The 139,938-nt window shown below is 51.4% G+C and overlaps 2 protein-coding genes across 8 annotated transcripts in view; both read left to right on the forward strand.

Annotated features, from left to right (window-relative positions):
• Nucleotides 1-9,817: 9,817 nt before the first annotated feature.
• On the forward strand, nucleotides 9,818-86,500 carry ESYT2 (extended synaptotagmin 2). Of its 6 annotated transcripts, none has more exons than XM_047763632.1 (23): nucleotides 9,819-10,229; nucleotides 35,143-35,184; nucleotides 36,852-36,986; nucleotides 38,587-38,663; nucleotides 43,934-44,006; nucleotides 44,261-44,350; nucleotides 50,789-50,844; nucleotides 55,344-55,464; nucleotides 59,084-59,260; nucleotides 60,096-60,178; nucleotides 61,720-61,768; nucleotides 63,058-63,147; nucleotides 63,773-63,868; nucleotides 65,331-65,432; nucleotides 73,987-74,061; nucleotides 74,853-74,939; nucleotides 77,389-77,538; nucleotides 78,671-79,059; nucleotides 80,086-80,184; nucleotides 81,696-81,827; nucleotides 83,273-83,378; nucleotides 83,735-83,784; nucleotides 83,880-86,500. In XM_047763632.1, exons 1-23 carry the CDS (start codon nucleotides 9,918-9,920, stop codon nucleotides 83,923-83,925), a joined length of 2,637 nt encoding a protein of 878 aa, XP_047619588.1. In that variant the 5' UTR covers nucleotides 9,819-9,917; the 3' UTR covers nucleotides 83,926-86,500. The 6 variants fall into 6 exon arrangements, with proteins under 6 accessions (XP_047619591.1, XP_047619588.1, XP_047619589.1 ...); XM_047763633.1 differs by lacking the exon at nucleotides 65,331-65,432 and adding an exon at nucleotides 69,086-69,148; XM_047763638.1 differs by lacking the exon at nucleotides 9,819-10,229 and adding an exon at nucleotides 31,088-31,317.
• A 9,605-nt stretch (nucleotides 86,501-96,105) lies between these two features.
• Nucleotides 96,106-139,938, forward strand: part of NCAPG2 (non-SMC condensin II complex subunit G2) — a 60,865-nt gene continuing 17,032 nt past the window's right edge. The window contains exons 1-22 of one of the 2 annotated variants that reach the window (XM_047763343.1): nucleotides 96,106-96,186; nucleotides 97,658-97,777; nucleotides 102,919-103,107; nucleotides 104,032-104,146; nucleotides 105,786-105,940; nucleotides 107,722-107,856; nucleotides 112,030-112,124; nucleotides 113,794-113,863; nucleotides 116,537-116,623; nucleotides 120,730-120,825; nucleotides 121,691-121,816; nucleotides 124,059-124,238; nucleotides 125,339-125,491; nucleotides 129,920-130,142; nucleotides 130,232-130,335; nucleotides 132,792-132,965; nucleotides 134,793-134,863; nucleotides 135,929-136,082; nucleotides 136,180-136,353; nucleotides 137,471-137,587; nucleotides 137,671-137,811; nucleotides 138,751-138,850. In XM_047763343.1, coding sequence (XP_047619299.1) covers nucleotides 97,700-97,777; nucleotides 102,919-103,107; nucleotides 104,032-104,146; nucleotides 105,786-105,940; nucleotides 107,722-107,856; nucleotides 112,030-112,124; nucleotides 113,794-113,863; nucleotides 116,537-116,623; nucleotides 120,730-120,825; nucleotides 121,691-121,816; nucleotides 124,059-124,238; nucleotides 125,339-125,491; nucleotides 129,920-130,142; nucleotides 130,232-130,335; nucleotides 132,792-132,965; nucleotides 134,793-134,863; nucleotides 135,929-136,082; nucleotides 136,180-136,353; nucleotides 137,471-137,587; nucleotides 137,671-137,811; nucleotides 138,751-138,850 — 2,737 coding nt within the window. In that variant the 5' untranslated portion in view covers nucleotides 96,106-96,186; nucleotides 97,658-97,699. The remainder of the gene's footprint in view (nucleotides 96,187-97,657; nucleotides 97,778-102,918; nucleotides 103,108-104,031; nucleotides 104,147-105,785; nucleotides 105,941-107,721; nucleotides 107,857-112,029; nucleotides 112,125-113,793; nucleotides 113,864-116,536; nucleotides 116,624-120,729; nucleotides 120,826-121,690; nucleotides 121,817-124,058; nucleotides 124,239-125,338; nucleotides 125,492-129,919; nucleotides 130,143-130,231; nucleotides 130,336-132,791; nucleotides 132,966-134,792; nucleotides 134,864-135,928; nucleotides 136,083-136,179; nucleotides 136,354-137,470; nucleotides 137,588-137,670; nucleotides 137,812-138,750; nucleotides 138,851-139,938) is intronic. The other variant, XM_047763344.1, reaches the window with a different exon arrangement.

Here is a 139,938-nt window from a genome sequence, read left to right on the forward strand (position 1 = left end):
GCCACAAGGGAATTCCTGGGGTCTGTGCTTTTGACATCATGGTTTTCCTCTAGACACACAATTTATTTTCCAGACGTTGTGTTTTTGAGTCATATGCGATTAGGAGCCAGTTTAGTTTATGGATCTGTCTACTTTGTGCTGGATATAAAAGTCATTTCCTCAGCTCCTTGCCTTAGAGAAATTAATCAAGATCCAATCAGCCTTTTTTTTTGTAAATAATGATTAGCACTTTATTTATTTTTGACTATTTGTCTTTTCTAGGGCCACACCCGGAGCATATGGGGGTTCCCAGCCTAGGGGTCTAATGGGAGCTGTAGCTGCTGGCCTATGCCACAGCCACAGCCATGTGGCATCTGAGCCTCATCGTCGACCTACACCACAGCCCACAGCAACACCGGATCCTTCACCGACGGAGCGAGGCCGGGGAGCGAACCCGCAACCTCATGGTTCCTAGTTGGATTCGTTAACCACTGCACCACAACGGGAACTCCCAATCAGCCTTGTATATTTAACTGTGCTCTGGTTTCGGACGTTCCACCACCACCGTTTTCATTTTCACTCAGCAGCACTTGGGAAGAACGGTACTGGCAAAGGAGCACAGCAAGGTCATTGCAGTGATAGCTAGGATTCAGTGAGGGACTGCCCCCAAAGAGGTGCCCAACGGAAACCTACTTGGCAATTCACTTAATTCCCATAGCGTCCCTTGGAGATGGATATGCTCCTGTTTTTCAGATGAGGAGTCTGAGGACCAGACAGATTAGCCCTGTTGCCTAAACTCACAGTTAGGGTGGTGGGTAGTCTGACGCCAAAGTTTATTCTCTGTGTCACTCTGTTGGCCGAGAAGACAGCTGTTGCTGGAAAAGCTTCAGGTCGTTGTCTGTGAGGTTCAAGACCTCAGCCACAGTATGAAGTCAGGTCAGGCACACGCCTGCTGCAAGAACGACCTGGGCTTGGCCCTTGAACCCTGCCCTCTCCCCTCCCAAGTGCCCATCCCAAATTCCTGTCAAGATCATTGTGTCCTGACTGTTTGGCTTTCCACTCCAGCTGCTACCAATCCATCGTCCACCGCAGCCAGCAATCCAGCAGGTGACTCACCTCATGCCCTGCTCTGTCTCCCCCGGGCTCACACCCAGGTGCCCTCGTTCACCAAACAGAATGATGTGATTTCGAATCTCCCCAAAACACCATATTCACAGAGCTCTGCAAATGCTGTCTCCTTTCTCACCATCCCCACCGTATTTGCCGAATAAATGTCAATAGAGGAAGTTAAACAATATTTCCTCAAACTTTTTTTTTTTTTTTTTGGTCTTTTGAGCGCCACACCTGCGTGCGGCATATGGAGGTTCCCAGGCTAGGGGTCGAATCAGAGCTGTAGCTGCCAGCCTACACCATGGCCACAGCAACACAGGATCTGAGCCGTGCCTTCGACCTACACCAAAGCTCATGGCAACACCAGATACTTAACGCACTGAGCAAGGCCAGGGATGGAACCTGCGTCCTCATGGATGCTAGTCAGGTCCATTAACCGCTGAGCCACAACGGGAACTCCTCAGACTTCTTAAAACAATTATTTTCAAAATAACTTATTTGCCAATCACATTTCATCTTGTGATACATCTATCATCATTATTCAATATATTACTCACTAAGTTCATTTGATCATGCGGGAAGTGACAGAATGCTGGAGACAGTTAAAAAAAACACGTCCTGGACCTCCAGTAGCTCACAATTGCCAACCATTGCAAACCATTATTAAATAATGTGAAAGTGTAAGCGCTACTCAGAAAATGCAGTGAGTGAGGAAGTGACAAAGTTTACCTGGAAGAAAGAAATGAGGTTAGGAAGGGCCTCATTTCAGGTGGATCTTGAAGCACAAAGGACCCACCAGGCAGAGAGACCCACAGAGAACATCTTAGGAGAAAACAGATATGGGTGCAAGTCCAGAGGGAGGGGTCTGGAGGGCTTGGAAAATGTACTAGTGTCCACTGGGGCTAGTGGTATCTCTAATGGTGCTACCCAGTAGAAATATAATGCAAGCCACAGAGGTGATAAATCATCTGGTAGCCCCATTTTAAAAATTAAAAAGAGGTGTTCCCGCCATGGGTTAAGAATCTGACTCAGCAGCTTGGGTTACAGTGGAGGCAAGGGTTTGATCCCTGGCTGAATACAGTGGGTTTAGGATTTGGTGTTGCCCCAGCTGCCACGTAGATTTTTCTTCTTCTTCTTTTTTTTTTTTCTTTTTAGGACCACACCTGCAGCATATGGAAGTTCCCAGGCTAAGGGTCGAATTGGAGCTTCAGTTACCAGCCTATACTGCAGCCACAGCAATGCCAGATCTGAGCTGCATCTGCAACCTACGCCACAGCTCATGACAATACCAGATCTTAACCCACTGAGCGAGGCCAGGGATCAAACCCAAATCCTCCTGGATACTAGTTGGGTGCATAGCCTGCTGAACCACAGTGGGAACTCCCTGCCACTTAGATTACATCCCTGGTGTAGGGACTTCCACATGCTATGGGTGTGGCCATTAAAAAAAAAAAAAGGCACAGATGAAACCAAATTTAATACAATGTATTTAAAATATTGAGTTGTTTTATATTATTATACTATTCTCAAAATCTAGTACGTATTTTATACTGACAGCACATCTCAGTTCAGACTGGCCATGTTTCCAGGGCTTGTGCAAGTGGGTTCCACACTGGGCAGTGCAGGTTTACTGCACACCATGAGGGTGGGGCACGCAGCAGGTGGGATGGTAGGAAGTGAGCCTGGAAAGGGGGCCGGGGCCAATGTGTAAAGTGCCTCCCAGACATGATGTAAAGATTTAAAGCATCAGATTGGGCAGTGATGGGTCAGGAACATGAGAAGAGAAGACTGAGGTTGCAGGCTGAATGGTGGGTAGGTGGAGAACTCCAAACCCAGAAACTAAGGAGGAGACTTGGCCGCCTCTGTGCAGGCTGCTTCCCTGCCTGGATCCCAGTTCCTTCCTCGCCATCAGCTTCATCACTGCTCACCCTGGAGCCTCTACAGCCCTGTCTATGTCTGACTGGTTTGTTGCAGTCTCCCCAGCCTCTTCCCTGTACCTTAAAAATGTATGCCCACCTCCCTCCCTAGACGATAAACCACAACAGCCCAGGCTGTGATAAAAACAAAACACAGAAGTTCCCATCATGGCTCAGGGGTTAATGAATCCGACTAGGAACCATGATTGCAGGTTCGATCCCTGGCCTCGCTCAGTGGGTTAAGGATCCAGTGTTGCTGTGAGCTGTGGTGTAGATTGCAGACACGGCTCAGATCCCGTGTTGCTGTGGCTCTGGCATCGGCCGGCGGCTACAGCTCCGATGAGACCTCTAGCCTGGAAACCTCCATATGCTGTGGGAGCAGCCCTAGAAAAGGCAAAAAAAGTAAAAATAAAAAAAAAAGGAGATTATCCTGAGTGGACCTGCCATTAAAAGGAGGTGACACATCAGAGATGAAGCAAACTGCCATGTCAGGAGGGAGCCTGTGGAGGGAGCTGAGGGTGACCCCTGACTGGCAGCCCACAGAGACTAACCTGAGTCCTACGGCGGCAGTGAACCCGGGAGAGGATCTCAGCTGAGGGTCTCCAAGGCGACCACGGCTCAGCCAACACGTGTCGCCTTTCTAGGCCTGAGCAGAGGACCCAGTGAAGTCTGAAGACAAAAATGCACAACCTAAAAGTTGAGAATCATGTCTTGTTTGTTTTTGTTGTTGTCTTTTTAGGGCCACACCCACGGCACATGGAAGTTCCCAGGCTAGGAGTCCTATCAGGGCTACAGCTGCCAGCCTACACCACAGCCATGGGCCATGCAGGATCTGTGCCACGTCTGTGACCTGCACCACAGCTCGTGGTAACACCGGATCCCTGACCCATTGAGCGAAGCCAGGGATTGAACCCGCATCCTCATGGATACTAGTCAGGTTTGTTACCATTGAGCCACGATAGGAACTCTGAGAATTCCAGTTTATTTGGTGGACAAAACTGAGGACCTGAGCCCAGATGCAGCCTCTCAGGTGGCTCTGAGGGACGCTCTGAAGAGGTCAGGGGCTGGGGCAGGATCTGTAGGAGCTTCTGCAACAAAGACCAGACTGTTAATTAAAGAAAACCAGACATCTCACGTTAGGGAACTTCGGGCTTTTCTATGCATGGGAAGAGGCACAAGTCGGGGCTCCCTGCAGTCATTCCTTTGATTGCACCTCAGATCTCTGGCCAGAATCCTGCTTTTTCTCTGTCTTGAACCCCCTCGGGATGCACCTTCGGGGGTGGCTGCAGTGCCAAGTTCCTGCAGGGGTTCATCGTCAGGGCTGTAGGCGGCAACATCCTTTGTTAACAGGCAACATTTTTTCATTGACAACAGTTGCTCAGTAAGAAAACAGGGGGAGTTCCCATCGTGGCGCAGTGGTTAACAAATTCGACTAGGAACCATGAGATTGCAGGTTCGATCCCTGCCCTTGCTCAGTGGGTTAAGGATCCAGCGTTGCCGTGAGCTGTGGTGTATGTAGGTTGCAGACACAGCTCAGATCCTGCGTTGCTGTGGCTCTGGCGTAGGTTGGTGGCTACAACTCCAATTAGACCCCTAGCCTGGGAACCTCCATATGCCAAGGGAGTGGCCCAAGAAATGGCAAAAATACAAAAAAAAAAGAAACAAACAAAAAAAAACAACTGGGGGTTCCTACCCCTGCGTCTGTCCACTGAGCCCCCTGGCCACACTTGGATCAAGCTTCCTGGCAGAGATGCCCCAGAAGCACTGCTCTGCTCGTCCTCGGCTTGTGGAATCAGGCTTCAAAACTCCAACCTTCTCAACCACCCCTGCTCACCACTGCCAATGCGTCCCTTTGTGATCGATGAGAACCCTGCAGCAGGTATTAAATCCTCCACCTAAGAAAATCCTGGACTTGGAGAATAGATTTGTGGTTGCCAAGAGGGAAGGGAAGGGGCTGGGAGCTTGGGGTAAGTAGATACAGAATGTCGCCTTCTGGGTTAGCAGTGGGATCCTGCTGTGTGGCAACGGGAACTCTGTCTAATCACTTCTGATGGAACATGTAATATGAGAAAGAAGAATACATACACGTAAAAAAATAAAATAAAAACCAAACATAGGATCTCAACAAAACAAAACAAAACCTCCACCTACCATCCTTAGCCTCGAGCAAGAACCCACTCCAGCCCCACCTGACTGCTCAATGGGGATCTTCTATTTCCACTTTTTTTTTTTGTCCTTTTGCCTTTTCTAGGGCCGCTCCCGTGGCACATGGAGGTTCCCAGGCTAGGGGTCTCATCAGAGCTGTAGCCGCCAGCCTATGCCACAGCCACAGCAACACGGGATCCGAGCCGCATCTGCAACCTACACCACAGCTCAAGGCAATGCCGGATCCTTGACTCACTGAGCAAGTCCGGGGATCGAACCCACAGCCTCATGGTTCCTAGTTGGATTCGTGAACCCCTGCGCCACGCCGGGACCTCCGACTCCAGTTTTTACTCCGCAGGCGCACATCACTCACTCGCTCACCCGCATCAATACGGGCTCCTGGGTTCCTACTTTACTCACTGCCTTGTGATCTGCCAATATCATCCTTGACTTTGCTCCTCAAATTATCCCCGATTTAATCAGCAGGTACCCCTCCCTTTGCTTCCCATGTCTTTGCTTCCAAGTCCTTGACACCGCGTGACTCTTGGAGCCGTTTCTCACTTTCTAGCACAACGAAATATTCCCGACTCATACTTTCACCTCTCTAGCCCTGAAGTCAACTCTTTCTCCAAAAAGCCCTGGCTCCTTTCACTGGAGGGTGGGATTTAGAAACGCAATCTGGGAACACTCCATATGTCTATCTGAACGCTTTCATCAAAAGACACAAGTTCATGCTCCCTCCAATTCCAGTCCACCACCTCAGGGCTCTTTCTAGCCTCCCCTGTCCCATGATTATAAGATCACTGACTGCGAGAGAGAGCTGACTCTCACGATCGCCAGTGTATGTGTCTATTTGCTGGTCTTACCGGCTGACCAGTCACTAGTGGTGGGCTTGCCACTCTCTCCTCCGTGCAGCAGAGGGAAGGTCTCTAAGGAGCTTGTAAAGTCGGCAAGATGGAAGGGCTACCAATCAACTCAGAAAATTCTGTAACAATCTGGACAAGCACGAAAGGACCAAGCTTTTTCTGAGCCCTCTAGCTGCACAGCACAGACCTTCTTGGGTAAAGAGCGTGTGGCTCTATCACCAAAAGGGCATCTCGGAAACACAGGAATAGGGGTCTCAGGAGTCTGGGCAAAATGAGTCTGGTTGGCAGTGCCAATGGAAAATTGTCACTCACCACCTGCCTCTACCAGGATGAGGTCACTAGCTGCTGCTGGCACTGCCCTTTTAACACCCCCTGAGAGGCCTTCAGGGCAGAGACCAGGAAGGAGGGGCTCTGTGCTCTGGGAAAACTGGCAGAACAGGCCTTCAGCCAGTTAGACATTTTTCAGGAGACAATTTTATGAGCCCATTTCTTCCATCTTCTCCTATCTGGAAAAGCACTAAAATCATTAACAGAGACATCTGCTGCTCGTGACTGGCAGCAACCTTCTGCCAAAATGGGTGCCTGACTGCCCACGCCCCCTTCACCAAAATCACCTATGTGCTCCCCCCTTCAGAGCTGTGCCTTGGAGCGATCTGAGAGGCTGAGAGGCTGTCTCTTGGGCTACAGTCTTTCTTTTGTCCCCAGTAAAACTTAACTCACAGCTCTCATGCTGTGCATTTTTTTTTTCAGTCCACAACAGTGTGAAAGGAAGAGGGAGACTGCACCTGCTGCAAAAGCCCGTGGAGAGGTGCTGGGGAGGGGGCGAGGGAAGGGAGAGGGGAGGGGAAGATGGGCTAACTGATGAGGCCCAGTCCTGGGTGGGAGGAGAACTAAATGCAGAAGAGATTGGACTTAACAGAAGACGCTTCCCTCCAAAACCAGAAAGGAAATCCGCAGGGGCTCAAGTGTCGTAGTTTCACCCTAGAACCCTCAGTGTTGCTCTTCTTTCCTCTGAGAAAGCAGAGCCTTTCCCTGGAGAACTGTCTGCACAGAAGGTAAGGGAAGAGGCAACATGATGAGGCCACAGGAGCCAGGCATATGCAGTAAAATGCCAGCCAAGACCTAAGAGCACGGAGTTCCTGTTGTGCAGCGCGGAAACGAATCCAACTAGGAACGGTGAGGTTGCGGGTTGGATCCCTGGCCTCGCTCAGTGGGTTAAGGATCCGGCATTGCCGTGGGCTGTGGTGTAGGTTGCAGACTCGGCTCGGATCTGGTGTTGCTGTGGCTCTGGTGTGGGCCGGTGGCAACAGCTCTGATGAGATCCCTAGGCTGGGAACCTCCATATGCTGCAGGTGCAGCCCTAAAAAAAGCAAAAAGACACACACACACACACACACAAAACAACCCTATGGTCTGAGCCTGCTGTTAGACTCGGTGCAGAATGCAATGGTACTGCCCTGCTGGCCAGTGGCCAGCAGCCTGGTGGGCTCCCACGGGCAGCCGAGGCAGGAGACTGATGGGTGGGTGCCCAACAGGGGCCTGTATCTTCCCTATGTTTACATCCTTAGGCCTCCAGGTCACATGCTTTAGCAGATATGCAGGATTTCTCATGCGGCGTGTGTTCACCCACGTCTGTATCTGCAGGATGTGATTCCAGAGCTCTTTAGACAAGACAAGAAAAGCTCATGCTCCTTCCCGTGTTAAGGCCGTTGCTTATTTTGAGTTTGTAACTTGGTGGTGAATGAAGGGCGGCATTAGATCTTTAAGTTGTTGCGTAGGAAAAGGGGTGAGACTCCTTTACATACACACAACTTCCATAAGGCAATTGGGGGAAGAGCAAGAAAAAGAAAACCATTCCTTCCCTTGTTTGAGGTTTACTGCCCTGGCCCAAAGCTGAGTGTTTCAGGCCCTAGAGCAACGTTTATGAGATACATAGTCTATATATATCTCCACGGTCACACACACACATATGTGTACATAATTATATACAGATTCACAGGGGAGGGGAGGGGAGGGGAGGTACTGTTTATTCATGCAGTACCTGCAGGGCCAGGCACTGTGCTAGCTTGAAGATGTAATGATGGCCATTATAAATACATTTCTTGCCCTCATGGATTTAAAGACTAGCTGATTTTTTTTGGGGGGGGGGGTCTTTTTAGGGCTGCTCCCATGGCATATGGAGGTTCCCAGGCTAGGGGTCTCATAGGTGCTATAGCCACCAATCAGAGCCACAGCAACGCCAGACTTGAGCCGTGTCAGCGACCTACACAGCAACGCCGGATCCTCAACCCACTGCTAGAGGCCAGGGATCAAAGCTGCAACCTCATGGTTCCTACTCGGATTCGTTTCCACTGCGCCCACGACCCGGGAACTCCTGAAGACTAGTTGATTATTAATGAGCCTTTGGCCAACTTACTAATGCATGCAAATGCCTCCCCCCATCCAAAAAGTGCGTGGGAGCAGCAAGTCTTCTATTGGCTGTGTCTAACAGGCTGTGACTGCAGTTGGTCCCTAGCTGGTAGCGCTCTGCTTCTCACCGGCTTCTACTGTCCCATCTGCAGGGCGAAGAGGTCTGTGGGATATCACTGTGTTGTCCCGAATATGGCCGAGTCTCTGCCTCTGCAACTACTGCCTAGTTATCGCTATTCCAGGATCCCAGGGAAGGGCCGATAAGACATGAACATGCCCACCAAGAACTTAAAAACACATAAGCAGGCTATATTTCTCTAGAGTCCCTGCCCCTCCTAAAGGTGATCATTCAAGGCTGCCAATAACATAAAGATTGGAAGACTACGGGGGGCGGGGGAACTAGCCCTATTGTTTTAAGTTGAATTAAAGTATTCTTGGAACTCACTGAATATGCCGAAAAACAACCACCTAGGCTGTTCTCTGCAAGTGATGACTTCAAGGAGACTACAAAGCAAACAGGAGTTACCGTGCTTGGGTTTAATGGAAAACAAAGCGACCCAGAGCAGCCTGTGCTTCTCAGAAATCGCGGGCAGGGGGTGAACACTCCTAGGAGAAACTCTCTGCACAGACAGCATCCCGCACGTCCAGGCGGCCCAGGACAGTTCCCGCTCCCCGCGCGCACACGGGGGCGCATCCCGCAAGCTTTTCATACCGCCAGGACAGCTGCAAGGTTTCCGGGAGAAAACCGTCTTTACGTGGCGGGCGGTCAGCATGACTGGCCCCGTCACCCCGGGCTTTACGGCGCCGCACCACCGGACCACTCGGAAAATTCTAACACCCTGGAAGTACCTCGAGAAGAAACGTCTTAAACTTGGCAAGTGCTGTGCAAACTCAGGAGCGTGTACTGCGCCCTCACCAGCCCTGCACGAAGGCGGCCCAGGTGACGGAGCGAAGGGAGGCCCCCATTCCCAGGACGCCCCGGCGCGGATCCTCCGCAGCCGCAGACCCCACCCTGGGCTGCCCCCCTCGGAGGCCTGAGGCTCTTCGGCGCCGGGACTTCCACGCAGGCCCCGCCCCTTGCGGTGACGCACACGCAGGCCCCGCCCTCCTCGCCTCAGGGGCGCCCCGGCCCACCCCCTGCGGTAAAGTTCACGCAGGCCCCGCCCGCCCCGCCCAGGGGACGCCCCGCCCAGCGGCGCGAGGACGCCACACCAGCCCCGCCCCGCCCGCCTAGGCGGTGCTCCCCCGCCCTTTGGGAGGACGTCCCACTTTGGTCTCTTCCAGCAGGCGTTGGGCCGCACCCAGGCCTGGGGCCACGCCCGGCCGCCGCAGTGGAGCCCCCGCCCCCGCCCGCCCTGCGTGCTGACGTCGTACGGCGCCGCGGGCGGAAGCGCGGGAGGGCAGGGCGGTGGCGCCGTCCCCTCAGAGGGGCGCTGGCGCGCGGGCAGCGGCTCTTCTGCCGGGAGCGGTCGGAGCACTGCACGGCTCGGCGATGAGTGGCCCCCGCGCTCCAGGCCCCGAGGCCGGCGCCGCCGGGGCCGAGCCACCCGGCGCGGCGCTGAGCGTGGACGTGACGGGGCTGCTGGCGCAGCTGGCGCGCAGCTTCGCGCTGCTGCTGCCGGTGTACGCGCTGGGCTACCTGGGCCTGAGCTTCAGCTGGGTGCTGCTGGCGCTCGGGCTGCTCGTGTGGTGCCGCCGGAGCCGCGGCCTCAAGGCCACCCGCCTGTGCCGCGCGCTGGCGCTGCTGGAGGACGAGGAGCGCGCCGTGCGCCTGGGAGTGCGCGCCTGCGACCTGCCGGCCTGGGTGAGTGGGCGCGGCGGACCCCAAGCTGACCCCGCGCGTCCGCCGGGTCAGCGGTCCCCGACCTTGACCCTGACCCCGACCCGGCCCTTGTGCCTGGTCACGGGTCCCCGCCCGCTGCGACTCCGAACCTGACCCCGACTCTGCCTGCCTGCCTGGTCAGAGGTCCCTGCCTGCCGGGACCTGGGCCCTGATCCCGCTTGCCCGCCGCGACCCCGACCCTGACCCCCGCCTGGTCGGGGTCCGGCCCCGTCAAGACTGCTCCCTGGTTAAGGGTCCCCTCCCGCCGCTACCCCGCCCGGCTCGGGGATGCCCGGAAGCCCGGCCCCGCCCACCTGCCCACCAGCAACTCCCCCGCCTGGGTGGGCGCCCGCGTCGGACCCGAGCGCTGTGTAAACCAGAGGTCCTGGCCCCGTCGCCCGGCCCACCCGCCCGGTCACTCTTGGCCTGCGAACCCTCCCCCGCACGGGCTTCGAGCAGGGCCGCACAGGTGAGGCGCGCTCTGCGCTGTCCTGCTTTGGCCACGTCGCCAGGCCTCCCTGTGCGGTGGCCGCGACTCCCGCCTCTGGAATGTGAGCTGGGGCGGCCGGCCTCCCTGCGCGGTGCTGGACGGTGTCCCATCTCCCCTGCAGAACAGGCGGCCGACCGTGGGGGCGGGGAGAGCGTTTTCCTCCTTTCCTGAGAAGTCTCAGCTGTTTCTCGGTTGTTTTTGACACACTCCAAGGGCAGTGAGGGTCCCCCAGAACGTTTGTTGGTGTCCTGATAATTGGAGGTTTGTTTCGCCACTTTGGAAGTAACATCATAAGCTGAGTAACTTTTACGGAGGGTAAACTTGACTCTAGTGTGAATGGGTGGGGCGGCACTAATGGGAAGAGTCATGGTATTGATTATTTTTTCCTCGGGCATCCTCTGCCTAATTTATTTAAGCAGTGGGAAACTAAAGGAGTCGGCTCCTTCATCCTTTGTTGAGTTGGAGCACTGAGGATATGGTGCTTAGTTTAAGATAGATGATGCTCAGGTTAGGTTTGCCCTAAACTTACAGGAAGGTGACCAGCTAGTGAGTGTCAGCAGGGTTGTTTGCTCTTGGAGGAGAAACAGGCTTGGAGTGAGCTGGGTTTCCAGTCCAGGACGCTTGTGAGGCAGCCATGGAGGGCATGACACAGGGCAGGCAGAGGCTGGAAAGCAGGCGAGCCCAAGGCCAAAGGGGAGCACGATGGATACAGTTTGTGGCGACACGTGGCAGTTGCAGAGGCATCTAAGTCAGGGACGTCAGAGACTTAAACTGTGTCAACACATGGTGGTGTGTGGCTCTCTAGTGTTTGGAAGCATCACTGTAACTGGTTGCTATGTTGCTTTTAACCAGAAGCAGGAAGAGAAAGGAGTAGAGGACAGGAACTCAGAGCCACCAAGGTGTGAACAGCCTGGAACAGAGGCGCCTTTGGAGGTGCAGAGCCTTCAGGTGGTCTTGTGTCGTACAAATTAAATTACATTAAATTACACCAAGTTAGATGATTCCGGAAAGTGGCTAAAAGCTGGAGAGTAGGTACCTTGCCAAAACAGTAGGCACAGTCCGGGCTGCGATTCACAGGCACTGGTGATGCTGACATTCATGGGTACTTGGTTACGGGGCCCTTGGGCGACATCAGATTTACTTGTGACAGTAGTGAAATGCACACTGTATTCACGAAATGAATTAACACGTACAGTTGCTACCATACTGAAGGACAGGAAAAGTTTTTTTTTAATTTATTTTTTTATTACTCAAATGGATTTATCACATCTGTAGTTATACAATGATCACCACAATCCAGTGTCACAGGATTCCCCTCCCATAAGCCGAGCACATCCCCCACCCCCCAAACGGTCTCCTCTGGAGGCCGTAAGTTTTTCAGTATCTCTGAGTCAGCATCTGTTCTGCAAAGAAGTTCGGTCTGAAAGGACAGGAAAATTTTTTTTCTTTCTTTTTTTTTAAACAGAAGGGAAGGGTGGTTAGCCCAGGTTCTCTTCTTGGGTTTGTTTTTCCTGTGCGTGACTTACACTGCTGAACCATGGTGTTCACCTCCTACAGTAAGGAGTTTATTTTTTCCAAAATTTTTCATTTGCGTATCCCACATTTATATTTGTTCTGATATCACACATATGTGCTTAAAAGTGTATTGCTTAGAAAACTTCTGGGATTCCTGTCGTGGCTCAGCGGAAGCGGACCCGACTAATACCCATGAGGAGCAGGTTCGATCCCTGGCCTTTCTCGGTGGGTTAAGGATCTGGTGTTGCCGTGAGTGAGTTGTGGTGTAGGTCACAGGTGTGGCTTGGATCTGGCTTGGCTGTGGCTGTGGCCAGTGGCTACAGCTCTGATTTGACCCCTAGCCTGGAAGTCTCCGTATGCTACAGGTGTGTCCCTAAAAGACAAAGAAAGAAAGGAAGAAAGAAAGAGAGAAAAGAAAGAAAGAAAGAAAGAAAACTTCCGTAAGGATTCACAGGAATCTTGACAGTGATCATATCCAAGAAAAGCACTAGGAGTCGGTTTTGAGGGAGATGTTTTTTTTTTTTCCCTTCAGCCACACCCAAGGCAGGCAGAAGTTCCCAGGCCAGGGATGGAATCCATGCCACAGTAGTGGCCCAGGCCACAGCAATGACAGCAGTGGATCCTAAACCACTAGGCCTCTGGGGAACCCTCTACCTTTTTTTTTTTTTTTTTAATTGTATTACCCTCGTGTTATTTTCATAATAAAACTGGAGAAGTGCACTGTCTAGAAGTGTGCTTGTTATTCTGCTGTAGCCAGCGAGCAGGTCAGCAACAGAAGCAGCTGAGCATGAGAAGAGTGAGGATTTCTGCACGGGTAGCACTTTGATCTCTTTTACACATACCTAGGTTCTAGGGGTTCTGAACTTTTAGCCTGGTGTTTTGCCTTGAGTGAGATGTGTTTGTGCAGATTTCATAGTGTGTCCTTGACAGCTGTGATTCATAGCAGGGCAGAAGCAGAGGAAAACATGAACTGTTGTGGTAACTGACAGTTTTTCTTCTTTTTATGTAGTTACAGTAAAAATTCGTACTGGGTATGTAAAATGAGATGCTTCTCAAATATGAATACCTTGAGAAAAAATATACTGCTGCAGATGAGAGCTATTAGGATACGAAAACTGGCGCCCCCTTAACGTGTGGTAATTCTGTGTAAACCACGTTGTTACTCGTTGTTCTTTCTTCACTTTTCATCAGCAGGGAAAGGTCCTGGCCGGTTTGAGCTGATGGATTGACTGGCCTTTTCCTTGTAACAATGGTCTTCCCCTTGTTAACTGGGCCTGTAAAATTAGATTGCGGCCGAAGACTATTCCTGAAGAGTTTTATAGTGATGAGTAAGATGATTTTCCACTGCTATTCTTACCTGAAAAATTAGCACTTGGTGTGAAGTCTGCCCTTTTCCTGTTTTCACTACTGCCAGTAAATGCTGATGCTCTGGCTGCGCATAAGTAGAGACCCAAACCTGTCATAAATGACAGTTAGTCTTTTAGGCCTCTGTTGCTTTGAGGATAAAGATTTAAAGCATAGTCAGTTTCTGTGTTACGTTGATTTTACTGTCATGTTTCAGCTTTTCTTTGGGGGGAGCTTTTGTCTTCCCAGGGTTCTTCTGGGAAGTTCGGGAGAATTTAATTCTAGCTCAAATTTTTTTTTTTGGTCTTTTTTTGCCTTTTCTAGGGCCGCTCCCGCAGCATGTGGAGGTTCCCAGGCTAGGGGTCCAATTGGAGCTGCAGCCACCGGCCTACGCCAGAGCCACAGCAACGCGGGATCCGAGCTGCGTCTGCAACCTACACCACAGCTCACGGCAACGCCAGATCCTTAACCCACTGAGCAAGGGGGAATCGAACCCTCAACCTCATGCTTCCTAGTCGGATTCGTGAACCACTGCGCCACGATGGGACCTCCAGAGCACATACTTTTATTCTCAGTGTTAGTCATTGCCTTGTAACAGCCTTGGGAAGACTTGTAACAGACTTGAAGCTAAATCAGGATCCATGGTTTAGCGATTTTTAACTGTGGCTGTGGCGTTAGCACCTGGATCCTAGAGCTTATGTACTTTGCGAAGATGCTGGATCCCTCCTCATAGCTGTGAGGGTGGGGTGGCTGTTCAGGTTTCGCATTTCTGTGCACACCGCTGCTGCGGTTCACGGAGGGGAAGGACCCTCACGTTGCTCTGTTACATTCTCTAAATGCCTCATGAAGTTAGAACAGAGTGCCCCATGGTTGCTGAACATAAAGCAGGAAATAATCTGTTTTTTAGTTGAAAGGCGTTCCCCCTGTGGTCCAATGGAATTGGCAGCGTCTCTGCAGCACCAGGATGCGGATTCAATCCCCAGCCCCACACAGTGGGTTGAGGGATCTGGCATTGCCAAAGCTTCGGTGTAAGTCACACTGTGGCTCGGATGCGATCCCTGGCCCAGGAACTCCCTATGCCCCAGGGGCAGCCAAACAATTAAAAAAAAATTAACTATGGGATATATGTGTCCATGAGGTTGTATGCTCTGATTTTTCTGTTGCAGATGAAAGTTGGCCTCACTGAAATTTCAAGAGGAAAGTATATAGAGCTAAGACTGCGCTGTAAATCAATAGCTCCGTGAACTTAGAATATATTCAACATATTTATATTAAACTATATTATGTTAGTATATGTTGTGTTAAATTATATCACAAAGTATAGATCTCGACCCTGTGACGGCGGGTTATGAACAGCTGGCTGCGGAGGGAGCACGCCCCTTAACCCTGGTGAACCTGCGTTTTCTCTGGGTTTTCATGGTTTCTACACTGGTTGCAATATCTAGCCTTAAATAGTATCACAGACGTGGCGAATGATTAAAAACCATTGAATTGTACACTTGACATGAGTGAATTGTACAATATGTGAAGTGAATTACATCTCAGTAGTGCTGTTAAAAAATATTACAAAATTGCAAAAGTTTCAAAAATAAATGAAACAGGTGATCAGTTACAGTACAAAGTAAGCCATACAAACCTCGTTGCTTTTGGAATTCTACCTTAAACTGTCGTAATTTCTTAGAATTATTGTTCCAACATAAATTTGGAGGCATTTACATTTTAAAGAATATTTAATGAAAGGGGAGGGCTTATGAATGTAAAAAGAAACTAGGTAATATTTTCTCATTAAACCTAATGTTCATTTAAACATTAATCTTCCATTGGCTAAATGAACAAATAGACATTGTGCCTCAAAGATATAAATAGGAGTTCCCGTTGTGGCAAAGTGGCAACGAATCTGACTAGGAACCATGAAGTTGCAGGTTCGATCCCTGGCCTCGCTCAGTGGGTTATGGATCCAGCATTGCCGTGAGCTGTGGTGGAGGCCGGTGGCTTCAGCTGCCATTAGACTCCCAGCCTGGGAACCTCCATGTGCCAAGGGTGCAGCCCTAAAATGATAAAAGACAAAAAAAAAAAGAAAAGATGTAAGTCGCCTAAATGTGTTTTTTTTTTTTGTGAATTAATTCTAAACACTTCACTTTAATTAAAGGTGTTTATAATTATATGTTTGAGAAATTTAGCCTAGAGATTGGTTTGTTTGGTGTAAGGTATATTCTATCACAGCATGATTTTAGAATGTAGTATTTCTAGTCTTTTGCCTTTTGTTATGTGTTGTTAAATCATTATCTTATTTGCCTTCCATGACGGTGTTGCCCCAGATGAATTTTCTTTCTCCATTTAAAGATCTGAGGGCCCACAACATGCAGAAAGCAAGAGGTCCCCTTACGTCCCTGGGTGTACCCTCTTTCGGGTAGATACGAGGTGGGGCGTGATGGCCGAAGAGTGCTGTGGTGGGTCAGAAGAGGGTGGGAGGTGGTTGGTGCTGGGAAGTGCGAAGATGCACTCGTGGACACTGAAGAGTGAGTGGGAGCAGCAGGATAAAAAGTGCATGATTGGAGTTCCCGTTGTGGCGCAGTGGTTCACGAACCTGACTAGGAAGCATGAGGTTGCAGGTTCGATCCCTGGCCTTGCTCCGTGGGTTAAGGACCCGGGTTGCCATGAGCTGTGGTGAAGGTTGCAGACGCAGCTCGGATCCCGTGTTGCTGTGGCTCTGGCGTAGGCCGGTGGCTACAGCTCCGATGAGACCCCTAGCCTGGGAACCTCCATATGCTGCAGGAGCAGCCCTAGAAATGGCAAAAAGACAAAAAAAAAAAGAACTTTAAAAAAAAAGATGCATGATTGAGAAGTCCGGCACATTGAGGGGAGGTGGAAGCCTTGGAGCCCAGAAGGGCAGCCAGGTGATAGGTGCTCTGCCATCTCGAGGGGGCTGTCAGGAAGGTGATGGAAGGCCGGACCCAGACTCCGGCCCGGGAGTGAGGAGGAGAGGGGCTCAGACCGGGCCCGGCCACGCTCTCCGGGCAGCACTCCTATTGCACAGGAGTGTGGGACCTGGGAGCAGGGCTTCGTCAGGTGTTGGGAACGGAGCTTGGAAATCAAAATGGAAACTCCTGTGCAGCCCAGTAGGTCTCTAGCCCCAGCTGCCAAACCCTTAGAGCCAGGTTTACTGCTGGGGGGGGGGGGGGGGATGCTGCACACCATGGGGTTGCAGAGGCACCGACCGCCCACCTTCCCAACTCAGACTGTTCCCTTTCATTCTTAAGGGTCACACTTATCGTGCCCTAAACACTGAGTCACCTCCTGGAATTGGGTGGGGTGTGGTTGTTACGGAAGCAGTGTCAGCGGTTGTCTTGCATGGAATCATTCTTAACCAAATGGAAAAAGAAAGGCAGAGCCTGATTAAGTTTTTCAGTGGATGAAGCGATATATTCATTTTTAAAAAAAGATTATGCCTTTTGGAGCACTGTGTACATTTATGAAAAATAGTAGCTCAGCTCTTTAAATCAGTGTATTCTACAAGATTTTATTGATGAGGATGAAAACTTTTTCTAGGGTTTGTAAATCTCGCTGTGCAGATAAGTTCGATTTTGTGCTGTGGATGTCTCTGAGATCCGTGGCTCAGTGTCTGGTGTCTTCCAGTGGATTTCAGTGGGATGTCGAGAGGAAAGTATTGATGCAAAATGAAGCACGTCTTAGGTGCACCCCGTGTGTCAGCGCAGTGATTTCCTTTTTTAAAAAACCCAATTTTGGAGTTCCCATCGTGGCTCGGCAGTTAACGATCCCCAGCTAGCATCCATGAGGACGCTGGTTTGATCCCTGGCCTCACTCAGTGGGCTAAGGATCTGGTGTTGCCGTGAGCTGTGGGGTAGGCCAGCAGCTGCAGCTCCGATTAGACCCCTAGCCTGGGAACCTCCATGTGCCGCAGGTGCGGCCCTAAAAAAAAATAAATAAATAAATAAAACGAAAACCCCAATTTTTTGAACCTGGTGTACTTAAGCATCAGTGATAACCACAGAAATGGCAGGCGTGGAAGTAATAATATGAAATTTTCATCATGCTTTCTTTTTTATTTGTAAAATGTCATTGATGTTGAACTTGAAGTTGTTTTGAACTTGTCTTTCTATTTTTAATAAACATACAGACATGTTTTCCTCCGTACGTTATGGCATGACAGGTTTTAAAAACATGATTTTTCTGGTATGAGGAGAAGGCATGTTCCTTGTAGAACATTTCAAGCTTTGAAGAAGAAAGAGGAAAAAAGTTCCCTGCAATCCTAACTAACCAGCGATAGCCAGTATTAACCCTTTGGTGATTTTCTGAATCTCGAGTGTGTCTGGAGGTACGTGGATGTACATGTGTATTGTGTTCCCCTTCCTTTATGCCTCATGTTGTGGACATTATGTCATTATTGCTCAGAAATATGACTTTGATTTTTGCAATAGTATCTACTTTATGGGAGTGCCGTGCTTATTTACACTATGTCTGGTAGACAGATTCCAAAAACGAGATACATATGTTGAGAAAAGCTAAGAGTTTGAGATATTTAATTTTCTGCTCTTTTCAGTTATGAGCGATTATTTGCTTGAGCTATTGGTTACTTCTTTCCAGGGTAAATGAATGATTTTTGAACTCATAAGAGCAGCACGGTAATTTATAAGCCAAAGTCTAGCTTTAGAAGCCAGCGTTTGCTATTTAATGGTCTGATGTTAAAATAACCGCAGTAGATTTATCCAGATACCCTCTTATGTAAACAACCTTCAGAAGAAGAGCCCGCCCCCAACACACACACACACACACACACACACACACACACACACAGAACTACTCTTCAAATAGCTTTTCCTCCGCTGCGCTCTGCTGGGATAGGAAAGTTGGTTAAGCTGTGTCTGGCTCTGTGTAGTGCATTGTTGTGATGGCTCTTTGGAGATTGCCAGCAAGGCTCACTGGATTGTCCTTGATCTTGTCCGAAAATAACCAGCCATGTGACTGGTTTTGTCAGTGTCACCTGGCAGCCCTTAGGCACAGAGCGGTGTGTGCCATCTGCAGTTGAGTGGGCCACCCTCGTGGGTACCCACCTCACGCCCGACAGCGTTGCCGCTTGGGCACATGTGCGAGAAGCAGGCTCCAGATCCGATGGATGTAGGATCCTGTCTGAGACCCCCCCACGTCTACCTCCGTGCCCTGGGGCATGTCAGTCACATCCGTTAGAACCTTAGTGTCCTCATCCTTAGACGGGCATTGAAATGAGCCCGGCCCCGAAGTGCAGTCCTGAGGCTGGAATGAGGAGAGGCCAAGAGATGTGGGCCTGGAACCGCAGCGGTGGCACGTGGTCCCCTGGGGTTAGTGGTCTGAGGGGCTGATCCTTCTGTGCATTTGCCCCAGTGTCACTGCCAGCTTCCTGCCGTCTGAGGCACATCTCTTACACACCTTGCCGTCTCCTCCTCTACTTCAGCTGGAGGCCACAGGGATTGGAGCTTTTCTTGGCTTCTGTGTCACTAAAGTTTATTTTCTGTCGTTGATAAGAGTTTATCTACCATAATGCTTTATTATTTACTCGCAAAAGCATTCCTTCTAACTTCTGCCTTTTTCCTCTGGACGTCGTACAGTTATATCCAAGGAGCCTATGTTATCATCCCTCGTCCTTGCTGCTGCTCCTTTAAAACAGGTTCTGTCCGGAAGACGTGATTAATTTCTCCCAGCTCTGCTTGCAGCCGCTGCCCCATCCAGTCCATAGCCATAGTTAGTGACACTATGACAGCATCATGTTGTAAAATGTTTTTCTTCCAGTCCTCCTTTCTTTCCTCTCGTGACTAAGTGCTGGTTGGTGACTCAAGTGGGGATTTGAAAGCGCACATTCTATTTCTGGGTCAACTATAATAGTTTCATTCAACCTGTGTCAGATGTGCGGTTGTTTCCCTCTGTTTGGATCTGAGGAGTTGGTACTTGTAGGTTTTCCCCAGTGCAGTGGATCCGGAGAAGATAAATCCGGTGAACGAGCACATCATCCAGCTGGCTGCATGCCACACCTGTTCCACTGGAGTAGGTCCTGTGACCGGTTTTCTGGTGTGCCCCCCACATTCTGAGAGGCCAGCAATGAGTTGCTGAAGTGATTCATCTGAGGGATAGTCTTACCTCCTGTTTTCCTATAAAACTTTGCCTACGTATTTGTTAAATCCTTTAGTTATGCACGCTTCGTCTTGTAATTGTACGGAGGATCAGGAATTTGAAGACAGAGACTTTTTGTATCTGCCGTAGCATCTAACAGCGTATTTGCGTAGAGTTTGCTCCGTAAACCTAGTGAGGTGTTGGAACAGTGAACTAGTAATTGCTTATTTTACCAGGACTGTCTACACCCAGTTTTAACTTGTTGTCTAGTGCCTGTGTTGTCGTTATTGTACGTATTTGGAGAGAGCTGCCTACTGAGGTCATTCATTTATTTCAGTTGTGCTATAAGCATTTAAGTGCCTAGCAAGTGAAGGCGTGGATCTGTTAACACTTTATAAGTTAGTGTCTGAATACTGAGTTTTTATAACCAAAAACCCAAATATAAGCTGAGACTAAAAGGAGAATACAGTCTCTATTTTTTCACATACCTCAAGATCTTGAACTCTATCCAGTAGCAATTAGAAAGTGTTGACTTTACTTAACAGCTTGAATCAGATTGTGGTTTTATGTTGGGGGAAATGGAGTGAACCTACTGCCTGTATGAAGGCCAGTTTTACAACTTTACTTATTTACTTATTTTTTGCCTTTTCTAGGGCCGCTCCCTCTGCATATGGAGGTTCCCGGGCTAGAGGTCAAATCGGAGCTGTAGCTGCTGGCCAACGCCACAGCCACACCAATGCCAGATCCTTCACCCACTGAGCAAGGCCAGGGATCGAACCCGCAACCTCATGGTTCCTCGTCGGATTCGTTAACCACTGAGCTACAGCGGGAACTCCTGAAGGCCATTTTAAGAGAACGTACCCATAGCTTGTGTTTCATAGTGCCTGGGGCAAGAGGAGAAAGGTAACAGCTCATCTTTGGATTGGGGGGGGTTAACTTTTTGAGGCACTGCCGAACTGTTTTCCATAACAGTGGGAATATTTTGTATTGTCACCAGTGATGTGATAAGAAGCTTCGATTCCTGCACACCCTCGCCAGCACGCGTCATTTTCTGTTTTTATCCTGAGCCGTCATAATGGATGTGCTGTGGTGCCTCTCGGGGGTTGATTTGCATTCCCTGGTGGCCGATGTCACCTTCACCTGATTGTGTGCACTTCCTCCCAGCTCCACGTGTAGTGAGATGTTTCCAGTAGCTTGATATCGGCCATGATGGAAGTTATTTACCCCAGAAGTCGGCAAAGAACGGGTTGTGAACTTGCTGCAGTGTGCCACTGCCCTGAGCGGTGTCTGTTGCCCCTCCAGAGAGGGTTCACCCTAACCTCCAAGGGCAGAAGGGGCACGGATCACCTTAACCCGGTAGGGTTCTTAGTTGGCCTGCGGGTGGGCTGCAGGGAAGCGCCCTCTCAGGTCTGGGCGCACCCACCTGTAGGGTTCTGTCCTCCCGAGGTTGTGCCTCAAGTCCCCTCTCTTGCATCTCAGAGTCCAGGCTGTGTTTGCAGCGGCTCTGGTGTGCTCTTTGTGGCTTAAGAGTTTGGCAGCCTGAAGGGAAGCTGGGTCGGCTCCCTCACGCTCTTAGGGTCTTGGCCTGCAAGTCCTGTCTCTCAGCCAGCCCGAACTCCAGTTCCTGTCTCCCCGGTCGTGTGAGATGGCTGCCAGCTGGCTTCTCTGCCACATGTGTCCGGATTTCTCAACCTCTGGTACCACACCCCTGGGGGGGACAGCCACAGTGTCGCCACACCACCCTGGGGCGCCTTCTGCCCTGCGTTTTAGCCCCTCGTGCTTGAGCTCAGCAGTGTTGTCAGGTGTGCGCCCGAGTGGGTTCCATCTGGCCGTTCTTGTTCTCAGCAGAACTGATTGGCTGCAGGTACTCTGATCATCACGGGTGGGAGGCAGTGTTATTTTAGGGAAAAATAGTTCGGAACTCCTCGTGTATTGCCCTGTGGAAGTTAGAAGAACAGTTTTCTGTTGACTGTGGACTTTGGAAGGGGAATGAGGAGACAGATTTAGGAGAAAGAGGGCACGTGCTGAGTTTTACTTGTAAATTGTATTTCGGAATGCTTCCCTGGGTGGATATTTTAACTTTAGGTGGGCTCGTTGTTGTTTTAAGGAAAATGTTATTACTGTTAAGCACAAGAGATAAAGGGAGTTGGAGTTTGAAGTAAATCGCTATAGAAAACGTGCTTTGCTGACTTTACCTGTGAAATGGCACCTCACAAGTTGGGTAAACTCTGGAAACACCCATTCAACGTGATCATTTAGTAAACTTGTCTGTCTATGTGTGGTGAGTACTGTCTGTTTCATTCATTTTAGACTTTGTAGCTTCAGGAGAGAGACAGCCTGAAAACACTGGGAGTGCTATAATTAGAGGAGGAAAAAAGTTTTGAAAAGTGGATTTTTTTTTTGTGTGTGTGTGTGTGTCTTTTTAGGGCCGCACCTAAAAAGCACATGGAGGTTCCCAGGCTAGGGGTCGAATTGGAGCTGTAGCCGCCGGCCTACGCCATAGCCATAGCAACGTGGGATCCAAGCTGAGTCTGCAGCCTACACCACAGCTCATGGCAACACCGGATCCTTAACCCACTGAGCAAGGCCAGGGATCGAACCTGCATCCTCATGAATGCTAGTCAGATTCATTTCCACTGAGCCATGACAGGAACTCCAAAAAGTAGATTTTAAAACTTTTAATGAGAGCCCCCTTTCTGTGTGAGGAGAAGCAGGGAATCTGGCTGCCCCCCACGGGACAGTTTGGCTCAGCACTGTGTCAGGGAGCCCAGGAGCCGGCTTGGTGCAGGTGCTGAATCTGAAGTGCCGGCCTGGTCTCAGTGTGGCCGCTGGCTCATGCCCACCCTTTAGGGCTCCGATTTTCCACCTGCAGAGTGGTAAGAAAATGCAGCAGTTGATCTGTCAGGTCCCTAAAAAACTGAGCCAGGAGTTGGACCTTAAATGGGGGTAGGGGGCAGGCAGAGTAGCATAGAGAAGTCACACTGGGAAAGAAACTGCTTTAAAGGGGGACCTAAGTGTTTTATAGGGTACAAGAAACTGATACAAAATTAGGAGTGAAGGAGGCTGAAGTAGGGAAATGTAGGCTTTGATTGTTAAATACACAATTTATTCACGTGTTTTTGTGACCTCACCAAATATTTCAGTTCCGATGTGGGTACCGGCTTTTAACTAATTTTGGGAGTCGTTTTGAGCCCACAGTGGCATGGCCCTGCTCTCCCTTCATCAGTGAGAGGTCCAGGGTGCGCTTTAAGGCCGAATGCATCACTAATGTGTCCCCGTTTGTTGGCTCATCCACTCGCGGAGAGCTTGGAATCAAGCTAGTATTTACTTCAAGGCCCTGGAGTGAGTTACTTGGTTCTGTTATTATTGTGGAAAACATCTGATCCACAAGAGTGTGCAGTATACGTACTACAAGGTTTGTGGTTGCTTGGAACGGAGGAAACGAGAGCTGATGGTAAATTACATGCACATTTTTGACTGTGTAGACGGTCGGCACTGCCTGACCCTTGAGTTGTTTGTGGGTCAAGTGTATACACCGTTTTTTGGTGTACTCATAGGATTGTGTAACCATCACCAAAATCCCGTTTTAGAATGTCTTTGTCCTGCCTTAAAGAAACTCCATACCCCCTAGACTCGCCCTCCTTCCCTCCTGCATTCCTCAGGCCAGCAACCTCTCGTCCACATTCTGTCCCAAGGCTTCCCCATTGTGGACATCCTGTGTGGCTTTGACTGCCTGCATGATAGACCATGGAGCTTGGTAGGTAGGTGAGAGGGCGACACGATGGACAGGTGGTGGACACCAGGTCCGTCTCCCGGTGTGGGTACCACGGCTTGAGAAGAGGTAAAGCTGGGCGGAGAGCAGGGGCTCTGTGCTTTTTTGCAATATCTGTAATCATGTCAAAAGAAAAAAATCTGAGGGTGATATTATATTTATGATCTAATTACTGGCTTTTGAATAGGGTTATGCATTTATAGTGAAGAAATTAGTGAGTTTTCTAGGAGAGAATTGGAGAGTTTGGGTTTTGCTAAGAGATGTACAAACATTTTTGTAATTTCTTTCCCCTAGGTTTCCTTGCCATTATTTAGTCTCTTATATGGAAAACAAAGAGTGATGGAGTAAGCTATAGCGTTTCTCCCTGCATTATCCCTGTAACACCAGAACTGAAGGGTTGGTCTTTTGGTTTGAGGTGTTTGTAGGTATCTCCGAAATGCATGATCTCAGTTAATTGTAAAAAGCACTATGGCAGATGTATTGCAGCCTTGGCCTCACACCTCCATAAAGATCAATGATTGTAATTGTTATGTGGTAACTGTACAAAATGAAACAAAGCTTCACCACCAAAATAGCTGGAGAAACAGTTAAAGTATAGCAACATAACTAGTATCTTCCTTGTTTCTTATTCTCTGGGGGAACCTGTGCTAAAAATAGAATGTGCTAAATAGAAATTACCCCTTTTCCTGTATAAGCAGCTGCTCCCTAAGCTTCAGGGAGCCCAGGTTCTCTCTGTTCAATGCTCCCGGCCACTCTCTTGGTCCATAAACCTGCTTGAGATCTCATTGCTCCAGCGTCTGCCTCCTTCTTCCCAGCCGTTTCTAACAGTATTCAGGAAAAATGTCCTAATATTTCAAGTGCCCGATTATCTGTTGTTTCACTACTGCGTATAAATAAAGGAATAAACGAGGAGATTCTAGGTTGGTAAATTTCTTTGACCCCATTCTCATAACTGTTAGGATATTTACCATGTGAGAGAATAAAATTAAGCTCAAAGATGTATCACAAAAACCTTTTTTTTTTTTTTAACTATCAATCCAAAGATTTATCCATAGCTTTTCTGGATTTGCTTTAAAAAAACAAAACAAAACTGACAGATACATCCCCCTGCAAAAAACTCCCGCGGTCTCTCAGTGTAACTTCCCCGAGCTCTCTCAGGTTCTGCCCCACGTTACGGTGGTGGATTTGTCCGGGATAATTCTGTAGGTCTGAAATGCTGCAGGAAGTTACTCCATGTTAGGTTCATTTACAGAGTTGCTTTTTCTCCTCAGAAGAGTATTTAAAAATGTAATGAATATTGCATGGTACGAAACGTATTACTTGGAAATGAAAAAGTCACAGTAAAATTTCAAACATGCTGTGACTTCTGATTCCATGCAGATGTTTGTTATACCTGTGAGTTCCGTAATCTAGGGGATTTTAACCCCAATCTCACAGTCTGGTAGTTTCTTTCTCTCTCTCTCTTTTTTTGGGGTCTTTTTAAGGCCACCCGCAGCATATGAAAGTTCCCAGGCTAGGGGTCGAATTAGAGCTGTAGATGCTGGCTTATACCACAGCCACAGCATCGCTGGGTCCTTAACCCACTGAGTGAGGCCAGAGATTCACCCTGTGTCCTCATGGATACTAGTTGAGTTTGTTACTGCTGAGCCAGGGTGGGGAACTCCTGTAGTTAGTTTCTTTCTCTCTGTCTCTTTCTCTCTTTCTTTCTTTCATAAAAGAACAATGCCAGGTTGTTTCTGCATAGTCCACAGAGTGTGTGGGATTAATTTAGTGCTACAATTGCATCTGCATCTTCTTGTGCATTCCAGTCAAGACATAAAGCTTGTAAATTTGAATAGTAGCATTGGATTTAAATTTACAATTAAAAAACCCGGATTGTCGTATGTGTTTAGCGAAGGAGAGGAGGAGACATGTTTCCTAGTTTTTGACTCATTTTAATTCGTGAGACTGATATATCTCATGCCAAACCTCAACTTTAAGTCAAGATTGTCAAGTAATTTACTAGTATGAATTTTTTTTTAATTTTAGCAGTTAGAGAAAGAATGTCCTAATGACAGAATTTTGTTAAAATATGCTTCAACCCTTTGAAAAGTATCATAAACATGCATCTGTATGTAAGGCATCAAATAAATCTCTTGATGTTAGTATTTTGATGAAGGGATGTCTCATTTTCTCCTGGGGAGAAGTTAGGACGTACCCTTGTTTGTTTGTTTGTTTGTTTGTTGTCTTTTTGCCTTTTCTGGGGCCGCTCCCGCGGCATATGGAGGTTCCCAGGCTAGGGGTCCAATCGGAGCTGTAGCCACCGGCCTACACCAGAGCCACAGCAACGCCAGATCCGAGCCGCGTCTGCAGCCTACACCACACCTCACGGCAACGCCGGATCGTTAACCCACTGAGCAAGGCAGGGACCGAACCCGCAACCTCATGGTTCCTCGTCGGATTCATTAACCACTTCGCCACGACGGGAACTCCGCAACGTTCCTTTTTAGCGAATTAGAAATAAGAATTGGTTTTCACATAATCTGGACCGCTTTGTTAGTTATGGAAGGTATGCTGCCATAAGCCTAGCATTTGCATTTTTGTTTTCCTGTTTGCTGATCTAAGAAAATAGGCAGGGTCATTCTCATACCAAAGAAATAGTCACAAATGAAGATAAGCATGCTCTCGACAGGCAGTGGTGTAGAGAGACCTCCCTTCTCCTGCTGCCTCTGCCATCCCTGAGCCAGGAAGAGCCTCGGGCCCACCAGCTGATGTTCGGTGCCGCCTCGGCTCTTCCCCGTGGTTTCAGCCCTCTCTCCTCTTGCCGGCAGCCCGTTCTTAGAGGTGACAGAGGAAGCACAAGCTGATCCTTACTCTGGTCCCTTAGAGATAGGGTCACGCCGTACCTGTGATCTCAGGTACAGTCGTGGCAGGAGTAGCAGTGCTTCTCAGATGCCCTAGTGGGCTTTCTCATTAACCTGAAAAAACACCTTGGAGAGAATTTCGAAAGTGATTCCTGCCAGGAAAGCCTTCCACCGATGGCTTTTCCAGCCGTGTGTTTCAGTGTCCCTGCTCCAGTGTTCTCTCCGGTGTGTGGAATCACCCTCTTACACAGTAATCGGGTCCACGTAAAGCTGATAGAAACCCCTGAGAAAATCGTAACTGTGGATTTTAAAACATATGAATTGCTGTATCTACTGCGTGAATTGATTGCCTACTTTTTTTTTTTTTTTTGGTCTTTTTGCCATTTCTTGGGCCACTCTCGTGGCATATGGAGGTTCCCAGGCTAAGGGTCTGATCGGAGCCGTAGCCACCAGCCTACGCCAGAGCCACAGCAACGCAGGATCCCAGCTGCGTCTGCAACCTACACCACGGCTCATGGCCACGCCGGATCGTCAACCCACTGAGCAAGGCCAGGGATCGAACCCGAAACCTCATGGTTCCTCGTCGGATTTGTTAACCACTGCGCCACGACGGGAACTCCTGATTGCCTACTTTTTATGGACCCTAGAAACAGGTACACCCAGTTATTTGGTGCAGTTTCTTTTTACCATTCTAAAGGAGCCATTCGGCCACACTGTTAACATCTGACGCCTAAAAGAGACGTTCCTCTCCTGTGAATAACATCTTCTTTCTAGACGTAGCTGTTAGGAGAAAGCGCTCTGGTGTGTTAGGAAAAAATATCAGATTAAGATGTCTTGACCCTGTTCGTCTAATTTCCTTGCATGCTGAGCCTTCGGAGAAGATGGGGGGGTAGATTGGAATTGGGGGTTGGGAGAGATGGTTTAATAAACCTTGTGAGAGACAGGTAGAGAACTTTTAATATGAGAAGTCAGAGGGCACAGGTGTATGTTGGTGCCAGTTTGCATTTGCGTCATTGTCTCCTGACCTGCTCATAGTCAGTCTTTAGGAATGGGCAGAGCTCCCCACCGTGGTGCCACAAAGAGGTGGCAGGTACGCTGCAAGGTCCTGGCGGCTCCAAGTTTAAAATTTGTTTGATTCCTCTTATTTGCAGGTTTTGTCCAAAGTCAGTATTTATGAGTGTCTCTAATGCTTTTTTTCCCATCATAATTACATAGTGGGAGGAAACTGTAACGGGCTTTTCTCTAAGTCCCATACAGACACTCCCAGGTGCCCCCAGCTCATCGCAGCAGGCCCTGCACACGTGGTTTTCTCTGTCTGACCTGAGGACAAAGCACTGGCACAGAGTTGCAGGTGTCGATGGACTCGAGGTCAAGGGACTGAGAACCATTTCTGAGCGTCTGGGACTGGGGTCCCCCTCTTTCCGCATCATTGACAGCAGCACCCCAGTCCTGGGTTCCTTCTGTGTGTTGGCACCTTGGGCTCCCTTTGGTTGGTTTGTGTGTGAAGCAAAATGTTTCTGGGCAGTCGTAACTTTCTGTGAGTCCTTTTCCCATTTGCATTGATTTAAGCCCAATCTATATGCAGACGAAACAGCATTAAATGTCTGAAGGTTTTTACTAGGTATTTCCCCAGCCTGTGAACTCTTTGAATGCGGTCAGGTCTGTTGGAGTAAACTGGCAGTGAGGTGGCCACAGGTTTGTGTTGACTGCTTCGCGTTCTCCTGGAAACAGTTTCTGTTGTGAGGTAATAAAATACAGGCTTCTCAAGGTTTCCTAGAACCTGTGGTTCCGTTCTCCTAGTCATGCCTCACCTGCTCTTATTTTTCGGATGTGTTAACTTTAGACAAGGAAGCAAAACTCCTGCTTAGATTTTTTTCAATTTGTGGACTTACGTAGAACTCATTGCATGATGTAGAAAGATTGGTGTCGGGGATTGATGGTGAGTGGGTGACACTCAGGTGTGCTGGGTGACTGCTGAGGTAGCCTGCTGACGGGCAGGGACCTCCTCTGGACTCTGAAGGCACAGCTGTCTCAGATGAAGTGAGTCCTTCCACTGTGAACCAGTTATTACCCCCAGTAAGAATTTGGTGGGGTTTTTTGTTGTTTTTGTTGTTTTGTTTTTTTTTTTGTCTTTTTAGGGCTGCACCTGTGGCATATGGCAGTTCCCAGGCTATGGGTCGAATCGGACCTGCAGCTGCCAGCCTACACCACAGCCACAGCAATGCCAGATCCCAGCCGAGTCTGTGACCTACACCACGGCTCACAGCAACACTGGATCCGGAACTCGTTGAGCGAGGCCAGGGGTCGCACCCGAATCCTCATGGCTGCTAGCCAGATTCTTAACCCGCTGAGTCACCATGGGAACTCCTGGTGGGGTTTTTGATGTTGGGTTTCTACTTTTGGGTTTTGTTGTTGTTTTGAGACACCGCCTAAAGGACTATGCAGAAATGAGCAAAGCTTAAATTCTTCTTGGACTAAGCGAACCTGATGGGGCAGTTTACTGTTTGAAGCTTCCTGACACTTGGTTTCTAAAGAGATGGTTTTATCCCTTACCCTTTGTGTGTTACTTAAAGATGCCAAACCAGGAATGCTTCAGGTGTCCGGGTACGCATCTCTCTGCGGGTTTCCTAGGTGATGCTTACCTTATTTTAGATTTGCGAGATAGAGGAATGAGTTGATTTACACCGCGTGTTCCAGCGCGGCTGGCGCTGGTGCGGTTCCAGCAGGACTCTGTGCAGCCCCCTGCGAGGCGCCTGCTGGCTCCGTGAGGTTGCCTGGCTCCGTGAGGTGAACCGGGTCTTGGAGGGGAATGCTGTTTAAAGACAGACAGCCCTTCTCTTTAGTTACAGTCTTAAACATTGTGGCGTGTTTGGAAATGGGGACGTAGGATTTAAGTGGAAGGGTTTTAGCTGTATGTGAATTTCTTCCATCTTTACTGCTTCAGGGAGGACTTGAGAGCCCTCAGGGTCCCGGCCTCTTCCCCCGGGTCCGTTCACTCCCCTGACTTTCCTTCCTGTGTCCCTTTCCTTCTCTGTTGGGCGGGGCACGACCTGCGGAAAGGCTCGTTGCGAGGATTAAAGGAGATCTGGTCTGCAGAGTCCCGGCCACACCTGTGTTCCGTCTTTGTATGTGTGGTTTATTTCTTCCACACAAACAGCTTTGATCCTATCAGCATCGTATTAAAATCCCAAATATGCCTTTGTTCCTTTTCAGGAAAGGGTTCAAAAGAGATTTCTTGGGTCGTGTCCACTCTTCAGTATAATCAGAACTCAGTCCTCATGCAATGATTAGTTTATAAAGATATTGTGAGTAATAAATAGGAAAACTTGTGTCATCGTTAGACCTAACAGAGGAGATTTGACTGGGTTTTTCGGTCTTGTTTTTCAAAAAACAACACTTGACACCAGATGGCACGTGTTCAGCATTCCTGTGTAGTTTAGGAGCACGTGTTTTATTTTCCCCGTGCGTCTCTTTCTTTCTCTGCTAAGAAGGCGATGTGTGACTTCATGAACAGAACTAAAATTTGGTTCTTCAGTTTCCATGTATACTTTTTCTTCGGCACTTTGAAATAATCCCTCGTGAATCAAAAGCCTCAGAATTGTCGGCTGTCTTGAGAGTCTGCTGCTAAGACTTTCAAAATTGCCACCACTCTGACTTTCACAACCCATCTGACATCAGTTTTCATGAGGGGAATAAGCCCGTTCCCTTGCGTCAAGAGCTTAGTTGTGCAGAGGTGTCTCTGCCCTGTCTTCTCTGGTGATTCCAGAGCAGATTCTCTCAAAGTCAATCTTACATAATTTCTCTCCCGGAAGCCTCCAGCGTTGACCCATGGCCGATGGAACAACATCAGCGCTCCTTTGCATGAGCACAGAAAGCACTTCAGGCTGCTCTGGACCTGACTTTTCAGCGTTGGTACCCACCCTCTCTCCCTTCTCTTAATCCAGCCCGAGTAGATCTGCACACACGCCGCTGGTTTTGCTTAGCCTGTTCTTTCTTTGCTGGCAAACCCCAGCTAATGCTTCCAAACCCATTTCACTTAACTGTCTTCTTCATAATCATCTCTGGACTCTTGGAGGCGACAGCAGACCCTCCCCTGCCCCTCCTGTCCTTCCCGCCTAGGCTGGCAGTCACATCTCCCCAGGCCAGGGCCATGGCTCATTCTGTCCCTGGCTCTGGGCACAGAACCAGAGCTAAGTAACTGCTCAAAAAAAAAAAAAAAAAGGCTTTTTCAGCCTGGTTTGCAAAAAGAGCAATCTGTATGTGTGCATAGATTAAGGAATAGCACAGGAGTGTCTGTTGCGGCTCAGCAGGTTGAGGACCTGGTGTTGTCTCTGTGAAGACGCAGGTTTAATCCCTGGCCTTGTTCAGTGGGTTGAGGATCTGGCATTGCCGCAAGCAGCAGCGAAGGTCACAGATGCTGCTCGGATCAGGTGTCGCCATGGCTGTTTATAAAACTTTTATTTTCGCATGATTTTAGAGTCAGTTATTATATAAAACAGTACTTCTGTGTTAGAACATTCTTTTTTTTTTTTTTTTCTTTTTAGAGTTGGATGTGCTGCATATGAAAGTTCCCAGGCTAGGGATTGAATTGGAGCTGTAGCCACTGGCCTGCACCACAGCCACAGCAGTGCTGGATCCCAGCCGCATCCGCGACCTACACCACAGCTCAAAGAAATGCCAGATCCTTAACGCACTGAGCAAGTCGAGGGATCACACCTGCATCCTCATGGATGCTCGTCTGCCTCGTCACCACTGAGCCACAACAGGATGTTTGTAATTTATGGAGGCTCTCATTGAAAGTTGAAGTTCACCTGATGGTGTTTGCACATGTCCATTTGATCCTGCCTGCTGACCAGAAGGTAGAAGGCCTGGTACTCACTGGCCCCGTTGGCAGATGAAAGCGTTCGTCCTGTATCCGTAGGAATTCTCTCCGATGCTGAGAAGATGGAAAAGGAGCCACTTACCTGTCCCAAGGATTTTCAGAGGTGGCCTGGGAAGCAGGAGGTGAGGGCCTGACCTTGACGGTGACCTCGCAACTCTAGGCAGACCACTTTATGGAAGCGCCTGTCCCTGTGGTCGTGGTGCCAACCGGGCGGGACAGCTGCGTGTCCCTGGAAAGGAGCAGAGTGGCGTTGCCCTGAGGAGGGAGCGTGCCGCGCGTTGGGAGACGGAGTCCCACTGCTGGGCTCCCGTCTCCTCCCTCCCTCTCCTTCCCAGGCAGCACTTGTTTAAACTTTCTGTTATTTTCTTATTTAAATTTTTTTTGGGGGGTCTTTTTGCCTTTTCTAGGGCCGCTCCCGAGGCATATGGAGGTTCCCAGGCTAGGGGTCCAATCAGAGCTGTAGCCACCGGCCTACGCCAGAGCCACAGCAACTCGGGATCTGAGCCTCGTCTGTGACCTACACCACAGCTCATGGCACTGCCGGATCCTTAACCCACAGAGCAAGGCCAGGGATCGAACCTGCAACCTCATGGTTCCTGGTCGGATTCGTTAACCACTGTGCTGCCATGGGAATTCCTAAAAAAAAAATTTATATATTCCCCCACCCCACTTCTGAGATGAATGGGAACCAGTTGAACTTGCTTTTCTTCATTTGTATTTTCACCTAAGAACAGAGCCCGGGAACCAGCGTTGTCACTGCTGCAGTAGGGGTTCGGTCCCTGGCTGGGGAACTTTTGCACGCCGTGGCACAAAACACCACCAAAAGATCCTGGGAATTCTTCCACAGCAGTTAGTCAGATAATTCTGGAAATTGTCCCTGTGGGGCCCCCTCCTCACTGCTCCCATAGCTTCATAGCACGTCCCGCGCAGGCACAGAGGCTTGTTCAGCCTGTCAGCTCTGCGCCCTGTGCTGCTGGTTGTTGCTGTCAGGACGGTGCTGTGCACGCATTGTCTTTTTAAGACGGATTCTGAGCAGCAGGACCACTGGTCACAGGGTGGATGCAGTGGGACTTGCCATCGGCTGTCTCAGGCATCGTCCCTCCTCTGGGGCCTAAGTCAGTCACTGTTGAACACAGAATTTTCTCCTTGCAGCTGTCACTCGGTGCCTCGCACAGTTGAAGGTGTGGCATCCGAGTTCCAGGTCTTCCTCTGTGATGGGCGCATGTCCTCCTGAGGACTGGCCGGGCTCTGTGGACTGTGGCCTCCGGCCTTTCCACATCCTCTCGTGGCGAAGTGCCAAGAGCACGCGTGGATAACTCTGGCTTTTCATCCCCAGTCTGGTGCCGGCAGCTGTCCCGTGAGCTTGGAATATTAATAGTTCCTATTGGAAGATTTATAAGAATTGACTCAGATAGTGAGTGTGACTCGCTTAGCCCAGGACCTACCATGTAGACAGCAACGCGTACTCCGTAAATGGTGTTACTTGTGTAGTTTATGGTGTAGTCACATTGCCCTCGCTCATCTTCCAGAAACCCGGTTCGGGGAAGATTTAGTCTCTGTCCTCGGCCCTCCCTCGGCATCTGCACCTCTGAAGAGCACCTGCCCTGGTTGACCCCCGGGTAACGTGGTCTCACCCTCTTTGATTCCCTGGCCCTGTGAAAATCCGAGGATTCGGTCTCCAAGCAGATGTGTACGCTGTTTTGGGCCTGTGGATGCCTTGGCCTTTGAGTCTCCCTTAGGTTGGAAGTGGGCAGGAAGTCTGGATTAGTCAGGCTCTCTCCACGGGAAGTGCAGTATTCAGGTGTCTGTTTATGGGCTGTCAGAAATCAGCAAGAATTCAGTTCCTTTCAGAAGCTAAGGAGTGTTTCTTAAAAACTTACTAAGCGCTGTAAACACATGATTCCCCCCCCGTAGTAGAAGGAAATCTTTCTGCCCCTAAACTGCAGGGAAACAGTGCTTCTCTGAGGCGTGTGGGGTTACGAGCTAAGGACTCCCCACCGGTGAGGACCCCTCCCTGCTGCTCACTGGGAAAAGATGCAGCCAGTCTGGCCCAGGTGGGTCTGGAAGCACCTGTCCCTTGGTTACCAAGGCTCGTGGGTGTCTGTCTGCAGAGGTGTGGGGCCATGCGGAGAGCCCACCGTGCTCTGCAGGCTGCCCTCTGAGGTCTGCTTTGACCACCACGGCTGAGTCCCAGATGAAAGAGCAACAGGCAAGGTCAGTGTTCGCAGGGGCCGTTTGCATTGTGTGTGGGGTCAGGTATGGACGCATCCTGTCTCTTCGGAATGTGTGCAGAAGAAAGAATCTGAAAAGGGGCAGAAGGAAGGGGTGAGTGGCAGACTGAATTTTGCCGTCGTTTATCTAAGGACACTTAAAATTTGGGATTTTTTTTTTTTTTTTAGGAAGCAGAGAAGCAGTTTAAGTTCTCGGGATGTGATGTCACCCTTGCCCTCTCTCCCGCACCTGGGGTCACACACTCTCCCCGTAACCTGGAAACCAGGGTGTCCCTGAGGGTTGTCTTGATGCAGACACGCCTCACAGGAAATTGCTCCTCGAGAGGCTTATTATGCCCTGGAGTGACACCACCTGGCACACTGCTGACTTGACCGGTAGAGTGCTGATCGCTTTACCCTACACTTTAAAGAAACGGCAGAACACAGCCTGCAGATAAATGGCACATCTTACTTTTGTGACCTAGTCTGGCTGGTCTAGCCAGCCCTCCAGCTGACCCCACCTGAGCTCCACGTGTCTCCTGCCTCCGGGGGAAAGTGCAGTCCTTGATTCTCAGGCTCCATTCAGGTCAAAACGGGCCCCTCTGCAGTGACGCAGACGCCGGATCTGAGCACGCATCGTCAGAGTGCTTTCCCGAGTCATTGCTTCTGAGGCATTGCCTTTCCCAACCCTTGAGCCTTTTTCTTCGTTCTGGAACGTTGCCATCCATATGGTTTTGTCCCCAAATGGATTCAAGCTAACTTTATTTAGAAAAACTTATTTCAGTCACTCTAGCCCACCCTTGTGCTTCGGGCAAATTAAAGACTTCACGTCTGGTGGCGTAAAGGAGTAGCTCTGCCTGGGCCCGTGGACCCAGGGGCCGGGGACCTGTTGTGGCCACCGTGGACCTGATGCCAGTGGCCTCTCCCCAGCCAGGATCTGGCTGCTCCCGGGCCCCATCCTGTCATCTGTTATTAGGGGCCAAGCGTGAGAGGTAGATTGGTTCTCAGCCATCTTCTGGGGTACACCTCACCCCCCCAGTCCTGCTCCTTGGCCAGCCGCAGCATGGGGTGGGGGCCTGTCTTTCATTGGCTAATGGGCGGTTGGCGTAGCCGTTCCAGAAATGAGAACGTTTCTCTGACCATGTCTCATCCCCCAGACGAATCTGCCTGTCATCAGAAACATGGTTTCCAGAATGCTCCTGTGGCCGGTGTGTCTTCTCACTCTGAGGGGCAGGGCATACGTGGCGTTTCTCAGAGGCGAGCCCCCTGCCCAGAAGGGCTTTCGCCTTTCTCTGCAGGGCTTGTTGGAACACCCAGGAGATCACGTTCCACCGTTTTTCTAAATAGGTTTTCTTCCCCCTACCTCTGCAAACACTTAATTTTCTCCACTTGCTGAGACCTGTGTTTATGACCCTCCCGTGGGAGACGGTGGGGCGAGGAGCCACGTGTTGGAAGTCGTGTGCAAGCTCCTGCGGGCCGGGAGGCATGCTGCTGGGGGCTGGGGACAAGCAGGTCTGGCCCGCGCGCCTCCAGGGGGCAAGGTGGGCAGGGGCCTGGCGTGTCCTCAGCCCGGGAGGCCGGAGCGGCTGGGCCTCACGTTGCTGTGCCGAGCTTCCCCGCGGGGGCTGAAGGAGCCGTGCACACAGTGGCCGTAGAAAAGAAGCCTGAATGGGCAGAGGGGCGGTCGGCTCAGTGTTGTCAGGAGCCGCTCAGTCACGTTGTGTGTTTTTCTCTTAGGTTCATTTTCCGGACACCGAAAGGGCAGAATGGCTAAATAAGGTAAGGGGAGACTCTGCTGAATACCGGCTGTCAGTGGGGGTGGGCGGGAGGATGAGATGCCGTTTCTCCATATTTGGGGATTTGGATGTTGACAGCATGGGAACACGTTTGGAGTCAGTGAGTTGACTTCTGCTCCCGAAAGAGCTCAGTCATGACAGAGACGTTGCTGTCTTTTTCTAAGCAGGGCAGGCTGCTGCTCTGACGGGAGAAAATTAATGGTGGGTTCATGGTTGGCTGTTGGCCCTGTGTCGTCTGTCCTGATCCGCTGGCGCTCGGATCTCTTTTGTGGTAACCAGACGGTGAAATTTGGGGAACATTATTGTGAAGAGGGAAAACTCCCAAGAAACCTAGCGATCTTTTTAAAGAAGGTTATGATTTTAGGTGCTTACACTTCGAAGGAGATCTCTTTAATCTCTGTATTTTATGTAACCATAGAGGTACATAGTGAAAACTGATGATTAAATGATGTTTTTATGGGTAGATAGTGATTTACCCATAGAATAATCACTGGAAGTTAGTCCATTCTTAAAACTCACGGACGTTTATTAAGAATGATACAGTTGAGGAGTTCCCGTCGTGGCGCAGTGGTTCACGAATCCGACTGGGAACCATGAGGTTGCGGGTTCAGTCCCTGCCCTTGCTCAGTGGGTTAACGATCCGGCGTTGCCGTGAGCTGTGGTGTAGGTTGCAGACGCGGCTCGGATCCCGCGTTGCTGTGGCTCTGGCCTAGGCCGGGGGCTACAGCTCCGATTGGACCCCTAGCCTGGGAACCTCCATATGCCGCGGGAGCGGCCCTAGAAAAGGCAAAAAGACAAAAAAAAAAAGAATGATACAGTTGGTGGGGGGGAATGATACAGTTGGAGTTCCCATCGTGGCGCAGCAGAAATGAATCTGACTAGGAACCATGAGGTTGTGGGTTCGATCCCTGGCCTTGCTCTGTAGGTGAAGGATCCGGTGTTGCTGTGAGCTGTGGTGTAGGTCACAGATGTGGCTCAGATCCCGTGTTGCTGTGGCTGTGGTGTAGGCCGGCAGCTACAGCTCCGATTGGACCCCTAGCCTGGGAACCTCCATGTGCCACGGATGCGGCCCTAAAAAGACAAAAAAAAAACAAAAAACAAACAAAAAAACCCCAATGATACAGTTTTAGGAATTGTGGCTCAGCGGAACCTAACCCAACTAGTATCCATGAAGACAAGGGTTCGCTCCCTGGCCTCACTCAGTGGGTTAAGGATCCGGCGTTGCTGTGATGTAGGTCTGAGACGTGGCTCAGATCTGGCGTGCTTGTGGGCTGTGGTGTAGGCCAGCAGCTACAGCTCCGATTCAGCCCGTAGCCTGGGAACTTCCATTGTCACAGGTGTGGCCCTAAAAAGCGAAACCAAACCAAACAAATCAAAGAATGGTACAGTTCTGGAAGGGTTTTAACAATGAGTTAAAACCACAGGATTTTCTGACTCTTTGGCAAAGATTAAATGTGCCGATACACTTAAACAGCATATTTAACTAGAATAATTCCTGTCGTATGTTGGTTAATCGATAGTTTATTGTGTTTTTTTCTCTAACAAAAAGGGTGCCCCCACCCCCAAACTACTGGGGTAAAGTCTAGGATTTTTCATGATGACGTCAGTGCAGTACCGTTTTGTTTCACTTGCGCTCTTTCTCCTCTCCAGACCGTGAAGCACATGTGGCCTTTTATTTGCCAGTTTATAGAGAAGCTGTTTCGGGAAACCATCGAGCCAGCCGTGCGGGGCGCGCACCCCCACCTCAGCACCTTCAGCTTCACGAGGGTCGACGTGGGGCAGCAGGTGTGTTTCTTCTCCGGTCCTCTTACCTGTGTAGAGCTGAAGAATTTCCTAGAGAAAGTATTTCCTGGAAGGCAGGCCGTGTGGGTGCAGGGTGCGGGTCTGGCTCCCGAGGGGCCCAATCTGCCTCCGTCGGGGCCTCCCCTCGCCTCCTCCTTCCACTGTGGCCTTCCGGCCAGTCCGGGCCCATCCGTGGTCTCCTCCCCCCGCCCCTCCCGGGTGTCTGCCCCACGTTCTCCCGTCAGAATTACCTCCATCTGTCCTGCTAGGAAGGGAGTTTGATGTGTAAACTCGCCAGTGATGCCGCGAGTGACCCAAGCTGAAGGGCCGGACATTTAGAAACAGCGGCTCGTGGCGTCAGTGGGGCTGTTGAGCGCGGCGCGTGTTTAGTCAGGGAGCTGGTGTCCCCAGGGCTGCACTGCCCTCTCCCCGGTGCTCCGGACCCGCTGTCTGATGGGCGGATGGAAGATAGGGCGTCTCGTCCGTCCTTCGATGGCGCCTGGCCCCTTCGTCCTCCTCATCTCGGATGTGGTCTGGTGCCCGCTTGGCACTTAACCCCTGTGTTCTGGATCTGCCAGGGGAAGGCCGGGCACCTGGCGTGGTGGGGAACGAGCAGCCGGCTGGGGAGGAAGCTACTGGGGCCCCTACACCTTTGGAGTGAGCAGTAGGGCTGCTCTCTCTTGAGCTTGTGTTGTTACTGCTCGAATGCCCTGTTGAGAACTGTCTCAGAAGGGCCCTCAGATTAATCAGTGGGGAAAAGGTTTTGAAATGACGGTATAACCGGGCCCTTGGACTGTGCCACGTATGGTGGTCCCGCCTTTCCTTTTGACAGAGTTATTTGCTTCTGACCTTGTATATGTGTTAGGTGTTAAAAATATAGCTAGTATTTTCGATTCACTCATAAGCCCCATTTTTGTGAAACTCTCAAGCAATGGAAAAAAAATTACGACATAAAGAAAAAAATGAACAGAACTTAGATTTCAAACAGGATAGGAAGGATGGAGCAGAGGTCAAGGGTCAGAGTCAACTGGGAGAGAGGGGGGCGAAGCCTGGCACAGCCCGAGCCACGCCTGCCGTTCCTGAGCGCGTGGTGCCAGGCAGGGCACCGTGATCCTCAGCCCGTGTGTGTGGCATCACCATCCCCCCGAGGAGGTATCTCCTCAAGTGTTGCCCAGATGAGGACTCTGAGGGACAGAGGTTCTGTAACTTGAAGGTGAAGCCGCTGGCGTGGCCTGACGTTCGTCTCTCTGGGCGACAGGTTTGGTTTTCCTTGATGCTCATCCGTGTCTTAAAATAAGTCTATTCTTGGAGTTCCCGTCATGGCTCAGTGGTTAACAAATCTGACTGGGAACCATGAGGTTGCAGGTTTGATCCCTGGCCCCGCTCAGTGGGTTAAGGATCCGGCGTTGCTGTGGCTGTGGTGTAGGTTGCAGACGCGTCTCGGATCCCGTGTTGCTGTGGCTCTGGCGTAGGCCGGCGGCTACAGCTCTGATTCGACCCCTAGCCTGGGAACCTCCATAGGCCGCGGGAGTGGCCCTCGAAAAGGCAAAAGGACAAAAAAAAAAAAATAAAAGAAAATATAATTAGTCTATTCTTATTTCAGCCCCTCAGGATCAATGGTGTTAAGGTGTATACTGAAAACGTGGACAAAAGGCAAATTATTTTGGACCTTCAGATTAGGTAAGTTTGTGTTATGTCATAGTTATCAATGTGTGATGCCACTTAGCCATCTTTACCCATAAGGTGGGAGATAAAACGAGCCCCTTTCTTTCCTGCTCTTTGCTGGAACTTGACCCACTCCTTTGGAAGACCTACATTTATTCACTCGCGGGTTTCAGTTCGTGACAGCCTGGACAGCTGCCATTCATAAACCATGTTAAATGAGAGAAATCAAAGGCACTGGAGGCACAGAAAACCACAGACCCCTCTCCCCTGTGAACGCGGGTGCCACAGTCCTCAGCAGCACACCGGCCGAGTTCAGCAGCGTGTTGAGCGGGTTACACACTGCAACTGAGTCGTATTCACTCCCGGGGGCAAGGGTGGCTGGCTCAGCCCTGGGAGAGTGGTCTGTGTAACAAGCACATTAACAGAGCGAAGGGAAAAAACCCACACGGTCGGTCCACCTGATTACATTCAGCACTCTTTCGTGATGAACACACTCAAACTAGGAGCAGACAGAACCTACGTCCACATGATAAGAGGCGTGTATTCACCGCAGGCACCTCATGGTGGGTACGGAGACCTGTTCCTCTGGGATCAGGCACAGGGCGAGCATGGCTGCTTTCACCACGAGCGTTCGGCATGCTACTGAGGGTTCTTTCAGAGCAACTCGACGCGAAGAAAACAAAATAAGGGGAGGAAGAAGGAAAATTACCTGCACACAAATAGTATGACCTTGTATGTGGAAAACCCAAAAGATTCTGCAAAAAAAAACCCTTTAGAACTTGTAAATAAATTCAGCGAAGGGGAAGGATGCAAAACCAATGCAAACAAATCAGTTACATTCTACACACTAACAATGAACAATCTAAAAAAGAAATTAAAAATAACAGTTTCATTTGCAGTAGAATCACAGAGAATAAAACACTAAGGAATTGACCAAGGAGGTGAGAGCCTTGTGTAATGAAAACTGTAAAACATTGCTCTAAGAAATTAAGATAGAAGCCCATGTTTGTGGTTTTAAGACTTAGCATTGTTAAAAGTTCAACACTGAGGAGTTCCTGTCGTGGCTCAGCAGTTAACGAACCCGACCAGGATCCGTGAGGACGCGGGTTCGACCCCTGGCCTCGCTTAGTGGGTTAAGGGTCTGGTGTTGCCGTGAGCTGGGGTGCAGGTCACAGGCGTGACTTGGATCCCACTTTGCTCTGGCTCTGGTTTAGGCTGACGGCTGCAGCTCCGATTCGGCCCTAGCCTGGGAACCTCCATATGCCACAGGTGTGGCCCTAAAAAACATTTTTAAAATAGTCAATGCTAAAGGCAATATATAGAATCAAAGCAATCCATATAGTCATATAAGCTGATAAGGGATTGAGATCCAGAATGTATAAGGCACTCGTACCACTCAGCAGCAACAACAAAATGCCTCGTTCAGAGATGAGCAAGGACCTGAACAGACATTTCTGCAAAGAGGATGCGCAAGTGGACCAGGGCGCCTGGAAGGGGGCTCAGCATCGCTGTTGACTGGGGAGAAGGAGGTCGAGACCACGGCGAGATACCACCTCACACCCATCCGGAAACAGAAGAGGGCTCGTGAGCCTGTGCAGAAGTCGGAAACCCTGGGCACTGCTGGTGGGAATGGGAGATGGTGCAGTTGCCATGGAAACAGGATGGTAGCAGTCTATAAATGGAACACTGTATTCTACTGCCGAATACTAGTTCCTCAAAAAACTAAACAGAATTACCGTAAGCCCCAGCACTTCCGCTTCTGGGTAGGTACCCCAAAGAACTGATAACAGGGTCTCCACCCCTGTTCATGGCTTTATCCGCAGTAGCTAAAAATGGAAGCAGCGTCCGTGCTCGCGGACTGTTGAATGGACAAGCAGGGTGTGCTGGTGCATACAGTGGAGTCTCACTCGGCCTTTGTGAGAAGGAAACCCTGCAGTGGGCAGCGTCCATCCTGCTGCAGCCTGGGTGACCCTTAAGGATGTGGTGCTCAACGAACGAGACCCGTCCCCAGAGAGGAATCCTCTGTGAGTCCACCAGTGCGAGGTCTCCAGAGTTGACGGATTCTCAGCGACAGAAAGTAGGATGGAGGCGGGCAGGGGCAGGCGGGCGGGCGGGGGACAGTTGCTGTTCCGTGGGGGTAGAATTTCAGTTCTGCAAGGTGGAGAGTGTTCTGGAAATGACAGTATGATGGTTGCTCAGGCTGAATGAATGTGCTTAATGCCACCGAGCTGTGCATTTCAAAATGGTTGAGCTGGTGATTTTATGTATATTTTGCCATGATAAAAATTAACTGGGAGGAGTTCCCGTCACGGCTCAGCGGTTAACGAATCCGACTAGAAACGATGAGGTTGCGGGTTCGATCCCTGGCCTTGCTCCGTGGGTTAAGGATCCGGCGTTGCCGTGAGCTGTGGTGTAGGTTGCAGACGTGGCTTGGATCCCTCGTTGCTGTGGCTCTGGTGCAGGCCCGCGGCTACAGCTCCGATTGGACCCCTAGCCTGGGAACCTCCATATGCCGCGGGAGCAGCCCTAGAAAAGGCAAAAAGACAAAAAAAAAAGTAACTGGGAAAAAAATTAATCAAGGGTTGACCAGTGCTGTGCCTGGTCTTCTCAGGCTCTTGTCTGCATTCTTCGTGAACCTGCTCGTGACTTTCCCCAACCCCTGAGGTCCTGACACAGCTGCGCTTAGGCCACTGTGCTGCTGCTGACTGCCACGTGGCTGGGCAGGGTTCTGTTTTGTGGTTCTGACTACGGAGCACGTTATTTTATTTGTCATCTTTAAGTTTGTAAGGTGTGTTCCTGTAGTCAGTGAACAGAATCGGTACCAATTACCTTTATTTTAGAAGGAGCACACGGCATGTTAGGGCGTCACGTGGAGAAGACACTGGGTCTTTAGCCTGTTTGGTGTTAGGCAGACCTCACTGTCTCTGTGGAGTAAAAGAGGAAGCCCCGCTTGTGTCTTCAGGGCAGCTGTACCTGGAAGGGCGGTCCTCTCCGCTGAGAATGAGCTTCAGGAGGGTGGAAACGTGGCTTTCTTGTCCAGCCCCGAGGGAGCAATTCATAAAGCTTATTAAAGAGACGTTCGATGAATCTATTAACGGCTGCCTTTTCGAAGGTGCGCTTTGGCCTTTGTGGTTTCAGCAGGCGTGGCAACACATGCACGTTAGGCAGCTCAGATATTTATGTCTGAAAAAAATCTGCATTCCGCTTTTTCCCGTGTTCCAGGCAAACACCCTAACTAGGTTCCTGGCAGTGGAGACGGGGAAGAGGTTAATGAGAGATGCTAGGAAATAAAGCGACCAAGTCTTGGGGTGTGGAGGTGGAAACTTGTCACTTGCCCTCTGCCTCTGCCAGGATGAGCTCACCAGCCACTGCGGTCACACTTTCAACACCCCCAAAAGGCATTCAGGGCAGAGACCAGGAATGAGGAACTCTGCTCTGGAAAAACCGGCAGAACAGGCCTTAAGATAGTTCGATGTTTTCAGAAGATTGCGTGAGCCCAATTTCTTGCATTTTCTCATATCTAGACAAGCACCAAAATCATTAACAGAGACATCTGCTCCTCGTGCCTGGCTTTAACCTTCTGCTGAGATGAGTGCATGACTGCACTCGCCCCCTTCACCGAAATCACGCATTTGCTCCCCCGTCACCTCGTCGGAGCAGTTCCCAGAGCTACGCAGAGGCTGCTTCCCAGGCTGTGGCCCTCGTTTTGACCCAAATAAAACTTAACTCGCAACTCGCACGCTGTGCGTTGCGTTCAGTCAACAGGTGCGGAAGAGGAAAGTTTTGAGATGGTTTTGTAGCAGGTTATTGTGTTGTTGTTTTGTTTCGTCTTGCTTTTTGGGGCCGAACTAGCCTCATATGGAGGTTCTCAGGCTAGCAGTGGACTCGGAGCCTCAGCTGCCAGGCTACACCACATCCACAGCAACACAGGACCCGAGCCGCATCTGCGACCTACAGCACAGCTCACGGCAATGCCGGATCCTTAACCCACTGAGGGAGGCCAGGGATCGGACCCGCAACCTCGTGGTTCCTTGTTGGATTTGTTTCCGCTGCACCACGACGGGAACTCCAGGTAGCAGGTTATTGTTGATTTTACCGAGCTGGAGAGTCATGCTCAATAAGAAGACTCTACAGGTTCCAGCTTTTACACCAGGACTGTGAACCCTGGAAGTTTCATCCCAGATGCCTCTTGGTACCATCGTGCTCAGTGCTCAGACGCTGTCGTGGTTCTGACATTGCCGCCAGACACTCTAGGCGGGAGCGGGGTGTCCTGCTTCCAGGTCCACGTTGTACAGATCTCATGCAAGATGTCATTGATGTGTCGTGATTGTGTTAAAAATAGGTGCAGGAGTTTCCTGGTGGCTCGGTGGGTTGAGGATCCAGCATTGTCACTGCTGTGGCTCTGAGTATAGCTGTGGTGTGGGTTCAGTCCTGGGCCTGGGAATTTCTGCATGCCATGGACGTGGCCGAAGAAAATTTTAAATGTAGTAATAAAGTGGTTACAGTGGAATTTAGTAAAGAAAGATGTGAGCCTCACAGTCAACATCGTACCGGGTTCGTGCTTGTTTCACATTAATGATTGAAAGGACGTCGTCATGGGGCGCCGTGAGACTCGGACCAGATGGCGTGTCGTGACCTTTGACGTCAGAAGGTCACCGCTGGGCATCTCCCAGCTGGGGAGCGTGGCCATGACATGGACTTGTGGTGAAATAGAGTCTAAGCGTTTTATGTTTTCAACAAACAATTGTTTATAAAACAAATGAGAAGTACATTCCATCAAGAGACTGCTCCAGAAGCTGCGCTCTGAGAAGTGGCTTTTTTTTTTTTTTTGTCTTTTTGCTATTTCTTTGGGCCGCTTCCGCGGCATATGGAGGTTCCCAGGCTAGGGGTCTAATCAGAGCTGTAGCCACCGGCCTACGCCAGAGCCACAGCAACGCGGGATCCGAGCCGCGTCTGCAACCTACACCACAGCTCACGGCCACGCCGGATCCTTCACCCACTGAGCAAGGGCAAGGACCGAACCCGCAACCTCATGGTTCCTAGTCGGATTCGTTAACCACTGCACCACGATGGGAACTCCAGAAGTGGCATTTTTAGCAAGGCCTCTGGTAGCAGTGGCCACTGCAGCCCGGGCTCCGGCGTCTCTGACACAGGCCGGGCTCGGGCTCCAGCTTGGCCTGCAGTCGAGTTCCCGTGGCTTTGCTGTCATTGTGTTCAGATTATACAGCTTTTTGCAGGTCTGTGGTGATTGAGACAAATGTAACACAGAACTTTTTCTTTGACAGTTTTGTAGGAAATTGTGAGATTGATTTGGAGATCAAGCGATATTTTTGTAGAGCTGGTGTGCAAAGTATACAGGTAAGGTTGTTTTTTTTTTTTTTAAGTTTCCTGTCTTCTCAATTTCTCTGTGCTCCACTCAGAAAGAGAATTGTGACGTTTTTATTGATGCGCAGTATCTTTGAAGTTAAGATTTTGATTGTAGGTTATACTTGAGAGAAAGCTGAAGTCATAGGCTCAGGTGCCCTGAGCCAGAGGATCTCGCATCCTCCTGAGTCAGCAGCTGGCCCCTGGGACTGTGTCATTGTTGCGGTTTTTTTCCCGTTTGCACGTAGATTCATGGCACCATGCGGGTGATCCTGGAACCGTTGATTGGCGACATGCCCTTAGTGGGAGCTTTGTCCATCTTCTTCCTCAGGAAGCCAGTAAGTCACATTTACTGCCCTGTCTTCTACCCTCTCCCTCCCAGGAAGGTGTCCGTAGCCAGGAGTAGACAGTGGAGAAGAAGAGCTGAACTCACGTTGTCCCCCTTGACGTGTGAAGCCTGTGCGTTTTCGTCTCTGTGGCCCTTAACCGAGGCCTTCACCTCTCTTGGTAGACAGCTGTCTCACTCATCGTAGAAACCATACATTGGCTTCTGAAAATTTGAAAACAGACTTAGAAAAAGTTCTTTTTTCTTTTTTTTAGGGCCACACCTGCAGCCTGTGGAAGTTCCCAGGCTAGGGGTCAAATCAGAGCGGCACCTGCCGGCCTACGCCACAGCCACAGCAGTAAGGGATCCTTACTGGCTCAGCGGAAGCAAATCCGACTAGCATCCCTGAGGACGCAGGTTCCATCCCTGGCCTCGCCCAGTGGGTTAAGCATCCGGCGTTGCCTCGAGCTACAGTGTAGGTCGCAAGACCTGGGTTGGATCTCTCCTTGCCATGGCTGTAGTGTAGGATGGCATCTGCAGCTCCAATTTGAATGCCTAGCTTGGGAACTTCCATATGCTGCAGTTGCAGCCCCAAAAAGCAAAAAAGAAAAAAAAAATTGAGAAATGAAGAAATACGTGGAAGATTTAAAATTCATGTTTTCTTGGAGTTCCCGTCGTGGCTCAGTGGTTAACGAATCCGACTAGGAACCATGAGGTGGCGGGTTCGATCCCTGGCCTTGCTCCGTGGGTTAAGGATCCGGCGTTGCCGTGAGCTGTGGTGTAGGTCGCAGGCACGGCTCGGATCCCGCGTGGCTGTGGCTCTGGCGTAGGCTGGTGCTACGGCTCCGATTCGACCCCTAGCCTGGGGACCTCCATGTGCCGCAGGAGCCGCCCTAGAAAAGGCAAAAAGACAAAAATAAATAAATAAATAAGAATAAAATAAAATTCATGTTTTCTTTTGACATACAAAGTTGATTGGAAAGCCAATTTTTTTTTAAATTCCTCCGTTAACGAGTATAAAAAAACTAATCTTTAGCAAATTGTATGGCATTTTTAACAGTTTAAGAAAAGGTCTTTGTTTTTTCCAGCTCAGATGGTAACAAAATCCAAATCTTTAAATTTTCCTCAAAACTTAGTTTTCTTCCCTAGTTTGGACCTTTAATGGGTGTATTTAGTTTAAAAGTAACATTACAGGAGTTTCTGTTGGGGCTCAGAGGTAACGAACCCGACTTGCATCCACGGGGATGAGGGTTCAATCCCTGGCCTCGTTCAGTGGGTGAAGGATCTGGTGTTGCCTTGGGCTGTGGTGTAGGTCGCAGACTCAGCTTGGATCTCACGTGGCTGTGGCTGTGGCGTGGGCTGGTGGCTTCGGCTCCAGTTCGACCTCTAGCCTGGGAACCCGCGTATGCCATGGGTGCAGCCATTAAAAAGTAAATAAATAAAAAAATAAAAATAAAAATAACATAACATTCACTTGTAGCTGACATTCCGTACTCAGAAAAGCAGGATAAGGCTGTGAAGACTGAGACTTACTTGCGTCCTTATATGGTTAATTATAGCCACCAAGTCCAGGCTTCGGAGAAACGGGACTTTTTCAGTCATTTTCATCTGGAAAATGTGAGAGCAGAGTTCCCTGCTGGCTGCCAAGTCCCTCCTCACCCCAGCGAGAAACAGAGATTGGGGGTTTTGACTGTCCAGATGACTCAGAAGCATGGAAGCCGTTAAGAGGAGGAAACTGGAGTTCCCTGGTGGCCTAGTGGTTAAGGATCTGGTGTCATCACTCCTGTGGTGCAGGTTTGTTCCCTGGCCCAGGAATTTCTGCATGCCATGGGCTTGGCCAAAGAAGAAAAAAAGAGACTTTTGCACCTTTTGTTTGTTTGTTTGTTGGCTTGTTTAGGTTAGTTTAGTGCTACTTGTCTTAAAAAAGAAAAAGGAAAAAGGAAAAAAAACCCTAAGAGTTTCTGAAGTGCTGAGCTCACGGAGCCCAGGGGAGGCAGGATGGCTTGTGCTGCACCCTCACGGGCTGAGCCACAGGCGGGGCCTAGCCGTTCTCTTCTTCGCACTGTGTGCTTTGAGCAGATCACTGTCTTTCCTTAGTATCCCCGGGATCGGTGCCAGGGCTCCTTGGGACCCCAGACCCAGGGGTGCTCAAGTCCCGCATGAACGGCGTGGGATCTGCATGTAACCTGCCCACACCCCGGTGCCTTTCTCTTCTCCACGTCTCTCGTGGTGCCTGATGCAGTGTACGCTTTGTGTAAATAGTTGAAATTCCGATGTAAGAGCTGTGTACATAGGGCCATGGTTTTGCTTTTTGGAACTTTGTGGAATTTTTTCTTTCGGCATAGATCTGGTCTGAGGTTGCTTGAATCCGAGGAGGCGGAACCTTCAGGTACAGAGGGGCTCCTGTCTTTAATGTCTGTGAGCCTCAGTTTCCCCATCGGTAACACAGGGAGTTACAGGATGCCTCCCTCAGAAGATCAGGTGTGGTGGTTAAATGTCCCGGCACAGAGCGAGTCTTGAGATCTTGAAGAAATTAAATACTTTCCCTATGTAGGTTAGCACTCTGGGGGCCCTGGTGGGAGAGACCCAGTCTCGTGGGGAAGGGCGGAGGTTTGGGTGAAGGTCCTGGAACACGCCAGGACCCCCCAGGGTCTGCCCCGGACATGTCCGTCCCAGTGAGTTGGTGGCCCCCACTCAGCTGACCTGACAGTTGTTGCCATTGCCTTTGGCACTCCTGGGCCAGGGACTGGCCCTGAGCCACAGCAGCCACAACGCTGGATGGATCCTTGACGGCTAGGCCACCAGGGAACGCCCCCTTAGGTCATTTCTGGCTCTGTCCCCGGAGGATGGATTAGATGAGAGTGAACAAGAGGTCTTTTCTAGAGCTTTTCCAGGAGATGGTCTGGGGCTTGCTCTGAATGTGTTTATCCTAAAGGGTTCCCTCCAGCTCGCAAAGGACATGCCTCCCAAGTCTTTGAACCACAGGCTGAGTTTCTTTATCTGTCAAATGGACATAATAGCTTCTTTTTAGAGTGATTATGAGAAGAAGTTGAGTCCTACCAGCTAGGACTCCAGCAGTCGAGAAGGGGAAAGGGGGAGCTGTATTTTAAAATAAAACGAGCATGTATCTGGGTCGCGTGAAACCCATGCGGAGGCTGCAGTTGAGTGTCAGGAACGGGACGGCCTGTGGACGCCATGGCCTCTGTCCCTCGGTTCCCTGTCCTGCCTTGGCGGCGTCCTTCTCTCTCCCCGAGACCAGCATCATCTGTCTGGTCCTTCAGGCCACACACCAAGGCCTGGGTGCCCGAGTGCTCCGAGGGCTGAGCCTCCGGCCTTGCCTTGGTCCTCGCTCCGTTCCAGCTGCGTCAGATACAGACCTTAACCCCTCGGGCAGGAGTAGGAAGGTCAGCGTTTGAACACAGCTCCCCGACGCCGATTCCTGCGGCCCTGCGTGAGAGGCAACAGGGAGCTGGAGAGGCAGGGCCCGCAGGCAGGCCCACAGGGGCCCACCCCACCGAAGAGGCCCAGACGGCGGCTGCGTATTGGGCCAGCGGGGAGCTCGGGGGTATTTATCCTGCCAGGCATTCTCTGAGTTCCCCGGATCTGGGGTGTGATGTGTTCCATTATTTTGGAGCGTCCTGTTCCGCCCCCGTGGCCCTGGAGCGCTCACAGTGGCCCTGCCCCCTCCCCGGGCTCCTGTCTTTGGCGAGCATGTCCCCCTCGCCCCCAGCAGCGTGGGCTCTCTGTGGTCTTGGCCTGGACAGCGTGGCCAGAGGGGTGTTCCCTCCCGCCCTTGTCAGCACTCGTGCGTCCTTCCCCGGGCTTCCGTGTCTTGGTGTGGGGACAGGTGTGTGCCTTTCCTTCAGCAGCTGCTCCCTCCCCGGCCTCACCCTTCAGGAAGTCCTGGCAGCAGGCTCACACTGCTTGCCCACCAGGGCGCTGCTCATGCCCTGTTCCTGTCGATTTCACAGGGTTTACTCTGACTCTCCTACGCGGCGGTGGCCCTGTCACCTCAGCTCTCCGCGCATTCAGGAGGGCCCCTCTTCCCAGAAGGTTCCAGACGGGAGAGCAGCATTCGTGACCTTTTACCACCAGCCTAGATCCGCAGATTCAGAGACTCTGCAGAAGGGCGGGAGGAGTCCGCCTGTATTTTAATAGCCGTCCTGTCGGGGGGCAGAGGGAGGCACGGCCGAGGATCCTGTGAACGCGCTGCACGGGTGGGGCTCCGGTTGCAGTGTGCCGCATCTGTCTCTCACTGCTCCTCAGCAGCCCAAGCGGTCTTGTCCTTTGATCGCACGTCTCTCGCCCCGTCCCCCGCCCCCCGGCCTGTTTTTGCTCTTTAGGGCCGCACCCATGGCCTGTGGAAGTTCCCAGGCCAGGGGTCAAATCGGGTTGGAGCTACAGCTGCGGCCTACATCACAGCCACAGCAGTGCAAGGGCCACCTACACCACAGCTCACGGCAACACCGCATCCTTAACCCACTGAGCAAGGCCAGGGGTGGAACCCACATCCTCATGGATGCCCCTCAGGTTCTTTTCCACTGGGCCACAACGGGAACTCCCTCACTGGCTCTTGAGCCTCCCCGAGGGGAGATCCCAGGCATCCAGACTTGGGGTACCTGATTTTAGTTGCCTTTCCAAACTGCAGCCTGAGTCTGCTTCTCCCTGTGTCCCCCTGTGGACCTGGCTTGCTCTCAGGCTCGCCCTCACACTTGCACACCTGTTCACTCACACACCCTCACTCGTCCTTGCACACACACGCACTCACTCCTCTCCCTCCCCCGCCCGCACCTCCCTGTGCTCAGGCACAGGCCAGCCTCTCTTTCAGGGCCTTGAACATGGGGCCCTTTGCCTGGGCTTTCTTTCCTGCATTCAGATCTCTTCAAATGCAGCTGAGTCCTGTCCTTCCAGGACTTCTGGCCCTGCCCCCTGGGCGCGTGGTTTCTCTGAACTTGGGCAGCATTCGGGCGCAGCTCATCATTTTGATAAGGGCCCTGTGCGCAGGCCCTCTGCTGCCTGCGAGGTCGTAGTCCGGTTATAGTCGCTGCCAGGGAACTGCTGTTTGAGGCGTCACTGAGTTTCTTTACTCTCTCAGATTCTAGAAAGATGCCCCAGGCTCATGTTAACGGTTTTGGCTCCAGACCTGCCATCAGCCATTTCCTCAAAACCCTCTGTTCCTTTTAGTGGAAGCTGCATTCGGAGAGGCGTTAACAGGCAGGATGCCGGGGAGGTTGGTCTTGGGACTTGCGGGCGGTGTGCGTTTGAGTTTTGGTCTGTCCAAAAGAACCTTGACCTTGAAATTACCCACTACACAGCTTTGTCTCTCCAGCTCTATGGGTGATGGAGGTCACGCAGTTTCACTTGGCATCGTCTGCAGCTACAAAGCACAAGTAATTTCATTATGTGCCGTATCCATCTTCACAGAAAAGCAGTGTTTGTTATTTTTTCTTTTTTTTTCTTTTTTGGCTGCCCCATAGCATATGGAGTTCTTGGGCCCTGTGTGACCCACACCACTGCCACCACCGTGGCAATGCCAGATCCTTATCCCACTGTGCCAGGCTGGGGCTCAGACCTGCTTCCTAGGGCTCCAGAGACACCCCTGATCCCATTGTGCCGTAGCGGGAACTCCAGAAAAGCCGTGTTTCTAATCATGGCTTTTTACCTGTCCACATCCATTTAATGGAATCTCAGCTACTATATAGGAATTATCCTAAGATAAATACCTGCTAGAAAAAATGAGCAAAAATTACAAATGTTGAATGAATGGGTGGGAGGTATTCTACTAATGGCAGGAAAATGCAGGTGGAAACGTGATAAAGTGATACAGTGCCATTGCTTAACTGCTGGACAGACTGATTTTTCTTCTCTCTTTTAGGCGAGGGTATAAAGAAAGGACATCTTAGACACTTTTGGTGGAATGTAAATTGGTACAGTACTAGGGCAATTAGGGAGCATGTGATCAGCATAAAAAAAAGAAGGTGTGCCTTGAACCAGAGCTTCCGCTGTTTGAATACTAGTCTCCAACGTGCACATAAGAACAGGTGTTTGTCACTTTTTTTTGAATACTAGTCTCCACGTGCATATAAGAGCAGGCGTGTACCACGACATTATAAATCGACTGTAATTTTAGAAAGGTGTGTAAAAAGATACTCACTGAATCATGTCTTATAATAAACTATAAATATTCTGAGTGCCCATCCGTTGGCGGATGGGTGTAGAGATAATTACGATTTTACTGGAGAAAATCATGACAGCAGCAGAACAGGAGCAGGTAAGCTGTTTGTGTACCCACAAGGGGCAGTGGCCTCGATGTTTCAGAGCGGAAAGCAGCGTATAGGAGAGTCGTATGCGCTGACCCATTCCATCTGTAAAGAAACAAAACGTGTGGTTTGATGTAGTCCTTGGAAACAATTGGCATACTTACTGTTTTTGCCCTTTTTTTTAATAACAGCTTTTAGAAATTAACTGGACAGGACTGACTAACCTTCTCGATATCCCCGGATTGAAGTAAGTACTGTCTCGCCCCAGGGTTAGCTGGCTGACGGGGTGACGGGCGAGTTGCGGTGTCGTGAAGACGGCACACACGGTCAAGGCCGGAGTGCTCCTCCTGGGTCCTTAGGCGGGCTCCGGGCTCCGGGTCACGGGAGCTGCACCACCCGGACAGAGGCTGGTCACCCAGCCTGGGGCGGGGGGGGGGGCTCCGGGTCACGGGAGCTGCACCACCCGGACAGAGGCTGGTCACCCAGCCCGAGGGGCCTTTAACCCCCCACACGTTAACTTCTACCTTTGGCTTTTGATGTTTTCCCAGAAAAATAAAGAAAACCCTCACGGGTTTCCAGCTTGCACGTTCCAAAACCAGCCCTTTCTGTGGGTCCTTTTCAAGCCGGGCTGGGCCCTCCCTTTGCCCTGCGCGCCTTGACCTCCCCCTCGGAGGGCGGGTGCCAGTCCTGGACCCGGGAGCCACGTCATGTCACGGGCGTGCCTCCGTTGTTCGTGTGACCTAGTGTCTGAAACCCCAGGAGGAGCATGTGGGGCTCCTGAGGGCACGTCCACCTGTGAGAGACGGGAGGCTTCCTGCTCATGTCATAGCCCGTCCGTCCTGTGAGATGGGAGGCGACAAGGGCAGACCCGTTAGTCACCCCTGAGCAGGATGGGGTGAAGCCTGCTTCCGCGGGTTTCGCTGTTGCATTTGAAGGTCAAAATCCATCACTCGTTGGTTAAAGCTGTCTATGTGTTCCTGGTAGACACTCTGCTGATCTGTGGGGTTTGTTTTGTTTGGTTTGGGTTTTGTTTTTGTTTTCCTTAAAATGGCTTAGAAATTGAACTATGAAAACCTTGATTTTTGGTCTGTTTTTCTATTCCTATATAATTGTTTAATGCCTTTGAAATGGCCACTAGAAAGAATTTCATTTTGTTATCGGGGAAAAATTAAGACTTTAATCGGCTGAGATACAGTCATAATAATAAAAGTCTTTTAGGTACTATAGTTTATTGGATATAGAAAGATACTGTCATCTTTCAAAGATTTTTGAAGAGGACAATTTTTTTAAAACTTTTATTAAAGTGTTATTTAAGATTCTTGGTTTCAGAGTTCCCGTCATGGCGCAGTGGTTAATGAATTCGACTAGGAACCATGAGGTTGCGGGTTCGATCCCTGCCCTTGCTCAGTGGGTTAAGGATCCGGCATTGCCGGGAGCTGTGGTGTAGGTCCCAGACGTGGCTCGGATCCTGCGTTGCTATGGCTGTGGTGTAGGCTGGCGGCTACAGCTCCGATTCGACCCCTAGCCTGGGGACCTCTATGTGCTGTGGGAGTGGCCCTAGAAAGACCAAAAAAAAAAAAAAAAAAATTCTTGGTTTCAACAACAAACCAAACTCACAGGGTCTTCATTAAGTGAGTAAAGAATTGTGTAACTCAGTAGTGTTTTCTATTTTATTTATTTATTTTTTTAATTTTCTTTTTCGGCCAGCCTTCGGCATATGGAGTTCCCAGGCCAGGGATCCGTTCCAGCTTTGTGACCTGCCGCACAGCCGCAGCACCGCCGGACCCTTGACCCCCTGTGCTGAGTGGGGATCAGACCTGCCTCCCAGAGCCCCAGAGATGCTGCTGATCCCGCTGCGCCACAGCAGGAATCCCCAATACTGTTTTTTAAAGACAGCCTCATCCTTCATCCAACACACGGGTACCGAGCGTCTGCTCTGAGTGCTGGGATGCGGCTGTGAGCAGAACAGAGCCCAGGTTCCTGGCTTGTGTCGCCCAGCAGTCTGGAGCCTGGTCTGGTGCCCTCGGGCACAGCCAGGCACTGGTGTCTAAGAAGGGTCTGCTCCTGGCTCTGTTGTTCCCTGTGTGGCTGCGTCCCCAGGCAGCCTCTTGCTGTGAAGCAGCAGCTTCTAGCTTCTCTTCCACAAGCTTGGCAACCTCGGCTGAAAAGAACCTTTTCCCACTCGTTCCAGCAAAAGTTCAGGGTTGACTTGTGTTTGTCCTCGAACAGATGATCAGATTTGGGTGTCGTGCCCACCCCAGGAGGAGACACAGAAATGCTGCAAAAAGCTCTAGTGAAGGGCGGGGGTCCCAAAGGAAGAACTTTGATCAGAAGGAAGGGGTTAGGGTGCCGCTTAGCGGCCAGGCAGCAAACCGCTGCTGTCGTTTGGTGTCGAAGTGGGAGGGCTGGGACTCGGCTTCCTCGAGCACCTGCTCTGCCAACAGCCTTGCCTCAGCTCCTGTCCAGGGGCCCGCAGCTCGGCTTGTACAGCTCCATTCACTTTGTGATTTTGTGTGAAAGCAGGCTCTTTTTATATAGCTTCTAGCTATTGTTTTATATATAGCTTTTCACATACCCTGTATTCTCATACATTCAGTATCTACAGGGTTACATGTGTCATTAAAAGTTATGTTTATTAGAAATACAGAGAGAAATGGATACACACCATTCAAAAATGAGGCTATGGTATGAAACAGATATAGTAATATATCCCTTTTAAATTATGCATATTTATACATGATCTATGATTTATGTATAATTATGTAAATTGTAATGAAATGTGTGTGTATATACTTAGCATAAAACTTAGGCTCCAGTTTCTCACTTAAAGGCTTTATCAAGTGACTCACAGCAGTGGCAGGCCTTGTCTTCTGCAAGTAAGGTGTGTGCTCACTCTGAACCTACCGTGATGAAACCTTGCACCAAGCGTAACAAGGTAACCTCCACATGCCGTGTCCAGTGATGACAGGGCAGAGCCCCGGGAGTTCCAAGGTGCAGGGATGCCTGAGCCTCTTCCCTTTACCCTGAACTTCAGCTCTCCTTGCTCTTTCTCAGTGAAGCGCCGAAACCGAGGGTTGCAGGGGTAAGAAGCTATGAGAACTGTGACAAACACGTGAGGCCACAAGCAGGGGCTGTTCCAAGGGCCAGGAGGGTCGGCGGCGACGGGAAGCTGTTGCTGTCGGGGGCCCGGGCGCCGCCAGCAGGAGCCGAGTGGCCGGCGAAGGTGACACTGCAGCCCTACTCGGGGGGCCTTCTGCTGGTTTGGGGCGTCAGGGGGGAGGGCAGGCAGTCAGCCTTCCCGTGGCGCAGCTGAGGCCTTCGTGAAACATTTCTGTCCTCAGTGAGGGGGCTTCTGTCTCGGTAGGTTTTTCCGCATAAACGGAAGTGGTATTTCGGCCGGGAAGGGCCCAGGTAAGAGTAGCTTGGTAGCGAAGCTCTGCAGGACCAGCTCCTCCTCTGCTCGGGACACTGATCCAGTGTCGGCCAGCTCCAACCCTCCGCTTCCCTCTGAGGTTTCACACCTGACGAGCTGGCCTCTTCGCCGGGAGAGCGGGTGTGTCTGTGGGGTTGAGGTTGGTCCTCTTCCCACATCGAACTGGTGGGTCCTGAGCTGAGGTCCCCGTCCTGACCTCCGTCGGGCTCCGCCACCGCTGAGTGCGCTGCCCTTCGCCGTGCCCCGGAGGATGCTCTGTGCCGTGACCTTACCTGTGCACGCTCCTGGGGCAGCATCTGACAAGTCCTGGCAAGAAGGAAGACTCTTCTAGAACTTTGCCGTCCTGGCTAGCAATGAAACTTTTTTTTTGGTCTTTCTAGGGCCGCACCTGCGGCATATGAAGGTTCCCAAGCTAGGGGTCCAATCGGAGCTGTAGCCGTTGGCCTATGCCAGAGCCACAGCAACGCCAAATCTGAGCCGTGTCTGTGACCAACACCACAGCTCATGGCAACACTGGATCCTTAACCCACTGAGCGAGGCCAGGGATCGAACCTGCAGCCTTGTGGTTCCTGGTTGGATTCGTTAATCCCTGAGCCGTGACGGGAACTCCTAGCAGTGAAACTTTATGCTTGCTTTCAGACGTTGTCTCACACACACATTGCCTAATTCTCCCGTTTGCATCAAAGGAGATACAAAAATAAATTTCAAGTACGTTTGTTTCTTTAGCCTTCACACTTCTGTTTCTGCCACTGAGTTCTCTGTGCAGTGCTATATAGTATTTCAAAAATAATTGCAGTATTCGGTACCCACATAAAGTATAAAGAGAATAACGTGTACATTCCTTAATTCATTGGGAGCTCTGTGCCTGTAACAAGGGAGTTAGGTTTAATTGAACAAACATGGACTGAGTCAAGGGATGCTTGTTGTGATTCTCTGTACTTCTCTGGTGGTTTGAAATATTTTCTTAAAAAGAAATTTAGTTAAGTGTACATGAGCTGTTTAGTGTTAAAACAATGATTAAGTTTTGTGGAAATGTATGAGATGTTATTTAGAGCATTGTACAATGTAGCCAGGATATTAGCTTGTGTTCTCAGAATAACTCCCGTGTGGTAGTCACCGTAGCAGTACCGCGTCTAAAGTATTAAACTACATCTTTAAATACTGTGTCCACGGAATTTGCTCGGCCCCTGTCAGTGGGGTGTTGTATCATGTTTATGCTCCTCTCACCGTTGCAAGGCCCTAGCTGTCACTGAAGTCTCTGATGGTTGTGTATTTCTTTGTGTTTATTTTTTTTTTGACCTCTCCCCTCACAGTGGTTTATCAGATACTATCATCCTGGATATAATATCCAACTATCTGGTGCTTCCCAATCGAGTCACCGTTCCTCTCGTCAGCGAAGTTCAGATAGCGCAGTTGCGGTTCCCGGTACCAAAGGTAAGCATCCGGAACCCGTTCCCGGTGGACCGGAACCCTTTTCCTCGGCCTGGTGCTGTGACATCTTGCGTTTCTCCTCCGGCGGCCTGGCCCTGGGGCCCTGCTGCAGTGACGGTGGTCTGTCCTGCCTCACTCCTTAGGAGATTGGCTAAGGGGCATCTGGCCCAACGTTTTCTGCGACGTGGGGGCAGTTCTCGCGTCTGCGAACCTCAGAGATGCTCCTAGGGATTTGATGCTGCGGGTGGTTGCTGTCGGCCGTGGGGACAGCTGAGAGAACGTTCTGGTGTATTGCCTGAGAAAGCACGGACTGTTTGCAGGCATCAGGATGTCACAGTTTAGCCTAAGCGGGGAACGTCGTCCACGCTTCTTCTCAGCTGTGACCATGTGGGTGTTCCGGGGTCATTCAGGGAGTGAGGTGGCAGACACATCCCTGGATGGGTGACGGGGCAGGGGCTGGCGGAGCCACAGCCCTGGCGTTGGCGGCAGCTTCACTTGGGGTGTCTGGGCTCCGGCTTCTTCATCTGTGTGTTGGGGTGACGCCCAGCACACACAGGCCGGTCGCACATGTTGGAGTTCCCGCCATCTGAGTCCACTAAACAGCCCCATCCCACAACCGCGAGAGCCTGCCCCTCGGGCAAGGACGCGGGCTTCCTCTGCCTGCGTGGAGGATGGGACGGTCCCTCCCAGTTCGCCAGGGCTCCTCCCGCTCGCAGCTTCACTTCGCACGTCTGGCCTGACCCACCGTGGGCTCCGGAAGTGGAAGTGGAGTGGAAGCCTGGCACGGGGTGTCTGTTCCTTTACTGCAGGGGGTATTTCTTCGTCCTTTTTCGGTGTTTGTTGAAGTCGCTGTGGACAGTGCCCCCCCCCCCCCACTCTTCCTGGGTAAATCACCTCTCAGTACCAGTGCCCACGCCAACAAACATGCACGAGCTTTCCTGTGTATCTTTAAAGTAACAACACCCCAGCCACTCGGGCCCAAGTTATTTATATTGTTGGCATTCAGAGATTTGCTGGCACACCATGGGTGCCATAGGGATGTCCTTTTTCCTTAATTTAAGATGGATGTAGCATTTCATCTCTAAAAATGCAGGCCTGCCTTTCCAGGTGAAATGCCCGTGCCCCTTGGCCACTAGGCTTTGTTCTCTGTGTACAGGTGGCCATCTCAGCCTGCCTGGGTCCAAACTCCATCACTGTGTGGGGTTTAAAAGCTGGGGCTGCTCAAATGTGTGGCTAGATGACCTGCCCATTAGACATGTGAAAATATAATCAGGCAATTTTGTTTGTTAAGGTTTTAGGAGTTCCCTTTGTGGCTCAGTGGAAACAAATCTGTCTAGGAACCATGAGGTTGCGGGTTTGATCCCTGGCCTCGCTCAGTGGGTTAAGGATCTGGTGTTGCCATGAGCTGTGGTGTAGATCATGGACGCGGCTTGGATCCCGAGTTGCTGTGGCTCTGGCGTAGGCCGGTGGCTGCAGCTCCAATTAGACCCCCAGCCTGGGAACCTCCACATGCTGTGGGTGCGGCCCTTAAAAAAAAAAAAAAAAAGAAAAAAGTTTTAAAAGTGTACTTGTCTGTAAAATGATGTATCTTCCTATGCTGATTGCGTCAGGATGTTACCTGGTAGTTATTTTTAAAGTGTGGGGTAGAATACTACCAAAAGGTAACTCTACCACCTGTGTTTGCCTCGAAAGAAATAGGAGTGGGTTTTTGTTTGTTTTTTGTTTTTAGGCCTGCACTCGCGGCGTATGGAGGTTCCCAGGGTAGGGGTCAAATCAGAGCTGTAGCCACCAACCGCAGCCACAGCAACACCAGATCCGAGCCACGTCTGCGACCTACACCCCAGCTCGTGGCAACACAGGATCCTTAACCCACTGAGCGAGGCCAGGGCTCAAGCCTGCGTCCTCATGGGTGCTAGTCAGATTCGTTTCCACTGAGCCACATGGGAACTCCTGGAGTGGATATTTTTAATTTTATCAAGTAAACGTTTTAGGAAAAGAGAATTATGTTTAAAGTCCGTGAGTTGTATGTATCTTGAGTTTCAGTTTCCCATCCATAAAATAGGTTTAAAGACAATATTTCATAGAAATTGTTGTTCTAAAAATCAGTGTGATCTGTGCATATCAAGGGCTTAGGAACATCTCATTTCTCCTCTAAGTGCTAGTTACCACTGCACTTACCACCCCCTATGACTAGTTATCACGACACTTAGCACTCCCTATGACTAGTTACCATGGCACTTACCACTCCCTCTGAGTAGTTAACTATGGTAGTTACTACTCCCTATGACTAGTTACCACGGCACTACCACTTCCCCATCACTGGTTTCCACTGCACTCACCACTGCCTATCACTAGTTACCACTCCCTATGACTAGTTACCATGGCCCTTACCACTCCCTATGACCAGTTACCACGGCCCTTACCACTCCCTATGACTAGTTAACCACGGCCCTTACCACTCCCTATGACTAGTTAACCACGGCCCTTACCACTCCCTATGACTAGTTAACCACGGCCCTTACCACTCCCTCTGACTAGTTAACCACGGCCCTTACCACTCCCTATGACTAGTTAACCACGGCCCTTACCACTCCCTATGACCAGTTACCACGGCCCTTACCACTCCCTATGACCAGTTACCACGGCCCTTACCACTCCCTATGACCAGTTACCACGGCCCTTACCACTCCCTATGACTAGTTAACCACGGCCCTTACCACTCCCTATGACTAATTAACCACGGCCCTTACCACTCCCTATGACCAGTTACCACGGCCCTTACCACTCCCTCTGACCAGTTACCACCGCACTTACCACTCTCTATGACAAGTTAACCACTAGGCCCTTACCACTCCCTCTGACTAGTTACCACGGCCCTTACCACTCCCTATGACCAGTTACCACGGCCCTTACCACTCCCTATGACTAGTTAACCACGGCCCTTACCACTCCCTCTGACTAGTTAACCACGGCCCTTACCACTCCCTCTGACTGGTTAACCACGGCCCTTACCACTCCCTCTGACTGGTTAACCACGGCCCTTACCACTCCCTCTGACTGGTTAACCACGGCCCTTACCACTCCCTATGACTAGTTACCACGGCCCTTACCACTCCCTCTGACTAGTTAACCACGGCCCTTACCACTCCCTCTGACTAGTTAACCACGGCCCTTACCACTCCCTATGACTAGTTAACCACGGCCCTTACCACTCCCTATGACTAGTTACCACGGCCCTTACCGCTTCCCCATCACTGGTTACCATGACTCTTATCGCTGCTGAAGCGGGCCTATTTGGGGTGTCATCTCACCTCTTCTTGCCGTCCTGCCCAGCTCGAGCTGGGGTCCCTGGGCGCAGGGTCCCCCCGGGGCCTCCCCTAGGAGGGGTCTGGAGGAGTGGGCCGCTCACGCCGGCTCCTCCCGCCCGGCCTCCTGGCGGTGCCCCTCTGACGCCCTCGTCCCGCCCGCTCTGCTGCTCCGCAGCCCTGCCCCTGACGACGCCTCCCCCGTCGGCGCGCTCTGCTGCGCCGCAGGAGGATCTGGGTTGTTCCCTCGCGCAGCCTTTGTCCCCTGCCTGTCAGGCGGGCCAGCGAGCAGTCGGCCGTGTCCCCCTCCTTTCCAGGGTGTCCTCAGGATCCACTTTATTGAAGCTCAGGACCTTCAGGGGAAGGACACTTACCTGAAGGGGCTTGTCAAGGGCAAGTCGGACCCGTATGGAGTCCTTCGAGTTGGCAACCAGATCTTCCAGAGCAAGGTCATCAAGGAGAGCCTCAGCCCCAAGTGGAACGAGGTGTATGAGGTGAGGCGAGCCTGGGGCTGCTGCCGCTCGTGCCCCGATTCGGACTCCACGCCTGCCACGGGCCTGTGGTCGGTTAGCTGGCAGTTGAAACTCTGTTTGCTTAAACTTCCCGTCTTTCCAAATACTGGACCTTACGAGTTCCTGCTGTGGCACAGTGGGCTAAGAACCCGACTGCAGCAGCTCAGGTCACTGCAGAAGCGCGGGTTCGATCCCTGGCCCGGGAACTTCCATGTGCCGTGGGTGTGGCCGTAAAGTTAAAAAAAAATTCCAAAACTTCAGTCACATCAAGCTGTCACAATGAGTGAAGGCCACTCGCACACACAGATGTGCACAACGTTACGGTTAACTCTGCACTGTTTGGTGACTTTTCATTTACTGCTGCTGGACTTCTCTACGTAATCAGTCAGCGCAGCCATTCACTCGAAGAGCTGCCATCATTTCTTTACCCGAAGAGACCCGGGCCTTTAGGTCCAGCAGCACGACCGGTACTGTAGGAACGGCTTGGGAACTTACTTCTCTTCTCTGGCCACGGTTCCCCCGGATAGGACGCTCCTCAGAGCCGAATGGCTGCATCAGCCGTTAGGCGGTTTTGAGAGAACGGCTAAGTGGCGGTGAGCGGGTCGCTAGTGGTTCCCCCCCAAGGCCAGCACCGGCCGAGGCTGCTGCAGGGGTGGCGGGACGACCGAGCCTGTGAGCCCGATAACGGGGAGCCGAGCAGACCGTTGCCCCCCCCCCCCCGCCCCCAGGAAGACACATGCTGATGTTTGCTGCGATCCCGTGCTCCGTGGAGACACCCCGCGTGAAGTGTGAACTAAGCACGGGTTGTACCTTTCAGGCTTTGGTCTACGAGCATCCTGGGCAGGAGTTGGAGATCGAGCTGTTTGATGAAGACCCAGACAAGGACGACTTTCTCGGGAGGTAACTCCTTCACGACTGAGGGGGGCAGAGGCCTGCTCTGCCGCTTCCATGCCCACGCTTCCGTGTATGATGCAGCTTGAGGAATGGGTTCAGGTGCACTTAACGTGTGTGTAGATATATGGCTCTTGGATGGGACGTTTGTTTCGCTGTGGATGACTTAAAGACTTAAAACATACCTTGTTCCTAAAAAGTGTCACATTTACGTAAGAAAAGGGAAGCCTCTAGAACTGGGTCCATCACAGCAACCACTTGCCACGTGTTGCTGTGTCAATTAAGTTGGTTAAAGTTAAACAAAACTTGGAGCTCCGGTCGCGGCTCAGCGGACACGAATTTGACTGTCGTCCGTGAGGACACAGGTTCGATCCCTGGCCTTGCTCAGTGGGGTGAAGGATCCGGCGTGGCCGTGAGCTGTGGTGTAGGTCGCAGATGTGGCTTGGATCTCACGTTGCTGTGGCTGTGGTGTAGGCTGGCGGCTACAGTTCCAATTCGACCCCTAGCCTGGGAACCTCCATATGCCACGGATGCGGCCCTAAAAAGACAAAAAAAAAAGCTAAACAAAATTTAAAATTCCCTCTCTCAGTTGTGCTGCTCCATTTTAAGTGCTCAATAGCCCCGCGGGGCCCCAGACGCAGCCCAGCTCCCCAGTCACTGCACCGTGCAGGCAGCTTCCCTCCAGACAGTAGAGGCGGGTTTTTAAACATTTGATTTGTCACTGGGTTCCGGGCAGGGACGGGGAGATAGACGTCCACATCGTGCCTGTATACTGGTTTGTTTACATAAATTGAACGACCAGTGCAGCTGAAAGAAATGAGCTCTCCAAAAACACACTTCATCCTCCTCTTCATTATTTAACAGAATTTCTTCCCAAAAGATTTAGGGATCGGTGACCTCGTGCAGGTCTGGCTTCATCAAGAATGGCCTGTGTATGATGCTGTGACCTCAGAATTCATTCACGAGATAGTTTAAGAAGGAGCAACCAGAAGATTTTAGGCAAGGCAGTGCACAGATGAGCCCTGCCCTTCAGTTAGATGAGGTTGCCAGGGATTGAGGCCGGGAACTGCAGGCCGCCAGAGGCCCTTGGCGTCAGGCGGGAGCTCGTCTCTGGCCCCGGGGGCTGGCTCCATTCTCCAGGGCCGAGCAGGGCTGCCGGGAGGTGACTGGGGACCCGCTGTCTGGGACGTGCCGAACACAAGTCACTGGGCAGAGCTGAGGTGCGAGGCTGGGAGGTGGTGGCTGAGCCGCAGAGACAGGTGGAGAGCGTGTCAGGCAGAGGGCCTTGTGGCCCCTTGGAAATGCCTGGGGGGGGGGGGCCACCGGCTCTCAAAGGCCGTGACCTCGGCTTTGACGCACCTGTCCCACCTCCCAGCCTCCTCGTCTCTCTTCAGTCAGTGAGGAAGCTTGGGAAGAAATCTGTTTCTTAATAAACTGTCGCACTTTGTAGTATTTCTGGAGTCCTTTGTCATAGACGGATGCTTCAGGTTAATTGAGCTGTCAGAAATGTGTTTCTATGTCCTAAAGCTTTTGTGTTGTTATTTCTATAGTCTTATGATTGACCTCATTGAAGTTGAGAAGGAGCGCCTTTTAGACGAAGTAAGTTTCCTCTGAGAATTGTTCTGCTTCCTGAGTGTTGACCTACTGCTGCCCCCACCCCGTAATGGTCTGGGACGCTGGCGTCGGCGCACAGATGCGGAGCGCTCAGGCCTTCTGGTAACAGCAAAGCGAAACCAAGTCAGTTTCAGAGCCAAACAGGCTCCTGTGTACGGACACTCAAGTCCCCAAGGATCCAGACACACCGCAGCTTCGTCTCAGGCAGGCACACTCTTCAGAGTCAGGGCAGAGCCTGGGAGGAACTCCCCAGTCAGGGGCATCGTTCAGACGGCTGGCATTTGTGGTAGAGCCGGCGAAGTGCAGCCAAGGAGAAACTGTCCCCGGAAGGGTACCCGCAAATGCAGTGCGAATTCCGGCAGCAGACGCTACTTCGGGCAAGACGTTGCTGTCAGAATAAAAGGATTAAAAAAGGAGTGTGGGAGTTCCCATCATGGCGCAGTGATTAACGAATCCGACTAGGAACCATGAGGTTGCAGGTTCGATCCCTGGCCTTGCTCCGTGGGTGAAGGATCCGGCCTTGCCGTGAGCGGTGGTGTAGGTCGCAGATGCGGCTTGGATCCCGCGTTGCTGTGGCTGTGGTGTAGGCCGGCGGCTACAGTTCCAGTTCGACCCCAGCCCGGGAACCTCCATATGCCACGGACGCGGCCCTAGAAAAGGCAAAAAAAAAAAAAAGGTCTGTGCCGCCTGCTGAAAGATGGGTGAGGTTGGAGAAGAAAGTCACTGTCGAGGTCGGCTCTCAGGGTCACACGGGGTCCTTCCCTGCACGTCAGCACACCCTTGATAAACTCCTGTGGCTTCCGTTGTGGGCCCGGGGCTGAGGGTGCAGGGGTGGGCACAGCAGGCAGAACCCTGTGCTTGGGTGTCTCGGCTCAGTGCTGGGGACCGCCCTCGATTCATTGCTCTTTTAAGCTGAACCAAGCGTGTGCTGTTTGCCGCGACGTAGTTGACGAACGAGAAGAAACCTGGTCGTGTGTCGGATGCTGACAGTATTTAGGAGCAGCGTTCTGTTCTCTCTCGGCCCCTCAGGGCTCTTGAAGCCCCGCGCAGAGCTTGGTAGTGCTGCGAAGGATGAGAGGACATTTGAGTCAGGCACGGATTAGGACTCAGTGAATGGCCATGTGTGGGCAGCCAGTGGGCGGTGTTGCGGGCGCCTGGGACCAGCAGCTGCTTCTCCGGCCTGGAGTGGACCCAGGCCTTGGAGTTTGCAGACGTGGTTTGGTTTGCGTGTCTGCTTCCGGGGCCTTGGCTGACCTCGGTCTTTCTCTCTCTAGTGGTTCGCCCTGGACGAGGTCCCCAAGGGAAAGCTGCACCTGAAGCTGGAGTGGCTCACGCTGGTGCCAAACGCCGTGAACCTCGAGAAGGTGCTGGGGGCCCCCGACAGCAGCAGCCTCTTGGTGCTGAGGGTTGCGATGAGTGTCTTCAGGCAGGGCCGCTGCTCTCGGAAAAAATCAGAGCAACAGCTTTGACGCTCGGACTGTAAATCACTGCGGTGGCATCAGGGATGCATGAGAGAAAACGCCTTTTTTAAGATCACACTTGTTTTGCACAGTCTTTACGCCTTGTGCTGGATATTGTGCAGGAGTCTGGGGAGCCCCGGGCCCCCTGGGTGCTCCGTGTCGTCACTTTGAATAGTCTTGCTATGTGCGGTCTCTCTGTATCACACATATTGGAGGCTTGCTTCTCTTCTTTTTTCCCCTTCTGTCTAGGGTCACGCCTGTGGCACGTGGATGTTCCCAGGCTAAGGGTCCCGTCGGGGCTGCAGCTGCCGGCCTGCTCCACAGCTCCAGGCCAGGCCGCGTCCTCAATCTCCGGAGCGAGGCCGGGGATGGAGCCTGCGTCCTCACGGATGCTGCATTGACTCCTCCACCTGCTGAGCCACAGCGGAAACGTCCGCGTTGCTTCGTGTCCTGACCCCTGTAGACGTTACCGGGCGGGAGTGGGCGAGAGCCGTGGGAACACCCGCTGAAGCTTTTCCCTTCCCCGTAGGTGCTGACAGACATCAGGGCCGACAAAGACCAAGCCACCGACGGGCTGTCCTCCTCGCTGCTCATCCTGTACTTGGACTCCGCGAGGAACCTTCCGGTAGGTGTTGGCAGAGCCCCCGCTCGCCTGCTCGGGGTTCCCACTGGTGGATCGCGGCGTGGCCCCGGTCGTTGGTGCTCTTCCCCGGCCCTCCAGCCCCGGAGGCGGCTGTGGGGAGGGAGGCACGCGTATCCTCTCGGCGAGTGTGGCGTTGTGGTTCACCTCTTACCGTGTGTCCAGACGGTGGCGTTCTCCTCACTCTGGCGAGTTCCCTCAGGAAACCTCCCGATCACCGTGTGGTTAGGGAAGAAGACAGATGATTCTGTAGGAAACCGCTCATGGTTTACGCCCAGTGCCTGAGCGTGAAAACCGCATCCCTTTGGCTTGGGAGTAAAATGAACCAGAGTCCGTCCTGGCGGTCGCGCGGCGGGGATGTGCGCGGCTCCTGGCCCAGAGTGCCTGCTCCTCCTGGGGCGCGGCAGAGTGGGAGGCTCTTCGAGGAAGCTGGGCGGGCTGGTTTCCAGGAGAACGACCGGAAGCGTGGAGGGAAAAGCGCTGCTGCGATGCTCCCTGGGCACCGAGGACAGTGGGCCACCTGCAGGGGTGGCATCGTGTTGACAGTGCTTGGAGGGTTTATTCCCTTGTGCAGCCGCCGGCCTCTTGCTGCATTTCATCGTGGCAGAGGCCATTGTCTGAACAAAACGTGGCCCCTGCCACCAGAGGCAGCCTGTTCCTCCCGAGACTGGAGTGGGTGCCCGTGTGCCCCGCGCATTTGCAGACGGCCTCCCGGTGGCTGTGTCCTCGGGGCAGGTGGACGTCTGTGTGTGTGACCTCAGCCTGGTCACACTGCACTGTGCCTTCCCTTTGGGAGGTGCACCCCCTCGTTCTCCTTTCAAGAGTTGAAAATTGTGCCTTCCTCGGGCTTTGCTCGAAAGCGAAGCCAGTGGGTTGTGTATATCTCCATGTTTTATTTCAGGGTTTCAAGTTTTACAGCTCTGCCTGATTTTCTCCTTTTTCCACCTTGGGAAGATGTGCTTGAACCCTGAGTGTGAAACGCATGTAACTGTTCTTTTCCTTTCAGTGAAGATTTGACCTTCCTGCAGAATTGCTTGTATGGGAGAACGCTTCATTTTAATCGCAGGACAGCCGTTTATAAGGCCTGATGGAAGGGACGGTGTTGTAGATTCTAGGATATAGAAAACCGGTGGTGGATTGGGCCTCTCTTTAGAGCTACGTGTTTTACAGCATTCAGTGGAAATTTGAGTAGCATCACGGAAGCAAAAGGCAGACAGGAAAGCAGGTGCATTAACCTGCTTTTACAAGGGCACTTGTGCACGAGGCCACTCCAGCCGTCCGGGCAGAGCCGCCACCTGCTGGGCCATTGCACACGGGGTGCCCACGTTGGCCCCGTGCTGGGGGTTCTTTGATCTGCCTGTTGCCTCCTGGTTCTCGGTGCTGCTGTGCCTTCATTGACCACAATCCACCCCTCTCTGCTTTCTCCTCCCGTTTCCACGTCCCCAAGAGTATCTACGAGGGAGACTTTGGGTGTGGCTACTTAAAAGAGAGGCGAGCGTCGGGACTAGTGTTTTGTGAAAATACTGCCTCAGTCTATAGAGCACTCTTTGTGAGTTCTCCGTGTTCCTTCTCCTTGTGGTTTGGTGGAGGCTGCTAGAATGTGGGCTGGGCTTCTCGTGCCATCACTCGGTGGCGGGTGACCTGCATGCTCGAGCACTCTTTGTGCGTTCTCCGTGTTCCTTGTCCTTGTGGTTTGGTGGAGGCTGCTAGAATGTGGGCTGGGCTTCTCGTGCCATCACTCGGTGGCGGGTCACCTGCGTGCTTTTACGTCCTGCACGGCCTCAGTTCTGTGCCTGCTGCTTTCGTGCCTGTTCTGCAGAACATAACGCTGCTGTAGCTGACGTCGCCGACCATGTCCGATGACAGGGTGCCACGAGGGAGCCTTGGGATCCTACACTTCTCTGGGCCCACAAAAATATTTTAACACTCATCTGAGGATGCAGTTCCTGCTGTAGCTCAGCAGCTTAAGAACCCAACCAGTACCCGTGAGGACATGGGCTCGGTCCCTGGCCTCACTCAGCGGGTGAAGGATCTGGCGTTGCTGTGGCCGTGGTGCAGGCCGGCAGCTGTAGCTCAGATTCGACCCCTAGCCTGAGACCTTCCATATGCTGCAGGTGCGGCCCTAAAAAGACAAAAAAAAAAAAAAAATTTCATCTGAGGAAGAAATGAAGCTATAATGATTGAGATGGATTTGTATGTGGTTCATCTCAGTGTGAGACGTGCATATTTCTTTGAGCGTTTTCAAAAAACTTGCTTACATCCACTTTCTCCTCCTGATGAGATGCAGCAGTGTCAGGGCTGGGCTCTTCCTCAGGTCCTTGGGCCCACGAGGGCCGTCCCTGCAGGCAGAGTCCCTGCTGCTCTGAAGGCGCCAGCTCCTCCTCCTCGGCGGCGTTGAGCAGAGCACCTCGGAGAGAACCAGCGCGCAGCGATTTTGTGATTCACTTCTGAGGAACTTCAAGAATTTCCTGGGGTGGACCACTGGGAGTTTCTCACTGTTCTCTGGGAAGCGGATTTTCATCTCACGCGTTTCCCTGGGGCCTTGCTCGGGTGCCTTGATTCCTGGCACTTGCTTGGGGGTCCGAGGAAGCCACCAGCGGCTTAGTCGTTCGTCTAGGAACGAATGATTGATTTCATCCAAGAACTGGTGAGGTTTTTGAAGCTCACTTGGCCCTTGCCTCTAATGGTGGCCGCGCTCTGCAGTTTCGAAGCGTTTTCCTTTCTGTCCTCATGTATTCTCAGTGTAGCCACCTTCTCAAGGGGGGGGGGCAGAACTGGAGGAACACGTATTCCGTCCCATTTTGTAGATGAGGACCGTCCAGCGCCTGAGGGCGGTGAGCTGCCGAGGCCCCGCGCCCGCCCTGCCCACCTGCTGGCCCGTGAGCGGCCGGCTGCCGTGCGCCTGGGCGGCGGTTTGCCCTCGCCGTCGGGGGGCTCCTTAGTGGAAAGCTGTACTGAGAGCCGTTGTAAACGACAGCCTGGCTCTGCTGCCCGGGGTCGTTTTCCATCACGGCTTCTCTTGAAGGGAGGTATTTCTGACCTTGTGTCAGGACTTTTTCAGTTGCTTGGTCTTGTTTGGCTGAGTCGTTGCTGGGTTTCCAGTCCGGCTTGCCTCCCACCCGTCATCAAAACCACACACGCTGCTTGATGCGCCACGCAGAGACGCGAGCCGAGTGCTCTACAGAAGCAGTCCGAGGAGGTGGCTTCCGTCCTGCATTTGGGTGTCAGCGTGACGTGTGGTCCGTCCTGTCCTGTCCCCCCCGCTGCCCCCGGGGCGGATCCCAGTGCCATTTGCAGCAAAGCCACTGGACGGCTGCCGCCTGCTGTGTGCTTCCCTTTTGCTCCTTAGACACCAGTGTGTCACCCCAGCGGGCCTGTCTGAAAGCCCGCTGGAGGCGGCCTCTTGATTCTGGGCCTCAGCTCAGCCCTCCTCCTTTGGGCCACGTGTTTTCTTTTGACTCCCAGAGGCCGGTTCAGAACGGAGGCCTCCGTGACCACTTCCCGAGCCCTTTCCACGGGCACAGCTCCTGTGGTCTCCAGCCTCACGGTCACATCTCAGATGAGGAGATGGGGCCCTGAGACGCGCGACCCAGGGTCCCGGCTGGGAAGCAGCAGGGTTGGGATGTGACCTCCGCTGGGAGCCCCAGCGCCCGCGTCCCCCACCCTCCTGTCTAGTCTATCCTTGTGCAAAGCGAATTTGTCCTCACTCTGTTCAGTCTGTAAGCTCGTAATGCCGTGGCTGGGGTTCATCTGAGAGGAGGTGGGGCTGCGCTACCTTCCAGGTGAAAATGCCGGGGAGGACACGGAAGCCCGTGCGTGTGCCGACGGCAGGTGCTCTGAAGGTCACCCCAGCTCTCACCTTGAGAAGGCGCAAGTGGCCACTGCGGCCTCCCTCACCGGGCCCGCCTGAATGTTCCCCTCTGCCTCACCCCCGCCGCCGGAGCAGCTCCCCACGCCCTCACGCGGCCCCCATTGCGCCCTAATCCACGCCCCTCCCTGGTGCACTGGGAGCATGTGGTGCAGGGTGGGGCCCGAGGGCACCGATGCTGGCCGCACACCGTGCTCCTCACCCCAGGGCAGCAGCCTCCCCTGGCCCCGCCTGATCCGATGGGTCCCGTGTTTCAGGCTGCTTCATAAATGATAAAATTCCACTTGACGTTAATTATAACTAAAGTGCTCAAAGATTTCATCTTAATCCTCAAAGGAGCTTACAAAACAACGCAGGCTTGCCCATTTTTAAGGTCAAGAAAGAAATGGGTTTTAATTATTTATTTATTTATTTATTTATTTTTGGGTCTTTTTTGCCATTTCTTGGGCCGCTCCTGCGGCATATGGGAGGTTCCCAGGCTAGGGGTCGAATCGGAGCTGTAGCCACCGGCCTACACCAGGGCCACAGCAACGTGGGATCCGAGCCGCGTCTGCCACCTACACCACAGCTCACGGCAATGCCGGATCCTTAACCCACTGAGCAAGGGCAGGGACCGAACCCACAACCTCATGGTTCCTAGTCGGATTCGTGAACCACCACGCCACAACGGGAACTCCCCAAAAATGAGTTTTTAAAGATCAATGAAAGTAGTGCATAAAGCCACAGAGATAGGACTTCAAAGTGAGGAGGAACTTTCGAGGTGACCTCATCAGCCTCGCATTTTACACTCGGAACAGAAAGGGGGCAGAGTCGATCGGGCCCCCCTTCTGCTGTGGTGTTTCCCGAGAAGGTGAAGCTCAGAAGGAGGAAAAGTAGCATTAATTCGCTGGCGTGGGGTAGGATTTGGTTTGAGAGCAGTTTGGGCCCATTCATTTCTTCTTCAGGTAAAACCTTTAGGAATGTGGGTGATATCTTAGGGGTTTATTCAAGCAAAGGATAGCAAATAGAACCCTTTCCTAAAGTGTCACTCTTGGATTTTTCAAATCCCAAAGACAGGAGGGGTGAGGCGTGAAAGACTAGTAGTCACAAGGGGTAAGGACGTGTGTTTGATATTTCTAGATTAGAGGTTTGGTCTAAGATAAAATCTTGGGCATAAAGAATCATTTTAAACATGATTTTTACGTGTGTGTGTGTGTGTAATTCTTGGTGGTTTTTGTTTAAAGTTTTTTTTTTTGTTCTCATAAATGTTCATGTCATTAACCTTTACATAATTTCCCTCATTGCATGTTTCATTAACCCTTTTTTGGTATATTCATTTTCTTCTGACTTGAAAGAGTAACCCATTAGAATTTAACGCTGATGTCTTGAAGAAGGCTGCAATTCAGAAAGCTTTAAAGGTAAACTAATAGTTTTCCTTTCGAAACTTAATTGAAGCATATTGAAAGAGATGATGCTTTAACCCTTGTAGATTTTTGACAGATTCTTTCCAAAGTAATAGAGGAATTATTTGTTTAGTTGGAGAAGGCCTACATTTACAGTCCAAGAATTAGAAGTTAGAAGAGCTTGAGTCAACTTTGAAGATAAATGATGCAAAATATCAATATGATAAATCAGACTTCTGTCCTGTGAGCCTGGGGCAGCAGTATCTAAGGTGGTTATAAAACATCTGTACTTTAATTGGATTTGAATTTATTTGTGAGATGGTATAATAGAAATTCTGTTTAAAGTTTTAAACAGTTTTTAGATCACGTTTAAGACGTGTGCCAGCGCACGGTGCCTTTCTGTTCTGAAATCACCTCTTCCAATATGCTGAGTTAGGGCCGCGTCTCTGGGCTGGTGACCTCATGGCTTTTGGGGCTGCTGGGTGACAAATCATTACATTCCATTAAATGAGGTATATTGAAAACTAAGCTCCACTCCCTAAAATGAGTACTTTCTGGCTAGATCGTTAAAGGTTTTTTATAACTTAAAAATGTTTTATTATTTTTTCTTTGATTTCTTTGAACATCTTAGGCTTAAATATTTGGGAGGGGGTGAGGGATTGAATGTAATCATTTTAGGAAAATTCTATCGAGGAGTTCCATCGTGGCGCAGTGGAAACAAATCCACCTAGGAACCATGAGGTTGCGAGTTCAATCCCTGGCCTCGCTCAGTGGGTTTAGGATCGGCTACAGCTCTGATTAGACCCCTAGCCTGGGAATCTCCATATGCCACAGGTGCAGCCCTTAAAAGCAAGAAGGAAAAAAAAAAAGTTCTATCCAAAGGAATCAGGAATGGTTTTTAATCACTTTCATCCAAAGAATAAGTTTACTTGCAAAAGTGAAGAAGACTAACATTCTTTAATGCAGTGGTTGTTAAGCCTCTGCCGCACCCGCTCCTTTGGCGCTCAGCCGGCACAGTCCTCACCAGAACGCGGGCGGGGCCCCAGCCTCAGCCCTTCCTCACCGTGTCCTCGATCTCGAAGGTTCTGACCGACAGAGCGTAATGTTATGGGCACGAAGGCTCTGCGGTTAGACTAGACTCTGGGCTTGAGCCTCAGCCCATGTGCTCACCAGTGGGACGCACTGCGGGCTGCTGAGTCCTCCCTGCTGTGTTCGGAGAGCAGAGGTGATACGCTCCTCTACTGGAGTATCGAGGGAGTTAAGTGAGATCGCGTGAAAACGCATAATGTGTGTGTTTTTAATTGTTAGCTCATCTGAGCCTGACAGCTGGGTTCTGGACATGGCGTTATACCCATTTTGTAGACATAAAAACTGAGGTCAGATAAATGAAATATGTAGATCCCAGTAATCCAGTGGTGGGAAGCTGAGATTTAAATTCAAGGCAGTCTGACCTAAAAGCTCATATTTTCATTACACTTCATGTCACTTACTTGTGATGGTGCCTTTTGAATGTTGCATCCTGACAGAAAACTTAGTCACCGATTTAACCTTATTTCGTAGAATCTGAAACACCATCTTTTTTTTTTTTTCCCTTTAGGGCATATGGAGGCTTCCAGGCTAGGGGTCCAGTGGGAGCTAAAGCTGCCAGGCTACGCCACAGCCACAGCCACATCAGATCCAAGCCGAGTCTGCCAGCTGACACCACAGCTCACTGCAACGCCAGCTCCTGAGCGAGGCCAGGGGTCGAACCCGCAACGTCTTGGTTCCTAGTCAGATTCATTTCCACTGTGCCATCATGGAAACTCCTAAACCACCATCCACTTTAAGTACAATTAGCTCTCTGGATCCACGGGTTTCCCATCCATGGATTCAACCAACCTGGGATTGAAAACATCCTGGGAAGAAAAAATTTACAGAAAGTTCCAGGAAGCCTCATTTACCTAGTATTTACACCTGCTTACGTAACACTTAGACGTTGTTAGGTGTTACCTTCCGTCTCAGGACGGTGTAAATTATACAGAGGCTAGTACCAGGTCATTGCGGAGAAGGCGGTTTTTGTTTTTTTGTTTTTAGTTGATTGACAATGTTGGGTTAATTTCTGCTGTTCAGCAGAGGGACCCAGTCACACGTATATATGCATTCTTTTTCGCAAATTCTTCTCTATCGTGCTCTGTCACAAAAGATTGGCCACGGCTCCCTGTGCCGTAAGTGAGCTGCAGAAGGGACTTGAGCATCCTCGGAGTCTGGTGTCCTGGAGGGTCTTGGTCCCAGTCCCCCCAGAGCCTGAGGGTGCTGGTACACCATTATTCATATGCTGTTACGAAGAAAACAAGGAGCTCTTTAAGGGTCGATAGTGTTTCTTTTATACTTATTGAAGGAAAGTTTAGACTTCGGGTACACACGGATTCTTGTCACGTCGCTCATAACACACAAAAGGAAAGTATAGGCCGAATCCATTGGTGAGGATGTGAGGTCTGCCGCTTTGCTGTCATCTGCCCCAAAGCGGGCACTAGGTCCTCAAATTTTTTTTTTTTTTTTGACTTTTTGTCATTTCTTGGGCCACTCTCACGGCACATGGAGGTTCCCAGGCTAGAGGTCCAATCGGAGCTGTAGCCGCCAGCCTACACCACAGCTCACGGCAACACTGGATCCTTCACCCACTGAGCAAGGCCAGGGATGGATAACCCGCAACCTCATGGCTCCCAGTCAGATTCGTTAACCACTGAGCCACGATAGGAATGCCTAGAGTCCTCAATTTTAAGATTCATTTTGGTTTCAGAGATGTTAGAGAGTTAGAAAAAAAGGAGAGGGGTGTATTGAAATTGATAAGCTACAGTAAACCTCCAGAAATGAATGGCTACTTTTTCAGAGATTACTTAAGTACATTAGTTAAACTCTGCTTCTGTATCAATTACTCAAAGGTAGCAGTAGCTTAAGTAAGATAGTTCATTTCCTTTTTTTTTTTGCCTTTTTTCTTTTTAGGGCCACACCCGCGACATATGGAGGTTCCCAGGCTAGGGGTCGAATCGGAGCTGTAGCCGCCGGCCTACACCCACAGCCAGGGCAACTCGGGATCTGAGCCGCATCTGTGACCTACACCACAGCTCATGGCAACACCGAATCTCTAACCCGCTGAGCAAGACTAGGATTTGAACCTGTGTCCTCATGGATGCTAGTCAGATTCGTTTCTGCTGAGCATGATGGGAACTCCAGTTTATTTCCTTTGAATGTGACAGAATTCTGGCCTGTGATTTTTGTGGCGCTCAGGGCCTCCAGCCAAAAGGGGCCACAGCAAAGGCGATGCCTGACTACTCGGGGGCTTCGGAGATGGACTCCGTGTGGCAGAGGGTCTGTGCTCTGCTCGACTCCAGGGCCCCCTGTGCGGGGAAGGAGGAGAAGTGGATTTGGGGAGTAGAATCTTCTCCCGCAGTAGTCCGTAGCTGTGGATTCTTTTAACAGTATTTATTTCATTTTGCAGAATTCATGCACATCAAAATGATGAACCAGAAAATAGATAATCGCAGTAGGTTTGGGCTAGTAGTATTTTATTCTAATAATCATGAACTTGACACCTCTTTGTTGCTGCAGTGTTGAGGGTTGACTCTAAAATCATTCAACCTAAAAACATTTTGTGACCTTCTCATTAATTTCGACTAACGCAGATATTTAACCGCTGCTGCTTGTGGGGCTAAGTTATAAATAAACCTCATGTCCCGTGTACCTCGCATTTTACTGTCTTCTTTTATCTGCTCTGTGCTGAAGTGTGCTTCCTAGTAGTTTCCTTTCCTCACTGTTGTTCATTGCATTTATACTTGCTTAATATAATGCGATTTTTTTTTTTTTTTAAAGGGCGGCACCCGCGGCCTATGGAGAGTCCCAGGCTAGGGGCTGAATCGGAGCTGCAGCCGCCAGCCTACACCACAGCCACAGCAACGCGGGATCCAAGCCACACCTGCGACCTACACCCCATCGCATGGCAACCCTGGACCACCTGACCCACTGAGTGAGGCCAGGGATTGAACCCGCGTCCTCATGGGTACTGGTTGGGTTCGTTAACCACTAAGCCACAGCGGGAATTCCGCTATAATGCAATTTAGATTGACATTTATTCTCCCAGTCAAAATTACTCAGCAGCTGCTAAGCAAGATTGGACACCTGATAACGAGGCGTGTGAACAGAAGATACTAAATTAAAAACCACAGAGCTCCTCTTGTGGCGAAACGGGACTGGCGCCATCTTGAGAGCCCTGAGACGCAGGTTCGATGCCCAGCACAGTGGGTTAAGGATCCAGTGTTGCTGCAGCTGTGCAGGTGGCAGCTGTGGCTCAGATCTGATCCCTGGCCCGGGAATTCCACATGCCACGGGATGGCCAAAAAAGAAAAAAAAAGGGGGGGGGAACCCCTATGAAGGCATGTCTCTGACACTTGAGTATTTTGCGATTCCAACCAGAAGATTCTGCTGAGTCTCACGCATTCACAGTTTTCCTTCTTGGGCTTGTCTGTTTCCGTTTGCGGCACTTTGTTCATTTTATAACTCTGGTAAAATAAGTCTTGAAGCTGGAATAAGCCTTAAAGATTTTCAGAAGATTCCATTCTTCCAAAGTAGCCTGCTTTAAAAGTAATAGACCTTCCTGTTTTAAAATGGTTAGCAAAGTTTCCCTCATTGATTTTTATGTAGCTACAATTATGGCTTTGGGAGTGTGCTTAGCCATTAATTGTTTTCCCGTTAAATTGTTCCTGGATGCTCCCTGTAACTGAAGTATCAGACATACATACACGTGACTGTTAATGTAAGCCAGTGATTCCATTTCAGGATGCCTTTATTTACTTTGTCTGTTTTTTGGTTTTGGATAGTCAGGGAAGAAAATGAACAGCAACCCAAGCCCTCTCGTCCAGATGTCCGTTGGTCACAAGGCCCAGGAGAGCAAGGTAAGGCGCCGACACAGCCGGGCTCCCGGGGCGTGGGGAGGGCAGCAAGACTGCTGACCTCTGTGTCTTTCTTACGTCGGTCCTTTGATAAACCTGCTTAATTCACTATCAAATACATCCGTCTGAAAGTAACACTAAAGGAGTTCCCGCTGTGGTACAGTGCGGTGAGGATCCAGTGCGGCTGCAGCTGTGGCGTAGGTCGCAGCTGTCGCTTGGATGCGATCCCTGGCCTGAGAACTTTCCTGTGCCATGGATAGGGCCAAAAAACCCCCCAAAGCAGGTAAATATGTTAATTATGCTTTTGCTTGATTTCGTGGGTAGATGACATGGGAGGTTCTAAGTTTCCTTTGAGTGTGCTATCGACGTTTTATTTAAACGCCAACCGATGGTGTGCCTCAAATTCAATAAATACGATTCTGTTCAAGAATCGAGAGAAGGCCTTGCTGTGGCCGTGACGTGCGCCACTTTCAGGAAACCTTTCAGGAATTTTCTCGCTTGTTTTACCCTAATTACCATTCGTTTAAGAAGCTTCCTGACCTGCAGCGCTCCGGGGCAGCGGCCCGGGGAGGCCATCGAGGGCCAGCCGCCCGTTCGGAGGACGCGTTGTCCTGGGGCTGGGACGCGGGCTGGGAGCTGCCTGGAGCCTGTTCCCCGGACACTCCAGAGCTTCTCAGTACGTGACAGTACAGCTCAGAAAATAGGTGTCTTGGGATTTAACTAATGCTTCCCTAAGCTTCCCCACGCAGTGCGCAGAAGATACGCCACAGCTGATTGTGGGATATTTCTTGCAGATTCGGTACAAAACCAATGAACCCGTGTGGGAGGAAAACTTCACTTTCTTCATCCACAACCCCAAGCGCCAGGAGCTTGAAGTGGAGGTACCTTATTTGCATGTTGACATAGATTTCCGCCTTCCTGTCACAGGGTCAGCACACGAGAGCTGCCGCAGGGACCCGTGGTCTTAACCAGTCCGTCCTTGTCGGAGGTGCTCGTACTTTAAGTTTGGGGGGTTTTTGTTTTTAATTTTCAGACCGATGGTTCTTACTGTCTGGCAGTGCCATCGATACTGATTTTCATCTGTTGACCTCATGCGTCAGCCTTGCTGAACTGGCCTGCAGTGGTGGTCACTTTGGCGTGGACACTCCAGCGTCGTCCTGCATGGCGTCTGCCCGCAGGGACCCCCCCCCCCTTCCTCTCTCTTCGTGGCTCACTGATCGAGGCCAGGGATCGAACCCGCAACTCCATGGTTCCTAGTTGGAGTCATTAACCTCTGAGCCACGACGGGAACTCCCTCCTTTTCGGTTTTCTAGAAGAGTTTGTGTAGGATTGTTTTTTTTCCTCGTGTGCTTGGTAGAATTCACCAGCGAAGCCATCTGGGCCTGTGGTTTTCCTTGTAAGAAGGTGGTCAAATTCAAATTTAATTCCATTAATAGATACAGATCCTGTTTCCACTCTCGGCACGCTCCTGTGTCCAGTGTCTCGTGTCGTCCAGTCTAAAGCCTGTTGTCTCATGTGTTTTGTCTGCTTTCTCAGCTAAAGTGGTTGCTATTAGTCCGTCATGGCCCAAATGTTTATCAAGCGTGAGGTGCGTCTTTCTCACGTGCCTGCCTGTCTCTGGGGAGTTGGCTACATGCCTGTTCCTCGTGTGTGGTCTTAGCCTGAAGGAAGCTGCTGTTCTTGGGGTCACACAGCTTCTGGGACCACCCCAGGGCGAGAGTACTGAGCAGGCCCATCTAAACAGTTCTGGTTCCTGTGTTTCTTTCTGGCGTGGCCAGATTTCCAACGTTCAGTCCTTGGGAAGCTGGAGGCCCTCTGTTTTCTGCTTAGCTCTTGCAACGCCAGCTTGATTCTGTAGGGCCCCGGGGTCTGAGGTCCTGCGTGGAGTTCTCAGGGCTCCTCAGCAGGGACCTGGTCACTGCGGGGCACGCCCACCGTTCCATTGCTCTGTGCGTCTTGTTTTATACGTTTACATTCTCGGGTTTTGTTTGTTTCGTTGTTTTTGTTTTGTCTTTTTAGGGCCACACCCGAGGCACATGGGGTTCCCAGGCTAGGGATCTAATCAGAGCTGTAGCCGCCAGCCTACGCCACAGCTACAGCAGGGGGGTATCCGAGCTGCACCTGCGACCTACACCACAGCTCACAGCAAAGCTGGACCATTAACCCACTGAGTGAGGCCAGGGATCAGACCCTGGTCCTCATGCATCCTGGTCAGATTCTTAACCTGCTGTGCCACAACAGCAACTCCTGCATTCTGTTTTATACGAAATGTGTGTGTCTAGTTACTGTTTTAGTTTTTATATTTGTCTAGCTCATTTTTACCTTCATGTATTGCACTGCTCTTAAAATCATCTCTAGTAATTGGACATTGAATTTCAAAACTTTACTTTCAAAGTTCTGTAAACAGTTATTTCATCTGTTTAAAAAATAAGCAATTAGAGAGTTCCCGTCATGGCGCAGCGGAAACGAATCCGACTAGGAACCATGAGGTTACAGGTTCAATCCCTGGCCTCGTTCAGTGAGTTAAGGATCCAGCATTGCCGTGAGCTGTGGTGTAGGTCGCAGATGTGGCTCTGATCTGGCATTGCTGTGGTTGTGGTGTAGGCCAGCGGCTACAGCTCTGATTAGATCCCTAGCCTGGGAACCCCAGTGTGCCTTGGGTGTGGCCTTAAAAAGACAAAACAACAAAAGAAAGAAATAAATAAGCAATTAGGCTTTTAGGTTTTCATGTGTAGTTAGTTTATTTGGTCACTTTTGTATAGTCTAAGAGACTACCAAAATTCTTACTCCTTTTGTTCAAACCGTTTTGTGTCACAACAGTCTAACAGGAATAATGGCTATTGCAGAGGTAAAGCTGAGGGTTATTATTCAGGAGACAAAAACTGCCCCGCATGTAAAGCCCATACAGAGTTCGAATTGGGGAAGCTTTTTAAAACACTTGAGAAGGTGTCTTCTCCCTGAACAAGTGCCACCCATCGAAATGCGGCACGTCCCTAGGAGTAGGTACTGTCAGCGTTTTCTCAGGATTTAAGGCACTTCTTTCCCGTCTTCGGATCTGTGCAGACTGCTGCCTCTTGGCTCAGGATTCCCGCGATGGGTGCTCGGGCGCCGTTTTCTCTGTATCTGCTCTTTCCGGTCGTGTGATGAGGAAATGACAGGTCTGGGTGACACAGATACAGCCTGACTTCACTCGTGAGGTTTCCTCCCGGCTCTTTGTGGAAGCGCGACTTGAAGGGAGACGCCGAAGTGTGTTTCGTAAAGACCGGATTCCGGGCCCCTCTGGGTTCTGTCTTCTCGGTGGTGCTGAGCGCGCCCTGTCGCGTTTTGCAGGTGCGAGACGAGCAGCACCAGTGCTCTCTGGGGAACCTGAGGATCCCACTCAGCCAGCTGCTCGCCAGCGAGGACATGACCATGAACCAGCGCTTCCAGCTCAGTAACTCAGGGCCCAACAGCTCGCTGAAGATGAAGCTGGCCCTCAGGGTACTGCCCTCTGCAGAGTGTGGCCGAGGGTGCACGGGGGCCCTTGGTGCCAGGCGCAGGGCCGGGGGGGCGGGCGGCGGGGGGGGGCCAGGGGGCAGCAGCAGCCGTGTTCTGGGCCCGCAGTTGTTCGTGATGCTTTCACGTGAAGCCAACCAGCCTGTTGATGATCTTTTGGCCCAGAAAGTACTGCTCTCTCTGCATCAACAGAGTTTTCTGGTAATGTTAAATTTTCAAAGGGCATTCACGGGAGAGAATCTAACATACCGCTGCAAGATGGTGGGAATTTCAGGAAAAAGAAATTTTGTCCCAAACAGATGGTGATATATAAGTACCTAAGGAAAGGCTGAAAGTGAAACTGGCAAACAGAGGAAAATCCTAAAAATCTCTGATATTTACAATGCAAATTAAAGTGAAGAAACAACTTTTGTTTTTAAGGCAAACAAACTTAGTGTGTGAGGGTGCATTGGAAATGGCCTGCTTTTATCTTGTCACCACCTGAGTGTGGGACAGCCTTTCTAGAAGGGACCACAGTGTCTCCAGTCCTAAGTCACAGAGAGACCTGATTCTGGAAACCTAGTTCCTGGTGACAACACAGAACCAGGGACCCTGGCCCAGCTTGACTTCGTAAAAGCAGGGAGGCCCTTCAAGCCATCGGGGGAACCCCCCCTGCAGGGTGCAGGCTCTGTGAGGGGACGTGTGCACTTCAGAGCACACATGAAAGGCAGCAGAGCGAGGGGGGCGCCGCTGCCCCCCATGGATGCTGGGGGTCGGGCAGCCTCGCCGCCCCCCCCCCGCCCCCCGCCCCCGGAGCTGGCTGGGTAGGGAGGATGCTCGTGTAGGATGAGGGGGCGACCCCGGCCCTTGCACAGTGACGCTGCCACCGCCGAGCAGGAGAGCAGCCAGGGGAGGGCCCAGAAACGAGGTTTGCACAGCACAGCGCTCTTAGCTCCTTGCACGCGCCCCTCCCCGCACTTTGTGTGACGTGGGGGAAGAGCTGAACAGATGAACGGGGCTGTTTTAATGTGGTGCCGAGCTTTGAAGAAACGTTTGCAGATGGGCAGCGCTAACGCCGTTCGCGTGTGAGGCTGTGAGCAGCGTCACGGGTTTTCCGTGTGTCTCTTTCCCCCTTCAGGTGCTCCACCTTGAAAAGCAGGAAAGGTCTCCAGACCACCAGCACTCCGCGCAAGTCAAGCGACCCTCTGTTTCCAAGGAAGGGAGAAAACTGCCCGTCAGGCCTCAGATGTCCGCATCTCCAGGCACCGGTGACAGCAACACAGCCCCGTCCTCCCCCGTCATCGTCGGGGGTGGCGATAAGCCTGGCGTGGAAGAGCGAGCCCCGCCGGCAGAGGCCAGCCCTCAGGGGCCGCAAGACCTGGGCCGGAGCGCCTCCAGTCTCCAGGCCAGCGGCCCCGGCTCCCCCAGCCACGTCTCCGCCAAGGAGCCCACCCCAAGCATCGCCTCGGACATCTCGCTGCCCATCGCCACTCAGGAGCTGCGGCAGAGGCTGCGGCAGCTCGAGAAGTAACTAGATGCTCCCCGTGTCCGGTCGAGGTGCTCGCGGCCCTCGGGCTGCAGGGAGGGAGCGGGTTTTGAGCCAAACGGCCTTCAGACGGTGTTGCCCCTTCACTCCCTGTGCCTTCGACTTTCTGGGGCCTGGCATTGGGCTTAGGCACAGCGAGGTGAGCCTCAGAGCAGGAGGCAGAGTCTCGTCTAGTTGGGTCTCAGTGGGGGACGTGGGAAGCCTGGCCAGCCTGAGTCTGATGTTGGGGACAGGGCCCTGCTCTTTCATGCTTGGCCAGCACCGTGTCACACCACCCACGGCTCTGTCTGTCTTTGGATGTCTGGGTGGGTTTCTTACTTAGCGCCTGGAGTCGTGGCTGTGCTCCTGCTTTCCTTAGATAAGGGGGCCGACGTCTCCGTTACCCAGGCTTCCTCTCATGGGGAGGCTGTTGCCCTTTGAAGTGGTTTCCTCTTTGCTGCTCAGAGGCGTGTTGAGTAGGAAGGGCAGAGGTGACGCCTGTGCTCCGGGGCCCAGAGGAGGCAGGTGGCCGTGACCCACGCCCAGCAGCTCACCTCACACCCCTGGTTTCAAGAGAAAGGAAGCAGTCCCTCCCTCGCTGGCTCTGGGAGGAAATAGAAGTTTGCTCAGGAGCTCGTGTGGGGAGAAGCAGGTGCTGAACCACAGGCTGCTTGGCTGTCCTTGAGCCTGTGCTTCAGCCTGACACGCAGGGCGGGGACCCCCTCGGACGGCCCAGCCCGAGGGGCTCTGAGACAGGAGCGTAGGTTTGTGCGGGTCCAGGGCAGACGTTGCTTCGCAAGGACGGCCGCGTTGATGTCTGTCCTCAGCAGACGGCTCGGTTTCACTCTGGGTCCCCAGCAGAGCTGTCAGTTTTGGGCCATCGAGTTGCCGTGAACCCTGGAATGAGCTCTGAAACCCAGCTGCCCGCTTGTGCCCAGAAGCTGGGGTTCTGTTCACCTCCAGGGGCCCTTCCCTCCGGCCCGAGCGCATGGCCGTGACCCCAGCCTGTCGCTCTGCTTTGTCTCCAGCGGGACCACCCTGGGCCAGTCCCCCCTGGGGCAGATCCAGCTGACCATCCGGCACAGCTCCCAGCGCAACAAGCTGGTGGTGGTGGTGCACTCCTGCAGGTGAGGCGGCGGCAGCGCGCGGTCGGGGTGCTCCTCCCGTAGCTGTCCTTAAGCTGCTTCCACGACCTTTTCTCTTTTGTTGTTTTTTGTTTTTTGTTTTTTCTTTTCTTTTTGCCTTTCCTAGGGCCGCTCCTTCGGCACATGGAGGCTCCCAGGCTAGGGGTCCAATCAGAGCTGTAGCCGCCGGCCTCCACCAGAGCCACAGCAACTTGGAATCCGAGCCGCGTCTGCGACCTGCACCACAGCCCACGGCAACGCCAGATCCTTAACCCACTGAGCAAGGGCAGGGATCAAACCCGCAACCTCATGGTTCCTAGTCGGATGCGTGAACCACTGCGCCACCACGGGAACTCCCCGTACCCTTGTCTCTTCATAAGCATCTGGTTGCTGCGTAACCCTCCCTGAAACGGCTCTGCTGTGGTCACGTAACGCTCCCTGTTGTCGAATGTGTAGAGCACGATAAGGAACAGATGTTTCTGTTGTCGAACTGTCTTTGGGGACGTTTATAAATTTCCAGAAGTCGATTTATATCGACTCAGGGAATCCAGGCTGAGGCGCCGTCGATGCTGTGGCACTGGCTGCTGCTGGCCTTTACGTCTGACTGGTGGCCGTGCGGTCCACGTGCGGTGGACATGCGTGATGTCACAGAGGGCGGTGGGAACGTAGAGTCAGACGAGAACATCGAGACAACGTGCCTGTGCCTGTGGAGCGCCGTTCCTCGGGCACCATCTGTGCTCCTGCTGCCAGGCGGGCACCACGGGCACTTCCAGGGCGGAACCGGCTCCGGGGACGCCCCCTCGCTGGGCGTTGGGGTCAGCCCGGAGCGAACCATGTGAGGTGGTTGCCTGTCCAGGTGACCTTTGACCTGCGCCCCTCGAGCTGCCTGGCTCCGCATCACACTTGGGTTTGTTCGGTCCATACCAGCGTCCTCCGTGACTTGTGACTGGTTGGCCCTCGGATGTGGAACCGGGGATGTGGAGGGTTGGTGCCCTTAACCTTCACGGGGTTCAAGGTCGCCTGTGATGAGACGCTCGGCAGTGTGTGGCCCAGCTGTCCCGGGACGAGAGCTGGCGAAGCCGCATCCCCGTCTGGGAAGGGTCAGCTGGACAAAGGGCAGAGAGTGGGCTCAGCAGCCTGAGCAGGAGCCCGGGGAGGGTTCCGTGGCCGGAGGCTGCACGACCTCGCTGGGGTCTCCGGGGTAGCGGCTTCGTTTGGCCGTGAGGCCTCACTAGGAGAGGACGGGGACGCTGTGGTTTCCGTGATGGCAGCAGAGCAGGGTGTCGGGACACCCCCCCCCCCAGGCTCTGGGCCCAGGAGGGGAGGCACAGGCCACCTCCCACCCCTGCAGAGCTGCGGCAAGAAGCTAGTCGGGGGGCGGGGGGAGGACAGGTGCTTCACTCGCGAGCCTCTCAGCGCTTGGATACATGTCAGAACAGGCAGTACGTTCCAGTGTGAGGCTCGTTGTCCTTTTTCCAGATTCTAATACCTGCTGTTCTCTGGTTTGTTGTAAGAAATCTCATTGCCTTCTCTGAAGATGGCTCTGACCCCTACGTCCGCTTATATTTGTTGCCAGACAAGAGGAGGTCAGGAAGGAGAAAAACACACGTGTCCAAGAAAACGCTGAACCCCGTGTTTGATCAGAGGTACGCGTCCTCTCCGTGGGGTGATGGTAGATAAGCACGTGGGGGAGGCCTGCTGGTGCCCGGGCGTACCCAGGGCATTTCCACCAGTGCCGCTGAGAGTGTACCTGGGACTTCCTCCCAGTGAGTAGTCGTGAACTTGGTGACAAATAGATAGGTGAAGAGTTCCCTAGTGGCCTAGCGGGCCCGACATTGTCACTGCTGGGGCACAGGGGCGATCCCTGGCCGGGAACTTCCGTGTACCGCGGGCCTGGCCAGAAAGAAAATAAAGAAAGAAACAGGCATCAGAGCGACACGTCATGAATCCTCAGGTCACGCCCCGCAGGCCTCGGCCTGTCATGCACGTGAGGCGTGGACGCCAGGCCTCGTGCTTAAAGAAGCCCCAGCATCTGGGGAGGTCCCGGAGTCGACTGAGGCCCATGTCCATTCGTTCAGGTACATTCCGTCTCTCAGGACACTGGCCACGTCTCATGGTTTCTTGCGACTTTGTTTAAACCGGGGTCCGAAACTGATGGGCAGCCCAGCCCCCGTCCTCGTGTGGGCAGCCTGCTCTGCCTCTGAGAGTTTGGGGACCTGTGACCCTGAGACTCAGGCCGCCTGCTCGTGGGAAGGCCAGCCACGTGTCCGTGTCCCTGTGTCCCTGTGAGGCCTCTGGCCTTGTCTTCTGCTTTGCCAGAGGCCCTGTCACATGCGACCCCACCGAGGCCTTTCTCTTTGAAGAGAAAGCGTCTGGCTCCGCTGCTGGAAGTGCCTGCAGGCCCCTCTCTGTGAGGCCGCTTCCCCGACTCGGAGGTCGCACACCCTCCTGGAGCCTGCGGCGAGCCGCCTGGCCTGGACGCCCCCGTGGCGCACATCCACGGCCCCATGATTCACACCAGGAGAGTTGTGTCCTGTCCACGCGGGGACCCACTGGTGGTCAGTCTTTCCCACATTTAGGATTCCAGTGTCCTCCTCCTACGTTTGGAAAATAATGGAGAAAAACCACTGAGTCTTCCTGAAGGGCCAGACCCAGACAATTAACAGGAGAGATCAGTTCTATAATAAAAACAGCTAACATTGTGGAATGGTCTCGTAAGCAGAAATGTCATTTTTTTAGTTACAATAAAACAAAGCAAAGTCATGGAGAAGTTTAAAGATGGTCCACTTTTTCTTTTTTCTTTTTTTTCCTTTTCTTTCTTTCTTTTTTTTTTAGAGTTGCACCCAGGGCATATGGAGGTTCCCAGGCTAGAGGGTGAATTGGAGCTGCAGCGGCCAGCCCACGCCACAGCCACAGCCACACGGGATCCGAGCCTCGTCTGCAACCCACACCGCCGCTCACGGCAACGCCGGATCCTTAACCCACTGAGTGAGCCCCAGGATCAAACCCACGTCCTCAGGGATGCGAGTCGGGTCCTTAACCCGCTGAGCTGCAGCGGGAACTCCAGAGATGTTCTCTTTTTCCACTTCAGCTTTGATTTCAGCGTCTCTTTGCCGGAGGCGCAGAGGCGAACCTTGGACGTGGCTGTGAAGAACAGCGGGGGCTTCCTGTCCAAAGACAAAGGGCTTCTTGGCAAAGTATGTTTGGAAAAAATCCGGTGCTCCGTAAAAGTGAAACTTCCTTAAAGTGCGCTTTGAAGAGCAGATTTATGTACGTGGGTGATGTGCATCCGCTAAGCTGCCACGAGCGGTTCTTGAGCCAACGTCGCTGTAAATTATCTCCACGGAGGCTTCACAGTAACTCCCTGTCCAGACTGTGGGATCCCGGCAGGGCCTTTGGGGTGTAATCACTGGGCAGGTCCTGGCTGGATCGTATGGGTAGGAAACGGGAAAGTGAGAAGCTCAAAACGAAGGCGGGTGTCCTGTCGTGCACGTGAGATGGGCGGTTGGCGAGAGGCCTGAAGCCACCCTGACATGCGGTTTTCGACCCACAGGTTCTGGTCGGTCTGGCATCGGAGGAACTCGCCAAAGGCTGGACCCAGTGGTAAGTGTCCCCGCAGGCAGACACGGGTCCCCCCTGCGGGTCCTGTGCGTAGGGGCCCCCCCGTGACCCCTGGCTGCTGTCTTCCTGTGTCTCAGGTACGACCTCACGGAAGACGGGACGAGGCCACACGTGGTGACGTAGGTCCCCGGGGAGCCAGTCGCCCTCCCCACCCCCGCCTGCCCAGCCCTGTGCTCAGGACGCACCGATGCTGTTTTTGCCAGTTCCTGTCTCTGGTTCCTTCCCGGTTTTATAAGACGTGTTGACCTTCTCGGCATATTCGGCCGGTATGATCATTAAGTTTTGTATGTTTCCTTTCCTCTGGTGTCTCCCGGTCACCCCCGCGTGTGGAGGAGAGAGGTGGGCACTGTGCCCGCAGGGCTGCGTGCCAGCCGCCCCGACGGAGCCGACGTCTGGCTGTGCTTTCTTACTGCCTTGTTTTGTACATCACCGCGCGGTGCAAATAGACTCTTTTTTATAATCTCTCCATGCCGGTTTGAATTCGGAAGAAAATGGATCAAGGAAATATATATATATTTTTCTTCGAAAACTTCGATTCTTAAGACAAACATTTTTGTCTTTGCCAGAAAACGTTCTCAGTGACCTATTTTGTGGTGTTTCTTTTTCAAAAGAGAAGCCGAAAGAGTGGTAAATATTAGTATGCTTCGGCCCATGATGAATGATGAGAGAATGCATCCACATGTACGCTTGCATACATATGGAGATACATTATTGAGAAGGCCATGGGAGGGGCTCGTAAGAAAAAACGTATAACTGAGTAAAACACAAAACATGAAGAGCATTGCCCTGGCTCAGAAATCATAGTGTGCCGACCTGAAATCTCGTACAGAAAATGGAATGTCTTACGCTTCAGTCGCTCGTTACAGCTTATCCGTGACACAGTGCAGATACTCCGTCCTGCCTTTCCTGAAATATAATACAGACAGATTTTTGATATTTGCTGTCAGGCTCTAGCTTCCCAGCCTTTTCGGTGTTTTCTCAGCCTGGAAAGAAAGGTGAACTCATGTCTCCACAGAGACTGTGAGATGGGTCAGGGGGTGTAGATAGGAGGTGGTGGTGGCCGGCCCATGTATCTGTCTGCGTGACATCACACGTGGGACAGAGAGGTCCCCAAGCCGGCACTGGACACCCCTGCGACCCAGGGGTTTCCTGGTGAGTAACCACTTCCTGGGTTTCCTCACTCGATGGAATGACCGACCTCAGTACTGGCATATTGTTAGACAGCTTTTATTTGGAAATAAGAGTTTTCTTAGATCACGGAAAGCACGTCTTCCCTACAGAGCCCAAGCTTCTCGGGAGGTGAGGCTCTGCAGCCTGGCCGGAGCCGAGCGCTGAGCGCAGGGTGGAGGTGTGCAGAGAGAGCTTTAAGGGCTCTGGCTGTGCGATGCACCGTAAAATGGGGTATAAATATTGGGGGAAATACGGCTTTGAGAGCGAGGCCGGCCATCTCACCCTGAGTGCCCTCGCGGGCCCGACCCCTGCGTGACCGGACCTGCCAAGGGCCTGCGTGGCTGCTGTGGATGCCGTCGCTGCCCCGGCACCTCCTGCAGCTCTGTTTCTGTTTACACTTTGAGCCGTGGGTCCGTGTGCGGCGGGGTCTCAGCCATGATCCTGAAGACCAGGGCCCTTTGCAGCCTCAGCGAGACCCCTTTCCCTCCTCTGTCGGCGCCGAGGAAGCCGGTGGACGTGCGGGCCGCCGGGCACTGCTCTCGAACGCCTCACCCTGCCCTCTCGGTAGTAAGAGGCAGGTGATTACGACCTCTGCTTGCCTGCCCATGGTATTCAATGTACTGGGAATTTTTTAAAAGTTAGGTTTGTTGACGGTCTTCTGGCACACCTTCTAAAAGGAGAGAAGCACTTGTTAAAATTTATGAGACCAGTGATTTCTGCCAGCATCCCCTCCTTAGAGGTTTTGTGGCACATGTGTCGCCTGTTCAGTCGGGCTTTCCTGGAGAGAATGCTTTATTTAAGCCATTAGGCAAGATGATAAAAACCAAACCAAGCCCGTTCGCAGCACGGCACCCACCCTCTGTGGATGGCGGGGGCTGGACCCAGACCCAGCAGCCAGCTCCCTTCTCTCTAAAAGGAAAGAAGGGAAGCAAGGGGATGGTTGGAAAGGCCCAGAACCCGTCCCAGGTAGGAGTCTGTCTGCACGGCCGATGGGCCTTCAGAGGGAACCTCTGTCCTGGGGGACAGCTGAGACTCACCCCGAGGCCAGACCCCGCGCCCCGCTCTGTTCCCCAGGCCTTCAGCACCAGTGCTTGATAGTCAATTCTTCTAGGAAAAGGGAACCTGAACTTTTCTACGTGGAACCAAACCCATGGAGGGACGATTAACATTCAGGAATTTGAATTCTGTCACTTTGTGGCTCATCCTGTGCCTTAAAGTAGGAGGAATGAGGTGTTGCTTCAGGCGAAAACGGAAGAGGCCTCTGAGCTGTACTCGCCAGTCTGCTCCGCGCAGATGCTCCTCGTCGGGAGGTTGGCCCTCCTTTGCCAAAACCTAAGCCAAATGCACATCCGCCTGCGTGTGGCTATCCCGTGGTTGTTGCTTTAACTCCAGTCTCGCTCGTCCCCCCACTGCAGACGGAACGCGGCAGAGGGTTTTTTGTCGGTGGGGTTGTAGGAGGTCCTTTCTGCCCAACTAATTTTCCATGACAATGCATGTATTTATTCAATAAAACTTTTATGTTCGCTCACCTGTGTTGTCCTTTGAAGTGAAATGTTTGGAGATGCTTTGAAAAGTAGACACGGGGAAGTATTTGTATTTGCTCTTCGTGAATTCTTGGGTTTTCAAAAGAGCTGCATCCGGTCGTTGAGGTTACGGCCGGTTCGACCCTCACTGCTCCCCTCTGCTCCCGCAGACTCTCAGTTTCGAAAACAGCTCATCCGAAAGATAACTGTGAGTTAAAAGACAGAAACAAACAGTGGTTAAAGCCAGGGTGCAGAAGCAATGACAGTGGGTCTGGTTTGAACAAGTGGGGGGAACTGTTAGAGGCGCCCAGTGCCCGGGGGGCGGGCTGGTCTCTCGAGCCCCCCCCCGGAAGCCCCTCCAGCACCTGCGCTCTGGGATTCCTTCCAGGGCAATGGCTCTTAGTCAGGCCCCAGTGTCTTCTCTGACCAGCCCAGCCTTTATTTCATTCCACTTCGGACCAGTGATGCCCACAGCCTCGGGCACAGGCTCGGCAGCTGAGCTCACGACTCTTGATGCCCCTCCTCCCCGGTCCCTCTGCCCTGGGACGTCTCGGCTCAGGGTCCCACCTGTCTGTCCGTCCTGACGCCTCTGAGCGGAGCCTGGAGCCCAGCGTCACCTGGCGTCCTCGGCGCGGCCTTTGGAAGCACAGCCCTGACCCCTCTGCATGCTCCAGGAGTTCCATTGTTCTGAGAATACAAACCAAAGACCGACCGTGCCTCTGAGGCCAGGCTTCCTCCTGCCAATGCCGCCGCCTCCTCCATGCTTCCTCGCAGCCCCTCCGGCCCCACCCTCCTTCCCATCCCAGTGCCTCCCACCTCTCCTTCAATGCCCGCCTGGCTGATACCCACCCCTGCGCTGCAGCACCAAGCTGCTTTCCTCGGGGTCCCGAGCAACCCCCCATCCAGGGTCCGCCTCCCTGTCAGAGCCTCTCAGCATCACGCTGCTTACATTCAGCATGGGGTGCGGAGTAAGGGGCCAGTCGAGAAATATTTACATTTCTGTGTCTTACACACTGACGCTAATCGCTGTTAGAAAATAAAATAGAAAAAATCATACAGCAGCCTTGGGACCACAGCGAAATCCTGTGGCCTTGAAAGGAAGACCTGGGGAATAAACGTCCAGAGGGGACTTTGAAAACCTCTGGCATTGCTGGGGCTTTGGAGATGGACGTGCACATGCTTAGGAAAGGCCCGTGCGAGTGAGTCCTGACCTGTCTGTCCCCGGCAGCTGGTGTTGCGGCTCTGCACGGAGGAAGACTGAAGCAGAGTCGTCAGCTGCCTGACGGGCTGTTGCCGACACACCCTGACACCCACAGACACAGGGCCTCGGTAAAGCCTGGGAGACGGGTCCAAAGCATTTCAAGAAACTAATCCATTGTTAGCGGACCGAGTCACCTAACAACAGACTACACAAGTAGCAGCTAACAAAGAGTACAGCTTTTAGAGAATCCAAGAAAGTTAAGCAAAAAGTAACCCAAATTGGGGGGGGGGGTACTCTCACAGCATTGCCACACTTTGTTATTTCAAACGTTCGGTTTCCAGCAACAGCAGGAACCTGAGACACAGAATCAGGACAGTGTTGGGCTCACCCCGGAAGAAAGCAGTCAGAGAAAGTGCCCTCAGGAAGCCTGGATACCAGCAGGCCAAGGCCTTAAATCAGCTTCTACTTAAATAAGTGTGTTCAAAGAAATAAAGCTGTGTCCAGAGAAGTCCCGGAAAGTCCGAGAGTGGTTCTCAGCAAAATGGAAAAATAGCGGGAACAAGAGAAACTATCAGAAAGATGAAATTGGGATTCTGGGGTTTAAGGGACAGTACGTGAAATGTAAATTTCACCAAAGCTTAGCCAGAGATTTGAGCTGATAGAAGCAGCAGCGCGGGAGCCTGTGTGCTCGAGGGTGTGTGTGCACGTTGTACACGCAGGAGGGCACACGTGTGTGTGTGTTGCGTGTGCACGTGAGTGAGCACACATAGGCCTTGTACCACGTGTATGGGTGTGTGCACGTGTGTGAATGTCTGCGTTGGGGTGTGTGTCCGGCCTTCGAGACAGGCTTCTCAAGCCCCGGGCCTCCGCCTGGATGTCCCTGAAAGCAAAGCCTGAGGCGGGGCTCCTGCGTGTGGGTCCGCTGGGAATGTGGGCCTGTGAGGTGAGACTTCCTCCTTTTGTTCTGTTCTCTGAAACAGTTTGCCTAAGATAATGATCAGCCCTTTCTTAAAGATCCGGTGAAAGTTGCCTATAAAAATTTCTGAGCCTGATGCCTTTTAAGTAGGGAGACTTGGATAACCCCTTCATTTTAACATTTGTATTAGTTTTCAGTTCCTTATCATCACTTCTGAAGATGATCTCAGGCTTTCCAATGTATTGGAAAACTTTTTCTTAACGAATTTAATTTCTATTCTCTTTGTCGTTGCATCTCCTTATAGTTTCATAACATTTTTTGTGTAACCTACTTTTTTCGTGATTAGACTAAAAATCCATTTGTCTTAACTTTTTTTTTTTTTTTTGTCTTTTTGCCATTTCTTGGGCTGCTCCAGCGGCACATGGAGGTTCCCAGGCTAGGGGTTGAATCGGAGCTGTAGCCACTGGCCTACGCCAGAGCCACAGCCACGCGGGATCCGAGCCGCGTCTGCAACCTACACCACAGCTCACGGCAACGCCGGATCCTTAACCCACCTCATGGTCCCCTCGTCGGATGCGTGAACCACTGCGCCACAATGGGAACTCCTGTACATCCTTTTTTTAAAACAAGTAAAATGATTTAAGGCTGTACGTCTTACCCTACATTCAGCTTCACCTCCCAAGTTCTGTTAAGTACACGGTTTCATTTAAATCTAGATGTGTTCTCATTTCCATTGAGATTTATTCTTTTTTTTTTTTTTTGTCTTTTTAGGGACGTACCCAAGGCAGATGGAGGTTCCCAGGCGAGGGGTCTCATCGGAGCTGTAGCCGCCTACACCACAACCACAGCAACGCGGGATCCGAGCCTCGTCTGCAACCTACACCACAGCTCATGGCAACGCCTGCTCCTTAACCCCCTGAGCGAGGCTAGGGATCGAAACCGCAACCTCATGGTTCCTAGTCAGATTTGTTTCCACTGCACCATGATGGGAGCTCCGAGATTTATTCTTTATTCCCTGCATTACACAGAACATTTTTAAGTTTCAAAGCGTATCTCCCCTCCTTTCTGTTGTTGGTTGCGCATTTAACTGCACTGAGGTCACAGAAGGTGGTCTACAGGGTGTGGATTCTTGGGGTGGGGAGGTGGAGGGGTTGAGCTCCTCTGCCCCTCCCCGCTCTGCCCTTCAGGCCCCTGGCCCAGAGCGGGTCTTAGAGAACATTCTGAAACCCCGCTCCTTGGCGATAGGTGAGATTCTGAGACTGCAGCTCCTGGCCGCGTGCAAGGGGACTTGGTCTGGCGGCAGCTGGCGGGAGCTGTGTCTCCGTCCACGGCATCTGTGCCAGAGGCACCAGGTTGTGACCCTCTCCGCTTCTCTTCCTGGACAGGTGGGTCGGTCTGGCCCTTGGCTGCAGGCAGAGAGCCCCGACCAGGTCTCCAGCCTCGTGGGGCATGCCCAGCCCACTTGCCCCAGGAGCCAGACTCTGGCTGCCCCTCCCTGTTGGTGCCCTGCACAGCTGGGGCCCCTCTCTGCATTCCGGTTCCATGTATGCTCCATAGGCACAGCGATGCCTTTTCGGGTTCTGTTTGTGGTCTATCTTTCATAGCTATTAGGAGCAGGTGAAGGGGGCAGAAGGTGCTCTCCCTGCTCGTCATAACCCCAAGTCCTATGTGTGTGGTCCTTGTGCAGCAAGGGAACCACCTTGCAGTCTGGGGATGCAGGTGACTCACGCCCCCTCCCCCAGGAGCCTTGGTCCCAGCAGGTGATGCTGCAGCCACTGCGATACCTCCATCCCTCTGCCTCGTGGCTTTTAGAGGTTTGAGGATGAGCCCTTTCACGCCTTTCTGCCTCAGTTAGACCCAGAGGAGCCGCTGTTATTACACTCACTTCCCAGGTGAGGAGCCAAGCTCTCAGGGGAAAGGAGTTGCCCGAGACCTCTTGGCGAACTGAAGAGCCAGGCGGGTCCCACCAGCATGTTTTATAGGCATCCCAGGATAACAGATGTGTCTAATAAGGAACCTTCTTCTAAACTAGAGGTACAGCCAAATCTAAATACAGCAAAATACAGTAAAATCATTCTCATGAGGAGTTCCCATCGTGGCTCAGTGGTTAACGAATCCGACTAGGAACCATGAGGTTGCGCGTTCGATCCCTGGCCTTGCTCTGTGGGTGAAGGATCCGGCATTGCTGTGAGCTGTGGTGTACGTCGCAAACCCGGCTCAGATCCCGCGTTGCTGTGGCTGTGGTGTAGGCCGGTGGTTACAACTCCAATTCGACCCCTAGCCTGGGAACCTCCATATGCCGCATGGGTGCGGCCCTAGAAAAGGCAAAAAGACACACACAAAAAAGTCATTCTCATGAGATTTAGTGGGTTGATGGCCCATTACTCTAGTTATTATTTTCCTGAACTTCTCACTATCACAAAAATATTTAGACCCTCCCTTGAATTTAATTATTTAGCAACAGCTGATAATGATAGTTTCTCTACTCTTCCATAAATGTACTTTTAGGACAATCGTCATTAGAAATGAGATAAACAGTATATGATATAAAATGATTTAACAAGATAAGTGGCTTTTTTTTTTTCCCCCTCTCTCTCTTTTTTGACCACACCCACAGCATATGGAAGTTCCTGGGCCAGGGATCGAATCTGAGCTGGAGCCCATGCCTATAGCTGTGGCAACACCAGATTCTTAACCCACTGTGCCAGGCCGGAGGTTGAACCGGTGCCTGCAAAGAGACAAGCAGGATCATTAAACCCCTGTGCCACGTGGGAACCCCTAGATGACAGTCGTTCATTTGCACCTACTGTATGCAGCTCAAGACTAACCTCTGAGCTGCATACAGTAGGTGCTCCTGACTTGCAAGAGGCCAGCCTCACTTTGATGTGTCAGAACTGCACAGAGGGCCCTGATCCTGACCAAGGGCCTGAGGGCTGTGTAGCCAGTGGAAACTGCTGGCAGAGAGAGCCAAGTGTGGGTGACACATGTAGGGGCTCCCTCAGGGACAGCAGTGCTCAGGGGCCCCTTTGTCACCTCCCGGGAACTGGCTAGCCCTTTTTGTCCGCTGCCCAGGGAGAGAAGCAGACACAAAAGGCCACGTCGTGTGTGAGTCACACGAAATGTCCAGAACAAGCAAACGCACGGCGGTGCTGGGGCCAGCTCGCATTCCTGCTTTCCCAACAGCCTCCCCTGGGCTCCTGGGGGCGAGTGGGCTCCCCTGAGGGACCTGTCCCCACCTCCAGAGAGCCTGGTCGGATCGTCAGGTGTTACGGACGCCCGGGTGATCTTGGTGTTGCCGAGCCTGGCTCCCTGCTGCCTGCAGACACTGCCCCGGATGTTCCCACCCTGGCCCTCCCTTCCCACTCCTGTTAACTAGGATCTGAATCCCCAGCTCGGCACCTCTGTATTGATACTCATGCTGGCGAAATCCGTTTATAACAGCTCTGTTGAGCTAGAATTCACGCATTATAAAATATACCCTTTTAAAGGAAAATGCGGGTGTCCCCATTGTACAGTGGAAACAAATCCGACTAGTATCCATGAGGATGCGGGTTCAATCCCTGGTCTTGCTCATTAGGTCAGGGATCCAGTGTTGCTGTGGCTGTGGTGTAGGCTGGCAGCTGTAGCTCTGATTCAACCCCTAGCCTGAGAACTTCCATGTGCCGCAGATGCGGCCCTAAAAGGCAAAAGTAAAGTAAAATGCAGTGGCTTTTAGTATTTTCACATGGCTGTGCAGCCACCTCTACTCTGATTTTAGGTCATTTTCATCACCCCCCCAAAAAAAAACCCTGCACCCATCAGCCGTCACTCCATCTGTCCCCTGGCTGCCCCTTACCTACTTTTGTCTGTGGACCTGCCTGTTCTGGACGTTTCATATGAAGGGAATCGCATGCCATGTGGCCTTCTGTGTTGGCTTCTCTCACTGGGCGTCGTGTCTGCAAGCTCATCCACCATGGTGCCTGTATCAGAGCTTTGTTCCTTTCTAAGGCTGAAGAATATTCCGCAGTGTGGATGGACCCATCTTGTTGGTCCCTTTGTCTGTTGGTGGATGCTGGGTTGTGTTCAGTTTGGGTCCTGCTGGCACACTTTGAGAGGCCAGCGACCATGTCCTGTGTTGGACGTCTACTCAGAAGGATGCTGACAGGCCACGCTTGGTTACTGTAGGCTCAGCATCACGGACTCCATGCTTGTCCCACTCGAGTTTCCTCTGTTTTTTTTAGGGCCGCACCCACGGCATATGGAGATTCCCAGGCCAGGGGTCGAATCGGAGCTACAGCTGCCGGCCTACGCCAGAGCCACAGCAACGCCAGATCCGAGCCCTGTCTGCGACCTACCCCACAGCTCACGCCAATGCTGGATCCTTAACCCACTGAGCAAGGCCAGGGATCGAACCCGCAACCTCAGGGTTCCTAGTTGGATTCGTTTCTGCTGTGCCACAACGGGAACTCCTCTCATCTTTTCTAAGATCAGCATCTAGCTGCTCATTAGGATCGCCCGGGGAGCCTCATACTCTTAAAACACACAAAGCCTGTTGTGCGCCCCGGTGTTCTGACTGAGTCCGTCTGCACAACGCATAGGGATCATGCTTCTGTAGGCAGCTCAGGAAACTGACATGCCGCGTGGCTGGGCACGCTTTGCCCGGGGCCACCTGCCTGGGTCTCTGAGTTACACACCTGAGAGACCCCCACCCCAGCTCTGCAGTGGGCTCCCCGGAGGAGCTGCCCCTCTGCCAGGAGACAGGAGGAAGACCCAGGCGATAGCTCTCCTTTCCCCTTCGTCTTCCCGAGGGGCCTTTAAGGACCGTCGGGAATGGTCTTATGTCTCCGTTCAGCTCGAAGTGGGGGCGCCTGCAGGGGGCGCCCTCCTCACACCTCCCAATCTCCCCAGGATTTCCTTTGGTGAGGCCTTTTCCCCAGGGACGGAGAAGGGTGGTAAGGGCCTCAAGCTTCCGATTACTTCTGCTTTTTCCTTCACTGTTGTTTGAATACATCCACATTTCCCAAGTGCAAGCTTTTGCTGAAAGAGACAGTACCACAGAAAACTGCAAAAGAAGGACCTGTGCCCGCCCTGCCTCCCGCTTAGAGTCCCGCCCCCCAAAAGCCTATGCTTTTATGTTGTTGAAATGACTATTTTGATCTGATGGGTGTAACAAGGCACCTGGTTAAATTCACTTCACCTGCTTGTGTTTCTTTTTTGAATCGGGGTTCCTGGGGCCCACTGCAGCCTCTGTGGCTCAGGTCCTTTACCCACCGACAGTGCTCTCCTAGACGGCAGCAACCACCCTCCCTGCCCAAGAACTCCAGTTAGGCTGGGTCAGGCAGGGAGACAACCCACTCTGGACACTTCCAGTGGGAGGGAAGCAGCCTCGGGGGCCCTTTCCTCACAGGGGCTGCTGGGCGGGAGGGATAGGGTTTGCTGACAAGGGGCTGAGGATTCAGGGTTCAGGGGAGGGATTTCGGGTGTTGGGGTGGGTGGGAAGGGCTAGAGCAGGGTCTCGTGGGTGGGCGGGGGGAGCTGGGGGGAGCTGGGAGGCTGGGTGTGGGCTTTGGGCACTGACCAGCTTGAACAGTGCAAGGAGGCACAGGAGCCATAGGCCGTCACCCCAGATGGCCTCTCCAGCAGAGCCCAAAGCCTTAGGACCCCCAAGGAGTCTTCTTGCGGGTCCTGACCCCAGCTGGACCAGGTGTGTGTGCATGTTGCGGGGGTCGGGGTCCATAGGGGGGTCTTTGTTTCTTGACCCTGGCGGTCCCAGCTGCTCCGCTGGCCACTGTCTTAGAGATGCATTCTTTATTCCTCAGTAGTTTATAAACGCCCAGACTTCCCCAACAAAGTTCATTCTGAGTTGGCTGATTGGCTTAACATTAAAGCCTGGATTTACTGATTGGATTGGTTAGAAGTTGCCGTAAACTGGGTAAGTTAAATCCGAAGAATTCCAAGATGTGGGGAGAACATATAAAGCAAGCAATAAAGGCTTTTATTTTAAAAAAATTGTATTGACAAACCTGTCTTTAAAAGTAACTGATATAGGAGTTCCCGTCGTGGCACAGTGGTTAACGAATCCGACTAGGAACCATGAGGTTGCGGGTTCGGTCCCTGCCCTCGCTCAGTGGGTTAACGATCCGGCGTTGCCGTGAGCTGTGGTGAAGGTTGCAGACGCAGCTCGGATCCCGAGTTGCTGTGGCTCTGGCGTAGGCCGGCGGCTACAGCTCCGATTGGACCCCTAGGCTGGGAACCTCCATATGCCGCGGGAGCGGCCCAAGAAATGGCAAAAAGACAAAAAAAAAAAAGTAACTGATATAATTAATACTAATTCAGTGTATCTGGATAAAGTTTTTTGGAAACTGAGAAAGAAAATGATTTCAAGTGACTGGAATCAAATTGTTTTTGAAAATAAGTGGTTTCCAAATCTTTGCTTTTAGCAAAAATTGAAGGAAAACCCGATCAAGTTATTAGCTGATACAAGTTAGATAGAAAGAAATTGGTGATAGATCAATATACAGTTTTTGGCTTTTAACAAAAATTTGTGGAGTTCCCGTGGCTCATCGGAAACTATTCCGACTAGTATCAATGAGGATGCAGTTTGATCCTTGGCCCGGTTTAGTGGGTTAAGGATCCAGCGTTGCTGTGAGCTGTGGTGTAGGTCACAGGCCTGGCTCAGATCCCATGTTGCTGTGGCTGTGGCATAGGCTGGCAGCTGTAGCTCCAGTTTGACCCCTAGCTCAGTGACTTCCACATACAGCAGGTGCAACCCTAAAAAGCAAAAAAAAAAAAAAAAAAATACGTTCAAAGAATTGGTTACATTACTACTAATTTTTTTTAATTTGTCTCCTTTTTTATGAGCAAGTTATTTTTCAGTATTTACATCTATAAACAAAAAATCAAAATAGAATATTCTTAGAGACATAAATTGAAAAAATAGTCCTAACCATACCATTAAGAGGCCTGTCTCAATGAAATTTTAGTTTACTATTTAATAGGTACTTATCAAAACATATAATCAATGTACATAGCTTTGATCTATTTGTATCCTTAATAAATGAAGCTTGTAAACCTAGAGCATTTGGTCACAAGATTAAATATATATATATATAGCTACAGACATGGTCCATAGAAGCTGCATAGCAAAAATAGATTCTACTTTAGGACGGAGTGTGGGAAACGTGGAATGGACATACGGGTTTAAGACCTGGTATCCAACTGCTAAGTAGCCATCCTTCACTGGGTATATATATATATATGTCACAGTTTTATTTTGAGTCAGTCTTTATGTCAGCAGTTGCGTCCACTTCTCGCATTTAAACCAATAACGAGACGCATGTTGACGTCGGACAAAAAAATACCAGGATCCGAACGCCAGTGGAAGAGGCGGGGTCCAGGCGTCCGGTAGGGGCGCGTCGGCCTTGGGGGCGGGGTCACGGCGGCGCGCCCGCCCCCCCCGAGGGCCCCTCCCAGCGTGACCAGCTCTCGCGAGATCGGCGCGTAGTGACGCGCGGGCGGGCGGGGCGCGTCGAGGGCGCCGGCGGGCGGGTTTGAATCTGGTCCGAGCGCGGGAAACGGCGGGTCCTGGGGATGAGGTGAGCGCCGCGGAGCTGGCCCACGAAGGGCTGGGGGCAGGGGGCCGGGAAACGGCGGGGTCGGGCGATTTGGGGCCCCAGCACCACAGTGTCCGCATGGGCCGCGATCGAACTCCCGTCCGGCTGGCGGCTCTGAGGCGCCCGAGAGAGTCCCACGCGCGGCCCCTTTCCCTCCCGGACTGAGTTCAGAGGACCCCCAGCCTGGACCGGGGGCTGACTGCGGACAGAGACCCCCCCCCCCAACCCGAGCCCTGGACTGGGGATGACTTCAGACAGGACCCCCTGAGCCCTGGGCCTGAGACGGACTCGGGACAGGATCCCAGTCACCCCGGCCCCAGACAGGGACAGACTTCAGACAGGACCTCCTGAGCCTTGGGACTGGGACCTCAGACAGTACCCCTCAGCTCTGGACCTGGGGCTCACCCCAGACAGGACCCCCTGAGCCCTGGACCTGGGACGGACTCCAGACGGGACCCCCCTGAGCCCTGGACCTGGGACTGACCCCTGGACAGGACCCCCTGAGCCCTGGACCTGGGACCAACTCCAGACGGGACCCCCTGAGCCCTGGACCTGGGACTGACCCCCAGACAGGACCCCCCTGAGCCTTGGGCCTGGGATGGACTCCGGACAGGACCCCCTTAGACCGGGACTGACCTCAGACAGGACCTCCTGAACCCGGGGCTGACCCGGGTCAGGACCTCCTGAGCCCTGGACCTGAGACGGACCCCTGACAGTGCCAGTAATTTTCCGTATTGTTCTACTTATAACTGCAGGCTTTCACTTATTTTTAAAGTAAGTGTCCTGTTATGTATGTTCCTTCTTTTTGCTCTTACTTCGTCTTCGGGGTGATGTCTCTCAAATTGGGGACTGCTAACACTAGGTACTGTAAGTGGAAAAGGATTTGTCAGGGGAACACAGGCAGGGGAGGAGGTTACACAAAGGCCCTGAGCTCTGGTCCCACAGGGTCGGGGGCTGTGCTCTGGCTGGCGCAACTAACAAGCTCCCAGGTGACCCCAGGGCCACACCCTGCAGAACAGGGCAGCTGTGACACGGATTTTGTTGTTGGAGGAATTGTGCTTTAAGAAGTGAGGATCTCCAGGATAGAGCAGCTGGGCCTCACTGCGCCCTTTGTTGAGCTGACTCAGACTTGCAAGGAGCATCTTGAGAAGGTGCTAAAAGGGGAGAGAAGGAGAGCCTCCCAGAGCTGTTTGGGTTTCTCTTTCCTTGGATGGTAACTTCCGTAACAATTGATGATAATAACATAATGTCATGTTGATACTATTCTTAGTGAAGAAAATAAGGAAGTTACCTTTTTAGATATTATAACTTATGTCGGAATATTGTTGGAATGTTGTTAGCAAGAGTCTACCGTAGACGGCACAGGGGTTTTCTTGCAGTTTCCTACAAATTACATCTTGGAGGAAAAGGTATTTGCAAACGTAAGCTTCAGTATGACTGTGTTTTCTACTAGGGCTACAGAATAAATGTCTCAGGAAAGACAGTGTGGCCTGCCATGGAAAAACGGGAGACGTTTGTACAAGCAGTGTCGAAGGAGCTGATTGGAGAATTTTTGCAGTTCATTCAACTTAATGTAAGTGTTATGTTTGGCTTCATTGTGATTTTTGACTGTTAATGTAAGACATTTTTCTAAAGTCACCATGTCCACAGGTGAAATACAGTTATCTCACTGAATCCTTGGGGACCAAGATTTTTTTGAAAAAATAAAACAGGACTGTACGCAAATTGACCTGCTGATGGGCAACTACTCAGAAATGGCGTTTCCTGCTTTTCTTTTTTAAGAGAGTTGTAAGGATGCTGGTGGGATGTAGCGTGCTTCTCATCTGTTTAAATATTTATTGACCTCTTGCTTCGTGTGTGTGGCATGGTGAGGCAGTCATCCTTTTTTTCCCCTCAGGTTATTTACAGTGTTGTGGTGGGTCCAGGTGTGTCAGTACAGCAGAATACGTGCTAAGCTGGGGCAGGGGTGTAGGGGTGACTCACATTCAGACGTGGGATGTTTCCCATCCCAGCGGAAAGGCTGTGGAACCTAACATCTAAAAGGTAAGCAGGAGGAGTTCCCGTTGTGGCGCAGTGGTTCACGAATCCGACTGGGAACCATGAGGTTGCGGGTTCGATCCCTGGCCTTGCTCAGTGGGTTAAGGATCCAGCATTGCCGTGAGCAGTGGTGTAGGTCGCAGATGGGGCTTGGATCCGGTGTTGCTGTGGCTGTTGTTTAGGCCGGTGGCTACAGCTCCGATTCGACCCCTAGCCTGGGAACCTCCATATGCCACGGGAGTGGCCCTAGAAAAGGCAAAGAGACAAAAAATAAAATAAAAAAATAAAAGGTAAGCAGAAGTCAGCCTGTCACAGAGGGACATGGAGGAGGACCGCTCTAGCCAACGGGGCGCCTCCAGAGACTGGAGAGGCACCTTGTACATGACGACATCCGGTGTAGAAATGCAAGCTGAGGACGAAGGCAAGAGGCGAGACCCGGGCTGAGACTTTATCCTGAGAAGAACAGGGGCTTTAAGCAGATTGACCCGTGTGCACAAGACCAAGAGGCGGGAGGGAAGGCGCGTGGGGCAAAAGAGGAACAAGGACGGAAAGATGAGATTTGCCTTTTGCAAACATTCGTTTGGCTGCACATGAAGAATTCATTGAAGAGAGCCACGCACGAGAAGGAGAGGCCGTGTTCTTCCCCATGGAGGTTGGGTCGGGTGGAGGGGTGGGAGGGCGGCCTGTGCCCGCGCTGCGTGGTGGTGTGATGGGTACCCGCCAGCCGGAGTCCTGGGTCTCTGACTTGAAGCGCCACTCGTGGAGATGAGGAAATGGGAAGAGGGCGAGGATGAGCTCAGTTCGGGACCCGCCGAGTGACCGCCAGGGTGGACGCGGGAGGGGAGCGTTTAGGGCTGGAGGCAGACACCCAGGGGTCATCAGCTCCGGTTGGAAGCTGAGGTCCTGGGAGTGGATGGGATCTCCCGCCGCCGCCGCCGCCGCCGCCGCCGCCACGTGCTGGGAAGAGGGGCCTCGGACAGAACAAGGGACCGCAGGGCTAACGCACGGACCCTGAGAGACTCAGGACTTTGGGCCGTTGCAGACTATGTTCTGTGGTGTAAACTAAAGCCACAAACTAGCTGATAGTGATGAGCTAAGTTAGTGTTGGTTTTTTGTCTTTTTGCCTTTTCTAGGGCCGCTCCTGCGGCATATGGAGGTTCCCAGGCTAGGGGTCCAATCCGAGCTGTAGCCTCTGCCCTTCGCCAGAGCCACATCCACGCAGGATCCGAGCCGTGTCTACGACCTACACCACAGCTCATGGCAACGCCAGATCCTTAACCCACCGAGCAAGGCCAGGGATCGAACCCGCAACCTCACGGTTCCTAGTCGGATTCGTGAACCACTGCGCCACGACGGGAACTCTAAGCTAAGTTCGTATTCATTGAAAGTCAAAAGGTAAAAGAGTAGCACCGTTGCGTGGAATTGTGGTGTGTGCCTTCCAGCCACCCTGTCCCCTGCTGGAGAGCTTGGGACTGTTGCTTGGCAGCACATGTCCTGTAGAAGGTTGAGTTAGTCCTTGTGTTAATGGGGCAGTGGCTTTAATTTATGAACCCTGAATAACTCAACTTACTACCTCAGTCACCATGTAACTTTGAATTAGACATGAAAGTGAGGACGTGTAAGATTGTGCATCACTTGGTTTCATCAAGGTGAGTGGTGCGTAGGGCAGAATAGTGGAATAATGGCGTTTTCACCTGGTCAACCTCCCAAGAACTAAAGAAAGACTTACTTTAAGTCGGGTTGAAATCTCTTAGGTGAACCTCCCCAAGGACAATCAGTTCTGCTTTAATGTGCATTCCTAAAAACCACTGCCTTCTGCACGATAGTCCATGAAAAGCAGAGGGATGGTGGGGAAAAGGGGGGTCAGGGCACAACCCTAAAGACTTCACCAGAGACACACTGGAAAAAAAGAGGAACCTAAGAAAAAAGCGGCAGTTTTACACACGTTCAATCACTGCGAAGCGCATAGATACCCTAGTGTACATATGACACTTTGCCATGAAAAAGATTCACGGTCTGCAGGTGGAAGTGGGCGCTGTGCTCCCAGGGGCAGCCTGCAAGACCCATGTGGGAGAAAGAGAACAGAGCAGGCTGCAGGGCGAGGGCAGGACACGGCCAGGGCAGGGCCGTGTCAAGAGGTGCTGGTGTGGCCTGGGAGGGACCCCAGGCGTGCCTGGCACGGCTCCCGGCACATGTGGGGTCTCAGGAGCCGGCAGGTGTGCTTTGTGCGAGCTGTTGCTCTGCGCAGGCTCCACCCAGCACGAACGGTTTTCTGAATTCACGTGGGTGTGAAGTCCCACATGAGCGAACCAGAAATGCACCTTTTGCGTTGCTGTGGCTGTGGTGGCGTAGGCCGGCGGCTGTGGCTCCTATTGGACCCCTAGCCTGGGAAGCTCCATGTGCCGCGGGAGCGGTCCAAGAAAAGGCGAAAAAGAAAAAGAAAGAAGGAAGGAAATGCCCCTTTTGGGGTTCCCACTGTGGTGCAGCGGATCAGTGACATCTTGGGAGCACTGGGATGCACTCGACCCCTGGCCCGGCACCGTGGGTTAAGGGTCTGGTGCCGCCGCAGCTGCAGCTTAAGTCACAACCGTGGCTCGGATCTGATCCCTGGCCCGGGGACTCCATATGCCCCAGGGCCACCCCCCCCCCCATTCACCTTTTGCTCAGGTTGCTCCCTAGCATGTTGATCGTGTTGAAACCAGTTCGCGTTTCAAAACAAGTGTTCCAGAACAGAGCTGACTGTGCTCGTTTATAATGGAGGATCCATGTGGGGAGTGGAGGGCTGGGGACCACGGGCAGGTCCTCCCAGGTGCCTTCTTCGTGCCAGGCTCTGCTCTGCTGGCACTCGGAAGCAAAGTGTCTGCCCAAGCAGTTTTTATCTGGCGGGAGAGGGTGAGGAACAAGACACAGGTAGGAGGTGCTCACACGGCCACAGCTGGGAGGCAGGCTGGCGGGAGGTTAGAGCAGAGGTCTGGATGGGCCGCGTGAGGATGGGGGAGAATTCTGGACAGAAGGGGCGGGAAAGACAAAGAGCCGCAGGCGGGCAGGCGCGCCCCTGGCCAGCTCGGGTGTGGGTGAGCTGAGAGAGGAGGCTGTAGGATTCGGATGGGGAAGTGGCCTTGGAGGACCCTGGGGGCCGCCCTCCCCTTGCCCAGGGAGCAGCCCTGCCAGGCCCTGCCCCTGCCCCTGCCCTGCAGCATTCCTAGGCTTCACATTTTCTTCTGTGTGGTTGGAGGGTCAGTTGCAGGTGGCACCTCAGTATCCCTCAGTATTTCCACATGTTTTCCTAGAACTTCCACACTTAGAATCACAATAAAACCCTCCGAGTAGGGAGCTGATGGGCACCTGCAGCACGTGATTTTGGGTTTTTTTTTTTGTCTTTTTGCCATTTCTTGGGCCGCTCCTGCAGCATGTGGAGGTTCCCAGGCTAGGGGTCTAATCAGAGCTGTAGCCACAGGCACAGCAATGCAGGATCCGAGCCGCGTCTGCAACCTACAGCACAGCTCATGGCAACGCCGGATCCTCAACCCACTAAGCGAGGCCAGGGATCGAACCCGCAACCTCACGGTTCCTAGTCGGATTCGTTAACCACTGTGTAACCACCGTGCCACGACAGGAACTCCCTTTGCAGCACGTGTTGGCACGTCTTTTTGCCCAGTCCGGTGTCATGCTCCGTGTTCTGCCCTCCTGACTTGCTGGTTTCTTGAGTCCAGAGTGTGTCTCAGCCATCCTTTTAGTGACAGAAAGTCTTGAGGGGTGCAGGCAGCTGCTCTGTGGCCTGTCCTCCCCTTGCCCTGGTTTGCTCACCTGCTGAAGTTGGTTTGTGCTTCCTGGAGGAGCTGCACACTTAGTGGTGGTAGGACCTCCTCGGCGGCTGTGCGCTGCCAGCCTGGCCTGTTGTTGGCGCGTTGGTTTGATGAGTTGCTCGGGCTGGGTGTCCCCCAGATGTCTCTGCTCCACTCTGAAGGCTGTGCAGGTGTCTGTGGGGAAACAAGTTAATGCTGGGTCAGTTCCCTGTTCCTTGATAAGTTTAACCCCCTGGCTTTAGCATCCATCGATGATGCTTTCCTGAGTCAGTTATTACTATGATGACCACAGAATTGTGATTTTCCAGCGCCATGTCTCTTCCGTATTTACTCACCGCTATTCTGTAGCACGCCAATGCCATTCATTAGTCACCGGTTGTTATTTCTTTATTGTCAATACGGCCTCATTGACTCGTGTTTTATTCAAAGGGTTATAATCCCTTACTGTCGCTGTTTGGAGCTCAGACGGTACCAGGTTAGATCCAGGGACAAAAGTCAGGGCCCAAGTCATGTCAGAGACCAGAAAGTTAGCATGTCGTCCTTGGGTGGCTGCATTGTTACTGCCACTACTGTCATTGGTACTTTCGTTCTAGGACACTTTCGTAACCTAATTATAGGTCTGGATGTGGTGCACATCTGACTAAGGGAGGATTTTGTGCTGGGCGGTAAAGTTTAGTATATCACCTGAAATGCTACTTCCTGTCTGATAATCCCTGTACTTTTCTGTCCTTTTAGGAATAGATTTGGAAAACTATAGCCAAACTCTTGGACTTGTAACTAAGTGCATGAACTTTTCTTTTGATGCCATTATAAAAAGGGTAGAACTTGAGTTTTTGTATTTGAAATGTAACAGCTGCTGTTTATTTTGCAGAAAGATGCTTCTGACCCTTTCAATCTAAATGAATTGCTAGATGAATTATCAAGGAAACAGAAAGAAGAGTTATGGCAAAGGCTCAAGAATCTGTTAACAGACGTGTTGTTGGAGAGCCCGGTGGACAGGTGGCAGCCAGTGGAAGCCCTCGGTGAAGACAGTATGCAAACAGAGCAGGGTTCAAAAATGGTATGCTGGTCTTTCAAAAATAAACTTCCCTTTTCTTTGTTAAAAAAAAAAAGTGTCTATTGTATAGAATTTAAGTTTAGGAGGTTTGTTTTTTTTTTTGGTCTTTTAGGGCTATACCCACAGCATATGTACTCCACATGCTCCAGGTTTGACCCCCAGGCTAGGGCTCATATCAGAGCTATAGCTGCTGGCCTACGCCACAGCCACAGCAACGCCAGATCCGAGCCACGTCTGCAACCTACACCACAGCTCACGGCAAGGCCGGATCCTTAACCCACTGACCGAGGCCAAGGATCAAAGTCGCATCCTCATGGCTGCTAGTCAGATGCGTTTCCACTGAGCCACAATGGGAACTCCCAAGTTAAGGAAGAATTTAAAGTATAGAAGTCAAGAATATCAGAAGTGTGTTTAATGTAGTTTTACCCTTTTCTGATCCTGTTATTATTCATTTATGTTTTATTTGTTCTTTTGTTTGTGTGTCTTTTTGTCTTTTTAGGGCTAAACTTGCGGCATATGGAGGTTCCCAGGCTAGGGGTCGAATCGGAGCTGCAGCCTCCAGCCTACACCACAGACACAGCAACGCGGGATCCGAGCCGAGTCTGCGAGCTACACCACAGCTCACGGCAATGCCAGATCCTTAACCCACTGAGTGAGGCCAGGGATCAAACCTGCAACCTCATGGTTCCTAGCCGGGTTTGTTTCTGCTGTGCCACGACCGGAACTCCTGATCCTGCTATTGTTAATTTAGTATTCAGTGTTGTTACTCTTTTCCGACTGCTGACTTGTGTTCACCTTTAACTCACTTCTAAAAATAAGTGTCAAGCGTGGCTTGATTTTTATAACTTTTGGTAACTTGTACATTTTAGAATTAAATTTTAAGTTGATTTTAATTTACATGTGCTTTGATGTTTTCTTTCTTTATAGGGGAAGAACATAGAAATAATTCATGCCATTACATCTGTGATTCTTGCTTCTGTATCTGTAATAAACGAAAACGAGAACTATGAAGCCTTACTGGAGTGTGCTGTCATATTGAATGGTAAGTCGCATCAGGAGTAATGTGGCGTGTGTGTAAGTGGTGTGGCTGAGTGACACTTGGTCAGAGAAGCCCCCGGCAGTGAAGAGGCAGACCTTGGCAATCAGGCTCTTGTCCTTCTCTGAAAAAGGTGAGCAAAGAGCATTCTTTAAGGGGAGGGGCTGTCCTAAATAATTCATTTAAGCCCCATATAAATATTGCAGATGGTGAAAATGTGCATCACTGCTGAGCAAGAACTGCTGTTGACAGTGTTGGAGGGATGTCTTACTCGACCTGCAGGACCAGTGTCAAGAGCTGATAAAGGGGCCGTGGTCTCTCAACTTCCTCAGCTGTTGACTGCCGGGCAGTTCAAGTTCACCACGCATTTGTGACATTGTATTTTTTTTTCTTTATTTTTTAAATTTTTTATTATTTATTTATTTATTTTTTGTCCTTTTGCCTTTTGAGGGCCGCTCCCACAGCATATGGAGGTTCCCAGGCTAGGGGGCGAATCGGAGCTGTAGCCACCGGCCTACACCAGAGCCACAGCAACGCAGGATCCGAGCCACATCTGCCACCTACACCACAGGTCACGGCAACGCCGGATCCTTAACCCACTGAGCAAGGCCAGGGATCGAACCCACAGCCTCACGGTTCCTATTCGGATTCGTGAACCCCTGTGCCACGACGGGAACCCCTGTATTTTTTTTTCTTTAAGTATGTTATGAACAGGACTTGAGGAATGACTGTTGACTTGTTGAGAATTTTACTGCACTAATATTTATGGTGCTTTTCAAATTTTAGCTAAACTGGCCAACTCCAGTTATTAATTTAGGAGGAACACTAGTCTAAATTAATGACAGGCTCGGATTATATAATGTTTGTGTAGAAATATAGATGGAAAAGATGGAAAAGTAATTTGTGTAGTGTTCCTTAGAAAAAAATCTCCTCACCGCCGCTGTGGCTCTGATTAGTTCCCCGTGGTGGACTCTCGTCATTCTCAGTGTCCCTTGGTTTGTGCGTCTGTTGAGGGTACGGTTTTGCTCAGAATTCTCGCGTGGAAATACCGTGTCTTCTTAAGAAGTTACCCTAATCCGTATGGAAGTAGCTCCCACGTGCTGGGGGATGTTGCCTCCAGCTGGTCTTCCCAGCCCCCAGGCAGATGCTCTAGAAAACGATGGGGTGACGTTGTGCCCCCAGCTCCCCCGTCGGTTGGGAAGTTTGCACAGGGGGACAGCCTTCGGGTCTCTGGAGGACAGTTGGGGGCCCATTGTCAGCCTGTTACCTTGGGTTCTCGGTGCATCCGACGCCTCCCAATGGAGGGTTGTGGGTAGCGGATTATGGGTCCCCGCGGCCTGTCCTGGCTCTGCTGTTGCGTGTGCCCTGGGCGTGCTGCCCGCACTTGGGTTTGGGGGGCCTCTGTGCCCGGCTCTCTCGTGAGGCGTCTGGGCAGCGAGTGCTCTCGAGTCTTCCAGGTCTCAAACCCTCGTTCCGTGGCGTCGCTCTAGGGGCACAACGGTTTGGATTAACACCCTCGGTGTCCCGGGAGAAATGTGCATGAACGCCTCGGGCGCGTTGACCATGAGTGAATCCTCGCTGCACAGCTGGATCTGGAAACGCTACGGTCCACGCCACTCACAGCCCAGCGTCTGCTCCGTTGTAGGTATTTTATACGCCTTACCCGAGTCTGAACGCGCGCTGCAGGGTTCCATCCAGGATCTGTGTGTGACGTGGTGGGAGAGAGGCCTGCCTGCCAAGGAAGACATGGGCAAGACGGCTTTCATCATGCTGCTGAGGAGGAGTCTCGAGACGAAAACGGTGGGTTCCCTCGCTAAAGCACTCACTGCGCTTGCTCGAAAAGCGCGGGTGTTCACACTGGGTGGGCCCGTGTGTGCTTGTGAGAGGCCCGGCCCCATGGCCTCCAGTCTTGGCTGCCCGGTGCTTGGAGCTGGGCAGTCGACGGGGCGGGCAGGGGTGGCCCGTGCTGTTGGCGCAGGCTGTGTCCCGTCTTCCTAGGTGTGTGGCCTTTGAGAGACTGACCCCGTGCCACCCCTCGGGATGAGAGTCGCTCAGGGAAGGACAGGCGGGGCAGGGTGGCGGGGAAGGTGGGCAGGATAGGGTCGTCGACGGTGGCCGGGCCAGCAGAGAGCACGTGCGAGGGCCGGCCATGACTCGGGCCATCTCTCGTCCTTTAGTCTTGGGCACACAAGTCAGACATCCAGAAAAAGAGCAGTTTCCTCCTGTCAAGACACCAGCAGATATTTGCGTTCCCCTTAGAGAATTGGGTAAATGAAGAAAAGGGAAAACCAGGAAGGTACAAATCGTCCGTGATTCACCACTCGAGGTGACCGCTGTGGCTCTCTAGGGACCTTGAGGGGTGTCTCTGTGCCTCCCCCACACAGCTCGACTTCCTTCTCACAGATTCTAGGACGTGAACTTTGCAGGTCCGTGGGTTTGCGCGTGGAGCTTTTGGCACCCGGTGCCAACAGCTTTCTACAAAGCTCACACCTGTTCCACCTCTTCCCGCCCATCTCATGGTGGCCGCCGAGGACAAGCAGTCCGCTTGGGGACAGAAAGGAACCTCTCTGGCTCTGTCCTCAGCAAGGGCTCTGACTCCCTGCTGGCCGGAGGAGTGATTGAAAAGCCCTCGTTTGGAGTTCCTGTCATGGCTCAGCGGTAAATGAACCTGACTAGTATCCATGAGGATGTGGGTTCAGTTCCTGACCTTGCTCAGTGGGTTAAGGATCCGGCATTGCCCTGAGCTGTGGCGTAGGTTGCAGACGTGGCTTTGATCCTGCATTGCTGTGCCTGTGGTGTAGACCTACCTTGGAACTTCCATTTGCAACAAGTGCAGCCCTAAAAAGTAAAAAAAAAAAAAGAAGAAAACACTTGTTTCTGTCAGAACTTATCCTCAAGCCATTGTTGGTTTGCCTTTTTAAAATCCGTTTTCCCTGCCACTGTTGTCTAGCTTTTATTTTATTTATTTTTTTGCTTTTTAGGGCCACACCTGCGGCGTATGGAGGTTCCTAGGCTAGAGGTCGAATCAGAGCTACGGCTGCGAGCCTACACCACAGCCACAGCAACGCAGGATCCGTAACCCGCCGAGCTGAGGCCAGGGATCAAACCTGCCACCTCATGGTTCCTGGTCAGATTTGTTTCTGCTTCGCCCCGATGGGAACTCCTGTTTAGCTTTGAATCGAGACTTGGATTTAATGTCTCCCTGCTGCTCTACACCTGTGCTGTTTAATACCGCGGACACCTGCTGCGCAGGGCCGCTTTTCAAGTTCTGGAAGTTAAAGATTTGTTTCTGGGCGACCCTGGGCCTGTGTTCATTGCTGCAGTGCCCGGCATGGTGGCAGACTCCTCCTGGTGGCTGTGCGGGGCTGCCTGGCAGCGCCACCAGCATCTCTGCCTGCCTTTGCCTCGGTTTAGGAGAATGTTTTTAAACGACTATTGCAAATTTTAAAATGTTTTCTCTTATTATTTCTTCCTTCTCGATGACTAATCTAGAGTTGTAATTAAATACTCTCGTAGTTAATTTGAAATGTGGCCTTCCCATTTATTTAAAAGCTCCATTTTTCTTTTCATGTCATTCCCAGGGTGCAGACGTATGTCGGCTTTGGCGTATCCATCAAGCTTTGTACTGTTTTGATTATGATTTGGAGGAAAGTAGAGAAATTAAAGACATGCTGCTTGAGTGCTTTATCAACATTAATTATATCAAGAAAGAAGAGGTAAATGCTTTTTCTTATTTGGTGTGTGTGAATTTCTTTCTTTCTCTTTCTTTCTTTTTCTTTTCTTTCTTTCTTCCTTCCTTCTCTTTCTTTCTTGCCTTCTTTCTTTCCTTCTTTCTTTCTTTCCTTCCTTCCTTCTTTCTTTCTCTCTTTCCTTCTTTCTTTCTCTCTTTCCTTCTTTCTTTCTCTTTCTTTCCTTCTTTCTTTTTCTTTCTTTCTTTCTTTTTTCTTTCTTTCTTCCTTCCTTCTCTTTCTTTCTTGCCTTCTTTCTTTCCTTCTTTCTTTCTTTCCTTCCTTCTTTCTTTCTCTCTTTCCTTCTTTCTTTCTCTCTTTCCTTCTTTCTTTTTCTTTCTTTCTTTCTTTCTTCTTTCTTTCTTTCTTTCTTTCTTTCTTTCTTTCTTTCTTTCTTTCATTTCTGGCCACACCTCTGCACCCCTAGCACATGGAAGTTCCCAGGCCAGGGATCGAATCCAAACTGCAGTCACAATTTGCACCACAGCCTGTGGTGCGCCGTAGCAGGAACTCCCATGAACTGCTTTTTAATGGAAGTTTTTCCTAAGTTCGAGTGTTTGCTGATGGCATTGTGCGCAATGTTTTAATGAAAGAGTGTAGCTATCAAGAGCTATTAGATTTATTGCGGTTCATTTTTTTTTTTTTTGGCTTTTTTAGGGCTGCACCCATAGCAATGGAAGTTCCCAAGCTAGGGGTCTAATCAGAGTTGTAGTTGCCGGCCTACACCACAGTCATGGCAACACAGGATCCTTATCCCACTGAGCGAGGCCAGATATCAAACCCGTGTCCTCATGGATACTAGTCAGGTTCATTAGCTCTGAGCCATAATGGGAACTCCTGTTGCAGTTCATTTTGACTGCATGGCAGCATTAAGCAAACCTTTTACAAGTCATTGTGTGTTTCATCATTAAACCAGACGGTGGCAGGTGGCTGTGTGACTCCTGGGGGAGCCATGATTACATTTCAAATTAAGAGGGATTAAAAGTAAGGTTGAGAAAGCACTTCCGCATGGATCAGATCTGACCCTGTGCCCCAGCTCCAGTTCAATTGGCATGTAACTCAAAACTGACGTCACACAGCATTCTTGGTTGCTTTTTCCTCTCAATCCAGTAAATCCCAAGAGAGACACTGTGCACTTGTGGTCACTCTTCCATGGCTGCCGAGCACATGAGATGTGGCCAGTTCTGTTGTGGCCTTAAGTGTCAAATACACACGACTTTAAAACTTCATATGGAAGAAGAATGCTACATACTTTTTACATCTTTATTAACATATAGCAGATTACATAAATATGTTATAAAATTAATCTTTTTTACTTGAATGAATGTGGCTACTGGAGAATTAAAAATTAAGAGTGGTTTGCCTGGTTCTTTTTTTTTTTTTTTGTCTTTTTGCCATTTCTTTGGGCCGCTCCCGCGGCATATGGAGGTTCCCGGGCTAGGGGTCGAATAGGAGCTGTAGTCACCGGCCTACGCCAGAGCTACAGCAACGCGGGATCCGAGATGAGTCTGCAACCTACACCACAGCTCACGGCAACGCCGGATCGTTAACCCACTGAGCAAGGCCAGGGACCGAACCCGCAACCTCGTGGTCCCTAGTCGGATTCGTTAACCACTGCGCCACGACGGCAACTCCTGCCTGGTTCTCTTGGACATGCTGCTCTGTTGTCTTAGGAGTTTTCTGTAGTCAATTTAGATGGATTATATTTCCATGCTGGAGATGCAGTGAGCATTGTTTTTGTTTTGTTTTGTTTTGTTTTTTGTCTTTTTGCCATTTCTTGGGCCACTCCTGCGGCATATGGAGGTTCCCAGGCAAGGGGTCTCATCAGAGCTGTAGCCACCGGCCTAAACAACAGCCACAGCAACGCGGGATCCAAGCCACGCCTGCCACCTACACCACAGCTCACAGCAATGCCGTATCCTTCACCCACTGAGCAAGGCCAAGGATCGAACCTGCAACCTCATGGTTCCCAGTCGGATTCGTGAACCACTGCGCCACGACAGGAACTCCTGAGCATTGTTTTTATTATAGAATCCAGCCTTGCGTCTGGTTGCTTGGGGCCTAGCAGACATGATTGGAGGCAGAAGGAGGCCGTCGTCATCCCTCCCTGAAGGAGATGGGGAACGACCTCACAGAGGAAGAGGGGCCCTGAAAGAAGAGTGTGCTCAGGGGTGGGGGGGAAGGGAAGCATTGACCCCACTCTGCCCACTTCCCATTATGGTCTCTGCCAGCAAGGAGAGGGCCGTATCTGATTACTGGCCCCTCTGGCCAGGACCTGCAGCTCTCAGGGGTCTGAAGTGCTGTGTTCGATCCCTGTTTGTCCACGTATCCAGATGCCTTTCAACCTGAGTATCTCCTTTCAGAAAACAGGAACCACTCAGGGCGTAGAACCTTTAGCGCCTGCCGGGCAGGAAGTGCTCTGCTGTGGCTGGTGTTGCTCTTTGGCTGGTGCTGCTCTTGCTCTTTGTGGGAAAGACCCTGGACGTGTGGCCTCTGCCCTGAGCATCCCGAGATTGGTGTGAAGTTTGGGGGAGCAGAGAAGTTAGGAGTGGATTCTGACAAATATGCTTTATTTGTATTGACTTATGTATAGCAGTTGAATTAGGCTTGTTTGACTTAGGCATATATGTGCAAGTATAGATAGATATACGTGTGTGTTCAAATTCTTTTTAAAATTGATGTGCTGTAGTTCCCGTCGTGGCTCAGTGGTTAACGAATCCGACTAGGAACGATGAGGTTGCGGGTTCAGTCCCTGGCCTTGCTCAGAGGGTTAAGGATCCAGCATTGCTGTGGCTGTGGTGTAGGCCCATGGCTACAACTCCGATTCGACCCCTAGCCTGGGAACCTCCATATGCCGCAGGAGCGGCCCTAGAAAAATTCAGAGAAAAAGAGAAAAAGAAAATTGATGTGATCTTTTGAATTCAAGGTAACTAAACTTAGTTTCCCCATCAGTCATTACCTTGGTAAGTCAGTGTCCAGTTCTTCTGGGTAAATGATAAATCTCTCCTATATGCTATTCATAAGTTACTTCCAGTAAATGCCTTTAAAAAAAAAACTTGCCTGTTGCAAGCATGGTTACCCTGCGCTTTGTATCAAAGCATGTACGTTTCTGTAGGGTTCCAGACGCCGCAGTGTGCGGGTAAGCGGTGAGAGGAGGTGTGCCGCCCTGGGACAGTTCTGGGCACATGTATTTTATGCACCTGCAAGACTGAATGTGGTGCTTTTGCTTTTCAGATGCGTATACGTAGTCTCATTCTCTGCATATCAATTAAAGAATACTATGCGACATGTGTGTGACCTTTATAACCTATGCCACATATGGGCACTGTATGTATTTGAAAATCTCTCTTGGCAAATACTTAGCCTCTCTCTTTTTTTTTAAATTTATTTTTTTGGCCACAGTACACATGCAGCAGCTTGATGTGGGATCTCACTTCTCAGACCAGGGATCGAACCCAGGCCACAGCAGGGATGGTGCTGAATCCTAACCCTTAGACCACCAGGGAACTGCTCCAAATACTTAGCCGTTAGCTGCACAAACCCTCAGGTTGTCTTTTGTGAAAGATGAAGTGATGTTCAGCTCCACTCCCCCTCTGTTCCCCCCTCCAAAATGCCAGATTTCAAGCCCCCTTTGATTTTAGCGGATGTCGACCGCGTGACAGAGCCGGAGGGGACTGCCTGTGGGTCACTTAACTTGCCTGCCTGCAGCTCGGTGGGCGTCGCGGCTGCCCTTCGGGGCTGCAGGAAGGCAGCTCAGTGGTGTCTGCTGTTACACCCTCGATGGGGAGCCTCCCCCGCCCCCCCCACCCCATGCTGCCCAGTTCCGTCCCTCCAGGGTTCCTGCCACCGGCCCCACATAGGACCGCCCCCCGAAGGGTGTAGCCAGGGATGCTTCCCTGTTGAGAAGAGCAGACTCGAGTGTTATTACCCTTTCTTTCTTTTTTTTTTATTTTTTTAAACAAGTGGCTGCGCTTGCGGCCCAAGGAAGTCGCCAAGCCGGCGGTCGAGCCGCAGCCACTGTAGGAGCAACGCCGTGTAGTTAGGTTGTGAGCCACAAGGGAAGTTCTACACTTCCAAACAGTTGTTTATTTTTAGTTACTGGGAACTTCTTATTGGGTTGTAAGTTTCACATTCTATCCTGTGGTTTTTTTTTTTTCATAGGGGAGAAGATTTCTTAGTTCTCTCTTCAATTGGAATATAAATTTTATTAAAATGATCCATGGGACCATTAAAAACCAATTACAGGGACTACAAAAGTAAGTATTAGAGGTAATTAAAACTTTGTACTTAGTATGATTTTGAAAGTTTCTATTTAACCTGACTTTTAAATCATATTAATGTATTAGAAGCTTTAGAAATTATCTCTCAAGTCATTCTTTTTTATGTACTATTGTATCACTGGGTATTATCTTTCCTTGCTATTGGAGACATTTTTCTTTTCAGTTGTGACAATGAAATTAAGATTTTACTTTGTGAAAGAAAAAAAAAATGGAGTTCTTGGTGGTCAGTGGTTTAAGAACCCAACTAGTATCCATGAGGATGTAGGTTCGACCCCTGGCCTTGCTCAGTGGGTTAAGAATCACGTCACCATGAGCTGTGGTGTAGGTCACGGATGCATCTTGGATCTGACATTGCCGTGACTGTGGTGTAGGCCGGCAGCTGCCGTTTGGATTCGACCCCTAGCCTGGGAACTTGCATATGCTGGGGGTGCCACCCTAAAAAGACAAAAAAAAAAAAAAATTTTACTTTGTGGTAGTTCTTTAAATAGTCAGATCTCAGGTAAACAGTTAAATCTCAGCCTCCCTCCCAGAAAAGCCCACGTCACTAGCACTTCTGATATCTTTGGATATCGTCCCGTGGCCTGAGCTGTGTGGTTGCTGGAAGAGTCCTTTGGGGAGGGTCTAGGAAGCACACTCGCTGTGCTCCCAGCCTCTGGGGCCTGGAAGCTGCTAGAGCTGTTTGCCGGGTTCAGGGCCAAATACTTAATCTGCTCTGGGGCTCAGGAAGTCTGCATTTTTTTTTTTTTTAAGGCTGCACCTGTGACGTATGGAGGTTCCCAGGCTAGGGGTCTAATTGGGGCCGTAGCTGCCGGCCACAGCCACAGCCACAGCCACGGCAACGCCAGATCCGAGCCGCGTCTGCGACCTACACCACAGCTCACAGCAACGCCGGATCCTTCACCCACTGAGCAAGGCCCGGGATCGAACCCACAGCCTCATGGTTCCTAGTAGGATTCATTAACCACTGAGCCATGACAGGAACTCTGATGTCTGCATTTTTAAACCAAATCCTCAAATTCTTAAGGGGGGCCTTGTTGGGCTGCTGTGTGACTCTGGCGTTGGGATTTGATTCTGGATCTCTGACTGTTTACCAGAGGCCTTCTTTTGTTCCCTCATTTGTAGAATATTTCAGTTGAACAGGTTTTCTGATGATACTGAGTCATCGCTGGTATTTCAGGGATCGCTGTACCTGACGAAGTTAGTCCCGAAAGTATAAAATGACTCCAAGTCAAAAGATGTATTTCTGTTTTAACATTTCTTACGTAAGAATTTGGTTCTGGGCTTACGCCTTAGTTTTTCAGGAAATTGTAAAGTTTTGGGGAAGCCATGACTGAGAAGGAAGAAAGAGTTGGATATTTAAGTTCTCTTTCTCCAAACTTTTTATGATTCTTTAGGGTTCCCGTTGTGGCATAATGGGTTAATGATCTAGCTTATCTCTGTGGGGGCGTCGGTTTGATCCCCAGCCTGGTGCAGTGGGTTAGGGATCCGTCATTGCTGCAGCTGTGGCGTAGGTCACAGCTCCAGCTTGGATTTGGTTCCTGGCTTGGGAACTTCCATATACTGTGGGTGTGGCCAGGAAAAAAGAAATGTATGTAATTCTTTGAACTTGCATTTATATTTTTTAATTTTTTTTTTTTTAAACTAGATCTTTGATGGTACACATCGCAGAAATTTATTTCAGAGCTTGGAAAAAGGCTTCAGGGAAAATATTGGAGGTATTTCCTTCTTGTTTTATGAAATGTTAACGCATTTTTATTGTGTTCCAGTTACGAAGGAGGTAGCCATAGTAGGGCCATTTGACACCTGTGCTAGTACTTGTCCGTCACGCCAGAGCTCACCATGAGCGTCCATGTGACAGAGGCGTGGTGACCTCCACGCTCACTGCGGTCACGTTCCCACATGAGCCCAGCCTCGAGAGGCCCCTGACTCACTGCAATGTGCAGTTTGAGTAGAATCTAGACTTTTGCCCCAGTAATTTTGGCGGCTCTAGACCTGTAATGTCTGGCCACGTGTGGCTGCGAGGCATCTGAGCCGTGGCCAGTCCAAAGTGAAATAAATGGGCTATAAATGTAAGCAACTCATCAGATTTGGAAGACAGTGTGGAAAAAGAAGAATGCGAACTGTCTCATGGATGTTTGAAAAGAATATCGATTGCCTGTTGAAATGATAGTGTGTTGGACATATCAGGCTAAACCAAATACACGATTAAAATAAGTTTGCCTTTTTCTTTTTTCTGTTTTTAATGTGGCCACGAGAAAGTTTACAGTTGCATTTGTGGTTGGTGTTCTGTCTGTTGCATGATGTCGGTCCCTCTGGAGACTCAGGCCACCTCGTCCGTGAAATCATTTGAGAATTTAAAGACGTTTGGGGGTGGCTGAGCTTCACTGACTCTTAACACCTACGTTCTGGCCGTGTAATTCACAGTCAGTTGACTATTCACAGCCTCTTGGAAACAAACCCAAAGAAAGTGTCTTTGTCTGATGTCCCTTATGTTTTTCCTCATACTGAGTTCTTAGATGTGTCTTTTCCTCCCGAGAGTGAAATCTTCACTCCGAGTCAGAAAAGAGCCCTGAGTCCTGGGGAGGCGAGCCCTGCCGGGTGGGTGGGAGGAGGCAGAGGGGCGGTTAGCCTGCCCCACGTTTGGGATTTACTGCTGTCTGCCCTGCTCTCCTGCCCAGCTTAAGCTTGGGTTCGGTTTGCGGGGGGTGGGGGTTAACCACTGATGTTAGCGTCTATTCAACAAAAGCTTATCACTTCTATTCCCCTACTGACAACTTCTAGAATAGTTTTATAGTGTATAATTTGGTGGAGAAAAAGGAAATGGCAGAACGGGGGCGTTGTTATACATTTTTTTGCAATCTTTGTTACTGCATGCGCTTGTTCTCCAATAGTGCTTTAAAAAGTAGGCGCTGGTAGAGCTCCCTGGTGGCTCAGCTGGTTAAGGACCTGGCATTACCTCTGCTGGGGCCAGAGTCACTGCTCTGGTGCTCCCACAGTTTCACTACCTTTCCTCTCATGTGCCTTCAAGTTTTTAAAGCAATTCCAGTTGTGACTTTTCATTTCTTTCTTTCTTTTTTTTTTTTTTGTCTTTTGTCTTTTTAGGGCCGTACCTGTGGCATATGGAGGTTCCCAGGCTAGGGGTCTCATCGGAGCTGTAGCCGCCAGCCTACGCCAGAGCCACAGCAATGCAGGATCCAAGTCACTTCTGCGACCTACACCACAGCTCACAGCAACGTAGGATCCTTAACCCACTGAGCGAGGCCAGGGATCGAACCCACAACCTCGTGGTTCCTAGTCGGATTTGTTTCTGCTGCGCCATGACGGGAACTCCGACTTTTCATTTCTGTGAACTTCCGTATGCATCTCTAGGAAGTATGGTTATGCAGGGCCATCATCATACTTACCAAAGTTAACAGGAATTCCTGAGTATTTAAAAAAATAACTGGGTCCTATTTAAATTTCTCTGCCATGTTGCAAAAATGTCTTTTTATAGTTTTTTTTGGAATCAGGATCCAACAAGACTGCCGGTGGCGATTTGCTTGTTACGTCATTTTTAAGGTTCTTAGAGCATTCTTCCCTCTTTAAGAAAACTCCCTGCCACTGATGGGTTGGCAAACCCGGGTCAGTTGCAGGGTGTCCATGTTCTTTTAGTTAGCTCTCCAGGGTCAGCTCTTGCCGCCCAGACACTGGACTCTGGTGCTGTGTATGTCCTGGCATCACATGTCAGGCAGCGTGGTTCCCACGGGTGGTGACGCTAAGGTTTAGGAACAGCTTCAGGCGAAGGAAGTGTTTTCCACGTTAATGGAGAAGCGCTAAATACTAGTAGCAAGTTTTCTTTCTATCCTTCCCTGAAGCCATGGAATCCCAGGTCTAGAGGCAGAGCACAGCTAACAGACCAGACCTTGAGGGTCCCGGCTGGACCCAGGGGCTGCTCACACTCCACCTTGGCCCTGCCTCTCTCTGGGGCAGCCCTGGGGGGGCTGCCTTTTGGTCAGTTTGGAACTGCGGCCCCCGCCTTGTTTGCTGTCAGTTCTGTTCCCCGAGATTTTCACCACGACTCAGGGAGGGTGCCGCCAGCCCCCACACGGTCTCCGAGCCCTGTCTGGCTTATACTTGGCTCCAGTGGCAGGGGAGAGCTTGCCCTGCCGTTTGGCACAGATGCCCTATTTCCTGAAATAAAGGTTCTCCTCGGTCTGTGACGATGGAAGGAATTCTAAGAGGCGTAGACTTAGAGTAGGACCGCTGATGCGAGGACCCAGGCTTTTCCCCTCACGAGATAGAAAGTGAACAGGTCGGACTGTCCTTTGCACTCCAACTCCTGCCCTTGCTGTCCTGCCGTCTGTGGGAACGCGCACACCCCAAGTTCTCGCCTTGGGCTGTCACTCCAGGCCATCGAAAACAGCTGCATCCAGGACTTCATGTACCACGGGGTCCATCTTCACCGGAGGTCTCCAGTGCACGCCAGGGTGCGCGAGGTGAGCCAGACGCTCTCAGCACTTTTGAAAGTCATGTCTCATCTTTTGGTTTTTAGGTCACTGTTTCTGTGAAATTTTGCTAAGCTTTCGCAGGCCTCCGTTAAAGGGCTTTCTCAGACCCTGGAGGTTGGGATCTGGGAGTTTTACCCTGCAACCCAAGTGTCGATTGGAAGAGCAGACGGCTACTGTTAAGATATCACGACTTCATCCAAGCAACCTTAATTAATCTTTGACATGAAAATGTCCAGAATCATCACTTCCTAACTGCCACTGCTGCGTTTTTCAAAAAAAGAGGTTGAGATTCTTTTTTTATTATTATTACTTTTTAAATTATTATTATTTTTTTTTTGGTCTTTTTTTTGTCTTTCCAGGGCTGCACCTGCGGCATATGGAGGTTCCCAGGCTGGGGGTCTCATCGGAGCTGTAGCCGCCGGCCTACGCCAGAGCCACAGCAACGCGGGATCCGAGCCGTGTCTGTGACCTACACCCCAGCTCACGGCAACACCGGATCCTTAACCCACTGAGCAAGGGCAGGGACCAAACCCGCAACTTCGTGGTCCCTAGTCGGACTCGTTAACCACTGCACCACGATGGGGACTCCGAGATTCTTTTTATTATCTATTCTCATACGTTACATTTCCGTTTTGGTATTCTGCACACCAAATTGAATAAATGTTTTGGTGGTTTCTCTTGATGTCATTTTATTTTTAAAAACAGTTTCAGAAATGGGATATGGATTTTATCCTCATGTTTTACGTGGTCTGACTAAACAGAGAGAGGTCTGCTATCAGCGTCGTTAACACCCGGGAAGGAATTTGAAACTCCGAGTGATCCTGCAGAAGGGACTGGACGGTCTGCTGTGTTGCGCTGGCCTGTGTCCTCATCCCTGGGTGATGCCTCCTTGGCTTTCTGTCAGTTTTGGCCATGGTGTGTCAAAAAGTTAAGGGGCTGAAGACTGCCTCTGTGCTTTTTGGTAGAGTGAAATTATTATTTGTAGGGTGTAAATATACTAATTATGTAAGCTTGAGTAGATAAAAAACGTTTCCTTTCTGTCTTTGATGATGTGCTCTACATTATCCAAAGAGAAAGGAAACAGAGATCAGTATATCCCAGCGCCCCCCGCCCCCCAACAGAGTCCCAAGGGGTCCATTAAGATGCAGGTCCGTCTGGGCCCCTCACTGCACACGTGCTAGTTGGTGTGTCAGATTCTGTTCAGTCGTGTGGAGTGACATCATGTGAAACTGTGCACAGTTGTGACATGGTCACTTCACTCTTGGTAACAGGTAATAAAAGGCTTTTTTTCATATCTGATTTTCTGTCGTGGTAGTGTGAGTAATTAAGATGTTAGAAGTATAGGTATCCTCGTTGGTTCAATTTTATGGAGAAACGCACAGAAAGAATTGAAAGGCAGAATATTACATTATACTTTCAAACAAAATGTATTCCTGGACCCCAAGTAATTATGTTATAGCTTCTTCCTCAAATCCTTTTTTTTTTTTGATAAATAGCAAATTTACATGATAAGTCATTTTTTTGGATATGTTGGAAGACGTTTCAGGAAATACCTTAGAAGTCATTTGAAAGTTAAAAAAAAATCCCTATATTATTGATGAAAATCTTCTAAAATTAGGAGTTCCCGTTGTGGCTCAGTGGGTTAAGAACCCAACACAGTGTCCCTGAGGGTGCACATTTCAGTTCGCGGCCTCGCTCAGTGGGTTGAGGATCTGGCATTGGGGCAGGCTGCAGGGTAGGTCACAGATGCTGTTCTGACTCCAGCATGGCTGTGGTGCAGGCCAGCGGCTGCAGCTCTGACTTGACCCCTAGCCTGGGAACTTCCATACGCTGCAGGTACAGCCTTAAAAACAAACAAACAAACAAAACCTTCTAAAATTAGATTGTAGTAATGGTTGCATGACTCTGAATATACTAAAGTTCACTGAATTGCACACTTTGAAAGAGTGACTTAAGGTATGTGAATTGTATCTCAATAAAATTGATTAAAAAGCTTTCTTTTTTTTTTTTTTTTTTTTTTTTTGCTATTTCTTAGGCCACTCCCATGGCATATGGAGGTTCCCAGGCTAGGGGTCGAATCGGAGCTGCAGCCGCTGGCCTACACCAGAGCCACAGCAACGCAGGATCCGAGCCGCGTCTGCAACCTACACCACAGCTCACGGCAACGCCGGATCGTTAACCAACTGAGCAAGGGCAGGGACCGAACCCGCAACCTCATGGTTCCTTGTCGGATTCGTTAACCACTGCGCCACGACGGGAACTCCTCTTTTTTTCTTTTTTTATTACTCTTTTTAGTGCTACGCCTGTTCCCAGGCTAGGGGTTGAATCAGAGCTGTAGCTGCTGACCTAGACCACAGCCACAGCCACACGGGATCTGAGCCACATCTGCGACCTACACCACAGCTCATGGCAACACCAGATCCTTAATCTACTGATCGAGGCCAGGAATTGAACCTGTGTCCTCATGGATCCTAGTCGGGTTTCTTCCTGCTGAGCCACAGTGGGAACTCCTAAAACGCTTTCTATGAAACAGGTACAGTACCATTGACACCAAAGCAACATAGCACACATGCAAACCTAATAGTCTGAATCTCCTAAATGAAAAATTAGCCATCAGAAAAAAACAGTCCCAGACAGTAGTTCTTTCCCCTCACCCCTTTTCTGGCTGCCCTGCTGAGTAGCAATTCCCAGGCCAGGGATCAGATCCAAGCTGCGTTTGCAACCTAAACCACAGCTGCATTGACGCCAGATCCTTAGCCCTCTGTGCCAGGCCGGGAATCAAACCTGCATCCCAGGTCTCCTGAGACACCCCCGATCCCATTGTGCCACAGTGGGAACTTCCAGACTGTAATTCTTTTGTGCCAAAGGTAATTCAGGTTCACTTAAAGTATAGTCTATTGTTTTGTAGCCTGTTTAATTTTTTTAAAATTTTTCCTTTTTTCACTAGTATAATTTTAGTCCCAACAGCTGTGAATTGAAGAAGACAGGCGACATTCATTGTTGTTGGGGACCAGAGTCTGAGTAGGTTGGGAAGACTCTGGCTGGTTGAAAAGGGGATAGGAAAGAACGGGGCGTTCCCGCTGTGAGGCAGTGGGTTAGTGGTCCAGCTGGCCTTCTGTGGTGTTGGTGGTTCGGCCCCTGGCCTGGTGCCGTGGGTTAGGGACCCAGTATTGCTATCACTGGGACACAGGTCTCGGCTCCGGCTCCAGCTCAGGTTTGATTCCTGGCCTGGGACCTTCCCTATGCTGAGGGTGTGGCTGAAAAAGGAGAAAAAAAAAATGAAGGGATGGAAGCTAAAAGAGCAATGTTCTGATTACCCCCGAGTTTGGGGCAGGACTTGAAGTGTGGTCAGGTTTCTACTGGAAGGGTCACTAGGCAGTGACACCCATTTGAGGTATATTTGCCCTGCGGAATATGTGGGGGCTGGGTACCAAATCCACAGATGCTCCCGTGCCTTATACATCTTCCCGTACACTTTAAATTGCCTCTGGATTGCTCATAATACAGAGTGAATGTTGTGCAAACAGTTGTAAATACCATGCAAATATTATGTAAATAGTTGCCAGCAAGCAGCAAATTCAAGTTTTGCTTTGGAATTTTCTGGAATTTTTATTTCTCCAAGTATTTTTTATCCTTGCTTGTTTGAATCCACAGATGCAGAACCTGTGGCTGTGGAGGGCTGACTGTATTTGCCGTTTTTGATGCCCAATATAGGTTCTTAGAACAAATGTGATTGTAGCCAGTGCATCTTAGAACCACCGTGGGCTAAACCACTTAGACTGGCTCTTAGCCACTTTACCCTGAAGGTCAGGGGCGAAAGTGACTTTTCATGAGATTTGATGGCTCTTGGTAGAGGAGTGGAGGCCGATGCCAACCCTCTGATGGCCCACGGCCTGCGGTCTTTGTTGCCATCAGAGATCCCTTTATTTAGTGCCGACGAGGGTCTTTCCTCATGGCTCCCGGGAGGATCACTGCAGTTTGTGCGCGCGCGCGCAGCCCAGGCTCCCTGCTCTTGCCTCAAAGTAGGATCGTAATTAAATGCCTTTTTGGAAACACCACCATTACCGTTCTTTTCCTCTTTTCTCGGCTCTTAGATACTGAGCTATTTTCATAACCAGAAGAAAGTTCGGCAGGGAGTGGAAGAGATGCTTTACAGACTGTATAAGCCCATCCTCTGGAGAGGATTAAAGGTACACCCCTTAGTCTTTCTGTGTTCAGAATGCTAATTATGCTCTTGAGTTTAACATTCTCTAATCAGAATTGCAGTAAGAGACGAAAAATAAGACTCGAGGCTAGGAGTGTTGCGAGGTTTGGGAGGAATAGTTGATTCTTTCATTAAGAGCTTTTTTTTTTTTTTTTGTCTTTTTAGGGCTGCACCCGCGGCATATGGAGGTTCCCAGGCTAGGGGTCGAATCAGAGCTGTAGCCACTGGCTTCCACCATAGCCACAGCCACAGCCACAGCAACTCGGGATCCAAGTCGAGTCTGTGACCCACACCGCAGCTCGCAGCAATGCCAGATCCTTAACCCACTGAACGAGGCCGGGGATTGAACCCACGTCCTCACGGATGCTAGTCAGATTCATTTCTGCTGAACCACGACGGGAACTCCAAGAGTATTTCTTAAACTGAGACTCTGAACTGGTTTAGTGCCAACTACACAGTCGGAAGGAAGGTGGTCGTGTGCAGGAAACGGGCAGAGGTGAGGGGTCTGCAGAACTGGGCTGAACGTCCTGCTGGTGACTGGGGGACAAGGTGACGGCTGTGGGGGCACAGGTGACCCCGGTGTTGGAAGTGGACATGATGGTCCCTGTTCCTTCGTGACACGAGGTGGGCTTGGGAGGCAGGAACGTCTTCCGGAATCTGTCAGCGTGGAGCTGGGTGTTCGGCTTCACTTAAGCAAAGGCTCGTGAGTTTGCTTAGTTTAGATGTTAGGGTTGTGCTTCATCTGTCAGTGAGTCTGCCCTGAGCCGAGGGAGGCATTGCCTTAGGGATTCTACACTGAACCTTTGGATGCCAGCTCTTTGGATTTCCAAACTCTTCTCTCACTCCTCCAGGCCAGAAACTCGGAAGTCCGGTCCAATGCTGCCCTGTTGTTCGTGGAAGCGTTTCCTATTCGGGATCCAAACTTTAATGCCATCGAAATGGATAGCGAGATCCAGAAACAGTTTGAAGAACTCTATGTATGTATTTCATGGGGCCAAGCTCCTCACGCTCTTGGCTCTGTCTTGGCCTGGTGGGCATCCTGGCCCAGCCTCCTGTAACCGCCCTGGGCAGCGCAGAGGGCAGGCATTCCAGATCTTGACGTCCTCTGAGGACGTCCGCTCTCTCCCCAGTCGGTACCTTCTCTGACAGCGTCCTCTTGCTCTCAGTCTCCTTTGGGACAACTAGGTGTTTGTCACCGTGTGTGGTTTTAAGCAGCTCATATGTATTCCTGTGCCCCCAGCATCTGAGAGGCAGTGTGGTTATACCCCAAAACCCCAATAATCTAAAATCTCCTAAATAAAAAATTAACCATCAGAAAAAAATGGTCCCCAAACAGGAGTCCCCCCACCCCATGGAGCCTGGATTGGGTGGATGAGGAGGCTGGATTGGGTCCTCGAGGAGGCTGGCATGGATGCTTCTCTGGTTGTGCAGGGCTGAGTCTTCAGTAGCCTCTTCCTTGCCTGGTGCGTTGGTCATGGTTTGGCGTCAGCGGACAGGGGCAGCAGACGGGACTCCCCTGGGGTTCTGCGTGAGGAACAAGGGGCCGGGGTCTTTCCTGCTGAGTGGCAGCCTCTCCTCTCCCTGTGGAGGATTTGGGGTTACTGTGAGAACCTCCCCAAATATTATTTACTCCAGCTCCACCACCCGTGTCCGTGGGGTCCTGGCCCTGGGTCCCGGCTGGTCAGCTCTGTGTGTGTGCAGCAGCGTCCAGGTCGTAGCCTCCTGCTCTGCTGTCCATGAAGCGGCCCCTCGCCCACCCTCTTTCCTGGGGGACCCTCTGTGTTGCTGGCATCGCTCTGCTCTCTCTCTCTCTTCTGTGTCATTTTGGTTGGACCTCAGGAAGAGGAGAAGGAAGTGCTCACACACCCCAAATCAGCCTCTTTTTTTGGTCTAATTATGGAGTAGGATTTTTTTTTTTTAAACCTTGGCTTCGAGGGTTTCACACACGGCACATGCCCCCTGTGCTCCGGCACAGGCCCAAGGACACGCGGGCCCGCTCGGTTGCCTCTCCCCTGTTTGGAAGCCGATCTGAGCACTGTAGCATCTCAGCTCTAAATACCTGGGCAAGTGTCCCCGTAAGACAGGGGCTCTTTTAAAAGCATAATCCTACCATTGATTGTCACCACTGAGATAAGACACATCATGGTTCCTCGATGTCATCCACTATCCAGGCATGTTCTTCAGTGACATTTCAGTGACGCTCTTTTTCCAGTTGTGTGTGTGTCTGTGTCCAGATGGGATCCGTGTTGTGATTGGCTGGTGCATGTTTTATCTCTTGGACAACCGGTTCCCTCCCCGGCGGTCTCTCCCTCTTCTGTTGTTTTTCCTTTTTTCGTTTGCTTTTGGTCATGGTTGAGGAAGCCACCTTGTCCTCCCTTGTCACAGTCTGAGGTTTACAGACCCTCTCCCTGCTCAGATGCTGATTTGTTGCTCTGCGCGTGAGTTTCCTGTGGGGTGGTTAAATATAGAGCTGAACTGAGGCACGATTTTGTGGCGTTGTTTCCTGTGTTCGATTCTTCGCGGCTGTGGTGGGCTTCTACGGGGGATGCGGAACCTCTTGTCTCTTCTTGGGTTGTTAGCAACCACTGATGCCTTTGCCTGGATTAATTCGCGACACGTAGGATTGCTCTATTCTGGGTTTCCTGGGTCCCAGCATTTTGGAAACTCGTGAGAGGGGTCTGCCTAGGCTCTGTCCGAAGGAAGGGCGTCTCCCTGTGTGTCCCTCCGCACGGCAGGCTGGTGTTTGGGGCCCCGCTGTCAGCAGAGTCCTACAGCGGGTTTGGCGGATGGGCACCACGTGTGTCTGGGGGGGGCATCCTAAAGCACTCGACTCCACAGATGACGAATAACTGGAGGTCCCCGAGTCTCGGGGTGACCATGCCTCGAAACGTCTGTTAGGCGTTGGCTGCCCACGTGTAAAGCAACACTGATAACAAGTCAGAGTTCTCACTGGGGTGCGGTGGGATAAGAATCCAGCGGCCGTGGCTCAGGTTCCATCCCCAGCCTGGCGCAGTGGCCTAGAGGGTCTGGCGTTGCTGCATCTGTGGCGAAGGTTGCAGCTGCAGCTCGAATAAAATCCCTGGCCTGGAACTTTGGTGTGTGCTTCCATCCCCACTTCCGCATGTACCTCCATATGCTGTGAGTACAGAAAAATAAGTTTTGTTTAAAGAGGTGAACCGATTTAAGATTACTAAGCCTTTTTCCCTCTCATACTTATAGAGCCTTTTAGAAGATCCTTATCCGATGGTCCGTTCCACAGGGATCCTTGGTGTTTGTAAAATAACTTCCAAATACTGGGAGATGATGCCTCCGACCATCCTCATTGATCTCCTCAAGAAAGTGACGGGGGAGCTGGCATTTGATGCGAGCTCAGCTGACGTGCGCTGTTCTGTCTTTAAGGTAAGCGTTAAAGTTATATAGGCAATTTTAAAATTCTGTACGCCATTCTGATTACTATAGAATAATTCTGAAATCCAGAGGAAGAAACATTTGGCGTTCCCATTGTGGTGCAGCAGAAACGAATCCGACTAGGAACCACGGTGAGGTGGCGGGTTTGATCTGCGACCTCGCTCAGTGGGTCAAGGATCCGGCGTCGCCGTGAGCTGGGTTGTAGGTCGCAGACTCGGCTCGGATCCCGTGTTGCTGTGGCTCTGGCGTAGGCCGGTGGCTACAGCTCCGATTGGACCCCTAGCCTGGGAACCTCCATATGCCGTGGGAGCGGCCCTAGAAAAGGAAAAAAGACCAAAAAATAAAAATAAATAAAAAAAATAAAGAGGAGCCCAGACGAACAGTCTTTGTCCATCCTGAGGCCACAGTCCCTCTTGTTCCATTGTAGCCCATCCGTCGTCCCCCACACACGATTACTTGGAAGCAAACCCAGGACATGTATCAGCTCATCCGTAAATATTTCAGTGTGATCTCTAACATATAAGGTCTCTTAAAAATAGATGTCCCTTTTTCTAATAACTGGAAAGAGAAGGTGGTGGAGCGTGCCAGCTCTTCACAGGTGAGCGTCTGGTCTGCGCCTGGGCCGGGCCCTCAGGCGCCCCTCAGCGGCGCAGGCACAGCCGTGTAGCAGCGCGAGTCCGACAGGCCCAGGGGGCTCTGCTTCCCTCATTTCCCTGCAACCTCGAGTCAGGAAATTCAGCAAATCTGTCGGCTGTTCAGGTAAAAAGACTCTTGGAGTCCAGCCTTGGAGCCTGACCAGGAGCCTCCTGTCTTTGAACTCGGAAACCTTTCAAAGTTTAGCTCAGAGAAAGCGCCGAAAAACTATTTTGTGATGGCTTCGGTTTTGTTTGAACGAAGCAGTGAATGAGCTGATGATCAGGCATGGAAACCTTGTTAATTCATTACAAGTATACTTTTTACATGAAAGTTTTAGAAAAGTGCCACTGTCTATAGGCCTGTTTATTTTCCTAGTATTTTTACTAAAGACGGATCTGAACTTTTCATTGTTTACATTCTGAGTTTGAACTGTTGCTCTTTCTCCTTTCTTGCAGTGTCTGCCGATAATTTTGGATAATAAACTAAGCCACCCGTTATTAGAACAACTTCTGCCGGCCTTAAAATACTGCCTCCATGACAATTCGGAGAAAGTGAGAGTGGCTTTTGTTGACATGCTGCTGAAAGTTAAGGCCGTGAGGGCTGCTAAGGTGGGTCAGCAGGCGTTCTCTTGGTTAAGCCATGAAATAGCTACGTGCATCTGTTTTCATCCACGAAAAGACAAAGCAGTTTTAATTCTCAGTGTCAGGGACCACACTCCAAGCCAAGTGATGTCTGGTATACTCCCCCAGTTGCTTGTTCATACCGCTGTGTTTGTTTTGTCAGTGTATGCTTCTTTTTGACAGACAGGAACTAAACAGCCCCCACCTTAAATTATATTTTTATCATATGCAGGAAAGTTTTTGTTGGAATATCTAAAGACTTGGCACATAATCCGCACTTAAAATATTACAAGAAAAAATGTTGAAAACGAGGTCCTCTTTCGCCCGGGTTTTACAGAAGCAAGGAGGGATTCGTTGGTTAGAGTGTGCATTTTGGCGTCATCTCAACTATTGAAGTGAGAGCATTTTCCCTTCACGCTAGTCCTATTCGGCTTTTGGCTAAAAATGTTAATGTTTTTAACGTCATTGTTATTTGATGACACTGAATTTCCTTCCTCTGATATCGACTTTCCAATGCTGTTTTTCTTTTGTTTTTTTGCTCTTTTTGCCTTTTCTAGGGCCGATCCCGTGGCATATGGAGGCTCCCAGGCTAGGGGTCTAATCGGACCTGTAGCCACCGGTCTACACCACAGCCACAGCCACAGCCACACGGGATCCGAACCACGTCTGCGACCTACACCACAGCTCATGGCAATGTGGGATCCCCAACCCACTGGGTAAGGCCAGGGATCGAACCTGCAACCTCATGGTTCCTAGTCAGATTCGTTAACCACTGCGCCACAACGGGAACTCCTCCAATGCTGTTTTGTTGCGGCCTAGGATTTGGGAACAGCCTGACGCACCTGTCAGCGTAGGGTCAGCACACAGCCCTGTGGTGCACGCATGCCATGAAATACCGGCCCCTGGCCACGAAAAGCATCGCACGAACATGGAAAGGACGCTACGTTAGACGTGGAGGAGCAAGTGCAGACGAGGGTGAAGGGTGCCGCCGGCTCTTAGAACTGGGAACACACGTGTGTGTTTGCTCAGATTCACCTCAGATGCCCTGGAAGTAAAAGCAGGAACCTGAGCCCAGTTTCTGAGGTCAGGGGACTGGATATCTAGGGACAGGGTGCTGCCTTATCGCTCAGAGCAGGTGCATTATTTTATGGTTTTTGGGCTTTGAGGTTTGTGAGGTTTTTTTGATGGGAATAAAAAGAATATTTTCTTTTTTCTTTTTTGCCATTTCTCGGGCTGCTTCCATGGCATATGGAGGTTCCCAGGCTAGGGGTGTAATCGGAGCTGTAGCCACCTGCCTACACCAGAACCACAGCAACCGGGATCCGAGCCGTGTCTGCGACCTACACCACAGCTCACGGCAACGTGGGATCCCCAACCCAATGAGTAAGGCCAGGGATCGAACCCGCAACCTCATGGTTCCTAGTCGGATTCGTTAACCACTGAGTCACGACGGGAACGCCAAAAAAAGAATATTTTCCATGGTCCACATGAAACAAATGATGTCCGCCATACCCAGTCGCACTGCCCTGGCACTTTTGTTGAAGAGCAGCTGCTTGTGTGTGTTCTGGTTTTGGACTCTGCCAGGGCCACACTGCCAAGGTCACTGCAGCTTTGCAGGAAGGCTGTTGTGTGCCCTCCTGCTCTGCTCTTTCACGGGTCTTGGTGGTTTCAGGCCTTTGCATTTCCAGATAAAGTGTGGAATTGACCTGTCGATTTCAGCAAACAAGCTGGCTGGAGTTTTTTGGTTTTTAGGGGTTTTTTTGCTTTTTAGGGCCCCACCTGTTGCATGTGGAAGTTCCTGGGGCTAGGGGTTGAATTGGAGCTGCAGCTGCCAGACTACACCACAGCCACAGCAACTTCAGGTCTGAGCCGCGTCTGTGACCTACACCACAGCTCACAGCAATGCTGAATCCTTAACCCACTGAGCATGGCCAGGGATCGAACCTGCATCCTCATGGATATTATCACGTTTGTTACTGCTGAGCTCCAGTAGGAACTCCTGGCTGCAGTTTTGATTGGAGTTGTTGAATGTACAGTTCTCATCTAAAAGGGGAGTTTTGGCTTAGTGTTTTGTTTGAAGTGGACATCCGTTTGCAAAGGGAGATTGAGGTTATGTCTGGTGAGGAAGTGGGGAGAGCAGGTGTCCAGTGCTTCACGGGTTGCCCTGGAGAACTGGGGGGTCTCAGGGAGCACCTGGACACGTTCTGTGACTTTGGGGTTTGGGGGAGGAGCAAGAACAGAGGAAGGAAGTGTAATATTTTACTGCGGTGCTTTTTTCATCTTAATCCTCAGCTCTGCAAAAGCAGGGTGGAGAGTGAGTTAGCTGTGAGATCTCTGGGAAGGTGTGTTATGGGCACACAAGCTATTGCTCCTTGAAAATCTTGGTCAAAGATTGACCGGCCTGTGGAGGGGCAGCTAGCGGAGGGTGGGGTGGCTGATCATCTACCAGGCTGGAGTGACCGGGCAGCCTGCGTGCCTTAGCCATGCTTGCATTCTGTTGCACAGTCCTGGCCTGCATGTTGCTTTGAAGGGGTGAGGGGTACCTGTCCTTTCTTTCCCTGTGAGCCTGGCGGGGCTGCACCCAGAGGGACAGAAGCTGCATCGTAGTGGCAAAGGCCCTGGACAAAATGACTGATACATGGCAGATAATGAAAGCTGATTAGATAAAATTATGTCCTTTGGCCAAGGAGCAGTTACGACTTAATTAGGTTTTTGTGTATATTTTTCATTGTCAGTGCTAATACTTTCAAGTTGTTTACCATTTGTTTTGAAATTCTACATTTTTTGTATCGTATAGCTGAGATTTAGGTGAAATCAACAGTTACTTATATTGAAACTTGTTTATTAAAAAAGAAATTTTTGGTTTTCTTAACATGCAATTTTTTTTTTTCTTGGTCTTTTTAGGGCTGCACCTGCAGCACATGGAGGTTCCCAGGCTAGGGGTCCAATTGGAGCTACAGCTGCCGGCCACAGCCACAGCAACACCAGATCCGAGCCTCGTCTGTGATCTACACCACAGCTCATGGCAATGCTGGATCCTTAACCCACCGAGCGAGGCCAGGGATCGAAGCCTCAACCTCATGGCTCCTAGTCTGATTTGTTTCCACTGTGCCACAATGGGAACTGCTTCATGCAGTTATTTTTAGCATTAGAAATGAAACACCAGTTAGCAATTTGTTTACAGTCTTGTCTCCTGTTAATATCAACCTGTGGATAATATGTTTGGATAAAATAAAACCTCAGGTAGTTGAAGAACCCATCAGAATTGTTCTGCATTTTATTTTAGAAAAAAGCGAATTAACGAAAAATAGGTTAACATGGAAGTTTCTCGAAGGACAGACTTGCAGGCAGTGTTCCATGCAAGCTTCAACCCTGGAGCCTTGGTATTTGGTGAAAGCGCCGACCCCAGTGCCTGTTCCGGTGGTCTGGTCTCCAGGGGCCCAGAAGCTGGCCTTTCCAACAGGAACACCCTGGGTCGGGCTGCTGTGTGTGATGTGCATTGTGCCTTGGGCGTGTCATTTCAGAGATCTCGAGGCTTGGAAGTCGCCCACTCTCCTGAGTGCCTGGGCTCCCATTTGGATCTGTCACTCAGCCGATGGCATGGCTGTTGCATGGCCCTGATGGCATGAGCCCTGGGAACTGAGAGAGTGTTTCTGTCGCGTGGCTCCGCTCGGGGCCTGCCGGGCGGGGGGGGGAGCCTCGTCGTCCTGCCTGAGCTGCTCACACCTGCCTCCTGGGTCCACTTGTCCGCTGGCCTGTGACGTCACGGCACATGGTCACACAGAGCCCTCGGGCGTTTCAGGAGGTGCTTGTTTCCCACAGATGTGCTGCTCACGCTCAGGACTAGCAGCCCAGCCCCAGTGGGTGACGAGCAAGGGGCAGGGTCTTCCCACTTCATCTCGGAGCTGCTCGCAGTTGGTGCTGGCAGGTCCGAGGAGGTTCCCTGGGCAGGGCCGAGGGCTTGCCCTTGTTGAGGGGTGGGGCGGCGCCAGGCAGTGTTTGCAGGTGTGGAAGGTGGCCCCCAGGCAGCCCACGGGAGAGGGTGCTGGGCTTTCTGTGCCCACCTCTTGTACATGTCTAAATTCACTTTTCACATTTCATGGGCTCAAAGTGATGGGTTTTTTAGGACATTTTATAATTCTAAGTCTGAACTAAGAGCTTGTCATTGGAGGGGCCACTGGTGTCCTGATGGATGATAATTAACCCCAGCAGACTGGTATGTCAGTGCTTTTTAGAATATGGGTTTATTTGAATTTCTCTACAGAAGAGTCACAGATGCTGGTACGGTCACTTGAGAAGAATTTCCTTGAGCATAAGCATTCGTTCCTTTTCGATGACGACCCGAAACTTTTCCCGAAAATGTTCTCAAGGGTGTTTCACGAATCGTCTGCTTCTGCCCGTGCGCTTTCTCCACAGTTTTGGAAAATCTGCCCCATGGAGCACATCCTGGTTCGCCTGGAGTCGGACTCGCTGCCCGTCTCGCGGCGCCTGGTGGGGCTGGTCTTCAGCTCCTTCCTGCCCGTGAACCAGCCCGAGGAGGTGTGGTGCGAGCGCTGCGTGGCGCTGCTGCAGATGAACGGCGCGGCCGCGCGGCGCTTCTACCAGCACGCGCATGAGCACACGGCCTGCGCCAACATAGGTGCCCGCCCCGGCCGGGGGCCTGCCCTGGGTTGAGGGCGTTCTGTGCGAGACCGCGCGTTAACTCTCGGCTTGTCTGCCCGGTTTCAGCCAAGCTGATCCACGTGATCCGCCACTGCCTGAACGCCTGCATCCGGAGGGCCCTGAGCGCCTGCGGGGAGGACGAGGAGGAGCGCGGCAAGGAGAACGCGCGCGTGAGTGGGGCCGCGGGCGCTCTTCCCGCGCCGGCCCAGCCAGCCTGTGTCTTGCTCCACACGCCTTCTCTCAGCTCCCGGGCCTGGCAACCTGGGGGTGGGGTGGGGCACCTTCAGCCCGGGCCCTGGGAACTGCCGATGCTTTCAGTTTGGGGGGAACTCGAGGTCCCCTTTTTAGGGTGCTCTGCTCAGTATAGAAGTTGGGTGGGCAGAATTTTTTAGGGACCCTGTTGCTGGTGGTCCCTGTTCAGAAGCCCTGGCTGGGAAGCCAGCCCGAGGCCTGGCTTCCGTTTGCAGAGCACGTGGGAGCCACATTGTGCCAAGCCGTGCCCTGCGGGGCTGGGCCCCCCTGCGTACCCGTGCTCGTGGGGGAAATGGCCTTGCACAGGGCAGAAACCGTATCGGTTTTCAAGGACCTCTCCGCCCCATCATTACACGTAGGTGTTATTGAGAAAGCTCACGTGGGATAACATTTTAGGTCAGTTTCTGTCCTCTTAGGAAGCAGGGTTTTAGAAACACCTGGTAGTGTTTGTAAAGTGAGCTGCCTTGTGACCAGTAGTAGAAAAGAAATGCAGTTTGCCCATCTAGGTTTTCTCATTCTAAGACGATATAATGGTTAAAAGCAAAATTTTTTGAATTTGGTTTTTTACATTTTGCCGTTGCTATCGACTAAAGTCTCTGCCTGCTTTCTATCTAATGAAATCTTACTTAGGAACGTAGCACGTTTCTGTCAGGGAGGAGCAGGGGCTTTCTCATGGAACTTTAGTGATCAAGTTGCTGTGGGACGGAAAGAATCAAATTTAACAGATTGACATTTTTGTCAATTTGTCGTTTGTATCATTCTCATAGTAGTTTCATTGCTTTTTAAATTTGGTCATAACTCATACCAAGTATTAAAGTAAATTCATGCCTATTTATGTGTGAAAGACCCAATTTTATATAGCCACTACTTTTTTTCCTGTGTACCATCTCCCCGCATCCGCGTTCCCGTCGTGGCTTGGCTCGGCGCTCATGAACTTGGCTAGTATCTATGAGGATGCGGGTTCCATCCCTGGCCTCGCTTGGTGGGTTGGGGATCCGGCGTTGCCGTGAGCTGCGCTGTAGGTAGCAGACGCGGCTGAGACCCCACGTGGTTGTGGCTGTGCCTGGCAGCTACAGCTCCAATACGACCCCTAATCTGGGGACTTCCATGTGCTTTGGGTACGGACCTAAAAAGACCAAAAAAAAAAAAAGAAAAAAATTCCCCCTGTGTCTTTTCCATTACTTTTGAGTAGATAGTACAAAATACCAATGCCTGAAATGAATCAGCCTTTGACTCTCAGGGTAGTTAGTCTCCTTTCAGGAAATGGTCTGTGTGGTTATTTGCGAGTTGTCGGACTTCATCACAGTCGCAGGATAGGTCTCGTGTTAGAACTGGAGCGTGAGCAGGCGCCTGGTTCGAGACCTGCAGTCTGTGCAGAAGTGGAGGAATTTATTAGAGTGCGCTGTGGTTTAATCCAACCCTCAGAACATAGCGGTGATGGTGCTCTGTGCCAGCCTGAGTTGGGAAATGGAAATAGTTGTGTTACTTGAAAACAAACCTAAGAAGGAGTTCCTGTCGTGGCTCAGTGGTTAACGAATCCAACTAGGAACCATGAGGTTGTGGGTTCGGTCCCTGGCCTTGCTCAGTGGGTTAGGGATCTGGTGCTTCCGTGAGCTGTGGTGCAGGTCGCAGACGCGGCTCGGATCCCGCGTTGCTGTGGCTCTGGCGTAGGCTGGCGGCTACAGCTCCGATTCAACCCCTAGCCTGGGAACCTCCATATGCCGTGGAAGCAGCCCAAGAAAAGGCAAAAAGACAAAAAATAAGAATAAAAATAAAGCAAACCTAAGAAGCCAGTGGATGAGTGGGAGCTGACTGTCAGCGGACAAGACACCAGTCTTGAGGGTTCTACCTGCTGGCCTGTAGGGTGGAGGTGTGGCCAGAATGCCTGGGTGTGATCAGAGGGCCGGCGTTTGTAGCTGCGTTTCAGGAGCAATCCCCTAAGTAGACCAGATTGTGTAGCCCTCCCTGTCTGTTCCCGTCACAGTGTGTGGTGAGAAGTGACCTCTTCTGACAAATCAGAATATATATAGTAAAAGAAAGACTGCACTTCTTATTAGTGTGTTATGTCCCTAAAGACAACAGTTTATACCTTTTGATCCTTAGAGGAGCTTTCATTCACACAAACTGTTTCCTAAAAGGATATAGGGTTAACTTAGGATTTATTTCTCGGGTGGGCTTTTAAAAGCAGATGTACCTCTACTAGAGGTGCTCAAATAGCGAACAAAATCATTTTATGACATGAAAATAGACTTGATGCCCTTTCGATTTCTGCTCTGGCTCTGGAGCGAGTGCTGAGATGTGCCTTAAAAGACAGTGCTGTTCTCTTATAGCGGTTATGACTTGACTCTTTCATGATACGGTTATTGCATCTTAGGTTCTGGACCAAACGCTGTCAGTAAGCGACACTGCGTCCATGGCAGGCTTGCTAGAGGTTGTCGTGATTCTCTGGAGAAGCATCTACCGGAGCTTGGAGAGCAACAAAGAGGCCCAAGGCTACACCGTCAGCAAGTTCGCCTCTGCGCTGCCCGAGTACATGAAAGTGTTCAAGGTGAGGCTGGTCCCCTGGTACGCGGGCCACTGGGCCACGTCAGTGCCGTCAGCCTCTGGACCTGCTCCCCCAACAGAGCGGGGCTGCGCCGGCGCCCACCCTGCGGGCCGGCCGGCCTCTCGCCCTTCATGGGGGAGGCGGGCCCCACATCCCCCAGCCTCTGCCCCGGCACCCAGAGCCGTGTCCAGGGCGAGCACTGGTTTTTGGTCTCCCGGGGTCTGCGACAGTGTCTTAGAATCTAGGTTGATCTGCTGGGAATTGAGGAAGGAGGTTGTCAAGACGGAGGGCACCTGGGTTTTGGGGGCAAGCGTAGGCATTTGACAGCAGCCCGTAAGCACATGTTTCTAAGGTATCTGAATCGTGTCTGTGTTATCAGGCAGACAACCTTGTGTGCAACTTCTGTTTGGGTGAAGAAAGAACTTCCTCATTCCTTGGCTTTTTATTTCGGAGTGAAGGCCATATTTAAAAACTAATAGACATGAAGCTGCTCCCTAAAAATGCAAAGTTATTCCCCATCAGGGAGGAGCCATGGCTTAAATACAGAAAGGCCATGGGTCTTATGGGTCACCCTTCTCTTGGTAAAGTTTGCTTTTGGTTTTTCTACACCTGCTTACGTGACCTTGGACCTCTTGGCTTTTTCGAGCTGAGTTTCCGTGACCGTCATGGCGCTGCTGAGCTCCATTCTGCCTTGGACACGCAAATGTCACCTGTTGTGAAGGGACATCGTGAGGCTGCCCAAGTCACTAGGACCTTGAAAAGCTCCAATGGTCACGTTTGTCTGAGAAATAAAATAGAAGACAGACACAAGACACAGGCCCTGGGATACTGGAGTGGCCTGAGCATGTCTAGGAAAATGGAGGCAATTAGTTCTTTTAATTCTGAATGATTCTGGTCAGAGAGTTTCTCTGCCCTCAGCCTCTCAGAGAACCTCGTGGTCGTCCTCTAAGTGGATAAACCATCTCTAGGTCACACGCAGAGGCGTCGGGAGTAGCGCACAGCCTCCTCTGGTGGTGTTGAGAGAACATTGCCTTTATCGGGAGTGGGGGTGAGCGTGGGTTCCCTCTGAGGCGGATACGCTGCAGGTCCAGTCGTGGTGTTGCCCCTGCTTGGGGTCCGTGGGTACCGTCGGGAAAGTTGCTCCTCTTCCTCTTAGGCTCTCCCTCCTTGTGTTCGCTCCTCCAGGCAAGGGTGTTTCTCATTAGGTGGTCTCGATGGGGTCTGGTCGGCCTGCTCTGTTGTGATAATCGTATTGGGGAGGTGGAGCTGCGGGGTGGGAAGTGCCGCCAGCGCACAGCCCCAGGGCCCAGGCAGTTTTTCTCCTCAGTCCCCCCAGCAGCCTCACCCCCCAGCCCCCAGCACCCCGCACACGTGCACACACGCACGCAAACACACATACACCCCACAGTCCTAGGATCCAGTGAGACCCTCTCACGCTGCACTGTCTTTCTAAAGGTATTCCGATTATTGCATTTAAGAACTTTGCTGGCTAGTTTCCTTCTCTTGAGTTTTATATTCAGGACACACCAAGTGTCGAGATTTTTTTTTCTCTTTCATCAATATTCTTTTTAAAGTAGAAGCCAGTGCCTTGGCAGCAAGGAATTTTGTTTATTCTGGCTGCTGCTGTGTCCCCAGGATCTATGGGTACGCCGTAGTTGCCTAGTACAATTCTGAGAAGACATGTCAAAACCCATGCTCCCCGGGGCGGGTAGGGGGAGGTCCCCTGTTGTGTGTTGGGAGCGATACTTGGAATGTGTTCCTGGAGTCCGCGAGGCCCTCAGGGACCGAGTGTTGATGTGTCCTTCTGCTTTGTGTCTTTTCATGCCTCAGGATGACCGCTGCAAGACCCCTTTGTCCATGCTGGCCTCCCTGATGCCTGCCTCGGCCGTGCCCGCCTTCAGGTGCCCGCCCTTGTCTCCCGCCTGCAGATCTCACACTCAGCCGAGGCCCTCGACCTCCAGTCCCCAGAGCTGCTCGCCCTCCCCCACGGCAGGAAGGCCAGGGGTGCGGCTGCCAGGGTGGCCGAGGGGCTTGGAAAGAGACCATGGGAACTGAAGCCGCCCTCCACTGTAGAGGCAGGCAGTGTTCAAGTGCAGGGCGGTGAGACTTGGGACGCGCTGCCGGCCACCACGCAGCCTTGGCCACACGTGGCGCTGGGCCTGTGGGTGGCTGGGCTGTGGGTGCAGCTCACAGACTTGGGGACCTGGTGCGAAAAGATGGACGGTTTCCTGCATCACCCCCTGCACGTGCGGCCTCGAATTATGTTTCTTATTGGTCAGCTTTGTTCTAGAGTGTTGGTTATTAAATCAGAAAAATTGTTTATTTGTATTCATATTTATAAAAGAGAGTGTTTTGATTTCAAAAATTATTCCCCTCAAATTAGGAATCTTCAGAGTCTGGGAGAGCAACACAGGAACAAGACTAGGGTTTCTTTTCCTGCCTTTTTTCCTCTTTTCTTTTCTTTTTGCTTTTTGGGCCTGTACCCACAGCATACGGAAGTTCCCAGGCTAGGGGTCAAATCTGAGCTTCAACTGCTGGCTTACACCACAGCCACAGCCACAGCCACATGGGATCCAAGCCAGGTCTGCAACCTACAGCACAGCTCAGGGCGTCGCCAGATCCCCAACCCACTGAGCAAGGCCAGGGATCGAACCTTGTGGATGCTAGTCAGGTTCATTACCACTGAGCCGTGACGGGACCTCCCAAGACTAGGGTTTTTATGGCCCGACATGTCCTTGGTGCCCCTGAAGCCGCTCGCAGAGTCAGCATTTTCCTGGAACTCTCCCTGCAGAGTGACTGTGGGAAAACAATGTATTTTTCCTGCGCTGGAGAGTGTCCGAGAGCCCCTAGGATAGGAAGGGCTTATGAACCCTCAGTCTTTAGCTCTTTAATTTCCTCACCTTTTATAAAAGTGAGAAATTCTTATTGAGATATGAGATATGATTTGATACATTTGGCCTTTTCAGCTGTGGTGTGATTTCAACACTAAGAAACCAAGAGGAAGGAACGGCCGACAAGAGCTACTGCATCTTGTTGGACTGTCTCTGCTCCTGGGGACACGTGGGACACGTCCTGGAGCTCGTCCTCGACTGGCTGCCAGGGGAGCCGCCTCAGAGCAAGGTGCCAAGCCCTGTGCTTTAACGTCTGCTGCGTGTTAGCAAGCGTGGGCTCTCCTGGGCCTGTGGTTTTGATGACCCGTTTCCCTCTGCTCTTCCAGAGTAACTCGGCGTCTAAGCGGAAGGTGCGGCTCCAGGACCCACGCCCGGTCAAACCCGGATTGGCGCTGGTCTATGTGGAGTATTTGCTGACCCACTCGAAGAACCGAGAGTGCCTGCTCTCCGCTCCCCAGAAGACCCTGGACCGTCTTCTGAAAGCCCTGGAGGCGTCGAAGGTAACTTTGCAGGAAAGACACCGAGGAAGTTGAGTGATGAAGTAAGAGCTACACTTGCCCTGTGCGAAGTGTGGGATTTTTACCCGGGGCACGGTGGGCTCTGGTCTTTCTACCCAGTCGTGTTCGGAGCCCAGCGTCCTCTGGAGTCCAACGCTGCAGATGGGCCTGTTCGTCAGGACTCGCCCCTCGGCAGGAAGCCTGCCCGCCGCCCTGGGCTCCCTGCTCTGCTCCTGCACAGCGACATGGGCACGCCGGCTCCCCTCAGCGCTGGCAGGCTTTCCAGGGCTCTTTGGAGAGCGTGTCCTGTGACTTCACCGTCTCCTCTCCGTGCTGGCTCTCCCATCTCCTCCCCAGGGCCAGCCCTCGGAAGCAGCTCTTACTGCTCCCTGAGTTTGGTGGTGCCAGAAGCAGGGTTTTCCCTGCACCAGCACCAGCACCAGGGCGTCAGATGTGGGGGAGGCGGTTTGCTGGAGGAGGTGGGCAGGGCTGATGGTGAGCCTGGGGCCTGCTGGGCACTCTCTCAAGCCCGTCCAGGCACGGGTGGGCATGGCTGGAATTTTGGTCATGGACTCAGCGGAGCACTGGCTCCACTGATGTAGAAGTAGGGGTGCCCGTGGGTTCTGGGGCGATCGGGGTAGGGCGTATTCCCTGGTGGGCGCTCCTGGCCGGGGCACATGTGCTATCACCACCTGTTGAATGCTGGGGGTCCCACCCCCACCCCATGGCAGCCAGACACCAGGCAGCGCTCCTGTTGGGCACGAGGTGGGGGCTGTGGGCACATGGAGAGAGCTGTGCTGGAGGAGCTGCCCTTCTCCCGTTGGTCTGTCCTACAGGCCCGCCCCATGCTCAGAATCAGCGTTCCCCGGGCAGGGCTGGACCGGTCTGTCCTGGGGGCTCCCCGAACATCGCCTGTGGGGAGCTGTTTTCCTGTCTCTCTGCAGGAGGGTCTGCGGTGGCAGTAGCGGGGGTGGGTAGCGCTGTAGGTTTCTCAGAATTTTGCGCTGTGAACCCGCCCTGCTGCTCTGGGCAGACCTTTCCTGGCACCGCTGTGTCCTCGCCCCATGCGAGGTACTGACTGCCCAACGGGAACCTGGCCTGCAGCTATTCTGTTCTACAGGTGGCTCTGGAATCGATTTTGCAGTGGCCGGAAGAGAGCCCTGACCGCCTGAGCGAAGGAGCTGCCCTGCGCGCCTTCAGCCTGCACTGTCGGTTGGGGGTCCACCTTCAGCACAAGGTGCGTCCCCCTAGTGGTGGCAGCGCGGGGGTACGTGGGCGAGGCGGCCCGTGACTGACCTGTCTCCTGTTGTCGCTGGACAGCTCTGCTCAGGAGGCACCGTGTACCTGTCCACTTTGGAAGACACTGGGTTTTGGTTAGAAAGCAAAGTTTTATCCTTTATGCAAGATCAAGAAGAAGAACATCTGAAGCTTCGCAGGGTCGTTTATCAGCAGATTATCCAGGTCAGGAGTCTTAAGCCCGGAAAACCTTTCTCTTTACCGAGTGCTGATGTGCTTTCTTGTCTCACCTAAAGTAACTCGAGGGAGTTCCCATCACGGCGCATTGCAAAGGAATCCCACTGGGAACCATGAGGTTGCGGGTTCAATCCCTGGCCTCGCTCAGTGGGTTAAGGATCCCGCGTTGCCCTGAGCTGGGGTGTAGGTCGCAGATGCAGCTGAGATCTGAAGTTTCTGTGGCAGTGGTGGAGGCCAGCAGCTGTAGCTCTGGTTTGACCCCTAGCCTGGGAACCTCCATATGCGGTGGGTGTGGCCCCAAATAGACATAAATAAATAAGTAAATAAATAAAGTTAACTCGAGTCAGTGGTGCTGTTCTTAGATACTTATAGCAGCATCTGACTAACTAGAGTTCCCTGTCTTTTCAAAAGGCATCAGCTCTTCCTCACTTTAACGTAATTTTACGCATTGCATGTAACAGGGTGCAGTAATGTTGGAACTGCACAAAATGTGTTTCTAGATCTCTTAGGGAAACAAAAATGAGAATTAATGTACCTTTATGGAAAATCCTTTTTTTTTTTTTTTCTTTTGGTCGTTTGTCTTTTTAGGGCCTTCCCCACGGCATATGGAGGTTCCCAGGCTAGGGGTCCAATCAGAGCTGTAGCTGCCGGCCTCCCCCACAGCTCACGGCAACGCCGGATCCTTAAGCCACTGAGCAAGGCCAGAGATGGAACCCGCATCCTCCCGGATACTAGTCGGGGTGGTTAACCCCTGAGCCACGACGGGAGCCCTGGAAAACCCTTTATAAAACATCTTTGTGAACATCTGCTTTGCGAGGCAACTCTTAAGACCTCAGGTATTGGGAACCTCGCCTGGTGGCTCTGCCCCCTTTTCCTCTCCGTGGCCTTGGGTGGGCCGTCACAGCAGCGAGCCCCACTCTCTTGCAGACCTACCTGACTGTGTGTAAGGACGTCGTGATGGTCGGCCTTGGCGACTGCAGGTTTCAGATACAGCTTTTACAGCGGAGTCTTGGAATCATGCAAACAGGTACTTCACTAAAGGACTAGTTTCGAGCAACTAGCAATCAGAACCAGTCCCTCTCTCCCTCCCTCACTTTGCTGGTCAGGGCTCTCGCTTTTAAGTGGCAGATGTGTAACACAAACTAGCTTACAGCAACAAGGAGACTCACAGGCTGAGGCAGCCGGGGGTTCAGAGGTGTCTCTGGCCTCGGACGTGAGTGCGTCCCGCGAGGTCCTTGGGATTCCCCCGTGCTGCTTGTGTGACTGGGACTGACTTGGCCACGTGGTCGCCAGGGAGCCCAGCCTGTGTGCTGCTCCTCTCTGCGCCCGTGGGCACAGCTCTGAGAAAAGTTCTTATCTGACTTGGTGAGTCAGGTGTTGTCTAATGCCCCCCCTCGCCCCAGGACCACTGGCAAGCAGCTGTCACCCCGAGGATGGTAGCTGGTACCACGGTGCCCACACTCAACCATGGCTGAGGTCCCGAGTTCAGCGTGTGCGGTGAGGGGAGGAGGCCATCTGCGCTGGGGGCTCATCGGGAGCTTCCCAACCAGGCGGCCCCAGGCCAGATTCTCGCAGCCCCTCGTGGCAGAGAGGAGTGTGGCTGGGTCCGCTCCGGTCACGGTCTGGCTGAGCAGGTGGTCCTGGGCTGGGATCCCCGCTCTGCTGCCTTCCTGGGGCAGCCGTCATCGTCCTTGCTACACGTCCTGACTACAGTTGCTTCTTCCTGAGCTCCGTAGAAGCTTGGAAATGCATAATTTAAATTTCTTTAAGACCACGGGAGTTCCCACTGTGGCTCAGCAGTAACCAACCCAGCTAGTATCCATGAGGATGTGGGTTTGACCCCTGGCCTCTGTCAGTGAGTTTAAGGATCCTGTGTTGTCGTCAGCTGGGGTGTAGGTCACAGCCACAGCTCAGATCTGGCACTGCTGGGGCTGTGATGTAGGCCAGCAGCTGTAGCTCCGATTCCACCGCTAGCCTGGGAACTTCCATATGCCATGGGTGCGCATGAATTTTAAGACCACACATTTGCTAGAAGAGATGGAACGTGATGTTATCATATCGCGAATTCAACGTGAAGTTGGCAGGTAGTCCTCCAGGGTTTTTGGCTGTAGCCCT

The sequence above is a fragment of the Phacochoerus africanus genome, chromosome 16, assembly GCF_016906955.1.
Source record: "Phacochoerus africanus isolate WHEZ1 chromosome 16, ROS_Pafr_v1, whole genome shotgun sequence".
Classification (NCBI taxonomy): domain Eukaryota; kingdom Metazoa; phylum Chordata; class Mammalia; order Artiodactyla; family Suidae; genus Phacochoerus; species Phacochoerus africanus.

What these genes read in the sequence shown, in the direction of transcription:
- ESYT2 (XM_047763632.1), top strand. Translation starts at nt 9,918, where the DNA reads ATGAGTGGCCCCCGCGCTCCAGGCCCCGAGGCCGGCGCCGCCGGGGCC. An exon ending in ATTTTGGACCTTCAGATTAG is followed by an intron (nt 38,664 to 43,933) that starts GTAAGTTTGTGT and finishes TTTCTTTGACAG; the next exon opens with TTTTGTAGGAAATTGTGAGA. An exon ending in AGTGGAACGAGGTGTATGAG is followed by an intron (nt 59,261 to 60,095) that starts GTGAGGCGAGCC and finishes TGTACCTTTCAG; the next exon opens with GCTTTGGTCTACGAGCATCC.